This window comes from Uloborus diversus, chromosome 7, assembly GCF_026930045.1.
Source record: "Uloborus diversus isolate 005 chromosome 7, Udiv.v.3.1, whole genome shotgun sequence".
Classification (NCBI taxonomy): domain Eukaryota; kingdom Metazoa; phylum Arthropoda; class Arachnida; order Araneae; family Uloboridae; genus Uloborus; species Uloborus diversus.
This window is the reverse complement of record NC_072737.1, coordinates 165,909,521-166,053,699: the sequence shown is the minus strand read 5'-3', so window position 1 is coordinate 166,053,699 and position 144,179 is coordinate 165,909,521. Positions and strand designations below refer to the sequence as shown.

At 33.2% G+C, this 144,179-nt stretch overlaps 1 protein-coding gene across 1 annotated transcript; it reads right to left on the bottom strand.

Annotated features, from left to right (window-relative positions):
* Positions 1-67,861: 67,861 nt before the first annotated feature.
* On the bottom strand, positions 67,862-125,567 carry LOC129226984 (probable replication factor C subunit 1). The gene is made up of 11 exons (XM_054861613.1): positions 125,550-125,567; positions 124,635-124,755; positions 119,797-120,233; positions 103,755-103,893; positions 92,216-92,350; positions 84,857-85,063; positions 82,914-83,093; positions 78,142-78,309; positions 74,445-74,630; positions 70,335-70,381; positions 67,862-68,033 (listed from the first exon to the last, which is right to left on the bottom strand). Exons 1-11 carry the CDS (start codon positions 125,565-125,567, stop codon positions 67,968-67,970), a joined length of 1,704 nt encoding a protein of 567 aa, XP_054717588.1. The 3' UTR covers positions 67,862-67,967.
* Positions 125,568-144,179: the final 18,612 nt, after the last annotated feature.

The following is a 144,179-nucleotide window of genomic DNA, read 5'->3' as shown; positions in this document are numbered from 1 at the left end:
ATGATAACGACTGGGGTGCAGACTGATAACACCCGCTATTCCTCAAGGTCAAGCAATCAATATACCTTTCTTTTACACTTTCACTGAAACATTACACATTCATATAATTCAATCCTCCCTAACGCAGAGGTTTCATTCTTCAGCTCCTCACTCACAACTTTTATTTGGGCTTCTCTCGGCCCTCCTCCACCCCCCTCTTTTGACACATAATACTAAAAGAAAAAAAAACCTATAAATTTGACTTGGGTGGGTAGGTAGACAGTTCAGTGACTTTCTTTTCTGAAATACCACTGAAGAAAAATAAATTGATCTGCTTTTAATGATGCTGAAAAATCTCTGAACAGCGAAGTATTTTGGCATTTCATGTATAAAATCATTTATAACTGCTAAAATACGTATTTTAAGAACTTAATTCTTATCTTATTCGACTCGGCGTGAAAAAATACGTTAGAAATGATACCTCACTTCCTTAAATAGAAAAGTTGAAATTTACCAACCTTAACCCCCCAAAAAAGGGGGAAGCTTACAGCAAAAAGTCGGGGACTTTTGAGATGTCGTTGAGGAAGACGTAACAAAGCTTTTTGTGAAGAAAAACCTTAGGTTTTAATTTTTTCCAAGTACGGCACTTTTTTTGGCTTATTTTACTGGACTACTATACGTAGGGGAAAGGTTGGCGCATGCGAACAGTTTTATTTCATTTCTTTATTTTTCAGAAAATCTTATCAATTTTTCAAACCAAAAAGGGCTACATGATTGAATATCCTCTACTTTATGTCACTGAATTATTGAAATGTTTTACAAAATTATTTTTTTCCTTTATGGTATTTTTAAAAAAATGTCTTCATTTGTTCCCATAGGGGGGTACAGGCTAACAATCCTGGTACATATATGTATGAACAGGACTAAAAATTAATGTGATATAAGCTTAAAATGAACAGGATTAAATCATCATATTTCAAAGAAATATGATGATGTAAACAATGTAACTCTTGAATGTAAACAATGTATGTACCAACTACACTGAAGGATTAATAGCATACTGTGCCAGTTGAAATTGTACAGTAATGCGTGAATATAAAAATATTTTTCCCAAAATATGTAACCATGCTCACCGCCATAATTAGTTTCGTAGATCGTTCTGATCACTAGATAGACAAGGTAAAAACTTATAAGACTACACATTACAAAGGACATTACGATATCGCATTTAAATATTATTCTTATTTTACGATTATTTCACGCAGGGCCGTCCCAAGGGGGAGGGGGCGAGCGGGGCAATCACCCCGGGCGCCATGAAATGAGGGGGCGCCGCAAGGCGCCCCTCGTTTCGACGGAACCCGACGACATTCACACGAAAAGTACATTTGCACGAGGGGCGCCTTGCGGCGCACCTCATTTAGAGAATCATTATGATTCTCTAAATAATATGATTCTCCATTTTTTCCTAGGGCACGAAAATATTCCTCTCTCTAAGTCTATAAAACATTCGTTTCGTTTGTATCATTGAAGCAGATACAATTTCTAAGAATTTAACTGTTTAGAATCAAACAAAAGGCGCTTCTCCTTTGACTAGTTCTCGCCAAATTTGCTTGAATTATGCCCCTGCGTGTAGCGACGTAACAATAAAAAAGTTTTAAGAGACAACGTTCAAAAAAAAAATTCTTTTTGATCGGATAGGAAAAAAGGTCAAAAGCTGTCCGGTTAAAATTTTGAAACTTTTAGTTTTTAAAATGCAAATTTTAGCCTTAAAAATGAGATTATAGGCCATGTTTATTGACGTTACGGTAAGAGAGTAAGCTCAAAGACTGTTTCCGATCGATTATTTTTTAAAATAGATTGAAATCAATTCCTTCTCCCCCAGTGAGTTTTCGAAATTGAAGTTTCAAAAACGCAACTTTGGACAAACTTTGAAGATTTTATGGATAGGAGGATCTGGAGCATTTCCCCGGTCCCCCAAATTGTTCAAAATTATGGTTCAAAAAATTTAAGCAATGTTTTACACTCAGGGGCTATTCAACTTAACGTTTTGTAAGTGTCGTTTGAAAAACCCATTGCTTGTGATATTAAAGAAAGGCGGCATAGAGACTCTTGTACGAATATTTACTTAAACTCAAGTCTTAAAATGCAATTTGTAAGGCCATATTTTGTAATATTACACTGTGACAAATTTCGGAAACGTTTCTGGATATATCGGAAACGTTTCCGAAATAGTAGGAATCCTTCATTCAATAGCGAACTCCTCAATATTCAGAAAGCTTTTTGTTATTTCAAGAAATCTATAAGTAGAAGTGATGACGCAACGCTTCGAAACCTATTTCATCCTTCCAACACGGGCGCCAATGAGTCGGAAACAACGAGAACTTCTTTTTTTCTTATCTATGGTTGCTGCAGTCAGCAACTGTTTAGCATTGGATTGCTTGTTATTTCATGTCTAGAGAGTAGTAAAATGTGCCGAAACTAATTTTACGCCTTTGCATTTTGGACTGCCCTTGATTTTTTAGACGATGTACGAAGCTATTAAGTTAGTTAATAACCATTTTCTTCTTTACAATTTCCAATGCGACCATAATTAGATATATATTGTGTGTTCAAGCGTGAATAGTTTCAACACCCGTGTTTATACTTAATGAAACGAAACCCTTTGGATTACTTATTCAGTTGTAATGGAGGTACTTAGATTTTCTTCCGCTCATGTTCACTTGTAAGTATTAATGAATATTTTAAAACATGTTGTTATATACATTTATATTTTTGTTGATTTGCATTTGATGAGGCTCCAATTGTAACTGTTTTTGGGTTTATCGAATTAATTTAAAGTTATCCTACATACCTATGTGCGCGGTGTACTATTTGTTGTAACCAATTGAAACTGATTAATTACGCAAAAGAAATAAGATTTATATTTAAGAAGCAATCACAGAAAAGTTATTTCGAAATACTTGGATGTACATACATTTTGGTTCAAAAAGAAAAAAAAATCAATTGTTTATTTCATTAGAAATATGGTAATGCAAATATTTTCTAGTATTGTAATATGCTTCACAAAAAATGTGCCGGTATAATTTATCTTTTTTTATTATAATTTATTCATTCATTTAAAAATATTTATACCATTAGAAAATGACCATGTTATCTATTAGTAAGAACATAGTTATGCAATTAATTCATCTGCTTATTCATTTTGTTAAATGTGGTTAACAATAAAAAAATTCCTTGACATTAGTTGTTCCGAAAATAACATTTCCTTCGTGGATATACTAGTTTAATGTAGGACAGTCAGGAGGAATGAGTCAGTGGCAAAAATGGAACAGCTGCATTTACATGCCGAAATAAACAGTAATATTATTTCATGTCATCGTTTTAAAAGTGATCAGTTTTTAAATACTATGTTATTAATATGCAATGCACATATGGGGAGAAGACGAGGGGCGTTCACCACGCAGACTGTGCCATTGACATTTTCAACGGGTTGCTTTTTTTAAGGGGGGGGGGCGCTTTATATCATTTTATGGGTGCACCATCACTCTTATGGTGTGGGGGGGGGACTCTCGTATATATGAAATGGAATAATCATGTAATAGAGTTCAATGTTTTAATAAATAAAATATATAATGCATTTTGCGCACACTCTAAAAGTAAAATCAGTAACCTATTTTGATTAAGTATCTATATTTGTGATAAACTGGAAAAGGGCAAGAACAGAAGAATAAACCCGAATGGTTCCAGCAGGGGGACTTTGGTGTCATATTTAAATTCATCAATTTCTCTGTTGGTACTTTTCGGTACACTTTGTTCGTCAAAGAAATTGACTTGACGTGAACGAATTTCGGAACGCAAAGTTTAGGTAAGTTCTGTCAAATTTTATCCGAAAATAAAAGCTATCAAGTTTGATACAAGATATGTTTTTAAGTTCTGCATTAAAAATACAATATGTTGATAATTTTTTCTTGAAAATATTGAGAGAAAAACTGAAGTTTAATATTGTTTAACAAACAATCTTACTTTTGAAAAAGTACTCCCCTTCTCTCCCCCGACGATTTTGTGATTATGAATGAAACTACTATATTATTTCATAAATTTTCAAAAATTTATAACTGTGCACATGTTATGCTGTTAACCATGCTATTTGTCATTAGAAATTCAGAAAAAAAAATCCACGAATGATTCTAAAATTGCTTGTTTCATTGCTCTTCGATATGAAAGAATTGAAACTGATATGGCATGCAATACTATAGTAAAGAATTATTTTTTAGAAAAAATCACGGAAAAAGGATTCCGAAATTCTCAGAAACGTTTTTGAAAATTGTTTGGAGAATTCCGAAATACTCGGAAACGTTTTCGAAACTTTCATGAACCACAGCTGCACAGAATACTCAGAAACATTTCTGGAAATTACGGAAAGAGGATTCCGAAATACTCAGAAACGTTTCTGAAAATTACAGAAAGAGAATTCCAAAATACTCAGAAACATTTCTTGAAATTATAGAAAGAGGATTCCGAAATACTCCGACACGTTTCTGGACATTACAGAAAGAGGATTCCGAAATACTCAGACACGTTTCCGGACATTACAGAAAGAGAATTCCGAAATACTCAGAAACGTTTTTGAAAATTTCATGAACCGCAGCTGCACGATATACTCAGAAACGTTTCCGAATTTTTTTTACAGTGTAGGGTCAGTGATTTTTCGAAATTAGAACTCCAAAAACGCTATTCTGAGCGATTTTCGATGTTGTTGAGTATTTGTGACGTCTCCCTAAAATTTATAAGTATTTGATGCAAAAGAATAACATTTTTATTTATAACATATATGAAAGCTGGTATTAAGTTCGTACAAGTAAAACCAAAAAGCTCTTGAAAAGTATCATTGGATGAATCCAGATCAAAATTTAATTTTGACGTAATTTACTTCGATAAATACATTTTCTATTTATAACCAGAAAGTTATTTATTCGCGTTCTTAGTTTGATCAATAGAAAAACCAACTCAGTTTTAATTGTTTGTTTTTTACCTAGTGGGATAACATTTCACTAGATAAATATTTGGATTTTCAACATTTCTATTTTTCGAAAAGTTTTGGGTATTAATGTTTTACAAATATTCGAAACAGATTCATTGCTTGTGTTTTAATTTGTATTATGCATAGCCCTCTGATTGTTCTGTTCATTAATATGTAAAAAAAAAAAAAATAAGTATGTATTATGCATTGATTTATAACTAACTTGATTTTTCTGTGTGTATGGGGGGGGGGGGCGCCAGGAAACTTTTGCCCCGGGCGCCGTCAGCTCTTCGGATTTCAAGCTTCATAGAGTATGATAATGTAAAGTAAGACCAAACAACGTTAGAAGAAGCACAAATTTGTAAATTACAGCAAACACGTGTTTCGGCGTTACAGGGAACGCCTTTTTCAATGCAAAAAATAATGAGCTTATGGGTCTTTTCATCCATAAGCTCATTATTTTTTGCATTGAAAAAGGCGTTCCCTGTAACGCCGAAACACGTGTTTGCTGTAATTTACAAATTGGTGCTTCTTCTAACGTTGTTTGGTATTACTTTACTGTTCAGCACAAAGGTATTTATTTATCTTATGATAATGTATTTGAAAAGGACGAACAGAAACGAATCCCTTGAAGGAAAGAGAATCCTAAAGGTCACACTCACCCAACGTGTCTTAGCTTTGAATACAAACGATACATTCCCGAGTTTATGATTCTTTCAAGCTTCATACAAAGTATGATAATGTATTTGAAAAGGACGAACAGAAACTAGCCACTTGAACGAAGAGAAATCCTAACGCTCACCCTCACTAAACTTGTCTTAGCTTTAAACACAAACGCTATATTCCCCCCGAGTAGTTCAATGTTGAATTGTTGATCGTAGCGGAGGTGATGGAACTGCAAAAATAAAACACTGCTTAAAAATGATTGTCAACCAAATATCACTGGCGGTGAAATATCAAAACTTACTGTGAAATATGAGCTCCATATGACGTTTGCGTAAACATTTTACTGATATTTGCCAAACTGACTGACATTTTATGTGTCAAAATACAGAGCTTTAATATCGTGATTTTTGAACAAGATATGTTATCTTTGCGCTTCCAGAACTAATAAATTTTGCAGCAAAAAAAAAAAAAATAGAATTGTTTTTTGCTGATGAAAAGTCAACATTTTCCTCGGGAATGAGGGATAAATTTGCATAAAAAATTGCTGAAATGATGAAAGCTTTAGATACAGCCATTTAGTGTAACTTTAAAACATTCCGATTACATTTGGGTAACCTAGTAAATTGTTTTATATGTTTGACTTCTGAAAAAAATAAAAGGCCCAGTGCTGCTACACTCACCAGTCAAGATTATGAAGTAAGTTTTCTTCTATCTATTTTACACAAAAAATAAAAGATTGGCGATACTAAACTGCTGAATGATTTTTTTTTTTCAAGCTCATCTTTACTAATAATAAAGCTGAAAGTCTCTCTGTCTGGATCTCTGTCTGTCAGGATATCTCTCTGTCCGGATCTCTGTCTGTCAGGATCTCTGGGACGCGCATAGCGCCTAGACCGTTCGGCCGATTTTCATGAAATTTGGCACAAAGTTACTTTGTAGCATGGGGGTGTGCACCTCGAAGCGATTTTTCGAAAATTCGATGTGGTTCTTTTTCCATTCCAATTTTAAGAACAAAATTATCATAAGGTGGACGAGTAAATTGCGAAATTGTCATAACGTGGAACCGTAACATGGGTACAAGCCAACTGGCGAGAAAATTCACCATACATTATTTGTAAATAAACAGGCGAACCAAAAGACCTTTTAATTTTTCTAATACGGGCAAAGCCGTGCGGGTACCACTGGTTATTGAATAAATAGGGTTGGTTGGAGGAAGTGGGTCACTTTGGTAAGTGGGTCACCCCTCCCCCCTCCCTAAAACTGAAATATGCATATGGCTTTTGTAATTTTTTTTTACCAGGATCAAGTCACATTTCTTCAGAGTGGTTGGTTTTGCACATATTTCGGCTTCGTGGATTTTTTTAATAGATCATGGAACCAATGTCAAAAAAAAAAAAAATTACGAAAAATATTTTTTTCGGGAGTTGAAGCAACATTTTTTAAGGAAGTGTTTCTAGGTTAGTTATTATAATTATGTATGCTCATTAAATCTTCATGTAGAGCCTAACCTAAAGTGCATACTGCAATATAAATTTGTGTATAAAATATATTTAAAAAGTTTAAGAGAAAGGGTCCCACTAACCCCATACATTTTGGACTAAGTGGTCCCCACACTATGGAGTAAGTGGGTACCCCCCCCTCCCCTTTGGTGACAATTTTAAGATCAAAAGCAACTCTGATGAAAATTTTCTACTAATGAAATAGAGGACAGCTATGAAGACATAGTAGGAATTAATAGTTCAGCGACAAAAACTGCTAAAGCTGGTGGTTATGCATTTATAAAACTTGGATTTAAAAAAAAAAAAGTATTATGTAGCTCTAATGTTGGAAATTGATGATGCAAAGACAAAAAATAACTAGACGTTAAATCCCGGTTATCACAAGTTTCCCATTTCAACTGCGCTTGTGCACGGACTTGGCTTTTTGGGCTTTCCGTTTTAAGATTTCGTGTTGCTTGTTTATATTTAGGCTGAGCTAGTGTCCCAACAAATTAATGAATGCGATTAGAGTATTTTCACAGCGATTTCGGGATACATTATATGAAACTACGGATATGAATAACTGATAATCTTTATAAAGAAAAGAGAAAAATGACACTTCAATATTTATTGGTTTGGAAATATTTATTTAACATAAACGTACTTCAAAAATGATTGAGATATGAGTACAGATATCCGTCTTTTACGGATATTTTACGTTAGGCGTAAACAGCTTAGTATTATACATTTGTATTTAGGTTAAGGGTTCGGCTTTGCATTAGAAGTGATGATGCGATTCGAGTACGCTCTTCTGAGGTTAAAAATTTGGTCCTGAAAAGGGCATTTGCTAAATCGAAAAATCAGACTCCGATTCCACTGATAATTAAGACGAAAAACTCAATCTTTACCGAGGCGTAAAAACAAAATCAAAGAAAGCTTTGTAATTTCTAATTTTTATCTGTTGTTATCTCATATTTATTAACAAATTTAAAATGTTTTTAATTAGTTTGAGCAAGAGTTTTGAAATCAGCAAAGTCAGCGCGCAAGCGCAGTTGAAATGGCAAATTTGTGATAACCGGGATTTAACGTCGAGTCAAAAAATACTGCTGGATTTGCAAGAACGAATAGAAATAGCGATGCTTTTTAATAGCCAGATGCAGATGATGTTGAAATTATTACGGAGGATGAAGTGATAATGGGGTCGTTTCCAAAATTTTAAAAGTATTTTTTTCTGAAAGAGCATGCTTAAAAACATCAGATCTGACCAATTTTAAAATAATTTATTTAAGTTTAATATTTTAAAAAAATTACCTAAATCGGTGGGCTTTCATTGTTTACACTTCTGTCGTGTGAGATCACAAATGATGAAATGCCATTCAATGTTACCATTCACAGAACAAAACATTTAATTCGCATCTTTACTCACTGGCCATTGAGCCAGGTGTCGATCCTTATATATTATTTCTGTAGCCTGTTTTTGGTTTCTACGCGAGATTTTCCTCAATTCTTGATCGATTTATTTGATTTACACCTTATTTTAAACCTTATCGTGCAGACTACTGACGAAAAATAGACCCACGGTCTAAAAATTGTTTCTTCGGGCAAAAAAACCTGTTTTAAAGAACCAGAATGAGGTTTTCGGTTAAATTTATAACTTTAACTTGCACTGCTACCGACAGAGCTGACTAGCTTGATCGGCAGAGCGTTCGTCTGATAACCAGGAGAATGCGTGTTCGGGCCCACGTCCGGACAATCTGCATCAAAAAATTTAAAAAATATCGCGCTTTACATGAAAAACAAATAGGAGGGAATACATGAGGAAAAAACGCTCCTAGCTGTTATGTAAACTTGATGCAACACGGAGCTAAATTGATACTCAATTGTGCGGGTTTATTTATTTTTTTTAAGCTTTGGCTCGGGGAAGAAAATTAAAGCATAATGTAAATGAAAATATAAGTATCAGGTTTAAGATTTCAGATTACATTGGAATTGTTTTTTGTTCAGTAAAATATAATAAATCGTATGTTGAAATATAGATTCTTCTAATGAGTTTTTAACTCTTTGTACAAATAAAAGAATACTACCTCAATTTAAAGGGTAATATATATTTTTCTTCTTTTTGCAAAAGAACAAATAGCGTATCACATTTTTACTACATTTGAAAAGCTACGCTTAAAAAGCGAACTTAGTTCAAATTATTTTGTATTTTAACCGTGCTGTTAAATGATGAACACGTGCTGCCATCTAAGTCATAACGGTTCAAACAGCCTGCGATAACAAATTGTAAAAATTTTAAAAAATAAAAACATTTCTCGGCAAGGAAAAAAATTTAAAATTACCTGTGTTTTTTTTTTTCGGTAGAGCGTTGGGCTATAAACTGTCTGAACTTCGGGCCAGTTCGAGCTGTCCGACATAATAGCAAATTTACAGTAATATTACGCATTACATGTACTCATAACATACAACAGATAACACACGTAATAAAATAAATACAGTGGGAATGCTATTTCGTGTTTCGACTCCTTTACGCAGGCTACAGTTATCATTCAGATAAGTTGACTGCTAATCGAAGGGTGTTCTTCCCTTTTTTTTTAAGCTTTGACTCCGTCCAGACCACTGAGCATAATGTAAGCATAAAAAAAAGTATTAGATATACCTCAAGGGAATCCTTTTTGTGCAAAAAAATATTTTCATTGTATTCTGAAATGTAGATTTTTCTAATAGCAGTGTTCGAACTTTTGTACAAATGAAAAAATACTACGCCAAATTAAAACTACGAGTTTCAACCAGTAAATTTTTAATTATTTATTCGAATACGATATAAAACATTAAAATTATTATCAACTTCATTAGTAAGAAATCCTTTTCTACTCCTCTGCTTTCGACTGAAAAAAAAAAACATTCTGTCTACGTTCGAAAAATTACACTTAAAAAACGGACTCAGTTCAACTGGTTTTGGTTTTGAATTTTAAGTGTTCAATTAAAAGAAAAACAAGTGCGGGCTTTTGAGCCGTACAGGTTAAAGAAGCATGCTATGGGAAATTGTTGAATATTTAAAAATAAAAACACTTTTTTTTTCAACCGAATTTATTACTTCTCTAGAATGTTTGTTTCAATCGCTACGTGAAATCTTCCTCATTCTTTAATCAAATTCCATGTTTTACGAATAATATTAAATCGTATCATGCTGGCTAATGACAAAACATAGACGCATGATCTTTTTATTTTTTTTTCGGCGAAAATCTTTTTTACTGTGTTTTATTACGCATTCCTTCAATGAATAGCATTCGAAAAGGAAGGCACAGTTGCTAGGTTTGTTGGAGCGTCGTACTGTTAATCAGAATGGCGCCAGTTCGAATCCGTGCCACTTAATATCTCTTTAATGTTTCTTTTTTTTCCGTCAGATGCTCACATGGGCAGGACTGTATTTGCCACAACCTGTTTTTGCACATGCAAAATTACTGATTTTTCACGTGTCACTCAGTCACACTTTTAATGATATTTATATTTCCATTGAAAATACGTACAACCAAAAAGGGAACGATGATCAAATTATCACAACGTTGTATTTAACGAGGTTTTGTTGCTGATGTCTTCCAATTACATGCCTTCTCTTGTGCGCTTACTTTTTTCCGTTTACTTTTTCGGTTTTTCTTCATAATATTCTTTCTTTGCAATTTTTAAAGAGCGAAATGCCTTATGAAACGATTCGAAGTACAGTGCGGAGTTCCGCACGGGTCGACTAGTAGATTCATAATTGTCCCGTCTTTATGTTTGGTTATTTAACATAATCCTCCGAGAATAATGCGGTCGTTTCCAAAATTTTAAAAGTATTTTTTTCTGAAAGAGCATGCTTAAAAATATAAGATCTGACTATTTTTTAAATAATTTGTTCATGATTAATATTTTTAAAAAATTACTTAAATCGATGTGCTTTCAATGTTTACGTTTCTGTCGTGTGACAATCACAAATGATGAAATTCCATTCAATGTTGCCATTCACAGAACAAAATATTTAATTCGCATCTTTATTCACGTGTATTGGCAACGATATGATTGATAGCAAGCGTAGAGCGCAATTTTAATTCGCTGCTTGATGATCATAACGTGAAAACGGAGTAGAAAGATGCGCCACACACACACACACACACACAAATTGCATTATTTGTGACGTCAAAAGGCCAGGCCTTATTTGAAAAATCGGACATTTTAAAAAATTAATTTAAAAAAAACTGTTGAGAAGATAAAAGTATTTTCTGGGTCCATGTAATTTTTTTTTTTTTTTTTTTTTTTTTTTGCTCATTCTACCCATTTTAATGACTAAAAGTAGTACTTTTGACTGAAGGAAACCACCCCATTGTTCTCCCTTAGCCAGTCTAAATTAACGTTGACATTTAGTATGTCCGACTTTGTTTCCAACTTATAATTTTGGCTGATTTACCAAAATCGATCTTAACCCGCCCACGAAAACAGGAATTTCCAAAAAATGCTTTTTTTTAGCACTGGGCTTCCCAGTTCACAATGCCATTCTGGTGGCCACGTACTTTCACCTGTGGAATCCCTTCCCCCAAACAAGACGAAACAAAGTTGAGTATAAAGGAGATAATCTCTTTTGTAGCATGACAAGTGAAGTTTCAGTTCCGCCCACATTCCTTTCCCTTCTACGCTTCATTGGAGCCACGTGGAGTTGTGGAGGTATCTATAGCTGTATTTTCTTGCAATGAAGAAAAGGACTTTTGGAATTCTTAAATTTTCTCCAAAATAAATTATTTTAGATCAGAAAAGATAGCCAATTTTGAAAAGTATTTACAATAAAAGTAATAATAAATTTTGTTGTACCATATATTTTTTTAATTACTGTATGTTTTTCCGTTCAGAAACTATTAATTTTCACCGCCTACACGAATAAAGCTTCTCTGAATCAAATATTTCCCCATAGATGCAATATTAGAGATCCCCACTTAATCGAATAATTTCCCCGGATAATAAATATATAGGTCAATTTTCGCATTTTTTTTCTTTCTGTAAAAAATTTTGAATCATTAAAACAAAATTAAGCAAGAACAATTATTAACTTTTGAATATAAAGTAATATATTTTTCGCCTACAACGGGCGAGAAAAACATCATCAACATTTTCACACTCCATAAAAACATTTCCACTATTCCATCTAATTTGTTTTGTTGTTATAATTACAAAAAGAGAGAGAGAAAAACTGCAGATAGCGCTGACGATATTAAATTAACGCAAAGGACATTAACATGCTAATGTAAAAAATGACATATCTCGTAAATGAAGGAAAGAAATCCGATTCGTTCACTATATTTCTTTTCTTGTAAACTATTCGATGTCTTTATAAAAACTCAGAAGAATAGATTAGATGCCTGTACTTATATTCGCACATTCGAAGTGATGCTTCTTGAAGTCATATTTTTTGAGGAATAAAATACGTTAAATTATAGAAATGCACTTTCAAATTTTAAGAATTTTAACGTTTTTGTTAGCGTGAGTCAGGTATTTAAAATTTGAAGGAAAATTTGCTTCGCTGTATCGTTTTGTAAAAAACAACGTTCACAATAATTACAATGTGAATGATAAATACTGAAGATAAAGTCGTGAGTTTTCACTCTTTCAATAACAATTGTGTGTGTGTGTGTGTATGTTTTTTTTTTCTTTTTTTTTTTTTCAAGTGAAATGCGAAAATAAATAAATGAATAAAATATATAATAATAACAATTTTTTTTAGCAAAAAAAAGTAATAAAAATCATTTTTTGGAATAGTTTGAACATTTTCAGCGGGGGTTTGAGCCCTAAAAATCCACCCCTTACATACCGACCTGATATACTTGATTATTGTACTATTTATTGGTATTCAATTACAAACTTTTTCAGTGAAGAGATCAGAACTTTTTGTTCATCTTAGTCGAGACCTTCACTTCTATGCACGTATTGTGAGCGAAATTTTAATGTAACTGAAAAGCAAACCAAATTTAACTAACAAAATATTTGTTCCTTAACAAAATAGTCGGTTCGTGATCCTCTTTTTTTTTTAAATTTCATTTGTTTATATTTCAAAAAAATATTATCAATTTCTCAGCGCAAAAATGCTCCTATAATAAGTTTTTTCTTTGGGTCATGGAATGTTCTGAGATTAAAAAAAATAATAATAATTCTCCACTATATATGGTTTCAAAAAAAAAAAAAAAATCAATTGTTCACATGTGCCTCAATAAGGGGAGGGAAGGCACATATGAACAGTCCTGAGACACATATGAGCACGATTAAGCAATTCAGGACAGGCATCATATTTTAAAGAAAAACTCTTTATGTACGAATATACTAACTACATTGAAGGTTTTGTAACCCATACTGCATCAGTTTAAAGTGTAAGTAATTGTGCCAGTAAAAAAATAATGTTTTCTACTTCATTTTTCATATTGTCATTGTTAACTATAAAATTCAAAGGAAAGAAAATGTCAGCTTCAATGAATAATATTTCACGGTAATCAACAAGACTTATTTTTCATCAAAAATGTCATTCCGACAGACATGGAATTGTCCTGTTTTTTATATACTAGGGGGCTCCTCCCCCTGCTCACTTTACCAGCCAACCCTCACCTGCAGAGTAGGGTGGTTCAAAAATACATGTAAAGAAAAAAAGTTTCTCTTAGACAAGAGGGCACCCCTCAATATTTTTATACTTGTGGATAGTAATATACTGGAAGAATTTTAGCTTCCTATTTAAACTGAAAGAGGGTGCTCAACCCCCTCCCCCAAACTTCAAAAGTATTGGGAGGGGGGTTAACAAAATACATTGAACTGAAAAAACAATGCTGCACATTATCATATACACTAGTAGTAGTATGCATAAACATTGCAATAAAATAATTATTTACAAAAAAAAAAAAAAAAAAACAGCTGGGGAAATTAAATGCTTTTAAATTTGTGGCATTTTCTATGCTACGACTAATGTTAAATTAAGGGGTCATTGAGCACCGTCTTAAAATTCAAGTAAGAAGCAAAAACTTTTACAGCAAAATACTATTAGTAAGTCTTAAAAAAAAGGTGGTTTCCTGGACTCTAGCTGAAAAAGTTTTTTTGAACCACACTACTGCAGGAGCTTAATGCCGCCTGCGGTGCGTACAAATTTATGATTTTAGTAGTGTCAGGACATTCCCAGATATTATCAGGATAGAATGTCCTCTTAAGGTGTATGGAAGGATGAGACAATGCTGAATGGCTTCCCTTTGGATAACCTGTGCCCAACGCTACCAGACATTCCTGTCCAGAGAACATAGGGTTACAGACAGACAGACATTTACAGAAATTAATAGTACAGATGGCCTTTGTCATAGATTATGCTGAGAATTTATTTAGGAGAGAACCTATTTAGGAGGAAAAAATTAAGCTTTATTTAAAGTGCCCACATTTCACGCATGACTATGAAATTTACAAATTGTTGTGGTTTTCACCCTTAACTGATCTAGAATCTTCTTAACTCTCAAGGAATAAAATGCTAAGCATGTAAGGTACAATAGAAAGGAAACATTGAAAATCCTAAACTAAGCATAGTACTCCTTTCCACAGGGAAACCAATCAATTTCACAAAACTTTTTTCTGTTACCACTTCAGTTATTTTCTCAACTTGTTTCTCTTAATCCTTTCTGATAAATTACATAGGGATGTAAAAACATCACTACGAAGGCTTGTTTTGTCACTCTTGACACCCCCTCATTGAAAATCTCTATGAGAAGAACCCTTCAAAATACTTGACGCTTTAGACTGGAATAACATTTGTAACTCAAGTTTGCAAGTCCACTCATCAACAATAAAATACAATGCAAAAAACAACATTAGTCCTAAATAGTGCAACACAACTTTTGCCATTCAGGTATTTCGCTCTTTCTCACGATGATTGATTGATCGGGTGGATTAAGTATTGAATTATAATAGGTACAGATAAGATAAGAATGACAATGGATGTAATCTTCGTTTCTAAAGAAACAGTTGTGTGCCAGGCAGGGCCCAACTATGACTTTCGAAAGCACTGAACACGAGTTGTATTTAAAGCCCCCACCACCTTCACATCTTATGCAATATAATGGAATATTAAAATATTTTGGATTTGAAATGAATCTTGTTTTAGTGCGATATCAAATTATACTTAATTTCTTTTTAACTTTAGGTATAGGTTTGGTGCTTTCCCAACTTTGTGGCCATCGGTTCGTGCCCCATGTGCCTATGCCTTAATCTAGCCCTGTAAGGATATTTTTCAAGACATCTTTCCTCTTACTAGGTAGAAAGAGGTTCCTATGCTGCATTGCCGCACTATTTGATTTCATTACTCGGTCGCTGAAATTTTATATAGTTTTATTCATACTAGTTTTATAACTTTATATATGGTTCGGAAAAAGATATACAAAAATAGGGGTGGCTCTAGGTAATATCCGACGGTGGGGAAGCTGCCCCTACGGGGGAGCAAAGATATAATTTTGAAATTTACGCCCCCCCCTCACCCCACACACATTTTTTTTTCTTAAGCATAAACAGCAGTCATTCCTACCTGAAACGAAACCAACATAGACTTAGCATTTGCAGCCTATTTTCCAGTAAAAGTAAAAGACAAAAATTGAAACTACATAAAATGATAAAAAAGCACCCACAAGAGATTTGTTTTCTCTAAGATTGTCAGAGATACACAAGACGAAAATGTTAAATAAGTCAAATGTAAAATTTGAAAAATAAACTTTCGTAATGAAGGTAGGAAATTCCAAGGTCGAAAAACTGGGAGAAATATATTGTGGAGGGGTGTATGAGTTTGTTAGACCCTATCATGGCATTTTTCCAAAAAAAAAAACAAAAAAAAAAAAGGAAGTGTTGCCAAAATAAAACAAAAAAAAAAATATTCAAGTTTTAGTTACATGCATTAAAAAAAAAATTCACATGTGCTTTTTTTAATATGGAAATTCAACTGTCATATTATTAGAGCATCACTCCCCCATGGTATGAAAGGTGCATACTGCTTCTTTACTTCTATTAAAAATTTTCCCGTAAAATGTAACGTGTTCAAATAAATATATTTATGAAAAAGGAATGTTTAACATTGATTCAAAAAAAAAAATGTTTCACAACAGGATATATTTTTTAAAGCATTTCGTTAAGATAGTTATTTATTTGGTCACATTTTGAAGACTGAGATTGATCAGAAATGTGCTAACCATAATAATTTCAATAACAATATCATTAATTTTACAACGTATACGCTGCAAATATGATCTTAAATTGGCCACAACAACCATATCTACATTACAGCATCAATTACCATTATTTGTTATGGATGTACCTCGTATTACCTAATTTAGAAAATCTTAAATCATAATTTAACGGGAGCGAATTTCTCCTTTTTTCCCATATGAAGTTGCATGGCTGTTTTTATGTGTCAAATGCCAGTTAGATTGACTTGTTAGTTAGCATGTATTAGGTAATTAACTTGAAGCTTATGGCTGCAATAGTAGGTATCTCACAAAAAGAAAGAGAAAAAAAAACTTAGAAAACATTTATATCTGTAGCTTCAAAAATATTTGAGTTACAATAACGTTTTCTGTTTTGTTTAAACCACTGGTAACCAATGTTTTTTAACCCAAGGGCCGCGTCTCATACAAAGATAAATCTCTCGTGCCGGAACATATACAAAAGCTAAATATTCTCAATTTTATTTTTTAGATAGCATAGGAAAACGCTCAAAAGGAAGGAAATTTTCAAACCAAGAATTGTTTTTATCAACTACTTCAAGCTTTTTAATTGATATGATGTTTCCACCTGCTTTTTAGAGTGCCAAATAAATAGAATCTGTTGTTTTAGAAGCTAACAAAATATAACTTTAGATTCGGGCCAGATTGATCAGTTTCAAGGGACACATGTGGTTCGAGGGCAGTAAGTTTGGCGCTACTTTTTAAAAAAATTTAGAGGGTCACTTTGAAACTCTCTAACTATCTCATGACGTTGTTACAATGAGAAAAAAAACTGCATTAACGAAAAAATTAGAACTGCAGATACATACTTTTGTAGTTACACGCTTCATTTTTATTCAGTGAAATCCCGTCACAACTAATAGCAATGCAACGAAATATCCGTTTCAGCGAAGTAAATGTTTATTCCTGATTTAATTGCCATTACAAGGCTCGAATTCCATTACAATGAAATTCCCGTTATAGTTATAACGAAGGAACTGCTGGGTCCTTTGAAGTTCCTTGTAACGGAATTTCACTGTAGTATAAGTTGATTTTTTACAAAACACTTAGCAAAATAAAACATGCGTCTTGTTTTGCCTAATGGCTTGAGCTGAAAACGGACAACAAAGTTACCTCTTCTGAATGTTTCACGACTTCACTTATTGGATTTTAAATAGTAAAATCTTGTCAAAATAGAGCACTACTCTGCTAGTCAAGAGTTGCCAAAAACTATTATCAAATTGTAAATAAAATTACTGAATTTTTAGTGATCCAAGATCAAAGTAACGCCTTCTCGCATTCTATGGCGCGACTTCTAGTCTTGGTGACGTTAGAGCGTTATTCGATTACATATTTTGGTTTTTACTTGATGATAATTGCTATTAAATTTATTTCAAGAACTTTTTCCAATTAACATTAGTTACTTCTTTTATATAGCTTCTGATTTATTACGTCTGATAGTCATAGTTGAATGTATGGTATATATATAAATATTCCAATGATTTCATATTACATATTCAAATATGACTTCGTCAAATCTCCTAACAAATTAATAAAATAATCTAAAATAAAATGTTAGTTAGGATGTCTCCACCGCGAATTTCATTACAACTAGAAGAGTAAGGTACAAATGAAAGGTTTTACAAGTGTCCTTTCGGAGTTAACAGAGCGTGTAGAAGGGGAAGATAAAGCAACGCCTCTCTCCCCGGGAGATCAGAGGGGAAACGAAGAAGGAATTTCACGGCCTGGGCCTTTTGGAGGTAGCTTTTTCTCTGGCAGTTTTCTACGTGCAAGTCCGTCTTACCGGCTTTTTAACGAAACGTGATATTATGTGCAAATACGTGAGTCGGTTAATCAAAATTGTATTACGTTTATTCAACTTACCTTCGTACGTAAAAGCAAAACATAAACCTATAGGCATTCAATAAATTTCACATATGTAATTATTTTGTTTTTTGTTTTAAAATAACCTATAATACGGATTTAAAAGACAGTAAATACCTCATAAACAAATTTGCAATGCATTTACAAAACAATAATCTTACTACTATTATATATGCGAAAGTTTGTCTGGATGTATGGATGTTTGTTACTCTTACACGGAAAAACCACTGAACGGATTTTGATGAAACTTGACAATAATATAGCTTATGCATCAGAATAACACATAGGGTAGTTTTCGTCCCGTTATGGGGGGCAAACCCCCATAGGGGGGCAATAAAATACAATTTTCGTGTAAATTCTCTAATATGGGGATGAAAAAATACGTGCACATATTTACATTATATGTCCATCGAAAGCTCTGATTTTTCTGCTGAAGATGGCACCTGTTCGAAATTTCTAAGTAGAATAAAAAACGAGTTATGAGCTTTTTAGTTCCATGTTCGAAGGCTTTCCTCAACTCAATACAGTATTTAGTGTATCATCTCAACTCCCTGTCGATAGCGAAAATTGTTGTATTGTTGACTTTCTTTGCTTTTCGTGATTGTTCAAGGCTTTTCGCAAGTCAAATCTTGAAGTAAGATTTTTGCACAAGATTGGCAAATAATACATGATTTGGCTGATGATTTTCCATTTAAACGGAACTTTAATGTAATTAATGGTTTTTATTATTATTTATGCTGATTGAACACTTACTCATTATCCAATCATCCAGCAGATTTCCAAAATTTTTCTGTTTTTGAAGCCGAAGACTAAGTCATAATGTTTCTCAGCTTTCACCATGTAAACAAAATATCGCCAATCAAAGAATCTTTAAAAAACTTTTTTTACTGTGGTAAATAATCCAGCAACTAAATTAGGCAAATCCATAAACAGCACAAAAACTTCCATTAATTTTCCTTTTTGCACAATTTCAAACAATCGCCAAATTTTACTACTCATTTTGGAAACATTTCGGAAGAAACTCTTTAGCGCCATTTTATGGTGACCAAAAGTATCTCAGCATCTGGCGATAATATCTCTGTAACGAAAATTAATATCATATCGTTTTACAAAGTGAGGAAAGAAGGGGGGAGCATCATCGAAGGTATCCCAAAACGATTCCCGCAAATTCGGTAAAATCGTACCAAGAGCCCACAATGATTGAAATTTCCCAAAATAACTAAAGCAAGTATAAGGGGATTACGAGAGCGGCTACATTTTTTCAAAAACTTCGTACTTCAATAGCCATACAGAGAAGGTTTTAGACTCCATGTTTAAAAAAAAAGTATCAACAGATTAATCTTTTTAAACATGAGAAGATTAATTTCATGTTTTGGAAATTTATTTATGCTTAAATATAGTGCTTACGTTTGTAAATCAATACTATTTTGTTCTTTATATTTATTGCTATTTTAGTTTTATGGGAAAGAAAGAAACTCGATTCTTAATCACGTCAAAAAGATGTGTTTTAAATTCTTTCACTTAAAACAGAAAACAAAAGCAAGTAACGATTTTTTCTCATAATTATTACTGACCCAGGCAACGCCGGGTATTTTTGCTAGTTCATAATAAAAGTTTGCATACTTTATCAAGTAAAACCCCTAACCCCTTTTTTAGATATGCTCGATTTAAATTTTAAGAAAAGGGGATGACCCGCTTACCCCTTATTATGGGGTAAATGAGGCACACATCTGATTTTTTTTTAAAAATATCATCGTTAGGAATATTAAAAGCATTATTTTAGAAAATAATGATAAACTTTAGCTTAATAATAATGTTCAAGATAAAATGGGTCAACAAGTTTTTTTTTTCCTCAAAACTTTTGTACAAGACTTCAAAATCTTAATTTTCTAAAAAGGAGTCCCACTTACCGCAACCAACTCTACTTTAGAAACAAAATCCCCAGAGAAGAAACGGTAAACCATTAAAACATTTGCTATAAATAGTCTTTACTAACAATAAAGTTCAAATTTTTGTCTGGATCTCTGTCGGGATATCTGTCAGGATCTCTGTGATGCGCATAGCGCCTAGACCGTTCGGCCGATTTTCATGAAATTTGGCACAAAGTTAGTTTCTAGCATGGGGGTGTGCACCTCGAAGCGATTTTTCGAAAATTCGACGTGGTTCTTCTTATATTCCAATTTTAAGAACAAAATTATCGTAAGATGGACGAGTAAATTACGAAATTATCATAATGTGGAACCGTAATATGAGCACGAGCCAATTGGCGAGATACGAAATTACCATAATTAGGAACCGTAACATGGGTGCAAGCCATTTGGCGAGAAAATTCACCATACATTATTTGTGAATATACAGGCGAACGAAAAGACCTTTTAATTTTTCTATTACGGGCGAAGCCGTGCGGGTAGCACTAGTTACTAATAATAAAGCTCAATTTTTTGTCTGGATATCTGTCGGGATATCTGTCCGGTTCTCTGTGACGCGCATAGCGCATAAACCATTCGACCGATTTTCATGAAATTTGTTACAAAATTAGTTTGTAGCATGAGTGTGTGCACCTCGAATAGATTTTTCGAAAATTCGATTTTGTTCAATTTCAATTTTAAGAACAATTTACCGAGCAAATTATCACAACGTGGACGAACAAATTACCATAACGTGGGAGAGCGAATGAACATAGCAAATTGGCGTGAAATTCATCATCCATTATTTGTAAATATACAGGAGAACCAAATGACCTTTCAATTTTCTACTACAGTCAAAGCCGTGCGGGTACCACAAGTTTAAATAAATTTAAATAGTCTAACTACTTCTAGTTGGCTGAAAAACTACTTATATTGGGTAAGTTAGAAAAAAAAAACATTTTTTTTCGGCATATAAATGCAACTATCCCGTTACTCCCACCGGCCTATTCTTTCCAACTCTTTCCTATATTTAAAACTAGCTGCATTGCCCGGCTTTGCCCGGTCCACCTTGAAAATAAAAATTGTGTCAAGTGATGTGTATTCAACAATCAGGCGTAAAAAATAAATTTAAAAAATCATCATGATTTTTCTCCAAACAATGACGATAGACATTAAAATACTTTTAAGAAATTAAATCCAGAAAGATGGATTTAAAATGCGTAACCATGGAAACACAAAATAAAATAAGTTTAAGGAATTAAAATGCGAAAGAAAATGGTTCACAATTTGAATGGAATCGAGATTTTTTAAACTTGATTTTAAAAGGCTTGTAACTTTTTTCCTTTCTAGATTTATTTCGACCATTGGTCGAGTTAGATCTGGAGTGAAAAAGTTCGCTTTTTCCAATGGCGTCAAAAAGAAAACTGTGGGACAATTCCTTCACTTTTTATTGATTTATTTAATGAAGAAAGAAGTGCCTAAGTTTCAGCTCAGCCTAAAAAAATTCGAGCTAAAAACGCAAATAACTCCCGTCGTAATAAAGTTAGAGCATTGAAATAAACTGCGTGGAACGCGGAAAATTCTACCCTTTCTAACGATATGTAATATTAATATGTGCAAGTAATTTTTCACCCCCAGATTTGCTCTCTTGACACTATATAACTTTAAATTCAATGCTACGGGAGTTCAAAAATCTTTTATTTATTAAAGTTCAGAACATTTACTTCATACGGAATAAAAACGCTCTACAAGAAGATATTTAACATAACATTGCTTTACATACAAAAATAAGCTTAAAGCAGAATAGTTTTACGTATAAGAATATATTCATACGCTTGGAGAAGAAGTCCAAAATGCTATTTCCAAGTTCAAGCTAAACTGGACATGCTTCCCCACTTTTCTAGAAATAATCATCAAATAACTCTCCAAAAACACAGAGTAACTTAAAACTCAAGTCTTTTCAAAATGTTGTGAGGAGAAATTCCTTATGCTTTTAGCCCTCTTCTTTCTTCGTAACGTTGTGTTTTGACATTCATGACATTCCAGCAAACCATCTTTCACTTTTACTTCTTTTTCTTTCTTTTTATAAAGTGTAAAACGGACGTTTGATGCTCAGTTTTCTTTTTCTCATTCTCAAATGGTTTTGTTTCTTTGATGTTAACGCGAAGTAAAAGAATATAGACCGTCTCTTTCTCTCAGAAATGTTTTGGCGCTTTAAAACTGGCAAAATCTTTGTACAGTGTATAAGAAAGTTTTAAAATATTGTTACGCTTTCAGTTCAACTTCAAACTTTATTTCAATGACGAGACGGTTCTTGAGAAAAACACTGGGAGTTATTTACAACTAGTGATACCCGCACGGCTTTGCCCGTAATAGAAAAAATAAAAGGTCTTTTGGTTCGCCTGTATATTTACGAATAATGTATGGTGAATTTTCTCGCCAATTGGCTTGTACCCATGTTACGGTTCCACGTTATGATAATTTTGTATCTCGCCAATTGACTTGTGCCCATGTTACGGTTCCACGTTATGATAATTTCGTAATTTACTCGTCCATCTTATGATATTTTTGTTCTTAAAATTGGAATGGAAAAAGAACCACATCGAATTTTCGAAAAATCGCTTCGAGGTGCACCCCCCCCCCCCATGCTAAAAACTATGTGCCAAATTTCATGAAAATCGGCCTACCGGTCTAGGCGCTATGTGCGTCAGAGAGATCCAGACATTCGCCGAACCCAGTTCTCTGGCACAGCTGCAGAAATTGCCAGAAAACGATCTTGGCTTGCGGTTGTGACTCTTGGTCGACCTGGTACTGGTCGGCGAGTAACATCTCCCGTATTTGAAAACCTCTTCCAAGCCTCTGTCTCGAGATTACACACTGAGGCACATTAAGAATACGAGACACTTCAGTTTGTGATCGTCCAGATTCTAGCATTCCAACGATTCTTCCTTTCGCAAACATGTCCAATTGGCGTCTTTGTGCGATTATTAGTTCTGTTTCACCAGATCCAATGTTTCTTGGTACAGCAATTGCATGAAACGCGCCTGAACTCTCTAAAGCGTGCGAGCTGTTTTATCCACGTTCCGAAACGCGCACCTAATTCGCGCATGACACCATCGACTATACTATTTTGCATAAACATATTGTTTCTTCTTCAACCAATGAATCTCCATAAGTAACTTTATATAATTTTACGAAAATTTACAGATTTTTCTCGCATTTTATGAATTATGCTTAACTTTTGGACACCAGTGTACGTATGTATATGCGTATGTGTGTATGTATCTCGCATAACTCAAAAACGTATGTCCTAGAAAGTTGAAATTTGGTACGTAGACTCCTAGTGGGGTCTAGTTGTGCACCTTCTCTTTTGGTTGCATTCGGATGTCCTAAGGGGGTCTTATGCCCCTTTTTGAGGGGAAATCATTGTTAATTTCGAAGTAAACTCAAGTGGTGTTATAATTTTTCGGACACTTGGCGATATATCGCCAGTCTGTTGGTCGTCAAGTTTTGTCACCAACTTGGCAACTAATTTGGCGATTTTTTTTTTAATTTAATTTTTGAGCAATCACGATTGCTTATTGTCCTCACTTGACCGTTCTTGACGTTGTGGTTCCTTTTTCAGCTTGGACCAGGGGCCTCTGCAGCTCCACCGCCCGCCCTCCTCCAGGCTCGGCTGTCCCCCGGTCCTGAACTATGCGCTTCTCCTAGTCGGAGGCGTCCATGTCTTACACACACGCACGCTCACACACTTACACACTCACACACACACCACTTGGCGATTTTTTTTATATTTGGTTTTGATTTGGCCGCTGTTGGTGGTATTTAGAGAGTAAACAATTGAATCACATTAAAATTGCCAATAATGTAGAAATTACATTAAATTGGAGTAAAAGGAAGTCATGTGATGCACACATCAGACCGTTTTACCTTGTTTTTTACATGTATGTTAAATGTTAAGTGAAATAAAGATGCAAACTTTAAAAACAATATAAAGATGTTTAAAAAACAAGCTGAAGTTTATATCACATGACTTTCTTTTACGCCAATTTAATGATAATACTTCCTTGGAGTAAACAAGGAAGCACTTGAAGTATTTTCACCCCTTGTTTGTCACGAATCGAGAAAAAAAAAAGCGTTTTTCAGAGATTCTTTTTCCCAATACCGGCAATTTTAACGTGATACCATGGTTAATTCTCTAAATATCGTCAATAGTGCCAAACTGAAACCAGATTCGAAAAAAAATATTGTTTTCTTGCCAAATTTGTTTCCAACTTAGCGACAACTTAGCCAAGCTTATGAAAAATCTTGCGATCACAAACTTGGCAATATATCGCCAAGTGTTCGCCAATAACATCACTTCAGTTTGCATTGAAATTAACACTGTTTTGTCCTCAAAGAGGTGCAAAAGACCCTTTTTGGAACATCCGAATGCAGTTAAAAGGGGAGGTGCACAAATAGACCCCACTAAGGGTTTACATACCAAATTTCAACGGTATACCGTTTTTGACTTATGCGAGCTACATACGCATATATGCACAAACATACATATACGTACATACGGACGTCACGAGAAAACTCGTTGTAATTAACTCGGGGATCGTTAAAATGGATTTTTTGGCCGTCCATACGTTCTTAGGTACGTATGCACGTGCTGTCGGGCCAAAAACACAACTCAACATTCATTCGGGGGCGTACACAATGGAAATTTTGGCCGATATTTGAGTGAAAAATTTTTCGTGATTACAGTAGACCACAGCCTTCTGTAGACCCTCATTATGCGCAGGGTTTTTTTTCTTTTTTCTTTTTTTTTTTTTTTTACGCGAATTTGAAAATACTCGGTTTCAGACTAAACACCTTTATTTCATTTCACGCTTAAGAGTTTTGATATCACGCGGCTGAGTGGCATTGCAAACGGATAAAATTTTTCCTTCCTTCAAAATCCATACACTTCAGATTTCAGATAACAAGCATTTAATTGCATTTTCGCGAGCTAAAAAGCGAGCTTGGGCCACTGGAAACATTTTTTTGTGATTGGTTCCGGAGCTTTTTCCAAAAGTAAAGCTTTTAAACTCACACAATTCAGAACTCCCTGAAGCTCTTAGAAGTGACAAAGGAGAACGAAACCGACGAGGAAACCAACATCGATGATAAACCCAAAGTTTTCACACTGAAAATTTTGAGTCATTCCTTGATAACGGCAAATGATCTTTCTGATTTGTTTGTGAAGAAAGATCCCGGTATGGATGTGACGCGAATAATCATGGCTGCGTTAATGCCTCACAAAGAACTACAGAGAAAAATAATTAATGACTGTATAAAAGACTATCATAACCAGGTCTCTTTTATAAACAACTAGCTGTACCCGACGCGCGTTGCTACGCCAACAAAAAAATACATCATTATACTGATTTTCATGACAATCGGTTGAACGGGGCAGAAGTTGCTACTCTGCAGTGCCACCTGGTGGCGAGTGGCTTCAATGAGCATATTATGCACCTTCTCCGTGGAAAAATACATATATATAGCAATTTTCATAATAATCGGTCCAGGTATCAAAGTGAAGCCGTGACTGTACTCAAATTTTGTACTCACGCAGTTTACAAGATCAATCCATCGCTAAAAATATCAAATAGAAAAAGTTTTAAATCCCCCCGTTGCATGAAAAGCCATAAAACAATAAAGAAAGAATTTATTTGTTCAAACTCAAGAAAAATGGCAACAGCTAACTTCTTATCAATGAGATCTTTCACGCGAATTCATTTCTGCAGCCGATAATTTTATTCGTATTTATCCAATGGATTGTGACTTAAATTGGAATAAAAAAGGAACTATCGATCGGATTTTTTTCGAACTGGTCTATAAACATTCCCAGTACCAAAAATAACAAACGGTGAAAGTTTCAGCCAAATCTGCCGGGTAGTTTTTGAGTTCATGGATGACATACAGACAAACATTTATTTTTATATAGATAGATAAGCTAATTCGTGTTTTCTTTTTGCAAGTTTTGCATATGCATTAAAATATATATGTACACATTAAACATATATTTATCTAACACTAGGATGAAGTACATTTTTTAATCTATGGACCCTAACCCCTATTTTAACACTACTATTAAGTCTTAATTTACGTGGTTTTGATTTACGCGGCATTTCCGTGTAACTTAACCCTTGCGTGAAACGAGGGTCCACTGCAAGGCCCCTACATACACGAGCCGACGCATCAGCTTAAGATCAGCCATTTTGGATCAGAGCGCGTGTTTGAGTGATGCCTTTTCTGGCAGGTTATCGCGTTTGGTGATTGTTCACTGCTATCGATTATTAGCAGCACACGTGAATTGTTTATTAAGTAAAATATTATTTTCGGGAAATTCGGTGAAACCCGATACTTTGCTGTGGTAACCCTATCTCCGCAACAATGAAAAATCCGATCCAAAATGGCTAAACTTAAGCTGATGCGCCGGCCTGTTATATATAGCGACTCTATACTGTACAATACTTCATTTACTATGTAAAAGGAAGTAAAAAGTTCAATTTTTAAAAAATTCAATTAACGTTTGGCTAATGGTTTTGAGTTTTTTTCTAGCCAAGTGTCATCTAAAATAGCCGAATTGGCGAATGTTTTCCAAACCTGGCAACCGTGACTTCGCTTCGTAAAATTTTGAAGCCTCCGACTCCTTTACCCAAAGTCAGTCTGACTCCGACTTCGCAACCCAGGAAGAAATTATAGCTCTTTAAATCTATTTGGCGGTGAGATGTGATAACGCAACTAAAAATACTTACTAATTTTTTATCTTCGAAGCAAAAAATGACGGAAGAAGGGATTTTTTTGGGGGGAGGGGGGGATTGGATATCAACGTTTTGTACAGGTGGAGCATGGAAAAGAAATTTCTGCGCAGAATGATAAACACATTTGCCGCGCTTAAGCTTTTACACAAGTGCAGAAAAACTAAAGACAAATCTCGTACCCATTTTGAGCTTCGAATGTTTTAACTAACAAGTCACGTTTCGAATCCGGAAGAAAAGCTTCAGAAGCAGATAGGAAGAGCAGCATGGAACATTAAATCTAATAGGATTCGGAAAACTTCTGCTCTCTCTTGTAACAAAAAAGTAGTAGTCAGTGCCCCCGTGTAGCCTTAAAGTGAAAGATACACCACGATAGAATCAAATTTTTTAATGAATGTGGATAAAGTAGAATTGAAGAAATCGAAATTCATTTTGCTAAACCAATTTCCTCGGAAAAAAAAGGGAAAAATACAATACATTTTTTTTTTTAAACCCAATTCAGCTATCCAAGTGTAAAATTTGTTGCGGAAGGTATTCCCGTCAGAATAATGGCAGTTTCTTCAAGAAATGTCAACTACGGAAAAAATATAATCAAGACTATGATTTTGCTCTTTAAAGAAATCTCCGTTAAAATTGAGGGAGTGTTGTAAGGAATAGGCTAGCGCTGCATTAATGCTTAGATGGAATGTGAAAAATTATTTCTAGCTTGCTCGGTAGATGTAGGATACAGGAACAAGAGTGTAAAGCTGCTACTGGACAGGCTAGAAATATTTTTTCGCATTTTATTTCAGCATAAATGCAGCGCTGACCCATTTCAACGAACTTACTCCGACCGACGAAATACAGAGCCGGGAACGCCTTCATACAAACAATAAATACAATAGAGAATTTAGTCTCACTTTTTTTTGGAAGGATGCCGAGAAAAACAAAAACGAAGAATAACAGAAACCCCAAATCAATAAAAAAAAAACTAATATTAAATTAAATATTAAAGAACCGAAACATGTCCCAGAGAGCCAACCTCATATTAAGATGAATTTCGCGGGTCAGATTACACATTTGTTGACAAATATGAACTGACAGAAGGTAAAAATTTTAAATCACTGAGCTTTTTCCCCTTATCTTCCGACTATGAAATCGCTACCAATCACTCGTATAAAGCTTAGAATTGCATTTAAAATTTACTTAACAAGATTATAGCTCCTATTGTATATCAGTTGGAAGTTTCAAATAAATATCAAACGCAGAAAACTTCGTTCTTTCAATTAGAGCCTACATTTTTAACGTACGGGTAAATTTTTACTACCCTAATTGTGAAAAACGTTAAGTCGGTTTTTAATTAATATCTCCGGTAATTAAAGTTCTACAAAAACGAAGTCAAGCTAAGAACACTTTCGATCAAGTCACCTTTTGAACGAAAAATGAACTATCAAAATCGGTTTATCTGTTTAGGAGCTACGATTCCGCAAAAAGACACACTGATACACACTTTTAAAACTTATTTCCCCTTCCTTTTTCCAACGGGGAGGGGGGAGGGGATACAAATTGGCTTCTGAAATGATTCCTTAAAATTTAAATAGGGAATAAAAACCTAAAGTAAGACAAAACAACGTTAGAAGAAGCACAAATTTGCAAATTACAGCAGACACGTGTTTCGGCGTTACAGGGAACGCCTTTTTCAATGCAAAAAATAATGAGCTTATGGATGAAAAGACATCCGACAAATTGTCTATTGTCTGACAAATTGTCCGACATTGCTTTTGTCGGATGTCTTTTCATCCATTAGCTCATTATTTTTTGCATTGAAAAAGGCGTTCCCTGTAACGCCGAAACACGTGTCTGCTGTAATTTGCAAATTTGTGCTTCTTCTAACGTTGTTTTGTCTTACTTTACTGTTCAGCACAAAGGTATTTATTTATCTTAATAAAAACCTAATTTAAACGGCATTTGAGAGTCTTTTATTTAAATATTTAAAACATTTTTAGAATAGAAATGATCCGTTTAAGATCCGTCAAAAAAGTAACGGATACGGATACGGATACAGATCTTTATTTTCTCTCGGATATCCGCGGATACGGATACGGATATCCGGAACATCACTAGAAAGAATATACTTTCGACTAGAATTAAACAAGCTCTCTTTCTCTCCCTCCCTCCCCCTCTCTCTATCTATCTATCTATTTATCTATCTATCTATCTATCTATCTATCTATCTATCTATCTCCTCTCTCTCCCTCCCCCCTCTCTCTCTTCCTCCTCCTCTCTCTATCTATCTATCTATTTATCTATCTATCCATCTATCCATCTATCTCTCTCTCTCTCTATCTATCTATCTATCTATCTATCTATCTATCTCCTCTCTCTCCCTCCCCCCTCTCTCTCTTCCTCCTCCTCTCTCTATCTATCTATCTATTTATCTATCTATCCATCTATCCATCTATCTCTCTCTCTCTCTATCTCTCTTAAATAGGAATGTACTACAATTACTTTCCAATATTTTTTTTAAAATGTTAATGCAGAAAATCTAAATACAGTAGAACGTCGAAGATCCGAAATGTCAAAAATCCGAAAGCACATTTCAAATCTCTATCAGCCGAAAATCAGTAGTTTTTTAAAATAAGTGTAAGAGGTCAAATTCAACTCTAACAGAATTTGATGTAATGATACGATTAATTGTATTGTTACAAATTCTGTAAATAGTAATTATTTTTGTGATTAATTTGTCGTAATCTAGCTAAATAAGGCGTCTACTAAATTATCTTTCATCTAAAATTATTGTAGTAACGTAACCTGTAAATAGATTCCTGTAATGAACATACAGCCCCTATACATTCGGCTGAAGTATACGGTCCCCTATTTTTCATTGATAAGGTTTGTGAATGAAAGAAATAAAATAACGGTCTACGATTTTCGAGAAGCATTTGGAATATTGTGGAAACATTTCGATGTTTATAAAAAGCGTCCCGCATGATAAAACGTCAGTTTCGATTGAGAATTTGTACTGAGAGTGCGCTGTGTTGTTTTTCGTATTTGGGAGTTAATACGTGTGTAACCGTTGAGTTTACGGTGTTGTGTGATATTTGCTTAATTGCTGATGATTAATTTAGCAGTTGTTGACGATCTTTCCTTTACATAGTGTAAATAAATTTCCTGTGTTTTTAATCAAGAACTGTGTCGTCCTTTCAAGAAAGTTGGAAGTCGCACCGGATCCGTTACAGTATCTACCAGCGCAGCCTGGAATTCGCTTTGTATGACCCGAAAGGAAATTTCTCCGCATACTATCAGTAGATAAAATTCGATCGAATCAAGCACAATCAAGTTGATCCTAAGTCAGATTTTCCGAACGCAAATTAGTTCAAGTTTCTTCATGTGAAGTCGATCAATTTTCCAGAAGTTCGTTCAATTTTCTTTGTCTAATTACTGTGTAACGGTTCCTCACACAGTATATACAGTACTATACAAAATTTTAATTTTTCCTTTAGGCTCAGTAAGCAATGAGAGTTAATTTTTCATTTGTGTCTAAGCAGACAGCATTTTTTTTTCTTTCTATACCACAACATTTATTTGAAAAACATTTTTTGCCAACTTTGTGCAATAAGTTAAAATCATTAAAAAAAATGTTAGAATGGCACAAGTAACAATAAGAAATTCAGGCACATGTTTCGAGGTTACGCGTAACCCCTTTTCAATTCGAAATGAGATATTGAATGAAGAAACCTTCCACAAAAGATAGGACCCTGAAACAAGTGTCTGAAATTCTTATTGTTACGTTTGTGAGCTTTTTTTTTTTTTTTTTTTTTTTTTTTTTTTTTTTTTTGTATTTTCGAACTTGGTTTTGTTTGTATTACGCAGAAAGTAACTTGCTCAAGTTTGTAGTTTGCAGAGTAAAAAGCTCATTTTTAACGAAAAATCAATAGATACGTTGATGTAATCAGGGCCCGACTTACTAAAAGTGAGGCCAAAGGCATACAATAATTTGGAGGCCTCGCTCTCTATTCTAACGCTTTTAAATCTACGCAAAGTAATGTTTAAATTTTTCGCAGTGTTGGTGCGAACCCTTGCGGGGGGGGAGGGCTTATATATCGGTCCTCGAGGCCCAGATCAGTTGCACTTTTTGCACCGCCACTGATTTTGTATATCTATTTCACAACTTAATACTTTTATAGCACAACTAGCTGTACCCGACGCGCGTTGCTACGCCAACAAAAAAATACATCATTATACTGATTTTCATGACAATCGGTTGAACGGGGCAGAAGTTGCTACTCTGCAGTGCCACCTGGTGGCGAGTGGCTTCAGTGAGCATATTATGCACCTTCTCCGTGGAAAAATACATATATATATATATATATATATATATATATATATATATATATAGCAATTTTCATAATAATCGGTCCAGGTATCAAGTGAAGCCGTGACTATACTCAAATTTTGTACTCACGCAGTTTGCAAGATCAATCCATCACTAAAAATATCAAATAGAAAAAGTTTTAAATCCCCCCGTTGCATGAAAAGCCATAAAACAATAAAGAAAGAATTTATTTGTTCAAACTCAAGAAAAATTTTCTGCAGCCGATAATTTTATTCGTATTTATCCAATGGATTGTGACTTAAATTGGAATAAAAAAGGAACTATCAATCGGATTTTTTCCGAACTGGTCTATAAACATTCCCAGTACCAAAAATAACAAACGGTGAAAGTTTCAGCCAAATCTGCCGGGTAGTTTTTGACTTCATGGATGACATACAGACAAACATTCATTTTTACATATATAGATTAAGTAGGGAAGAGCATATTCTTTTCTATTCCTCGCAGATAAGTATTCAAAAGAAAAAATAAGCCATTTACCAAATAGGGAAGAGTGTTGTACTTTAGGACACTGCTAATTTCTAACACTCTATTTTTAGTAGCTATGTTTTTACAATTTCTAATAGTAACCTTCAGCACTAAATGGTGCCTTATTAAAAATCAGCATCAAATGAGTAAAATTGACGATTTTGGAAGAGAAAGAAAATTTCATGACTCCAAAGTAAATGTTTTCTTCATTTTTATTTTATTTTCTATCTTTTTATTTGTAAAACTAATCAACTGAATTCTATTTTGTTATAAAAGAGAAGTACTTTAAATATTTTGGCTATGAGAAAACGATATAGTGCAGCTACGAGTACACTGACCACCATTCATTTTGATTTTTTTAAACCACGTGGTGATTGTACCTTCTGACAGCCAAACATATTGTACCTTAGGACACGTTACAAGGTACAACATATGCATGGTCCGTAATAATTAAGGTATGTTTAGGAACATGGAACAATGTTCTAATCTTATGTAGTCTTTTAAACGCATTTAATGTTACATAATAATTCATTAATCCATTATTCAAAATTCATTATTCATGATTTAATTCACAACCATGAAAAAAAAAAGTTTTTTTTTTTTTTTTTGGTGCAAAATTGGTTCAAGTATAAGGCTGTTTCCTGAATCATGAAGGCTTTCTCATAGTACAACAGGATGTGTCCCAAGGAGAAATGGGACGTTGTACCTTGGGACAGCTTGGAACTCTTACTTTAAACGGCTGCCAATATTTTATTCTCAAACTGTCTGAATTAAAAAAAAAAATTGCATGGCAATATGTTGGGGCATTTTAATGTGACTTTTAGATTTTAAATTTGGTTCAAATAATTGAAGTTAAAAGTTAAAATATGAAAAGTGTCCCAAGGCACAACACTTTCCCCTAATTCGTTTTCCGGGTCTTTTTAGCTTCATTAGTTAGTTTATTTATGGGGGGGGGAACAAGTAACTACCTAATTTTGCTTGAAACTCTCGAGAAATAAAGCTTTCTTACTCATATAAAACCAACTAAATAAGAGAAATACTAATAAAGTATAAATAGAGTTATTTTGTAATTGATAAATCACTTATCTGATTATTTTCTAGAAAATGTAATGATACTTTAATACTATGCATATTTAAACTAGTATGTTGTAGCCATCACGAAACTTTCTTCTATATTTTTCTTTTTTTTCTGATCCCTCCCCATGCTTGACAATATGCAATATTCCCAACAAAAACAAAATTACACATGCAAAAACTAGACAACCATCCTAATGTCTGAATTATTCGCAACTCCAACGAGCTATAGCGGGCACTGCAGTCACTGTCTAATGGCCGACTTAAAAACTAAAACAAACGCATGTGGTAACGAAGAAAATGCTAAAAGTGTTGTGATTTTTGTTCGTATGTATGATTTTTTCGCTTTATTCATTTGAAAAGATTTTTCAAAGTCTTTTGGTTATTCTGACCCATATAGAAAGAGATTAGAAACCAAAAAGTATTACGAAAGTAAACAATTAATGCAGAACACACAGTAAGTTGTTCTGAAGCAGCCATTTTCACGGTGTTGAATTCGGAATTCATAAATTTTTGGTTCGCTTCGAACGGCATTTTCATTTTGTACCGTTTTTTCTATACATTAGTACATATTAAGTTCAGTTTCGTGACATTTCCGGCATTTGTTGACATTTTTGTCACATAGTGCACATACGTGGCAGACTGTCAAGAGTAACGTTTAACACTAGATAATTTATTTCTATGACTATATGATTGGACATCCAAAGAAATCATGCATTTAATTCATTCGTCATGGAAATGATTTACCTGATATGCGAAATCTTGTCAAGATACATTATTCTTTCACACAATTTTAAAACCATAACCCTATAAACAGATTTTTGGCGAACTTTTATTTTTTATTGTTTAAATTCTTAACGTTCTTTCTGGATTTTTCAATCTGTTCTGCGATAAATATTTTCAAGAAAATTTATTTGCATACTGTCTATTTCAGTAGGATACTGTAGTAACAAAGGTTATTTAAATCATTTATGTGGAATTAGATTAAGGAAAAGTGTCCAGTAAATGTTGTTAAGTTCGTTTTTTTTTTCATCGAATTGAAAAACTGATATTTATTCAAATTCACTCAGAACAAAATAAATAAAATGTGTACTCACAGTTTATATATGGTGGTAGTTTTCTTTTCAGTTGATTGACCATTATTTCTTTTTACTTATCGAATTCTGTAATCTTACTATCATTTTATTCCACTCATGATAAAAATTAAAAATGGTTTAACTAAAAACGCGAAAACTCGCCAAGGCTACTTTGCTCGCACAATACTAACACTATAACCCTAAACAAATTTGGCGAAACCTTTCAGCTGAGAATAAAAGGAATAAAGTAAATTCTTTCTCGGTTATTCATTTTGTTCTACGATAATAAATTCAAGAAAATATTTTGCATACTGTCCATTCCAACTAAATGCTGCTGTAAAATATGATTAGTTAAATTAATTTAAGATTAAAAAAACTCATATTCTTACAAATTCATACAAAACAATAAAAAATTTTACCTGGTATAACGTTATCCAATTTTGTTAATCCAGAGTTTTCTTAAAGTCAGACAAAACAACGTAAGTAGAAGCACAAATTTGTAAATTACAGCGGACACGTGTTTCGGCGTTACAGGGAACGCCTTTTTCAATGCAAAATGTTTATGCTTCCACCATTTAATACTTTTTTGAAAGAAATAAGGAAAACTAACATTATTTTGAGAAGCTCGAGAATACTACTAAGGGACGAATTAATTTCTGTAGCTGAAAGCAAACTAAGACACATCGATTGCGTTAATAAATACTCAGAACAAACTGCCTGTGTTTACGTCAACAGACACGCGTGGAGCGCAACGTGGCAATGTTTTAGTTGCATTCGCAGTTTTATAAATCACCGCAAGGTAGCGTATTCGAGCGCTGGAGTTCCGAATTGCAAAAGCAAAGCAAAGAGCGAAAATTGAAAGTTATTTTAAAAGCCTTGCTTGAATTAATTACAAATATTTTATTTGTTAACAAACGTAAGATGGCAACAGTTAAAAATTTTAAATCATTGAGATAATATTTGCACGTTCGGATAAATCTGCAGCGGTCTACCTCTGACGTCACAAGAATGGGTGGAGCTACGTAACCTTCTGACGTCACATCGTTTCTTTTGCTAGTTGATTTTCGCGCTTGATAATTTTTTCTTTTCGCTTTTCGATCTTATTTTTTGAGCAATCACGATTGCTTATTGCTTTCATTTGACTGTTTTTGGCGTGCTATCATTTTATTTTCCCACCGCCACCCTCCGCACCATCACCGTCGACCGGGTCCTCACGATGCTGCTCCTCTAGCGAAAGCCGTCTCCAGGTTGCGTCCATGTCCTACACACACGCGCATACATACACAACTACACACACACACGCACGCACACACATATACACACAAACACACACACATATACACACACATACACCTACACACGCATACACAAACACATACACACACACAATTACATACAAACACCTACACATGCACACACCACAAACACATACACACACACATACAAACAACTACCCACACATTCATGCCTGCACACAGATACAAACACATATGCCTACACATACATACACATACCCCCCCCCATACACACACATTCATGCCTGCACACAGATACAAACACATATGCCTACACATACATACACATACCCCCCATACACACACATTCATACACACAACTACTCACACACCCTTGTGTGTTTGTGCCTGCACACAGACACAAACACACATGCCTACACACACATACACATACCCCTACACACATACACATACCCCTACACACAACACACATACCCCCACACACAAACACACACACCTACATACACACACTTGTGATTGCGAAAAACATAATTTGAATTCAAGATGTCAAAATTCAAATTAATTTTTTTTATTTAGTTATTTCTCTCTTTTATCTTTATTTCCTCTTTGTTATTGTTATAAAACAAAAAGGGAGTTTATTTTTTAAAGCAATAGCGGTTTTACTTCATATTTAACTAAAATATTATTTGTTTTTAAGATATAAATTTGGCGTTCTAAAAGATATGATTATTTTATCCGAAAAATGGGAGGGGGAGGAAGTATCAAGATTAGTTTTTCAAGTTATTTACCAAAACATGTTTTATTTTAGCTATTTAAGGAAAACATTTTGTGGGGAAAAACATGGTTTTAAGTTTCTGTAAAATAAAACGGTATACGAAAAAAGAATGGGAAAAAAGTACGATTTTTTTTGTTAAAAAATAATTTAATTCCTTTGAGCCGAGAAATAACAGGAAATCTAACGTTTATTAGCACAAATAAATAGATTGTTGAATACACGTGTTTCGGGATTTCCAGGAACCCCCTTTTCAATTCAAAGTTGTAAACTTTTGAATGTAAAGACATCCGGTAAAAATATGTTTATTTGTACTAAAAAACATTGGTTATTTCTTGTTAATTTCTTGTTATTAAAGTTTAAAATAGGGGGTGGCGATTGTCAAAATAAGTTTATCAAGTTTCTCAACCATTACATTTTTATTTTAGCTATTAAATAAAATTTAATAGCTATTTTTATATGGGTTATACTTATAGCCCAATTAGCTATTAAATAAAATTTAATAGCGAAATGGGATAATTTAATAGCTAAGTTTATGGGGAACAATAGGTTTTAAGAGTCCGTGAAATAAAACGGCTGAAAAAAAAAACAATGAAAATGGAAGAGCAGGATGGGGGGGGGGCAATATTGTTATACAAAATCCAAATTATTTCTAATGAGGAATAAGAGGAAACAGAAGTATGGATTAAAACAAAAAATATACATTACACTGAAGTTTAGTGCATTTGTGCTCAGTCATCCTAACACCTTTAAATGACAAGGTTTCGTTTTTTTTTTTTTTTTTTTTTTGTATTATTTTATGGAATAAACTAGGATGACTTGAATAAGAGTGCCCTGCTCGTTTCGCTACGCCGCAGACCCGAGTTTTACGCCAAGGTTGAGCACGGTCAACTCGGCCTTTCATTTCTTCAGTGGGTAGATAAAACGAGTACCAATTCAAAACGAGTTTAGATTCTAAGCGTGCTTGGAATCTAAACACTAGGAGCTCCGCGTTCGGCTGACCGGAACATCTGATTTTAGCACCCCTGTGCCAAATGTTAGTCCATAAGTTTTGTTGATTTTTATTTCAAGGATATAAAGCTAGCAATACGTTTTTTGAATGAATCAAGTTTTTTGAATGAATAAACTTGTTAATATAGGATCGAATTAAAAAAGTTTAAAATTTCGGGGGAGGGGGAATGAAATGTAATGGAAGTGTTTCTTTTTTTCTTTAGCAAATACTTGGTAATAGGTTAATAGTAGATTAAAGTAGCAGAAATAGCAATACCTCCGTAGTCAACATGTTAAATAACACTAGCCTACACTCCAGGGTTCCCCGTCAAGGACGCCCATATAGGGGGGGCAAGTGGGGGCTCAAGCCCCCCCCCCCCCGTAGATATTGGAATTTCCTTGCTTTTAGCATTTTTTTTCTTTGCAAAAATGTAAAAACATTTCTTCTCTAGCCATCAATGAATAATTTGTTAAAAATGTCACACTTCAATAAGTCTAATCTGCATTGAAATCGGTTTCTATGGGGAAAAATCCTGCTAAACCATGAAGAAAATATCTGAGCCCCCCTCCCCTTAAAATTATGCATAAGGGCGTCTATGTCCCCGTACCTACCGCTTACACATGGTTTCATTGGTCAGATGGGACCCTGAAAACAGTTAAGTTTTTTGATCGAGACCAGGAGCCGGGCAATCCCTGATCCAGCACCCTCGGAGATATCGATTTGGAATGGGAACTTGGAGGTCTTCGTGATCACGACTGATTAAACGTGACGTGAACCTGTCACCATTAGCGTAAGCGGAGGATCTCCGACCAGCTGCATCGAACCCGCGACCTTGCAGTTGCAATACAACGCCCTACCGATCAGGCGAATACGGCCACATGTTAAGAACATGCAAAGGTCGCTGTATCATTTACCTGGGGGACCCTACTCAATGGGCTTCTTTTTCCTATTAATGGATTTTACCGCAATGCTGTAATTTGAATTCTTGACGTCAAAATTCAAATGAATGCCTGCGGCTGGATACTGGATGTTATGTGTTGGATGTTGGGCGCTGTATACTGTTTTCGCTTAAAAAGGATGCGTGAAGTCGAAAAGGTCGTTAATAAATAATTCGATTTCGAGATGCATGGACGATGGACGCTACCATCCAAGGGAAGGAACATGCTAGAGAAAGCCCGTGGACCAGAGGACATGGGCGTGCTACCACCTAAGAAGGAGGGACATGCTCGCGGAGGCCCGAGGACCAGAGGAAATGGGCGCCACCAATGAAGAAGATGGACATGCTCATGGAGGCCCGTGCACCAGAGAAGTTTGCATCATAAGCATGAAAAATGAAATCAAAGGAAATCAACTATCGTCAAGTAAAAACAATAAACAACCACGATTACTCAAAAACATATTTATAAAAACTTTTTTATTTTACTTTTTTTTTAATTCAGCAATTGCGAATTACTTATTGTTCTCACTTGACGGTTTTGGGCGTCCGTCCGTCCTTTGATTTTATTTTTGCCACCACCGGTGGATTTTTGGAGGGACTCCACCTTGGTCACCCCCTCCCCATACTGCTACTCCAGTGGGCGTCTCCAGGTTGCATCCATATACTACACACACGCAGATGCCTACACGCACACACACGCCTGCACACACACACGCACACTCCTGCATACACACTCACACACCTACATATACACGCCTGCACGATGTTGCAGATTGAACTTTAAAACCGTGAGGGGGCGCTTCTGTGCTGAACCGGCAGAAGCGAGTTCCGATGTAGAGACAGATGAGTGTGAAGGAAAATATGTAACGAGTTGTTCTATGTGTGCTTACGTTCTGTATTGTTTTCCGTGTTGTCAAGTGTTCGTGAGTGTAAAGTTTTTTGGTATCTTTAAGTGGTGACCTTTTGATTTAGAAGGCGAAAGGAAAGAATCAGGTAAGAAAGTTCTGATTTCAATGAATTGCTGAATTATTATATGGTGCCGAAATTACCGGAAGCCTAAAAAAATGTCATTAGTTAAAGAACAGGATCCAAAAAAACAAGATCTTAAATTAGAAAGAACCAAAGTTAAACGGAAAACCATTAGATCTGCTTTAACGAAAATTGTAAACAAAGTAACCGAACTACTTGACAGTGGAGATAATATAGACGATGATGATTTGGAAGATTTACGCGGTCAGTTAATTGAGAAATCCGAACTGATCTTGCAACTAGATTCGGAAATCGAAGATCTCATTGAGGATTTAACCTTGCTCGAAACTGAAATTGCAGGAACTTTAGAATATCGTGAAAAGTTTGAAATCTCCAAATCAAAGATAGATAGATATCTAAAACGGAAACATAAATACGAGAACAAAATTGATTCACAAAATGAACATGAACACTCCTTAACCTTTGAAGAAAATGTAAAAGAAAAGCCCAGTGTTCCTGAAAAACCTATTAATGCATATTATCCTAACGTAAAATTGCCGAAACTAACAATTGAACATTTTGACGGCAAACACGAAAATTGGCAGGAGTTCTGGGGACAATTTGAGGGAGCTATTCACGAAAACAACCAATTAGCGAAAGTTGACAAATTTAACTATTTGAAATCATTTTTGAAGGGTTCAGCTTTAAAATGCGTACAAGGTTTACCAATAACACCAAGCAGTTATGATTTATCGATTGATCTATTGAAAGAAAGATTTGGTAAAAATGAAATAGTCGTGCGTTCACATGTCAATAAACTATTGAGCTTAACACCAGTAAGATCAAGTTCTAACTTAGAAGAATTAAGACAATTACATGATACTTGTATGATTCAAATTAGAAGCCTTCAGGCAGCCGGAGTAGAACTAAATAATTATGGTGGGATTCTCTTTGCAGTCTTAGTAAAGTTGATCCCTGATGATATTATTTTAGGGTATAACCGTTCTACTAAAGAAGAAGAATCTTGGGATTGTTCTAAACTGTTAGAATTTCTGAAACAAGAAATAGAAACACGCGAGAAAACCTATTTGTTTCGCAAAACGGATGAACCTGATAAAAATAAAGCGACTTACAGAAAATACGAAAATCATAAACGCTTCCCAACAGCTGCGACTTTAAACGCATCAATTAAAAATGCATGCTTATTTTGTTCCAGTGAAAATCACACGATAGAAAATTGCCCCTTATCTATAGACGAACGGAAGGCTAAACTGCTGCGTATGGGATATAGCTTTAATTGTTTGAAAAAATCCCATATTTCACGATACTGCAAGGATCGCAATCGGTGCTCGAATTGTAACAAAAAACATAGCCGTTATCTCTGCGAGCAAGACGAAACAAAATGCAAATCATACGCTGAGAGAGAAAAAACAAAATCAAAAGAAACGGACCCAGGCGCCAATTCAGCTGTGAATTATTCCAGTCAGGGGGGAAAAAGGATCCTTTTGCAGACAGCTGAGGCTTTACTTATTCAAAACAAAAACGAATTACGACTTCGTTGTTTATTTGATGGAGGTAGTGAACGAAGTTTCATTGATGAAAACATATCTCGTAAATTGAAATTAGAAGTAATAGGTGAAGAGCGTTTGAAGATTTATGTATTCGGTTCAAGAACACAGAAGGTTGTTTGGAGAAAAAGAGTTCGCGTCAACTTGAAAAGTGTTTTTAATTCGAAAGAATTAATATCGTTGGAAGCGATTGAAACTCCATGCATTTCAGAGGCAATAATCCAAAGCCCAGGGAAAGAAATATCGGAGTTCTGTGAACAAAGAAATATACCGATGGCTGATATATCTGGTTCTGAAAATTCGAAAGTATCATTATTAATTGGTTCAGATTATTATTGGAATATTGTCACAGGGAAAATAAAACGCTTGCCAGGATCTTTAGTAGGAATAGAAACGAAGTTGGGATATGTGTTTAATGGGTCAGAATTTTTAGGAAATACTCTTACAAAAGAAATAAAAATAATGAAGGCTATCGTTAGAAATGTTGACTCAGAAGAAAGGGATATATTACAGAAAATATTTGATTTAGAAAGTTTGGGAATCGCAGCGAATGATAATTTAATTTCTGAACAGGATGAAGTACTGAAGCAGTTCGAAAATTCTATAAAGATGATTGACGGACGCTATCAAGTAAACCTTCCTTGGAATGAAAATGCCATTTTAATGCCCGATAACTATGTCAATGCTGAAGGACGTTTCCGAACACTAGTTAGGAAATTTAGGAAAAATGCTGAATTTCTTGATCAGTATAAAGGCATTATAACGAAGCATATTACGGAAGGAATTGCTGAAAAGGTGGAGGGTAACATAAATGATCATGTTTCGAAGACTTTCTACATGCCTCATCAAGCGGTCATCCGCGAAGATAAATTGACAACTAAAATGAGAATAGTTTTCGATGCTTCGTCTTGTGCTCCTGGTTCTCTCTCTCTCAATGACTGTTTACATCCTGGTCCAAACCTTACTCCAGATTTGTTAGCATTGCTTTTGCAGTTTAGGTTAAATAGAATCGCCTTAACAGCAGATATCGAGGGAGCCTTTCTGCAAATTGCATTGGCTCCAGAAGATAGAGACGCGCTCCGATTTTTATGGTTAAAGGAATATTTATATATGGAATCGCAAATTTTAAGAATGACGCGTGTCAGTTTTGGCACAAGTTCCTCTCCGTTTTTGCTTAGTGCTACAATAAAATATCACATAAAGAAATATAAAGAAGATTATCCAGATGCATTTTACATCTTGAACAATAAGTTATATGTTGACGATCTTATCCATAGTCTAGAAGACGAAGAAACTGCATTGAAAGCTCATCTAGAAGTAAAAAGTATTTTGAGAGAAGCTGGATTCAACATGAGAAAATGGAGAACGAATTCTGAAGCACTGGAAGTTAAATTGCGCGAAGAATCCATCAACGACTCTGCCTCTTGCAAAATTCTAGGCTACTGCTGGAACTCAAAGCAAGACCTTCTGAGCATCGAAAATGAAAAGCTGCTCAGTGAGAAAAGTGCACACGATTTGAAAGCAACCAAGAGGGGTGTTATAAGAACTGCAGGAAAAGTATTTGATCCTATCGGACTGATTTCACCATTTACAGTACGAGGAAAGATTCTTTTGCAAGAAATTTGGAAGAGAAAATTAAATTGGGATGATCCGCTTCCACCGGACTTGAAGGACACCTTTCAAAATTGGTGCGAAGAGCTATATTACTTAAATGAAATTCGAGTACCGAGGCATTTAACTTCGATGAACAAAATGGAAGAATTGTCTGATTGGACACTTCACTGTTTTGTAGATGCTAGTAAAAAGGCCTATGGGTCTGTAATTTATGTAGGTTTCAGAGATTCAAGTGGGAATTATAATACGACGTTAGTAGCCTCAAAATCAAGAGTTGCACCGATACATGACATTACTCTTCCAAGATTGGAGCTTCTTTCAGCGCTCATAGGAGCAAGATTGTTCCAGTACATTCGAAATAGTCTGACTCTTCCAGAAAACGTTGGATTTTACTTCTGGTCAGATTCCATGATAACATTACACTGGATTAAGGGAAGCACAAGAAAACTTAAAATGTTTGTAAGAAATAGAGTCGAAGAAATCAAAAGGATTTGCCTTCCTGAGTGGTGGCATCATTGTCCTGGAACTGAAAACCCCGCGGACTTACTATCAAGAGGAGAAAACATAATTACCTTGAAGGATAAAGAACTGTGGTGGCAAGGACCACCATGGATAAGGAACAACTCTGATCAATTGCTAGAAAGAATCAATGAAGAGTCTCATGAAGTTGATTTTGAATCTGAATTTCAGGAAGCAACTAATCTCCATGTAAGTACGGAATTTGGAGCTCTTTTTGATCTACACAAATTCAGTAAATTCAATAAGGTACTGAGAATAACATCGTGGATTAAAAGATTCGTCTTCAACACGAAAAATCCTCGCAGTAAGAGAACTGAAGCGTTAACTTCGGAAGAACTTCAATCAGCTGAAGAGTACTGGATAAAATTTACTCAGATGGAAAACTTTCCTAAAGAATATTTGGCTTTGAGAGAAGGTAAACAATTATCGACAACATCTCCCATCAAGTCCTTTGATCCATTTTTAAATGAGAAAGGAATCATTTTAATTGGCGGACGTTTGCAACATGCCAGTATGTCCTACCAAGAAGCGCATCCCATCTTGTTGCCTAGTAAGAGTCCTCTATCGAATCTCATAATTATGGATTGTCACGAAAGAGTAAAACACGGAGGTGTGTCAGAAACCTTAACTCAGCTAAGAGGAAAGACCTGGATCTTAAGAGCCCGACAGAGAATAAAAAGTATTATTTACAGATGCAATTTGTGTCAAAAATTGCGGGCGAAGCCAGCAACTCAGATTCCGGCACCTCTTCCAGCCGATAGGATATCCGAAGCATATCCATTTCAGGTTACTGGCGTGGATTACATGGGACCCTTGTATATTAAAGATCAGAACGTATCAAAAAAATCCTATGTACTGATATTCACCTGTGCTGTAACAAGGGCAGTGCACTTAGAATTGACAACAGACTTAACTACGAAGACATTCTTACAGGCCTTTCGAAAGTTTATTGGAAGACGAGGAATTTGTAAAACCATATACAGCGACAACGCCAAGACATTCCATAAAGCAAAACAAGAACTAAATCTGCTGTGGAAGATAATGAAAGATGAAGAAACTCGAAATTTATTTAGCAACTTGGCTATTCGGTGGAAATTTATTGTCGAAAGAGCAGCCTGGTGGGGTGGTTTTTGGGAACGCTTAGTAAGATCTGTCAAGATGTCACTGAAAAGAGTATTAGGGAAAACTTCAGTTTCGTTTCAGGAAATGGAAGTAATTTTGATCGAGGTTGAAGCCATTATCAATTCAAGACCCCTAACATACGTTTTTAGTGATCCCCATGAGCCAGAACCACTTACACCAGGGCATTTTCTTATAGGAAGAAGATTGCTGACAATTCCTCAGGCTGGTAAAGAAATCAGCTCCTCTCTTTCCCAGCTGCTTAAATTACGGAAGTACCAAGAAGATCTCCTGAACCGCTTATGGAATAGATGGAAATCCTCGTATCTTCTTGAACTAAGGTCTGCTCATCAATCTAAGTCAGTGAGTGGCTGTGTGAATATCGAAAAAGGCACAGTGGTTTTGATACGAGACGGTAACACCTCCAGACTTTTTTGGAAGATGGCCGTTGTGACAGAAATGCATCCTGGACGAGATGGACGGGTCCGGGCCTGCACGTTGAGACTCTCCAATGGAACTTTCATCAGGAGACCAGTGCAACTATTATGTCCCTTAGAACTGTCTGCTTCGCCATGAGACATTTTTCGTCAACTGACGAACTTTCTGGCCCCGGAGGATGTTGCAGATTGAACTTTAAAACCGTGAGGGGGCGCTTCTGTGCTGAACCGGCAGAAGCGAGTTCCGATGTAGAGACAGATGAGTGTGAAGGAAAATATGTAACGAGTTGTTCTATGTGTGCTTACGTTCTGTATTGTTTTCCGTGTTGTCAAGTGTTCGTGAGTGTAATTAAAGTTTTTTGGTATCTTTAAGTGGTGACCTTTTGATTTAGAAGGCGAAAGAAAAGAATCAGGTAAGAAAGTTCTGATTTCAATGAATTGCTGAATTATTATACACAACTACATGCCTGCAGATAGACTTACACGCACACGCCTACATACACACACACACACACACACAAACTCGTGATTGCAAAAGACATAGTCGAAATTAAAATTAATTTTTATTTATTTATTTATTTATTGATTTTACAATTTTTAAAAAATTATGTGAATAATTATTTATTTATTTAAGTTAGCTTAAAGTGACTTCTAAGACGTATTTCTATTTATTAATTATTCAGTTCAAAAGTTACATTTTTCTGATCACAGTATTTCTGCAGTTTTGTATTTGCACTTTGCTTAAAATGCAGTTATTTTTACTTTCTTTCTTATTTAGTATTAATAATCATTAAAAACATGTTTAAAAATATTTTAAAAGTATTAAAAAGTTTTTGTTTTTAAATTATTGCAACTTTATTTTTTAAAGTCGACGGATGGAATGGAGTCATCTTCTTGCCAATTCAGGTAAACATAAGCGATGGAATAATACTAATCGTGATGTATTTTGTAATTTTTCAATATGTTTAACTAATCCAAATTTAGATTTTAAAAGTCAAGGATGAAGAATGCCCCTAAAAATAATATAAACACCTAAATATAAAAGAAAACCTAGTGACTTATGTTTAAATTTCTTATAAATAACTAGTAAAAAAGTTAATATAAAAACAAATGTCTTTTGAAAATTGTTTTTTGATTTTTTTTTCAAAAGCCGTGAGGTATAAGAAATCCTCCTTGCACCCCCCCCCCTCCTTGCCGGCACCTATGTGCACATCTCTTATTTCCTGTGGAAATAATGGGGGTCACATCATTGTCGTATCATTAAAATTATAAAAGTATAAGGAAAAGAATGAATAAAAAAAATAGCGAGAATAAAACAGAATAAGACAACGTAAATCCGCTTATTTTAACTGGCTGAAGAAAACGTAGCTCCACCCATTCCGATGACATCAGAAGGCAACGTAGCTGTGACGTCAGTGGTAGACCGTTGCAGATTTATCCGAACGTATATTTGCGATCATTTCCATACAATTAAAATCACGAGAAATACGCAGACGACAATCTATTACGATTGATCTTTCTTATTGTTGCATTAATGAAGATATTTTTATTCGCAAAAAAAAAAAAAAAAAATTCAACACCTCTTGGAGCGATTGGCGTCAAAATTGAACCAAAGCCTGTTTACATATGGATTCACATATATTCCAAATTTCAACCAGAACGTAGTATTACTTCTTGAGATAGGGCACTCACAATGGAAAAAAAGAACGGACGATTGCGCTACTCCCTTTCTAGCTGTTGACACCAAAATAAAATCAGCTCTTATACCCACTAAGGGCTACTTGCTGATAAATTTTTCTTTCATTCCGTTCATTATTTCTTGAGATACAGCAGTCACAATTGACGACAAAAAACGTTCTATAGCTCAACCCCCGTCTGAGTTATTGACACCAAAATTGAATCAGCACCTGCTCCTGTTAGGGACAACATATGGACCAAATTTTGTTTGGTTCCGCCAGTTACTTCCTGAGGAATAGCAAGCACGCGTAACTCAAAAAATGTCCCATTGCTCCACCCACCCCCCCTTGGAGGAATTCGCGCCAAAAGCCAATGGGCACAAGTTCACATAGGGACACATATGTGTACCAAATTTCGTTCGATTTCATGCGGTAGTTTTTGCTGTAGAGCAGCCACAAAAAACCGGTCACACACAAACGTGACACACACACATACACACAGACAGACAGACATTTTCCAAAAATAGTCGAAATGGACTCAACACACCTCAAAACGTTCGAATCCGTCAAAATTCGAAATTCGAAAATTTACACGAATCCAATACTTTCTTCTATATATTAGATATAGAAGAAAGTAAAAATGGGGCGTCTTAGAAAGATGGGGCCTTAGGTCCAGTCCTAGTTGTCCTGTGTCAGTCAGTCATTGCATCAGTCCCTGGATGCAATATACTTGCGGAACGTAAATTGTCAGATTGAAACAACTCGGATAAACGTTCTAAAACATAAGTTTTCCGGCGTTAAACGAATTTATTGGGGGCTAACTGTAAATTACTTTATTGTAATTCGTTACAAATCGAGTCATCTTACTATAATTCGTTACATATTGAATTATTTTATAGCGATTTGTTGCACATTGAATTATTGTATTATAATTTGCTACGGATTAAATTAGCTTTTGTTTTATTTATTTATTAACTTTTTCTTCTTTATTTGAGCAATCACGATTGCTTACTGTTCTCACTTGACTTTTTTTTTTTTTTTTGGCGTGCTATGATTTTATTCCCCCCCCCCCCCCACCTTCCTCTGCCAGCACCACCGTCGATCGGCCTCACGATGCTGCTCCTCTAGCGAACACCGTCTCCAGGTTGCGTCCATATATTACACGCACATACACACACGCATACCTACACACACACACACACACATTCACACCTACACATACAAACACACACACATACCCACACACTCATGCCTGCACACAGACACAAATAAACGCCTACACACACACACGCTTGCACACAGACACAAACACACACCTACACACACACTCACACACATACCCACACACTCATGCCTACACACAGACACAAACACACACCTACTCACACACATACACAAACAAACGCCTACACACACACACGCTTGCACACAGACACAAGCACACACCTACACACACACACTCACACACATACCCACACACTCATGCCTACACAGACATGCCTGCACACAGACACAAACACAGGCCTACACACACACATACACACCACTACACACAGACGCAAACACACATCTACACACACACATACCCCCCCCCCAGGGGCGGCATTCCAGCATTTCATTTGGGGGGTCGAGTTTCCTAAGTATTAATTACCTCAGTATGAAACATAACACATATTGGCTAACAGCAAGTAATCATGATATGGGCTTAGAATTAATAAAAATTAGTGTTCAAAAACAATTTAAATTTTTGTGACAAATTTTGCAATTTATTTTGTAATGTGTTATCATACAAAGTATCTTGATACTACAGTTTTCATCTTTTAATAAAGTTTTGATGCCTGATCTTTAAAATACGGAAGAACATGAAATCTGGTTACTAATTTTCTACTAGCTGAACTGATTGGAATAGTTAAAAAATAATTAAAACGAAGTTACGTATGAAAACATACGTTTCACATCTTGCTCGTCAAAATCACCCTGGTAACTTTAAAAATTGTTATGGTCTTCATTTTTCATCATTGAACAGTCTAGTCTAGTCTAGTCTCTAAACAATTCTTCTTGCCTAATGATATAAATTTTACTCATAATTGAAACATTTTATTTTTTGTTTTCAATAATCCAACCCAGATAACAGGGAGCTAACAATACAGGAAAATATTTATCATAAAATCTTGTGCTAATTTTATTAGAAACTGATTCTGTTATTTTATACAATATTTTAAATAAATATGCATTTTGGTCACCTCTTCTCAAGTCATTTGAATATTTTTTGCGTTTTTAAAAAATTATCTTGGAGTAAGAATTTTGTTGAAATGATCCACACACTTGGATGAAATGTACATCTGCGTGAAATTTATTAATAGTTTCAGTTGTACACCGTAAAAAAATTCCGAAACGTTGCTGGTTATTTCCGTGGAACGTCTCGGGATTTCACACGTTTTCACCTATTTCCCTGTAAAAACAAGTATCATCACAAAAAAGTTTCCTGAATCGCTACTAGTTTCACGCGTGTAGACTTTTCACTGTTGTGGAAAATATATTTAGCAACCAGTTTAAAGATTGAATGAGCGTGTTTATTAAGTGTATCGGCCTAAGGTTGCTTACGGCTGGCCCAGATTGACTAAGCTCCCAATGAGAGCGAAAATGTCAATGGATAGCTACAGCTTTGCAAGGCAGGAATTGCAGGCAAGAGATATGCTTGGTTCCTTCTTGCATAGCCGTGGTCGTTCTGATTTTTATGGAGCCTTCTTGGTAAATTAGGAAGGTTCTAATCAACTACACTAAACCTACTTAATTTTTCTAGAAGATTCGAGAGACATGACTGGCTTTAACAGGGGAGATTTCGCACATCTTCATAAAGTTTCAATGTTAATTTCAGAAAGGTTACTGACTTTTAGCGGAAAGCGTTCCTGATTTTTCCAAGATATGTCACTGGAAGAAATTGGGCACGTCAGCTGCCCATTATTATCCAGGAACGTTTCTGAATCGTTTTTACAGTGTAGCTTCAACATTCCAAAAATTAATTTTAGCTGATCGAAGATGTTTTGATAGAGTAAGGCATTGTTCAAAAGCGAATAAGCATTCAAACGAAGACCTGTTAAAGGATAGTAACTTTTTCATTATCGAAAAAGTCGTTTTCCAAAATCACTGCTTTGAAATTATCGAGGAGGGTCTTTATAGTTTAAAAGACCATCTTCACTGTAAAAACGATTCAGAAACGTTCCTAGAAAAATAATAGGCAGCTGATGTGCCCAATATCTTCCAGTATCATATCTTGGAAAAAATCAGGAACGTTTTCCGCTAAAAGTCAGTAACCTCTCTGAAATTAACCTTGAAACTTTCTGAACAAGTGCGGAATCTCCCCTGTTAAAGTCAGTTACATCTCCAGAACCTTCTAGAAAAATTAAGTAGGTTTAGTGTAATTGATTAGAACCTTCCTGATTTACCAAGAAGGCTACATAAAAATCAGAACAACCACAGCCAAAGTTATGCAAGAAGTAACCAAGCGTATCTCTTGCCTGCAATTCTTGTCTTGCAAAGCTGTAGCTATCCATTGACTTTTTCGCTCTCATTTGGAGCTTAGTCAACCTGGACAGGTCGTAAGCAACCTCAGGCCGATACACTTAATTAACACGCTCATTCAATCTTTAAACTGGTTGCTTAATATATTTTCCACAGTAGTGAAAAGTCTGCATGCGTGCAACTTGTAGCGATTCAGGAAACTTTTTTGAGAAGATACTTGTTTTTACGGGGAAATAGGTGAAAACGTGTGAAATCCCGAGACGTTCCACGGAAATAACCAGCAACGTTTCGGAATTTTTTTACGGTGTTATGTTGTCTCTTGAAGACCCTCTTGTGTCACTTCGAGATTGCATATTCAAAGAGCCCGCAGGAAAGATATTTGTTGATATGAGATATTTTTTTCAACATTAGTATGTATTTTTAAGAAGTATAATATGAAATCATACTATGCATTGAGTAGCTGAAATGTGTTTCTGGAAAAAGAAAATGGTGATGAACACTCATTAAATAGACACACTTACAATATGAGCGTAACAATGAATGTAAGGTACCAAGGCATTTTCTAGTGAAAATCATGCAGCCGCACCACTGCACGGGCCTCATAATCATAATTGCACACACTGTTAAAACTACAGGTTGCATTCGGCACCTTTCAGGGGTGAAACGCTTGTTCACCAGCGGCACCCAATACGGAGCCGAAATTTCACCTCTAACTAGGGTGAAAAACAGGCACCTTTCAAAAAGTAGGCAGCCGGGGTGAAAAGAATGAACCTTCGGAGAGAGAAATGGCACCCTTACTGTAGATCCTCCCCCCCTCCCCCGTATTGTGTGCGTTTTTGAATACAGTTGTGTATTTTTCTTTTTTTAATAGTTTTGTTTTGATTCATGATAGTCTACGTTTTGCACACTTTTCACATTGCATAAATTCAGTACTGGAAATGATTAAAACTTGTAATTACAGCATTTGACCATATTTCAGAGTTTTCAACATAGTTAAGAAGTGCTCATTGCTTTAATTCATCTGATCGTTCTCTACATCAGTGTTTCTCAACCTCTTTTGACCCACGGGTCGGTAAAAACAAATGAAAAACATTGCGAGCCTGTGAAATTTTTATCCTTTTCTTAAAAATAAATAAAATAAATAATAATTATAATAACTCTCGGGGCGGTAAAAAACTTGTGAAAAAATTCTGCGTACTGATGTTTTTTTTTTTTTTTTTTACAAAGTAATATTAAAGATGAATAAAACAATAAATATCTACAGACTTTATTTGGTATCAAAGAGTTGTCACAAATATATTTAAAGTTAAAGACGAGTAATTATTTGAATAATCATAGTTAAGTTAATGATCATTTGTGAGAAATAACCGCACCGAAAGTAAAGTGTAGATGTACTTATGAATTATTTACATGAACAGCCAAAAATATTCTGGGATATTAAAGTTACGATAAAACAAAATCGTTTCTCAAACGTTCAACATTTCAATCAAAATAACAATAAAATAAAATGCGCATAAAATTTTTCGACAGTTAAAAATTTAAAGAAACTCCTAACACTATCGAATAACCGCTAACAGGAAATGATTCAAACACTTGAACGAAAAAGCAAAAGAAAAAGATAGACGGAGAGAGATTTCTTTTTTATTTTTTGCACTTGCTACACGAAGCACAAGAATGATTTTTATTTCGGTTCTCACTTGTTGGTTATTGAAAATATCATTGCGGTTACTATTTCGGTGATTAAATGTTGCTTATCGAGTACTCAAGAAAATAATGATAGATACATTTAGTAGCGTTTTGTGTGAATGATGGAATTTTCACGATAGTAACGGTAACCTGAAAATAAACAACTAACGGTACTACGGTATCGTAACGGACTAATGGTAACTGAAAAGTATTAAACGTACTTTTAACTATGTTTGAAAGCCCTAAAAGCTACAAAGTGATCAAAAGCTATACTTACTTGTTATTTTAAAGAATTATCCTACAAAAGTTGAGATTTAATCCAATAGTGCACTTCATTCAATGTGAAAGACGTAGAAGCCACGCGTAGTGCAACCTATCATTCGTCCGCCATATTGAAGTGGTTGAATGGTGAATGTATGCCGGAAGCGCATGCGCCAGCAAGTCATTTAGCGATTGCTCGCTGTTTTGGCACCCCTGTCTACGACTGTCTGCTACTTTCGCACCTCTGCTTTACTTCCTGGCCAGTATGGCACCCTTGGTCACCATGCTTTCACCTTAGGGGGAATATATTCACTCGTCTGGAACCTCTGGTTATAACAGTGCAGAGCACACAAGAATGAAATATTTAGCCTATATGAGGAAATTACGTCTTTAGTTAAAATTAACCGTGATTCTTCATCAGTTTTTTCTGTTCTGAAAAGGCCGGTAAAGGATTGATAATAAATCATATCTAAATAAATCATTCAAAAAACGGAAAACACTTGCTCATGTTTGGAAATGGGTCAAGTTTCATCAATAATTATGGAGAACCAGTAAGATTCTATTTTTATGAACATTGTTTTGCGATTTACATAAATTGAAGTTGCTCATTTTTATCACTTCTCTCAAAAGTTTTGGGGGTGCGACCGCCCTCTCTTGACCCCCCTATTTGCCGCCCCTGCCCCCCCCCCACACACACACATGCCTGCACACACGCAAAAAAACACGTGTTTACGAAAAACATAGTTTGAATTCAAGATGTCAAAATTCAAATTTATTTTTTTTTTTTTTCAGAAAGAGAGAGAATGAACACCATATTAATCCATTGTATCGTATTTAATTCATATGTAGTTCGTTCAACAAAGCAAAAGAATTATCACATCTTTTCATAAACAAAATAAATTACTTCAAAATAATTAAAATGCAATCTCATATATGAAACTAGCTACCATGCTAAGAGAGGTAATAGATTCACTATTCTGTAAATAGCTGTCCACAGAAGTTACTTCAATGCTCTATATGGAAAACGGAACTCCTTTATCCTTCTAAAATAATGGAATCCCTTCCATTCGTCTGCGAATGCAGATACGTCACTGCTGTGATTGAAATGCAGAATGATGGGGAAGCAGATTTCGCTTTTTACTGATGCCAATCTCAAGACACCGTTCTCCTTTTTCGTACTTGATATGATATTTGGAGAGGATTATTTATTTTCTCAGCATTTTCGTCCCGATTTCATTTATTTTTTGATACTCCATTCAGTTTCCGTATTCATTTCACTTGACAGGTTTTAAAATAATATTGCTAAATGTGGCAGCCGTCTCTTTTGCGACGGGGATTTTTCCTTCAGTGTAAAGTTTTACTGTCAGTTCCTGTAATTAATAGCATAAGCAAATAATAATCAGGGGTGCCCTCCTAAGAGCAAGCCCCCCCCCCCCAATAAAAAGCAAGAGCTTCCCAAAGAAGGAAAAAATACCCCTCAATAAAACCCATGTGGGCACCCCTGTAATAATAACAGTAAAATAACTTAGAGTCAGAAAATGCTTTAATTTTCCCAGGGTTAAATTTTTAATTGCTTTTTTTTTTTTTTTGTCGGATTTCTAAAAAAAAAAAGGTGTGACCTAATGTGACGTCACAAATGATGACGACCCTCTGAATGTTTAGATACAGGGTGAGTCTAAACTCTCGTGCAAAACATTACAGGGTGTTAGAGTTCAGGATAAGAAGTAAGAATCATGCAGGAACATATGGTCGCAAACACAATGCTGACGCGCTACATGCACAAAGTCAGAAACTGATGGATGCAAAACAGGTCACAAATTTAATGTACAAAGACGATTTTACACAGCTTTTTAATTTTTAAGAAAGATTTTTTTAGAGCATATGTAAAAAAAAAAGTTACGGTCTGTAGCAGCCCTAACACGTGTCACAACAAATGCGCAGCGATCGATGAAAGTTTGTCAAACTGGCTTGCTATTGCGACAGTGAGTGCTTTGTCACTACGACGCATGTATTACAACTGCAGTTACTGCAGACCGCGAATTTCAACAGCAGCTTTAAACCTTTCCTAAAAACTAAAATGCTGTGTAAAATCGTCCTTGTGTAATGAATTTGTGACCTGTTTCGCATCTATCAGTTTCTATCTTTGCGTGCATGTAGCGCGTCAGCATCGTGTTTGCGACCACATGTTCCTAATAATTCTTACTTCTTATTCTTTTGGCTAACACCCCGTAACGTTTTGCTCAAGAGTTTAGACTCACCTTGTATATTCACTGCAGTGTTGCTGTGTATCATTCAATTCGTTTGAATAGAACGCAGAAAAAAATTTTGAAAAAAAAAAAAAAAATAGAACCGACTTAAAAATTGCTCTAAAAAGTGAAAAAGAATTTTGTTCTTTAAACACCATCGATAATACTTTTAAACAAATTTTTTGAAGTTGGCGCAAAAACAAAAAGTAAATTCCAGTGAAACCATGCTTCGTTCATTTTTTTTTTTTCTTTCAGAAAATCATCCAAAGTTAGGAACGAAACATTTATATCGCTACTCAAATATGCTGTTATCAATGCATAATGTATGTGGTAGTGAAGAAACTAGGCTTGGTTAAATTTATAGTTGTAGTTGAGTTATGGCTGTGAATGATCTTATCTATCGTTTTTGCGCCAACTTCAAAAATTTTGTTTAAAAGTATTATCGATGGTGTTTAAAGAATAAAATTATTTTTCACTATTTAGAGCAATTTTGAAGTCGGTTCTATTTTTTTTTTTTTTTTTGCAAAATTTTTTTATTTCATTCTTTTTAGTGTAAATGTAGATATTTCAGTAAAAGTAAGAAGTTACCTAGTAAGAAGTTCGGCTCTATATCACTGTTTTGCTTCAGAGAAGCCTTCATTCAAAATTATCATTACAATTACCATTAATGTTACTTTTATATGGCATCAAACTTTTATAACAATGGGTTTTATATTTTTTATCATTTAATAGGGAAATTGCACGAAATTTACTGTTTTTTGCATAGACTAATAATAAGAGTAGACCGAGCTATGGCAACCCTTTTGCTGCTCATAAACCAAACCATGTGACTGGTGGATATCCTAGCAACAGCGGGCGTTAATCGTAGCAGACGATCAACACCAGCGCGAAATAAAATAAATAGAATTTATGGAACACGGAAGAATGATCTTTTATGGAGTCCGATTTGTAAATTTGTTATTCTAAGTTGTAAATATTTTGTTAATATAGTGAGTTTTTCGTTTAGATAGTATTGTGCATTTTCTTTAGTCAATTTCAATAACTCTCTGAGCAATAAAAGATGCAAGCGACCAAGAAGAATCAGCAAACGGTAAGATTTTTACCTACAGTTTCAATTTAAGATACCGATTAGTACATTTTTGCGTTAACGCAAAACGTTTACGCCATTTCGTTCACGCCAACGCTGACAGCTCCAAATGAAATAAAAGTTACCGAAAACTGATCAAAAACTATTACTAATGTCAAAATAATGCATAACTAAAAGAAAAACAGTTCAATCTCTGCACCTGGAAGTTTTTTTTAATGAAAACACAGTCTTAAAATACATGTCGAGTGCCAAACTATAGATAATGCTGCCATCTAGCAACCATGCTGCCAAAATCTTCGCCAAGCCCTTCCACTAGTCACATGATACATCTATGAACCAATTTTCTTCATCAGCAAGAATGAGAAAGCTCGGTCTACTCTTATTATTAGTCTATGGTTTTTTGCCCATAACTTTTGGTCTTAGGAACAATTATGGTCAAACAAAGTAATGAGACCTAAGTTGAGCCATCCCCTATCCATTAAAAAAAGAATCATCAAAATCGGTTCACTAGATGAGACGCTGTGAGTGGACAAACAAAAAAAAACATACATATACGGTATGAACTGATAACCGCCTCCTTTTTGAAGTCGGTTAAAAAGTGAATAAGTTAGTTCGAGCTCAGACGCATAATCTTTCGAAAGTTAGCGAGATACAGTTCGAACACGGATTGTATGTAATTTGGCAATCGGCTAAGTTAAGACGATTCCATCTGGATGAATCTCGGAGGGGAGAAGGAAAAATAGCGAGGGGATCTTGATGCACTCGTTTTATAATGTCACTAGTGTCTAATTAATTTATTGCATTCTCTAAGTTGAAAATGAATGGAAACATGCAGAGTTTCTATGGAAACAACAAAAAGGATTAAAATGTTTTCATTTCGTCATGAAAAGTAAAATCAAAATGGTAAGCTCAAAATTATGCCGTAAAAATTTTTCAATTAATTTTTTGCAGTAAGAATATCTATTGAATATAGTTTAGATTCAAAAAGAGATTGCCGTGAATGAATTGTCATTTGTAAAGAACTGCGTCCAAATAATTAAGAAGCGAAAGCGCACATCTGTAATACACCAACTACCACCCCTGCCTTGATCACGATATGACACTTGGTTCCCCATTCACCCTTAATGAAGACGGTCGATCTTCGACCAGCTAGGATCGAACCAGTGACCCTCCGGTCACTGGTCCGATGCTTTATCGATCAGGCCACAGCCCTGCTAACTTTAGTGAATTGCACAAGAGACTTTATGCTGAGATTCCACATATCCCACAACTTACGTTACAAAAAAAGAATAATAATAATAATAATTTTAACTTTGACACCTTGAATTCAAATTATGTTTTTCGCAATCACGAGTATGTGTGTGTATGTAGGCGTGTGTGTTTGTGTGTGTGGGGGGGAGTATGTTTGTTTATGAGTGGGTGTGTATGTGTGTTTAGGCATGTGTGTGTGGGGGGGGAGTATGTTTGTTTATGAGTGGGTGTGTATGTGTGTTTAGGCATGTGTGTGTGTGGGTAGTTGTGTGTTTGTGTGTGTGAGAGTATGTGTACGTGTGTAGGCATGTGTGTGGGTGGGTAGTTGTGTGTTTGTCTATGGGGGGTATGTGTATGTGTGGGTAGTTGTGTGTTTGTGTGTGTGAGGGTAGGGTATGTGTACGTGTGTAGGCATGTGTGTGTGTGTGGGTAGTTGTGTGTTTGTCTGGAGGGGTGTGTGTATGGGTGGGTAGTTGTGTGTTTGTCTGAGGGGGTATGTGTATGTGTGGGTAGTTGCGCACGTGTGTGTATGTGTATGTGTGAGTAGTTGTGTGTGTGTTTGTGTAGGTGTAGGTGTCTGTATGTATGCGTGTGTGTATGTGTTTGTGTGTGTATGTGTATGTGTGGGTAGTTGTGTGTGTGTAGGTGTGTGTTTGTGTCGGTGTAGGTGTCTGTATGTATGCGTGTGTGCATGCGTTTGTGTATGTAGGTGTATGTGTGTGTGTAGGTGTATGTGTAAAGGTAGGCAAGTGACACAACCTGGAGACGGTTTTCGCAAGAGGAGCAGCATCGTGAGGCCGGCCGACGATGGGCTGCAGAGGGAGGCGGGGGGAAAATAAAATCATAGGAATTCAAAACTGTCAAGTGAGAACAATAAGCAATCGTGATTGCTCAAAAAAAAAATCACCTCACCCGTCAAGGGTTAGATGCTATTTGCAGACGTTCTAATTAATGCAGAAAATTCGAAAAAAGATCTCTGTAAGCCATAAAAAAAGACCTTTTAATTTGTGAAAAAATGTAAGCGTGTGAAGATTTTTTTGCGCTTAAATTAGGAAATATTTAAAAATTATGTTCAACACAGGAATAATAAATTGAAATCTTTTTTTAATTAAGTTATTATTAGTGGTGGTAGTAAATTTTGTTTGCGCTTATTTGTTAGTTTTGAAAATAAGGACAGATAGCTTTCAATATTCATGTAACGATTAATTCGCAAACTTTTTCTGCTACAAATCACGTCGACGTGATAAAATTACGCCCTAACTAGCTTAACAATTTCAAAGCTGTAACAAATGTAATTTAGCGCTCCGATTAATTACTTCTAGACCAAATACCGACTAGGAAGTTACTGAGCTTTAGTTCATCAGTTCAAATTTCAAAGTAATATATTTAAACTGGGAAGTTACAATAATGAACTAGTTAGGAAACACCGCGTCTTAATACATTTAACGAAATGACAATATTTCTGCTTAACATAAATTTCCACTAATGTCGTAATTATCAGGTCATTTCGGGAAACTGCGCACTGCATCCATGGCAAATTAGACGCTTTAGGATATGATGAATGATACCATTAGCTCGTAATTGCTTTTGCGATACGTCTTACTTTTAGATATCGTTCCTGAATTTCCGATTTTATTTGATGATTCACTATTCACTGCTTAGTCTCCTGCCAATAGCAAATTATTCTATCAATGGCAGCTTGATTAAAATGTCAATTATTATTATATTGATAAGTTTGTGAAGTTTATTTGAGCTGGTTCAACCCTCGGCTGCTGGTGTGATTTTTTTTTCTTTTGTTTAACATACATTTTAAAAAACTCTGGACACTTTTATGGTGAATATTACTGTAAAATGGAGTGTTTACAGTACAGGAAAAAATTATAGTTCCTATTCCTATTCAGAGTCACAACTGACTGCAACTGTATTTATGTCGAGGACTGCACACCAAGTGCCTTGCCTCCATTATTTTATATACCGATAGATGGCAGCACCATCACCGGATCGAACAGTTAATGAGAATTTAGAACTAGTCCAGGAGCTACCTGGTGCTAGCACCCCCAGAGGTATCGTTTCACTTGGAGGACATTGAGACCACGAGCATATTTAACGTCGCCCAGTCCCCTTTAATGACGACGGTGGGTCTTCGACCATCGAGGTTCGAACTCAGGACCCTCCGGCCCCGAATCCGACACTCTACCGATCGGGCTACCACGGCCCCAAAATTATAGTTAAGTGTACCGAAAAAAAATAAACGATTGCAGCGCCAATTTATACACCACGTGACACCGTAAGGTGATCGATGTCCTCGAGTTTTGGAGTAAAAAGAATTCCAGCAAGATGCGTACTCCACTTTCATGCAATGTTTACACAACATACAAGAAGGGTCTTTAGTAAAGACGTTCATTAAAATTATACAATTCTGTTTTCACGCGATATCGGGTGAAAAGTTCTTCCTCTTCACACACAATCGTTATTGCACATAAGACTTTCAGATACTGACTTGCAGGGGGGGGGTGCAATTTATCGGTAACAAACTTGTTGAAGATCTTCAATTGCAAGAAACATCGCCCCCCCCCCCCCCAAGAGCGTCAATTGTCACAAAAATTGGCGTTTTGAGAACTTAAATTGAGAAATTTGGACTAGAAAGAATTCCTGAGCCCCTTCTTCAACCCCCCCCCCCTTCCAGTGTTTCCAAACATAGCTTATGCATACGTTTTAAAGCTCTGATTTTAAAAAGTAATAGTTCAAAAAACTAAAAAAACACGCAGAATAAACTGAAAAGTTAAAAATAATCTTTGGATGACAATTATATAAAGCAATTGACCAAACACTTAATTTTACTGTAATAAAAAAAAAAAGCTTGGAGGCCTTCTTATCAGTTGTCTTAAATTTCTTCCACTTGTTATCCATGCAAAAATGTAAATAGGCAGCCCCCCACGCTTTTTACTTCCTTTTACAAAAAAGGAAGTATTGTATTCGCGAAAAAAGTTTCACTCAAAAATCGGCCTTAATTTCAATTTTTCTCACCCCCGAATGAATGTTGAGCTTTTTTTTCGACCCGACCACACGTGGATATATGCCTAGGAACCGACAGACACCCGAAATATCCATTTTAACGACCCTCCGAGTTAATTACAACGCATTTTCTCGTGACGCCCGTATGTGTGTATGGTTCTCGCATTACTCAAAAACGGAATGTCCTAGAAAGTTGAAATTTGGTACGTAGACTCCTAGTGGGGCCTAGTTGTGCACCTTCCCTTTTGGTTGCATTCGGATGTTCCTAAGAGGGTCTTTTGACCCTTTTTGGGGGGAAATCATTGTTAATTTCGATGTAAACCCAAGTGGTGTTATAATTTGTCGGACACTTGGCGATTTATTGCCAGTCTTTTGGTCGCCAAGTTTTGTCGCCAACTTGGCGACAAATTTGGCATGTTTTTTTTTTTTTTCATTTTAAATTTGTTTTCAATTTGGCCACTGTTGGTAATATTTAGAGAGCAATCAATTGAATTACATTAAAATTGCCAATAATGGGGAAATGACATTAAATTGGAGTAAAAGGAAGTCATGTGATGCACACATCAGCTCGTTTTTTATTACAGTAAAATTAAGTCTTTGGTCAATTACTTTATATACTTGTCATCCAAAGATTATTTTTAACTTTTTATTTCATTTTGCTACTAAAGTGTGTTTTTTTAGTTTTTTAAACTACTATTTTATTTTTTACATTTTAGTTCATTTTGCTACAAAAGCGTGTGTTCTTTTAGTTTTTTAAACTATTATTTTTTTAAATAAGATTTAGATACTAAATATTGCAAACACTTGTAACTCTTAAATGAAATCTTTGTGTGTATGTTCCATTTTTATAATGGAATGTATCCTAGTATTCTATTGCATTTTTTGCATCAGACATTTTGAATGACACTCTGCAGCTCTGATTTGTACATTGTACATCTAATAAGCCACTAGCTTTTTGTCCAAAGGAGACAGTTCGGCCGATTTTCATGAAATTTGGCACAGAATTAGTTTATAGCATGGGTGTGTGCACCTCGAAACGATTTTTCGAAAACTCAATTTTGTTCTTTTTCTATTCCAATTTTAAGAACTTTTCACCGAGCAAATTATCACAACGTGGTCGAGTAAATTACGAAATTATCATAACGTGGAACCGTAACATGGACAAGCATAGCAAATTGGCGAGAAATTCATCATCCATTATTTGTAAATATACAAGTGAACCAAATGACCTTTTCATTTTCTACTACGGGCAAAGCTCTGCGGGTACAACTAATAAACAAATAAAAAATAAATTAACTAACATACAAGAAAAAAAAAGGCGTGAGTAAAATAGAGAATGAAAAAGAAAATGAATGAATGAATTAATAAGGGAATTATTAAATCAAATAATGTAAATGAAATGATCCTCATATATAAAATAACGAATTCACTGATCAAGTAACGTTGACGTCATCAACCAGGGCCGGATTTAGGGGAGGGTATGCGGGGCTACTGCACCGGGGCCTCCACAACAAAGGGGTCCCCCACAGTAAAATTTTTACAAAATATCCTTTCACGGGTCAGCAAATTTTACGTTTTTTCTCTGTATTTCTACAAAGAATGCTTGCACAAAAATAATGTTATTATGGATATATCAGAAAGCCCTGATTGTGTGCAATTATCCATTTAATATCAATTTTTTATTTGATCGAGCATTTCAGTGCCAATATTTTTTTTTTTTTGATTCACTTAATTTGTAATTTGTACCTATGAGTTAAAGAGAAATAAAGTAAGTTAAAAAAATCTGAAAAATGGTTAACTTTGCAGATGTATATCAAAGTATCGGATATTTTCGAAAATATGATGATCTTTTCGAACCCTGATTAGGAGCCTCCACTCCTTTGTTGCCCCGGGGCCTCCACACTTCCAAATCCGGCCCTGTCATCAACAATGAAACTCGCATCATAGTATGATAATTTGATACTATTTTTTGGTAATGTTTAACATGCAGGGAAAGGCTTTATAGTTACAAGGCTGAACTCGATCTGGTGACATAACTGTTTTACTGGTAAGACTCATTTTAGGAGAATGAAGAAAAGAAAATGGGGTGAACAATTAACAATATCTACTCACTGGAGTTGTTGCATCTCAACTCGAAAGGATGTGCCGGTGGTGCCCTCGCAGTTGTTAAAGGCTCGCACCTCTGGTGTGCGAGGCTGTCATTACCTGAAGAGCCGGTGCAGGTGCACCAAGATTTATAATTAGTTACTTAATAAAAGTATTCTACCTAAGTTTTTATGCTTTTACCTTTTTAACATACAGTCCACTATGAATTAACCTAGCGAACCTTACCAAAGTGGTCCGTCTAACCGGATTGACATGCCGAAGCTATGATGGTTACCAGCAGTTTAGGGTTAATCCACTGGAGTTAAGGTTAAAATTTCAACCATCAAAATATCCCCAAAGAGACCATTGCTTTGTTCAAATACATACCATGACGGGCAATTTTCTAGATAAGAAATAAATGTGCAAGTGGTTTGATAAAGTATTGAATAAGGAAACGAAATGAGCTATTTCACTTTGCCTTGCATGCACTTGAATAACTAAAATTATTTTAAACAAATTCGCAACTCCAACGAACTATAGGGGGCACTGAAGTCACTGTCTAATGGCGGAATTGAAAACTAAAACAAACGCACATGGTAACGAAGAAAATGCTAAAAGTGTTGTGATTTTTGTTCGTACGTATGATTGTTTCGCTTTATTCTTTTTAAATTAATTTTCAAAGTCTTGTTGATATTCTGACCCACGTAGAAAGAAATGAGAATTCAAGAAGCATTACTAAACGTCAAACATTAATGCAAAGTACGTAGTTCGTAGTTCTAAGCAGCCATTTTCACGATGTTGAATTCGATATTTATCAATTCTTGATAAAACTAAATAATAATTGTGGCCTGACAAGAATAACAATTAATGCTAGAAAATTTAATATGACATTACAAATTATTACCAAAAGATGATGATACTTCTTTGCTTTGCTTTGGCTAGCGCTTGTTTTCCATTTGTAGCTGAGTTATTTCTCTTGAATTCCCGAATCGGTTAATTTAAAAATTTTCTGTTTCGATTTTTCTAATTTCTGAGTTATGATTTAATTGTGTCATGTTATGCAAATCATCAACAAAATTCTCACGGATATATGGTGGTAGTTTTCTTTTCAGTTGATTGACAATTATTTCTTTTTACTTATCGAATTCTGTAATCTTACTACCATTTTATTCCACTCATGATAAAAATTGAAAATGGTTTAACTAAAAACGCGAAATCTCGCCAAGGCTACTTTGCTCGCACAATGCCAAAATTATAACCCTAAACAAATTTGGCGATACCTTTCAGCTGAGAATAAAAGGAATAAAGTAAATTCTTTCTCGGTTATTCATTTTGTTCTACGATAATATATTCAAGAAAATATTTTGCATACTCTGTCCATTCCAACTAAATGCTGCTGTAAAATATGGTAAGTTTAATTAAAGATTAAAAAAACTCCCATATTCTTACAAATTCATACAAAACAATAAAATTTTTTACCTTGTAGAACGTTATCCAAGTTTGTTAATCCAGAATTTTCGCTTTCACCTATTATTAAGGAAATAATGAAAACTAACATTATTTTGAGGAGCTCGAGAATACTACTAAGGGACGAATTAATTTCTGTAGCTGAAAGCAAACTAAGACACATCGATTGCGTTAATAAATACTCAGAACGAACTGCCTGTGTTTACGTCAACAGACACACATGGAACGCAACGTGGCAAAGTTTTAGTTGCATTCGCAGTTTTATAAATCACCGCAAGGTAGCGTATTCGAGCGCTGGAGTTCCGAATTGGTAGTTGAGATGACACACTAAATAATGACTTGGGTTGATGAAAGCCTTCGAACAGGGAACAAAAAAGAGCTCATAACTCGTTTTTTATGCAACTTAGAAACTTCGAACAGATGCTATCTTCAGCAGAAAAATTAGCGCTTTCGATGGACATATAATGTTAATATGTGCACGTTTTTTTCCACCCCCATATTGGGGCATTTATGCGAAAATTGGGACTAAAATTGGAATAAAAAGGGAATTATCAATCGGATTTTTTTCGAACTGGTCTGTAAACCTTCTCAGTACCAAACTGAACAAACAGTGAAAGTTTCAGCCAAATCTGCCAGGTAGTTTCTGAGATCTTAGGGAACAAATTTACCAAACTCCATTTTTATATATATAGACTAGTGGTCATCGCAAGTATGTTACTTTATGTGAATAAAATTTACAAAAAATCAAAAGTTTTAATATCTATTAGGATGTTGCCATGCGTTTATACTCAAAAGAGAATAAATTAATCTCACACAATTATTTTAAAATCGCAAAAGCTACACCATGTATTTTATGATATGTAATCAGCATAAGAAAAACATACACAATATTTATTTGATAACATTTTATTAGTACCAAAAATAACTTTTGATGCTAAAACAAATCTGTATATGGTTAAAATTTATGCAGTTTTATACAATATGAATTTTAAAAATGTACAAAAACCATTGACCAGTACTAATGGGTTACATAATGGGGGCTTTGGAGAAGGAACCTGTAAATGCAAAAAGCTTCATAAAATTTATTTAAATAAAAATTTCAATAGCTCAAATCTGTGATCTGGTAACGCTCTGAAATTAACAATAAAACTCACATCATAGTATGCGAGATGGTAAACAGCATATTTTCAATGTTGGAGAACTATACTTCAGCAATTTGATGCAAAAAGGTAGTTGTCTTTTTTTTTTTTCAAATTTACAAGCTTTAAAATTGGGATAACAAAATGTATCTATAGCTGAGGCAAACCTAAACTGGTAGCATTATAATGCTGGGATTTGGAAGTGCCTAGCCTTTACAATTCTGCCAGGTTAGGTTTGCCCCAACCATAGAAATGATCAAAAGTTCACCACCCCCCAAGTGTGAATCATATTATTCATATGTTTAGTTTTAATTTTTATCTTTTAACAGCAAGAATTCAATTACTAGCTGCGCGCCCGGCTTTGCACGGTGCATCTCAAAAATAATAGTTATGTATAGTGACGCATATACAAATATCAGGCTTGAACAAAAAAAAAAAATCAGTAAAATTTTGCGGCAGATTGCGGGAAAATAACCAAAAAGTAAACATTTTAAATTCCCCGATTGCAGGAAAAGCCTCAAAACAAAAACCAACATTTTATTTGTTTACATTCGAGAAAAAAAATAGCAACACATCTTTCATTTAATGATTTTCTTCACGCTACAAATTTTAATAAAAGCATTGTTATGGAAAGTTGAGATGAAGCACTGAATAATGATTTGAATGGAGGAAAGCCTTCGAAAAATGGGGATTTTATTTTGAAACCTAAGAGTCATAATTAATAGTTTTCAATTGATATCTCAGCTAATTATTATCAGCGGATTATGTTAAATAGCCAAACATGAAGACGAGAAGATTAGGAATCCATCGATACCTGGCTCGATGGTCAGTTCATTGGCATTCGGGAGAAGTTACTTGGACATACATACATACATAGATATATGCGCTCAGTTTTTAATTATATAAGGTGTTAACAATAACATGCTTGTGACACAGTTTAGACACCACAATACAACTGATAATTTATAGCATTCATTATACAGTAAAACCTGTGAAGTTGACCACTCTTGTAAGTTGACCGTTTTTTTTTTTCAGGCACGGAGTTAGCCTATATCATATAAATAAACCTCTATAAGTTGACCACCTGTTTAAGTTTGCCACTAAAGTAAGGCGCGGCAAGTGGTCAACTTACACAGGTTTCACTGTAATACCACTTGATAAAGCTTTTTGGCATGATCTAGAAAGCAGACCAATGCTTGGTTGTGATTTCAAAATTATTTTTAAATTTTAATCTTTGACTTTCATTTGACACATTCATGTTAGTGAATTATTATGAATGTGTCTGGCTTTTGAATTCTGTATAATAAATGGGGAATAAATATTGTATATTTTTAATGCAGTTTAATTTATATTTTATAATTATGCTTTAGTTTACTATTTTTTTATGATAAATACTAATCAATAATAAACATTTTGCAAAAAAGAAAACTGATCAAATGAAGATGAAAGCACCCATCATACAATGGCTTCATAATAATACAAATGCTGAAATTGAGCAAATAAACAAAGAATGACAAGAATTTAAAAAAAAAGTGCACATTGAAGAAACTCCTGGCAAGTAGTTAGTTGTTTTAATGTATAAAATTTGAATAAGACTGATGAACAAATAGCAATATTGCCTTTGCTAATGCTTGAAACATTTACTCCAGTGTCAGAAATAAGAATTTAAACCAAGGCGTTGTGATGACACCTGATTTCTAAGCATCAAAATAAAGAACCTAGGTGTCATTTTTAATGAAAATTGGTATGTATCTGAATATTTATAAAACTTATATGTAAATCCTACATGCTGCATATAGCATACTTAAAAAAGTCAGTAAGTATATAAAAGAACATTATTTTTTAAAGACAAAATTAAATTAAATTTTAAATTAAACTACCTTTTTTTCATATTTATATTACATACTAAGCTTAGTTTTTCTATTCAAATTTCTGTTACTCTGATACTGTCAAATTGGTATTACTCCTCTGTTAAAAACTAAAATATAAGAGTTACATTTAATAGTTATGACTTTTTTTATGTTTTAAATGAAAATCGGTAAGTTATATAATATTGACATTTTCTCTCAACTGTCTTATGTTGGACATTCATAGTATTAATTAAAAAGCATTTTTCTTTTAGAAAAATGCTCCATAATTTAAGAAATTAAAGTTACATTCAGATTACTGTTTTAATGATACATTGAACATTTCAGGTTTAAAAACATAAAAGTAATTAGATTAGTGAGAAAATTACTTAAAATTGAACTAGCTACGACCAATTTTGTAAATAAAGCACACCTAGTTTTGCCACTTTTTCAAAGATAGGTAAATAAAATAATAGTTTAAAAAGTAAAAAAAACACGCTTTCGTAGCAAAATGAACTAAAAAGTGAAAAATAATCTTTGGATGATAGTAGTTGACCAATCACTTAATTTTAATGTAATACAAAAAAGCGTGGGGTGCTGTCTATTTACACTTTTGCTTTGAAAACAAATGGGAGAAATTCAAGACAACTGATAAAAAGTCCCCCACGCTTTTTTGTATTACATTAAAATTAAGTGATTGGTCAACTACTATCATCCAAAGATTATTTTTCACTTTTTAGTTCATTTTGCTGCGAAAGCGTGTTTTTTTTGGTTTTTTAAACTATTATTTTATTTTTCTGTTTTTAGTCTTATGTTGGAGAATTATCAGGCAAAATTGCAATTACTTTTTTTCGTAAAAGTTGAATTGACGAAATTATTTATAAAACGAGTGCGAGGTAATATCTTAAAGTTAAGACAAGGGCACCCCGATGGGAAGCTACTGTGAGTCATCGAAGTAAGTTTGCGGAAATCATATTTATATTACTTTGAAAATTTGAGATGCATCTGAATAAAAGTTTTGTTCAACAATGGTCTAATCAGCCATGAATTTCCAATTGAATGCTCACCTAAATTTTGGCATGAAATTAGTTAAAAGCAATTATATTTCATGTTCGAATTACCTTGGAACATTGGAACAAATTTTGTCTGATGCAGAAAAATTAAAAGTTTTTGTAGATATTTTTTAATAATTTTTGCGAGCATTTTTTAATGTATTTTTAAAAATTTTTCCTTTTTCACATTGTTGAATTCATGCCAAAATATTGATTAAAATTGGAGGAAACTAACAATTAAAAGAATTAATTAATTAATTTGACTATAGAATATTGCATCGTCATCAGGTCTGAGGTCGCGTGCCAAATTTCAAAAGAATCCGATCGCAGGAAGTGGGCGAAATTTGAGCTGCAAGATTCCGTTACAAGATACATACATACATACATACAGGTGAAGCTAATAAAAGCATGTTAAAAAGTATTTTTGCTGGGACAGTTTTTAACGTTTTTTCCCCCCCACCTTAGGCAAAAACATGCCAACCCTACTTATTACTAACACTGATTTAATTCATTAACAGATAAAACATTATTCAACTTGAACTGGACCAAACTTAAACTTGAAGAGTAATTTACAAAGCATTAAATGACAGGTTGAAGTTTATTGCAAAAGAAGAGGAAACAGACATAAAACTACAGTAAAGACACAAATGCACGGAAGGAGTATTTCAAAAATGTTAAAAATATTTTGAGGCATAACAAAATTAGCCACTTAGAAATCTATTTTAGCAAAAATTTCTCCACGCAAATCCTACACAGTAGTACAACTCAGCGAATTCAATATGAATCATAAATAAATCTGAAAAATATTTTCACAAATGTCTAAATACCAAAAGGGTTGAACGTTTAACAAACAAATACCAGAAAGGGCATTATTTAACTGCTAGGAAAAGCATTTTCTCCACAAAGTTCAAAGCGTGGAACAAAAGAGAAACATATTCCATGCATTAAAATAATGTAGAAAAAGAAACATGTACATTAAGTCTGAAGGGAACAAATAACAAGAAATTGAAAAGTGTCTTGTATGTAGATTAAAATAAATTAGTAACATAGAAAAAAATCTATGTATAATAACAAACAAGCAAATAATTTTTAGGAATAACCCGTTTCCAGCATTACAGTTTGTAAGTTCAGAAGGTAGGTTATTCAGTTACATAAAATGGAATACATCTAAATATGAAAACGAGAAAGAAAATATTGACATCAGTACTAGCGAAGGTTTCCGAATGAGCTCAGAGCAAATGAATATGATACATATATCTGCATGAATACATAAAGAAACCAGTATAATTACAGTTGTTTAAAATATAAATTTAATTCAAACATTTACAATAAAGTTTTGAACATTTCACCTATAAGTGTGAAGTAACGTATTTCTAATGTTAAAAGTACTATGAGAGGTAAAATTGAGGATGAAAACAAGTACTTCAACAAATAACAGGGAAAGATAAGATAACATTTTTATGATGAAAAATACAGCAGGAAAAATAAAACAACAGAAGTTCAGATGAATCAATTCTTTTTCTCTCCTGAAATCTTCCTGCGTATGGAACGAGTAATTCGCTTTTCAGGAGACACCTAATTTTAAAAAATAAAAACATACAAAATAAGCAGATGGGAACAAGTAAAAAACAATTAAAACACAAAATGTGTTGAAATAAAACAACTTTGGTTCTGAAAATAAATTGTTAACAAGTATATGGCAAAAAAAAAAAGATTTAAAAAATGCTTTTAAACTGATGATACAAATAAAGGAAATGCCTCAATAAAAATTGTATTATTTGAGAAGTTTCAAAAGCCCAGAATGTATGCTTCCTTGGGTTCAGCCTTGAAATTATTTTTTTAATTAACAAAATTAACTTTATAATTACACTATTATCCCCCTTTTCTTTTAAACAATGATGAAAAATCTTCTCTCAGAACTAATGACAGAGCAAGTGTAATAAAAGTCTAAAGCGCAAAAATTGCCAAATTATTGGAGGTTAAGAAGAGTTCTTTTTCTACAATCCGAAAGATGTAAGCTAATGGATGAAAGAGCACCTGACTACTGTCTCCAAAACACATTTGTAAAAAGGTTTTGGAAAATTGTGAGCTAATAATGCTGTTTATATCAGTTTGCATAAAGTTTTTTTGTTTGAAATTTGTTTTAATGAGAAACAATCAACATGTCTTATAAAATTCAGGGTTGCCACAAAAGTTCAAAAGTGAAATTCCCTGACATTGCCAGGTTTTTCAGTCACTTTTAGGAAAAATTCCAGGTTAATGAATGTCGACTTCCATTTTTAAATACCAATAAAACATACTTTTAATATAAATAAACCTCCTTTATGAATCAAATAATACCTAGAAAATTGTGAATAATGGTAATTAATATTTGGGTTAAGTTAAGATAAACTTAAAATTTAGTTATACATTGATTACAGATGCTTCAAAAATCAGCAACTTCCAATTTGTACTTTTTTTTTTCTTTTTTGAAAAAGGACTGGAATCTCCAACGCACAAATTTTCAGGAAAGCCAGTTTCAATGTAGGCATTTTTTCAAAAAAAAAAATAAATAAATAAAAAGATTTAACCTATAAAAGCAAAAATTTTGAGACTTTAAATTTTCATGAACATTATTCATTTTAGGAAAAGGGGAAAAAAGGCAGAATGAAGTCTATTGAGATACTAATAAGACCACAGATGCATTGCAGAAAATGCTAGTAATTTCTAGCAAAGCATTTTTTGGATTTTTTTTTTCCCCCCCCAGAAGAAGCAAAATAAAATGTGATGATTATAAGTCAGAACTTTGATTTTGGTATGGATATTTCTTTTTATTTTATTTTATTTATTTATTTTATTTTATTTATTTATTTTATTTTATTTATTTATTTTATTTTATTTATTTATTTTGTAGCTTCATTACATTCCGTCTTCAAAACTGAACTTGAATTTTCTTTCTCTCAACCACCGAGAAAATTTGCATAGTTTCACCCATCAGATTGGGAAAGAATTAATTCCCTGACATTTCCAGAAATTTCAATAATTTGTGGTATTCTCTGACCATTTTAGCTGATTTTCACTTTCCCTGACATTTCTAGGTTTTCCATGCTTTCCATGTGCATGGAAACCATGTAAAAACAATTTATTGTAATAATTTTTGAATGATTTTACTCTATCTTTGATAAATTTCCTTTTACATTACCAAATTTAACAACATCATCTACTTTGGGCCATACTAAGCACATACAAGAGGTTTCATCTAAATTGGTTGATTAACAGAATACATAAACACATGGGCGCCCATATGCAGAAGTTTAGGGGGGCTCAGATATTTCACCCATGGTTTAGCAGGACATTTTCCTTGTGGAAACAGATTTCAGTACAGATTAGAGTTATTAACATTTGACATTTTCAATAACTTATTCATTAATGGCTAGAGAAGAAAAGTTTTTACATTTTTGCAAAGAAAAAAGTACTAAAAGCAAGGAAGTTCTAATTTCTAAAGGGGGGGAGGGGCTTGAGCCACACTTGCCCCCATATGGGTGCCCATGTATAAACAAGCAATATACATAAATTTAAGGGGGGGGGGGACTAAAAAAAGGTCACGTTTTTCAGCAAAGCAAATTCAACAGTGTGCCCTTTCTTTCTCCTAACTAAAAATAAAGAATTACTTGAAGAAAAACTTATTTTATTAGAATTTAAAAAGTGGGTTGCAGTAGCCAAAATATACTGTTCTACAGGATCTTCCCAGCAAAATAGCATTTTTACTGAGTTATTAAACTAAAGACATATTTGATTTATACAGCCAGCTGTTTTTCAAAGTGTCAAGTTCAATTTCATACATGAAATCAAGTACATAATTCAACCAATGAACAATTAATGCATTTCCAAACTTACTCTTTTGGGTGAAACTCTTTTTTGCGGCATTGAATCCTTTCCTGTACCTACAGAGAAATTTTTATAACAGATAAAAATAAGAAAAAACAACCATAAAGATTCACATTTGTACAATTAAACAAAATAAATGATTTTTTGTTGAAAACACTAAATATTTTCATAATCATTATATATTTAAACAGGGCGAGTCTGAACAAGATGGAAAAATTTACTGGTCAAAATAACATTTTTCTACCTTCAGATCTAAACTCTATTATTGTATGAAAATAGCACTAGCCTGAGGATTTAAACTTTTTGTTTGTTGAATCGAGAACAAAATGTGATTTTATATAATGTCAATATGTTGAATCTGCATTTTCAATCCGTTTACTTCTACCATGTAAGGTTTTCTTGCAAAAACAAATTACATGTATTGTATAATTAAGTGAATTTCATCACAAACATTTGTACAATACTTATGTGCACTGCCCTCAAAAAGTTAAGGTACAACATGTTTTTCGAAGCTCACCATAAAAAAATGGCAGTAACAAATAAAATGCATAGTTTGCATGAATGATAACGAACTTTAAAGCCATTTAAGAAAAAAAACGATAGTTAGCACTTTAATTTTATAGAAAAGAACACAGCTTTATGAGTGAGAGTAAAACGTGCAAATATCAAGCTTTTTACTTCTGTGTGTAAGTTGCGTTGATTTCCAACTGTTGTTGGCAGTTGCGGTGACAATAGTCGATAGAGTTAAGAAAATGTTTCAGAGACCTCCTTTCCGGATTCGTTAAGGTGGCGGGCAGTTGGATGGATGAAAATGGGATTGTCGCAGGCTGATGCTGCTAGACGTTTCAATGTATCTTGTAGCATTGTTCAGCGACTTTGGGATCAATACAAATCCAATTCTGTGTCTAGAAGACCTGTTCCAGGCCGACAACGATCTACAACACCTGCAGAAGAATGTTTTCTAGTTCTTTCGGCACAAAGGAGAAGAACTACGACTGTGCCCCAACTCACTGCAAACCACTTTGTAACATCAGGAAGAAGAATCTCTGCTACTACATGCAAAATCGTCTTCACAATGCAGATCTCTATGCAAGACGACCAGTTGTGTGTGTTGCCCTCAGCGGACCACAGCGAAGGATCTGCTTATGCTGGGCAAGAGAACATGTTTCCTGGATCCTGCAGCAATGTGCTTCTGTGCTGTTCATAGACAAGTTCAGATTTACATTGGAGAGTGATTCAGGGTATCTACCTATCTGGAGCGAACAGTGCTCTAGATATCATCAATCCAACACTGTTCAAAGACAAAGTTATGGAGGTGGTAGAATCATGGTTTGGACAGGGATCTTGCTTGATAGTCACACTGACCTGCATGTGTTCCATGGAGGAACTCTGACTGGTCTGAGATATCGGGATGAGATCCTTGATCCATATGTCCGCTCATATGCGGGTGGTATTGGTAATGACTTCATTCTGATGGATAAGAATGCACAACCTCACTGAGCTCCGATTGTTGAGGAGTATCTTGGGGATCACGCTTTGGAACGAATTGGAAAAATGGCCAGGTCGATCTCCGGACCAGAATCCTATAGAACATTTTTGGCACTATCTTGGCAGACAGGTTACTGCTTTAAATCCTCCTCCAAGGTTGTTACATGAACTGGAACAAGGCTTACTCTGTGTCTAGTCTTCGTTTCTTATTCCGGTGTCCAACAACTTAATAAACAGAGGGGAAAATAGATGCCACCAATGCATTCAAGTTAGGGGGGACACATTCCTTATTAGAACACATTTTTGTATTGTTTCTCTGACATTTTACTACATAACACTGTGATGTTGTTTTCTTCAAGATTGGACTTTTCCGCAAAGATTGCTTTTTTTTTTGTTATAAGTCGTTTTTGCAATACACATATACAAATTTCTTTGACGCATTCAATAAAAAACCATTTAAAGCACATATCCTCCAATTTTTTTGTTTCTACATTCATTCATTTGCAAATTAGAAGCAAAAAACCGGTTGTACCTTAACTTTTCGAGGCCAGTGTATTTTCAAGAAAAAACAATATTTAATGTACAAAATTTGTGAAACTAAGTTACATAACTGTTCTTTGGACATACATGAACTACACTGTGAAAAAATCAAAAGAAATTTAAGGGGGGAATAAAGTTAATTTGATACAAAAGAAAAAGTATGTTTTCGGTCATTAGTTAAGACACAATTAATATATATTTAATTCTATGTCTCAAGACAGAAAAAAAAAAACGTTTAATTGCAGTGCTCCTCAACTAATCACTGGAATTTCTGAAATAAAAAAAAGACGAGATTTTGTTCGTTAGTAAGTTTCTGCAGGAAACTTTTTTTTTTCTTTTTTTTTTTTTACAATTAAAAAAAGCACCTTTTTTAAATGAAAAATCAGTTTGTAAGTGCTGTAAAATTTTTAAAATCAATTGAAGAATACAAACGTAATGTTGTTACCTGCAGAAAAGTATTAATTAATTGAATTATTTTGATTTTGCAATTTCAGATGATCTAGTGATGAGTTATGAGGGTCACTGCAGTTTTCTTTTTCTTTTTTTTCTAAAGTCTGTGGAGTTTTCTATGTCAATGGCTTATTTTGTCATAAAAAACTTTTTATGAAAATTTCTTATTATTCCTTAAATTGTACTTTATATACTAGACTTTATATACTAGAAGTAATAAAATATCTTAAAATAAATATATATATTAACTGTCATCAAAACAAATTAATAAAACGCTGTTTTCTTTTATATGGAAATTACCTTACTCCCTATCCCCCCCCCCTTAAAAAAACGGAACAGGATAAGATCGTTTTGGCTTTGAATTTGATCTGCTAAAACCACCCCCAAAACATTAAAATTTTACATGCAGTAATTTCATCACTGGTTAGTTCGTTTTTTCCTAACATTGCAAAATTTTATTTATCACTTTAAATGCTTTTTTTTAATTACTATTGTCAACTCTAATAGAGTTTTGAGGACTTTTCAAGCTCATGCAAACTCTACACAATATCAAATTCAATAATTCATAAGTGTTTTTATTATACTTGTTAATGTCATCCTGATTTTAAAATTTGCCAACACACAATTTTCATATTCTGCTTAAGTTCCTTTTGAATCAACAGAAATACCATTGCGTTCAGGCTTTGAAATGGAAGTTAAACTCTTGAACTTGCTCAGTTTTTATTTCAAAATTTAAAATTAAGCAGTAAAATGAGCAGTAAAAAAATCTTGGTAATAATTCCGTTTACCCATCAATTTTTAAATTTACTTTTCTTACTTAAAAAAATATTTTAATTTTAAAATACAGGGTGTTTCAAAAAGAATGACCTGATTTCAAATGAGTACATTGTAAAAACTATTAAAAATACACACTTCAGATAAAGTTTGTATTACACGGAAAATAATCAAGTTTTTTTACATACAAAATTAAAGGTGCTCAATCTGTCCACTTTTGGATGCATGGCATATGTCTACACGGTAGTTAGATTCGTCCCAAACTTTTACAAGCATGTCTGCATTAACAGCTTCCACTGCTTTCACAAACAACCAGTGTTTTGAACTGTTTATACCGTTTTTTAATGCTTTTCGGAACAAGAGGTTCATCACAAGGGTGTTCTCAAGAAAAATCACGCTGAACAGTTGTTATGTACTCACACTTTGCGGAGCGTAAAACACAATACAATTTTTGTCGTGCAATCGCCATTTTCACAAACACTGAAATGGTGGGTGAAAAAAGAGTTACCACTACATATGTCGGCAACTCCGTGAAACTCGAGATTTTCCCCATTCTAAGGATACCTTTATTCAATGAAACGGATTAAAATCTGAATTTATATATTTTTTTGAAATCTGGTCATTCTTTTTGAAACACGCTGTATATGATAATACAGTTGGCTCTCTGTTTAACGACTTTGAAGGGAACACAAAAAATCGTCCTTAAATAGAATGCTTTTAACACTGTAGTGGACCATCTGGGACCGTGAAAAGCCGTCGTTAAATAGAGAGAATCGTTAAATAGAGCGTCGTTAAACAGAGAGCCCAACTGTATAAATTACTTCTACATAGTTGAAGGTACAACTAGCTTCAGCAAATATAACATACTTGGGCGTTTTCTAACCCCTTTGGTTTTGGAAGGTAACTTCGCAACTTTTGCTTTCTTTGTACTGTCATCATTTGAATTTTCAACAGGAGAATTCAACACTATTGGAGCATCTTTGGACTTCAGGTTCCTTCTTTTACTACTTGTTGTAGCACTAGCTCTTTTCCTTTTCCCAGTTCTTGATTTACCTTCAATATATAAATAATTATTAAGAAAAAATATACAATTTCTAACATTTTCAATCATTAAATTTGAATAATGTATACAAATTCAAAACAACTAGAAGGGAGATTTCACATTAAAATTCTTTGGGGGAATTAAACGGATTAATAAAACCAATACATAAAAAGTAGTCAAAAACTTTGTACTGCATAGTGAATAAAATATGACAACGTATATGAAATACAAATTGAGAATGGAAAAAGGTTAAAACCAGCAAACAGCTGTTTCGGCACTCTAAAATACAAGTGCCATCATCAGTGCAGTAAAAACGAAGACAGGTTCACCCGACTAAAACACAGTCGAGGCGAATTCATTAAAACATTCCATTGTTCTCCTCGACTGTGTTTTAGTCGGGTGAACCTGTCTTCGTTTTTACTGCACTGATGATGGCACTTGTATTTTAGTGCCGAAACAGCTGTTTGCTGGTTTTTTAACCTTTTTCCATTCTCAATTTGTACTTTATATACGTTGTCATATTTTATTCATTATTCAATAAAACCAATGCATGACTATGTGTGTACCTCAAAGCCAAACTAATGTAAGTCACATAATCGCTATTTCATATGATAGCGGTAAAACAGTCAACTGGTCCATACAAATGATAGAACTCGCGCTCTTTTAACACTTGCAAATTATTGCAAAGGATTCTGGATGTATGTTAGTCTGGCTCTGAGGTACAGATATTATCTATAAAAATAAAGTTACATGCAGGAAGGGGGGGGGAATAAATAAAATAAAGTTTGATAAATAATATGACAAACTAAATTAAAATCTTTGAGATAAAGACACTAAAAAATTGAATCTTTTCTTTTAAAAAGCCATCAAATATTCACTTTAACTATTTGCAAAGCAGTAAATAATAAAATTTACTCGCTTTTCAAGGCTACAGTGTTACTGTTATTTTGTTAATTGCTGTTAGTCTCTTTTTCCTGTACCCTCACCCCCAATAGTTAACTTCTGGCCCACTTGGTCTTGGTACCAGTGCCTCTCGGTTGATGCACTCATGAATCTTGAAACAGAACTTGCAGTACTTTCTTGACCATGTGCGCTTACTAGTATTTTAGTGCAAAACTTTTTTGATAATTTTTCATACTACAAGCAGTTTAAACTTGAAATTCAAATGAATATCTACTTAAATCATTAAATTGGAAAATATTTTTATTTACATTAAAAACTATCAGATTAACAATTATATTCAAAAAAATTTCCACATTCTCATATTAAATCTATCCAAAAAGTATTAGCAAGCAGTGTTATGAAATAAGAACATAAATTTAGGCATCATCACAACAATTATTACTTGTTATTGTTTCAGTTTTAACTCCCCTTCAAACTTGCTATACCCAACTGATTGCATCCAAAATATCGACAAACATCGACTGTTTTGAGCAATTTGCTACTAGTTTCAGTGTTCTTCGTCTTTTAACCTAGCTGTCTGTAATAAACTTTGATGGCTTAATTTCAGCATCCATTGGTTGATACTTCGATGATGTGTTCCCTAACAAGATGGTCTCTATATCTTTTTAATGAATGTGTTTTAAATGGGAAATTACATTTTCTATGAAGAAAACAACATGCCTCTTTTCTCTAGCAAACTTTTTATCTGAAGTTACAAGCCAATCTGACATAAAACTGGATCACTACACTGGTTGTCATTCAGGGGTTTTGAACACCAGACAACTGGTAAATGCATTTAAAGCACTGGGAACTGGCTACTTTCTGGACAACAGGTTTAAATTTCACGCCATCCCTGCTTGTTCCAAACAAAATTGTTAAGTGGCCAATTCTATGTTAGATCAATCACCTTCTTGACCTCACCATTTCCGATTTTAACAAACTTTAGTATGAGGGACACATACGACAAGATAACTAATCCTGCCAACGTTTAGAATTCTACTTTAAAAATCTTATAAAATACAGGGCTGTTAAAAAACTGAAAAAATATGAAAAAGACGAAAAGTTGTGACATACAAATGACTGTAACATCTCTCCTAGTTATAGTAGAATAAAAATTCAAAAACCATTGTAAAGCTAAAGAATAGAGCTTTCCATAGATATAAAACATGACTTTCTTGCGACAGATTTAAGCTTCAAGGTCATTTGGCGTGACATTTGACCTTGAATATCTCAAAACATGCCCCCTTAAAATTTCTACAAAAAAATATATTTTATATCTCTGACACTATTCTTCCACTACACAAAACTTAGACCGGGATAGCAATGGCAAGGTACAGAAAAAAAATTAGGAATGTTCACATGTTTTACATTGTGGAATTCCATACGTTAGGTCAGTCACCTTCTTGACCTCTTCACCATTTCCTAGTTCGAGCTATAAAATATTTTTTTTTGAAAAAATTCTAAGGGGGCATGTTTTGAGATATTCAAGGTCAAACGTCACAGTGAATGATCTTGAAACTTAAATCTGTCGTAAGAAAGTCATGTTTTATATCAATAGAAAGCTCTATTCTTTGGTTTTACAATGGGTTTTGAATTTTTATTTTACTATAATTAGGAAAAAAGTTACAGTCATTTGTATGTCACAACATTTCGTTTTTTTTTCATACTTTTTCAGTTTTTTAACAGCCCTGTATTTCCTAAAATTTTTCAAGTAGAATTCAAAAAATTGGCAGGATTACTTATCTTGTCATATGTGCCCCTCACACCAATTGTCATTAAAATTGGTGTTGGTGAGGTCAAAAACTTATTATTTTTTTAATTGATTTGATATGGAATTGCTCAAGTGTCTTTTACAAAATTTAAAACTAGAACAGCTTTATGTCCGTTAAGACAAAGTTTTGTCCTGCAAAGCTCCATAAACAAGTGGGTTCTGTTAGCTTAAAAATGTAACATAAACTTCCTAATGATTAATTATTTTATTTAATTTTTCATTCTTGAAATAGTTTATCCATAAAAAAAAGACATATCAATGTAAATGACTTCTAAAAGTGTCCGTGTCCGTATTTGAGGGTGACCATATGAGAGCGGCTTCTAATGCATTAGGCTCAATGCCTTACTGTCGGGGAAATAAAAACTGTCTGCATAAGAGGTGTGTCCGTTAGGAGGCGTTTTATTGCACACACATATCAAAATAGAAAAGAAAATTGTTTTTATATGGAAATATAACATATTGCCAGTAGTAAATTTTTAAAAGTATATAAAATATATAGAAAAAAATATCTTTAAAAGATAAAATTGAGTATACAAATTTATTCTTCATGCCAATCGTAGATCTCAGTGTCTAGAAAGAAAAACTTTGATGTGATCCAAAATTTTAGGCAATACATTTGTCACCTAGGTTTCTAAATCCAAGCATCAAAACAAAATTTTAGTCTCAAAAAGTGACTTAATTCTATCAAGCCTATATGCCAGTAATCTCACTTATTCATTCAAAATGCTGGCAATCTATATAAGAGGTTTTCATTTATTTCTTTTGATCTACACCAACAAGAAATATATATGTATGTAAATATAACCTACTTGGTGTCCCTTCAACAGCTTTGGTACTAGACGACACTTCTTTAATTCCTTCATTTTTCTTTGTACTTCTTTTCTTCACAGGAGATTTCAATTCAACTGGAACATCTTTGGGTTTCAGGCTTTCTCTTTTGGGCTTTGCTCTTGTTCTCCTCCCAGCAACCAATTTACCTTTAAACCAAAATTGGGAAAAAATGAAAAGAACAATGATTCTGTTTAAGGGGCTGTCCTTAAATGAAGTCAGGCTTTGAGGGGGGTAAAGGGCTCAAAATTGGGAGGTAACAAGAAGTGTAACATCACACATTTACTTTCATCACTCATAACTTCAAAAAGATTTAGATGAAATTTGAAAACCGAAATCTTCATCAATTATAAAACTTCTTTTAATGCGTACAATATAATTGAGATTGAAGGGCGAGCAATGATATTTTAATTCAAAAAGAAAGCACATTTATGAGGAATAAAAAAGTTCTTGCTTGAGTACATGCAGGAGGCAGCAGCAAACCCTCCCCTCAGAACTGTTGGAAGTTTATACACTGCTACACATTAATTTCTTTTGTGTGTGTACATAGAGGAAGTGGTCTAAATACGGGCCACCTGCTGAAAATGAGGGAAGGGGGGTGTGCACAGTCACAAAAATGGTACCGAATGAATCAACAGGAAGATGCAAAAGCGTAGTAAGTAAATGACCTTGATAGCTAAAGCACCTGCTTTGTCAGGAGGAAACACTCGCTTTTGAAAAACTCAAAACTTTTCGAAGCTTATACAAATTAATTTATACCTTTCTAATTTATACAATGAAGTAAGTGGTTTTTATCTTAAAACAAAGTGGCTTATATGGGCTTTCTCTCAGGGTACTTCATTTAAAATATTTGTTTGCTTAGTAATGGTTTAGTATACCATAAACCTAAAGCACTGCGTGGTCTAAAAACGGGCTACGGATGGTTGTCCAAAAATGGGCTAGCCCGTTTTTGGACCATGCTGTTTTCGATACTTGAAAGTTTTCACTTAATATAATGTATTAAATTAGTCCATATGACATATCTCCAATTCCCACTATTGCAAAGAAAAATTACAATCGTGGCCACAAGAGTGCCAAGAACTTGCATCATCACTGGATCAAAGACGAACTGGCGAAAAGTGTGGAGCGTGCATTGAACAAGAGTCAGAAAATTGTGAGCAGTGAATCAGTTGCCCATGAAAAGAGAAAACATCCAAAATCTTCAAGTCAAGCCAACAATTCAAAGAGGAAATCCAAACGACCAGTAGTCGGACTCCAAAGGAGACAACACTGATCTTCCTACTGACGGCAACTACGATGACGAGTTTGGGATTCTTGCTTTTGATAAATCTGATGATGGCAATGTAGTACAGTCGAGTCCCGACTTACGCAAGGGATGCGTTCCAAGACACCTTGCGTAAGTCGGAATTTCGCGTTGTGGAACAAGGTATTTTTAGTAAGCATACCCAATTGTTTCAGACGTTTGTAAACACCCCTCATATTGTCTCAAACCATTTATTAACTATATATTGCAGTATCTTTTACAAAGAACCGACTTTTTCTGTATTTTAGAAAAAGCATTATTATTTGACATAAAATTTTGTAATTCAGCACGAAATCAATGATTAATGGGGGAGAGAAATTTGAAATGAAGCAGTAAGGTAGATTCTCTAATGCAAGGCTAGACATCCAAGTGTGTAGGATGAAAAAAAGAAGGTTTACTACATTTGTAACTTGTGGAAGTATATGAGGAAATAAATTATTTTAATTTTTCATAAAAATATCAAACATGACATTTAATAAAATTTTTGAAAAAAATTTCATGCTTTATTTATTTTTTAAGAGATAAAATAGTTTTTCCTCAAATGGCCCGTTTTTGGACCACCGCTTGAAAAACATGATTTTACCTTTTCTCGTAATTATAAAGTTTTAGAACCCTTAAAACTGGTGTAATGGTTTTTGAACCCTAAGATCACCTTCATGAATGTTTTTAAGAGTTATTGGCACTAAAATTATCCCTTTAGAGTGAACAGGTAAATCTGTAGGTAGAAATTGAAAGTGGTGGCCTGTTTTTGGACCACTTCCTCTACTGTTACAAAACTATATTAAGTAAAATGCAAACATTGAGGCACATTTTTACAGTTGGGTTATTACACTTCAAATAAACAAGCTGATGTGTGCATCACGACTTCCTTTTACACCAATTTAATGTTATTTCTCTATTATTGGCAATTTTAATGTGATTCAATAGTTAACTCTCTAAATATCACCAACAGTGGCCAGATTAAAACCAGAAATTAAAAAAAAAAGAAAAAATATCACAAATTTGTCGGCAAATTAGCAACAAAACTTGGCGACCAAAGACTGGCGATATATCGCCAAGTGTCCTCCAAATTCAACATCACTTAAGTTTGCATCGAAATTAACAATGATTTCCCCCCCAAAAAAGGTTCAAAAGACTCCATTAGAAACTCTTAAATGCAACCAAAAGGGGATGTGTAAATTTAAACCCCACTAGGAGTCTACGTATCAAATTTTAAATTTCTAGGACATACCGTTCTTGAGTTATGAGACATACATACACATATGCACATACATACGGACGTCACAAGAAAACTTGTTTTAATTAACTCGGGAATCGACAAAATGAATATTTCGGGCGTCTATATGTTCTTAGGTATATATGCAAGTGTGGTTGGTACAAAAAAAAAAAACTCAACTTCATTCGGGGGTGAGCAAAATGGAAATTAAGGTCGATTTTTGAGAAAAAAATTTGCGAATACAATACTTCCTTTTTTGTAAAAGGAAGTAAAAATGCTGAAATAGAACAAATGCTATATTTTGCAGTTGATTATGGAGTACCACTGTTTTATAAATCTGTTGCATTATATGCCTGCATTTATTCAGCAAAACTATTTGAAATGAAAGTTAGTGGAGGCTCATATGTTTCTGTTTGCCAGTTTATGAGTTCAGTGTAATCTTGACAGCTAAAATTTCACTTAGGTACTTGAAATTGTTTAATTGGTGTAACTGACTGTTCACTTAGCTGGTCTCTTATTGACAAAATCCTGCAGTAGGCCCAGAACTTGAATATGTCTTCTTTTATCAGCCAGCATTGTTAATATGTTCTCTGAGTGAGCAAAAAATGAATTGCGTTGAGTTACATTGTTCACGATTGTTCTTAGGCTCTTTAGCAAGTTTGGAAAGTGAAATAATATTATGTTTTTATTTCCAAAATACTATTTTTTACCTGTATAATGTTATAATAAATTATCTAAATAAAAAATTAAATACATAACTTGTAAAAACTTTTACATTTTGTGGTTAAACATTATATTTTGTGCAATTTGAACCTATTTTTGATTTGTAAGATTGTGTAAATTAGGAAGAAAAACAGGTCGATTTTTGGTTTACATTGCTGCATTTTGGAAACTTAAAGAAATTACTCTATTGAAGTAAAAACTTTTATGAGATACTAGCATTCCCGTACCCGGCATTGCTCGGGTAATGGAATTAGCAGGGTTTAACAGTGCTTGGTGCACCTAGTTTCGAAAATCCCCTATAATAATTACTTATTACCTATAATTTTTTCTAATTTTGGAGGATCCCGGGGTCCCTGGACTCCTTATATATATGCCCTTGTCCTTAACTGATCTTTAACTTTTATTAACGATCCTTTTAAAGTATTGATTATCTTTGCAAACACAGGCCATCCACATTTTATTGATATACCTATGTTTAAGCAAGAACTTCTTTGTATACAACATTTTTAGTTTTTTTTTTTTTTTTTCTGGTGCTAAAATTATTAAGCTGCTAGATGAACTGACTTTGTAGCAAGCTACATAAAATTGGCCGTGTAAAAAAAAGGTCTTCTCTTAAATCGGTCCCTGCTACTTTTAATGTCTGTCCTTGTGACTTATTAATGGTTATTGCAAAGCAAACTTTAACAGGAAACTGCACTCTTCTAAATTCAAAAAGATAGGTCCGCCTGTGATGATGTTCTTAAAAACTTCGTTTCTAGTTTTGAGAAAATGAAAGCAATAGACAGAAACCTTATGATTTGACTTGAGAAAAGCCTCGAAGAACCACGTGAGAAACAAAAACAATATCAAATTTATAGTTCGCTATCGACCAAAAGTTGAGATGAAGTACTGAATAATGATTTGAATGGAGGAAAGCCTTCGAAAATAAGGGATTTAAATTCAATGACAGCTTTTAATTTCACAGAAATTAAGGGGTTTTAATTAATTTCTCCTGAACTAATTGATATTTCGAAAAATCCTTTCTTAGTGGTTACTTTCGTAATCATGCGGACATGCCTGCCAAATTTCAAATCTAAAGCTTCAGCGGTTTCGGCTGTGCGTTGATATATATATATATATATATATATATATATATATATATATATATATATGTTATCTCAGGACATTGATTTTTATATATTAAGATTAATGATACCAAGAGTTAACATTTACCCCCTCAAACTTTTACAAAATCTTATATATTTTCAATATTGTAAAAAAAAAAAAAAAAATAGATTTTTTTGCATTTTTGGGGCAATTTTGGAATTTAAAGAGCCTAGGAGGCTAAAATTTTAAGGGAGATCTATTGATGCTAAAAGGCAACTTTTGAAATCCCAGGCGTTTCAAAAATCGGCAAAAAAAATCACTCTACCCTAATTAATAATAAAGGCTATAGAGTTGATCCCTGTTTGCTAAAGCTAAACATAAATAGAGCACGAATTCAATTTTAAAATACAACAAATACAACATACTCGGCGACTTCTTGACCGTTTTAGAGTTGGGAGACATAAGTTTAATGTCTGGTGCTTCACCAACGCTTTGCTTTTTAGTTGATGAACTTGACTCAACTTCAATATTCCTTTTTCTCAAATTTCTTCTTTTAATGGGCGTCCTAGTATCAGTTAATTCAACACTTTTAACAGTTGGCTGACCTATAAAAAGAAAATATTTTCATTAAATATGTAAGCAAATTTACAAAACAAAATAATGAAATAAAATGAAATGAGAATGGACCCATCAGTAGTGGAAGCCTCTAATCTGTTCTAGTTTGTAACAGTTTTTAAAGAATTTTTTCCTACATTCATTTTTGCCATGGTATTTACCATCTGTTTACTAATTGCAGCAATCATCCAAATTAAATATCTGCATTAATATTTTTTTTTCCAGTTCTAATGTTCTGTTAAGATGATTAGCTATTTTCAATGATTTTGGTTAAACAGCATTTTTGGCTATGTCACGTCAGTGAAAGAGTTTTTTTTTTTTTTTTTTTTTTTTTTTTTAAAGCCTGAAATTATTTTTTGAATTTTTTTAGAAGTGAAATTTGTTTTGGAAGTGAAATACATAAACAAGAAGTAAAAATCTTACCAGAGATCAATTCCATACAAAAGCAATGAAAGATGGAAGGGGGAAAAAAATGTGCACTATTTTGAACTTAAACATTTAGAATATTTGGCAACATTTTATTTAAAAAAAAGATAATAAAACAATTAAATGATTTCTTAAATCCAACCCCCCCCCCTCTCATTTCCCCTGATGTTAAAGCTCTATTTTAGATACAAAGCATGAAAATGTGCTTGAATAAATTGCTGGAGCGCATTTCCTGATTTTCAATGAGTGAACTAGGTTTATAAAGGCGTCAAAAATATTCCTGGGTCATGCTGTACTTCAAATGATAATTACAATAATAATAACCAGTGAAACAACAGAGATTTACGTGCTTCACTGGTTTGCTCTGTAGATCCCCAGTATGACCTTAGTGGCTCTTACATATAGCCTTGTCAAAAAGAATTGAACATACATCATGAAAAAGTTAATGGTTTTACCCAGTGGTGCTCAACCTTTTTTCATATGAGGACCGCACTTCATACTATGATTAATGTCGTGAGCCAGAAAACATATGAAATTAAAATGTTTTCAAGTCTTTCTTTTATAGATATCATAGGAAAATACAGAAAATGAAAGAAAATTACAAATCAAGAACTGTTGTTATCATTACTACCTGCTTATTTTATTGATACAACTAGTGGTACCCGCATGGCTTTGCCCGTAATAGGAAATTAAAAGCTCTTTTGGTTTGCCTGTATGTTTACAAATAATGTATGGTGTATTTTCTCGCCAATTGGCTTATACCCATGTTATGGTTCCACGTTATGATAATTTTGTATCTCGCCAATTGACTTGTGCCCATGTTATGGTTCCAGGTTATGATAATTTCGTAATTTACTCGTCCATCTTATAATAATTTTGTTCTTAAAGTTGGAATAGAAAAAGATCCACATCGAATTTTCGAAAAATCGCTTCGAGGAGCACACCCCCATGCTGCAAACTAACTTTGTGCCAAATTTTATGAAAATCAGTCGAACGATCTAGGCGAGTCACAGAGATCCTGACAGACAGAGAGACTTTCAGCTTTATTATTAGTAAAGAAGACTTCATCTATTTTTTAGAAACAAATTTCTCTAACCATTTCGCTTCAAATTTGCTACAATCATTCATAATACTGGATAAATGCAATCTGTTGTCTTGAAAGGTTTCAGAATATTTTTCAGTTTATTACATTGAGCATACCATTGAGCCACCTGAATAGTTTTTGCAGGCCACAGGTTGGGCATCATGGTGCAATCCTTATTAATTCCGATATTGGTGACATCGAGTTAATAACTTCACTTTAAAAAAATAGCTTGAAAAATCTCACCTTTACTCTTAGCTGGAGTGTTTAGCTTGCTCTTGGCTGGAGTGCCATCGGAATTCTTCAAACTTTTTTCTGGATCATCATCAAGGGCAATCTTTTTCACTGCTCTGTCAGAAGTGGCATCTTTTTTAACTAATGAGTTAGCTCGTTTGCGGGATTTAGTCGAAGAAGCCTTTGGTGTCACGGCTGCACGTACCCTACGTCTTCTTCCTAAATTTAATAAAGCTGATAAGTTCATGACTCCAGAATATATATGAACTGCTTCGCAAAAATGGACTTGCACACGTTTTAAATTTATGCATTGGGACTTTCATTGAAATTGGAATTAAAATGTTTGTTTTGCTTTCTTTTGCAGCAAGCATTGTACAAAGAAATAATGACACCATCTATAGCCATACTGCCTATCCTAATAGTTTACTTTATATAAGGACGGTTCTGAACCCCTCTCTCCATGCTAGGATAAAATTCTTGGTACACTACTTACAGGGTTTGGTGATACATATCATATGTATCTGATATTTACTTTGAAAATATCATGATATTTTTGATATTTATTTTTTCAGCTATGATATTTTCAATATAAAAATTATATTAATCAGAATAATATTATTTGTTTATTATGAAAACTAAACAAAAAGTTATGTACTATATTTTTATGATGTATTAATGCATCATTAATGTAACAACAATTTTAATTCATACTAAAAGTGCCTAATTAAATATTAGACTGTCAGAATTAGTGATTGCAATACCGGTATATCGAATATCGGTATTTCGAACAATTTTTAATTTCGTAATACTGGTATTTGCAGAGGTAAAATACCGGCATTTTAGGCATTAGCTGAAAATAATAAATACTTTCAATTAAAGATTTTTTTCTCTCTCAAATATTTACTTACATTTTAAATGTACATTTCTTCTCCATTATACAGAGTCAAAGTCAATCTATTGATATAAAAATTTGGCTCCAAAAGCACAAACTAATAATTATCATTCAACAAAAGCAGAGGGAATATTGCAAAATGATATTGTCATTACTAGATGGTGAGCTGAATCGTATTTTCCTGTGCTTTTGTGCACCATGTTTTTAATTTTTCCATTTCCCTGATCACTCACTTTCCCTTTGTGAAAGTTATTTCCGAGTGTAATTTTGAATGCATCTGTTCGATGAACAATTTATTTCAACTATCAATTGCAGTAATACTTTATGATTTTGTTTTTAATTATTTGCCACAACTGTACTAAGTTTTAACAAAACCTTTTTCTTGTTAGCATAACAAATGGTAGTTTGTTACACCAGTATTGGTTTGTTGTCATGTATAGCTATTTGGCTTTATACTTGGCAAGATAATATTTAGAAATTATATAGTGCCTTGAAAGTTTGCACAGAAGTAAACCATAATCAATCGAAAAATATTTTCACATATTTACATAATTATAATTGCAAAGAGTTTTACAAAGAAGGCGAAAATGAATAAAAGAAAGAAACAAGATCAAATTTAGTCAAGTTTGTTATAAATTTCAAACCAAAGGGCAAAAGGGTAATAAAAAGCAAACACAATCCTCTACTGCTTAAGAAAAAACGATGTTAATATTGAAAATCGTCCACCAGAAAGAGCCATAAATTTAATAATAATAATAATACACACAATACAAAAGAAACAAACACACACAAAAAGGAACTTATCCAAAAATTACACAAAAGAGACCAAATTATTTGAAGATGAAGGACTTCTAGACAGTTAAAGGAGGTGTATCACGCATTGTTAACAGTACCATCGAACTGCCTGAATTCAGAAAGGGTATCTTCAACTGTAGGAAAATTAAGCACGAAAATCAATTCAGGCTTAGAGACAATTCAATAGATGAATTATGTTTTTTACTATTATGGATGATTTTTTTAATATGACATTTGTTTCTACATTTCATATTTCTTCACAATATGTTTTCAAAAATAATACAATTTTTGTTAAGAATTATAAATTGTGGCAACAAAACAAAATGTTTTAAAGAATTTTTTGAGAAATTTCAAATACCGGTCTTTCGGTATTACATTTTAAAAATACCAAATACCGGTATTGAATATTTGGTCCGGTATTGCAATCCCTAGTAGTCAAAATAAAAGAAAACGTTTTATGACGGTGCATCAACAAATGCATATTTTTTATTTCTGAATCATATGAATGTGCAAAAGTAGTTAACAGAAGAAAAATGAGTAAAACAGCTAATGTTAAATTAACCCCATTAAAATTGATACAAATATAAAATGAAATATTAGAAATAAATAATGAAAGAAACCTTAGTTTTAACTGAACATATTGTAATGATAATATAAGAGAGTAAAGAGTAAGTTGAGGATGAATTTACTTTTGAAGACTGTAGGTTGTGCTGATTGAAAATATCAGACACATATCGAAATACCAGGTATTTCTGATATTTTCAAAAATATCATGCCATTTTCGAATCCTGATCACTTAGTCTTTATTCAGCGACAAGGAGCTCCAGCAATGCATTTACAGGGGAACTGTACCATTCCAAAAGCTTAGACAATATGTTGCTCATCTCCCTTCTTTCTTTATAAAAAATAAATAAACTTTTTTTACGAATGATTTGAGTATTTTTTATAAATATTGTTGTATAACTGATGTGGAAATAAAAAAAGGGAAAATTCAAATGGAAACATTTTATTGAAAGGAAAATATGTATCCAAAAAAACAAGTACTGGAACAGCATTCGAGCTTGTAGTATGAGAAATGTGTTAAGTGAAAATGAAAGGAAAAAACTAATTAGAAAGCTTTTTATGACGACATGTTTTTAAAATTAAAATAAACAAACACAGATTGAAAGTTATAACAGGGTGTCGACAGGAACTGTGAAAAAAAGTTCCCTGACTTTTCCCTGATTAAGTTCACCAAATTTCCCTGATTTACGTTACCAATGATAATGGTTTTCTTTCTTTGCTCTACTTGAAATTCATTGTATATTTGTATAAAATGCAGTATTTTTAACGTTTTAAGTTGTGCAAAGTTGTTGAACTAAAGATATATTTTCAAAAGATGTTACTTTTTTAATAAAATTGTTAAAAAAATGTATCAAGTCAATTTTGGGGGGGGGGGGGGGAACCTACAAAACAGTATATTACATTTTTCTAAAATGGAAAGATTATAGAAAATTTTTAAAAAAAATTACTTCACTTCCAGAAACCACTTAGCATAAGAATTTTAAGAAACTATTAAAATTACTCTTAAAAACATATGTGTATTTAAGAACTAAAAAGTAATTAAAATTATTTTGAACTAAGTTTTCAAACAGTATAATAATTGTTGTAAGAATCACAAGTAATAGTAAAACAATAGAAGTAATGTAGTTATTCTTATATAAGTAATTGACATATTTATGCAAAACAGATGAAACCATTTGACATCCATTCATAGGGAGCTTTTCTTTAATCAAGAACATAGGTTTTAATGAATGAATACAGCATTTTAACAAAAAAAAAATATTTACTTAAGTACACAAGTTAACTCTATTTAAAATTATTTCAGTATGTAACGAAAAAAAATCTTCGATTGCTTTTGTAACAAACAACTTTGAAATGCAAGAAAAAAAAGCAATTAGTTAATTTCAAAACATATAAATGAATACAACTTGGTTATAGAATTAAAGAATCACTTAAGTCTGAAGAAAAGAAAACCTTTATATTCTGCGGTGACAGCAAATAGTATGATGGCAAAAAACAAAGTTTTTTTAATTCAAAGTTCAATTTTAGCAATTAAATTGAAAATGCAAAGAAGTGATAACTTTTAAGCTTTTATAGTATTAATTGAAAAACCAAAGAGATCGTGATTACAGTACGCTAATTACTTCAAAACAATGGAATAAAGGCAAAGAAGCTAATGCATTAATGAAGGCTTCCTCTTTGCATGTATGGTTGTTTATTTTACGTAGCATTGAAAGCGTAAAAGGAAATTTCAAGCTAGGGAAAATAAACCTAACAGACACAGAACCAATCTTAGGAAGTCCATCCTGTGGTTAATAAGTAAGATTCAATACTTTGACGTTGAGGAAAAAAGATGCACAAATAATGCGGCAGTGTATAATCACACGTCATTAATTTTACTTTTTTTTTGAACAGATAATTGGCGGAAAATGCGTAGGGAATTAGAGTACTTAATTTTGTAAAGCAAAAAAAAAAATTTTTTTTTCTTCATAAAATATAAATTTTCCCTGATTTTTTGTTATTTTTTCAAAATTCCCTGATATTTCCCTGACTTTTCCCTGATTAATAAAGTTCCCTGACTTTTCCCTGATCTGTCGCCACCCTGATTATTATAATGCATTTCGTAGCAATTATAAAACACTTGCAGCAGATTTTGCAAAATTCATTTGTTATATGAGGTAGTGAGAAGCAAAATTATAAATTTGGAGATAACCAGTGCAAATGGTAGGTGAACCTCTCCTTTGTCTTAAGGCATGAGATAGCATTAGTAGCCCTGGTAGGTGCTGCTCTACAGCATGATTTAGAAAAAAAAAATCTAAAAAAGGAAGTTATCTTTAAACGCGTTTTACTCAAAACTTGAAAATGTCCAGTCCACGTACATCCTTTTGCTTCTCACTACATCATATAATAATGAAACATGTTAAAGTGAAAGTTAATGCTGCTGCATGATTCATTACATATCATTACCAAAAATATGATCAAGCAGGTATCTTCCATCTATTACATATGAGGCAGTGAGAAGCAAAGGATGTAAGTGGCAAAATTAAAAATTTGGAGATAACCAGTACAAATGGTTGGTGAACCTCTCCTCTATATTGGGGCAAGAGATGGTACTAGTAGCCCCTGTAGGTGCTGCTGTACAGCATAATTTAGAAAAAAAATCAATGAAAGCCTACCTAGGAAGTTATCTTTAATCCTTTTTTGTTCAAAACTTGAAAATTTCCTTACATCCCTGTCGGGAAGCTCAACATATATTTTTACGGCTCTCCTCTCTTTTCTCCATGCTCCTTTATCTCCGAGGACATAGCTCCGGCCTCCATAGCTCTCGGAAGGAAGAAGAGGCACTTTGGTTGAAAGGTTTAAAAAATGAATATGGCAACAGAGAGTTGGGCCCCGTTCTGGCACACGTGCGAAAAATTCAGCGCTGATACATCGGTTGACATAGTTGCCTTGTGCACCTTTTTCTTCTCATTTTTTTTAATTGAACTGTAACTTTTTTTAAATATGGACGAGACCTGCTACCATCTAAGACCATCATGAGTCTCCTTCATGAAAGGGTTATTCTGACTCCGTGCTAAGTGTGGCGAACGCTAGAGATGAAAGAAGGGTGTCTACATCATTACACCCTGCTGAACGCACACAAGATGGTCAAAGCCCCCGGATCGAGCAAGGCAGCCTGATGCTCTCAAAGAGATGATCCACGAGTGTCATGGACCGAGGAATGCCCATAGCTGTATTCTTGGTTCCATTCCATAATTTGTGCCAGCATATGAAAAACATGGGGATTGGAGAAGTAGAAAGGAGCCCGCCGGCATCCGCACGCCAGCCATTGCATCCCCCTATTTTTAAAGTGTTTTGCAGTAAAAGTTTCCCATTATCTACAACCTGTGTCATCATTTATCAAGGTACTGTTTTTTACTGATTTTTATTTTAGCCAATTTACCAAGGAGGATGTTGTCTACCTTTTTCTGTGCACATGCGCAAATATTGGTGAGGATGGTGATACGAATGGGTTTTTGCATGTAAACTTTTTCTAAGAAAAACACAACGTAATTCAATCCTAAATATTCATTGCAATTCATACTACCACTTTACCATAATCCCTTTGCTCCTCACTGCCTCATATGACAGTTCCTTTGGCAATTATTTCTGTTATGAAAATAAAGGAGATAAAAAGTTGCTTGTGAGCCCTAATAGTAAAAGACTCCTAACAGTGGAAAATTGGAAATATTTCCGTAAAGATACAGATGTTTGCTTTGTCTGATGTGTTTTACAGAACCAATATTATTTTTAATCTAACTTTATAAAGCTTGATCACGGAGAGATGGCAGGAGAACTGGAAACGAATACGGATCTCTTCATTTTATAATAGGTAGAATCAGGGAGAACATGCAAGCAGTGAAGTCGCCTGTTCTAGCTGATCCTACCTATTACAAAATGAAGTGGTCCACTTACATTTCAAGTTCACACACCATTCTATGTGGTCAAGCTAAGCCTGATTAGGATTTTAAATGTTTATTAAATTTTGGAATAGTTGAGATTTTAGTGAAATAAAAGTAAGGTATTTTAAGAATTTGGATTAAGAAGCACAGAAAAGATGTAACTTTGAACAAAAACAAGGTTAAAACAACTAAATAAAATTGTTGCTTTCTTACCCTAATGGGGAAAAAAATGATTCTTCATCTAAATATAAATTTTAACAGAAAGTTTAACTTTTTGCAAAAAAAAAAGAAGAAAAAAAACACAATGGGAAAATAATTTTCCATTGTAAAAATGTTGCTTTTTAAAAATTAATATGAAATACAATAATGCAGTTATGTTAAACTGCCTATTATTTTGTTTAATTTAATCACTTTTATAGTAACAAATTGGAAAAACTAGCTGCGTCAAAAATTAGTTGAAATTTGAATTTTTTAGATTATGAATATCTTTACTAATAATAAAGCTGAAAGTCTCTCTGTCTGTCAGGATCTCTGTCTGTCCAGATCTCTCTCTGTCTGTCAGGATCTCTGTAACGCGCATAGAGTCTAGACCGTTAGGCCGATTTTCATGAAATTTGGCACAAAGTTAGTTTGTGCACTTTGAAGCGTTTTTTTGAAAATTCGATGTGGTTCTTTTTTTATTCCAATTTTAAGAACAAAACTATCATAAGATGGACGAGTAAATTACGAAAATATCATAACGTGGAACCGTAACATGGGTACAAGCCAATTGGCGAGAAAATTCACCACACATTATTTATAAATATACAGGCGAACCAAAAGACCTTTTAATTTTTCTATTATTGGCAAAGCCGTGGAGGTACCACTAGTTATTAATAAATGATCATTCTGTTTTCATCAAATAATTTTAAAATATTTTATAACTAATAAATAATGTAATAGAATTATGATACAACAGAATTGCAAAAATTGCTATCACGTCATAACAATAATTTTATACATCCAACATATCGAAAATCAGTGCGTCTCACTTCGTTTATTTTCTCATTTTTTACACACTTTACTTTCTGTAAGACAACTGGACAAAACAACTACCTTGGCTACAGACATGGCATACAATTTAACAAAAATTTCTTGACTTTGATGACCATTTATAATTCCTTTGATGACTATTTATGATTCCTATTTGTATTACATTACCTTTTGAGATCTTTAGATCCTCACCAGCAACTTCACTTGAAGGAGTATCTTTAATAGTCAACAATTTTGATTGTCTAATGGCTGTTTTAGCAGTGGCTATCAATTGTTTTGCAACTGAAGATTTACGCCTCCTTCCTTAAATTAAGAAAAAAGTAATTAGTAGTTCATAGATGTAAAAAATAATGGTGTAACAAAATTGCTAAATTTTGAATTCAGACAAGTTTTATGGCAAACAGTCAGTGGTCTTTTAAAAAACAGTCAAATATTTTCCAAGTTTGAAAAAAAAGGCAAAATTAATATTAAACTGCTGGGATAGTAGCTGCGTGGTAAAAAATACATTGTGCCACAATAGCATACTTTCCAACCTTCGAAGAAAAAAAAACAGGAGATTCCACTAGAGGTATATAGGTGATTCACCAGCGGCATATCTTCACAACATAATTATTAATTGTACTTTTAAATAACATGAGTACTAAATTTAAAGTGAAACGGGAGTTTTTCGCAGATGTAAGCTAATTGGTAGCAGCAAGAAAAACATACTGCAAAGAAAAAACCTAATAATAAGTAGTGAAATTGCTTAAAGTTCTGTACATTCCCCAATCTCTTCCAGAAAAATAGCTACCAAAATTTAATTCCTAAAATCCGAAAAAAAAAAAATCAATATATAATGAAAATAATATATATAACAAGTAGGTATAGGGAAGCACATGTTGAAATAACTTCAAATTTTCAAAATAATTGAAATATTTTCAAGATGCAAAAAGATTGAAATCTGCTGCAATTTTCGGCAGAGCACTTGCTGTGTTGAACACGCAATGTGGAAAACTTCCAAAAAAATTAATTTTTACTAACGGAGTTATTAATTGGAAAATTTCTTATTCCCTGACATTGGTAGACTAAAAAGGGGCGCCATCTATTGAGAAGAAAGTGGTACTTTTTGATGATTGACTGAAAAAACGGGAGAAAATCGTAAAAAACGGGAAATCGTGAGATGGAAGCAAAAAACGGGAGTCTCCCGTTAAAAACAGTAGAGTTGGCAAGTATGCAATAGGCAACAGAATGAATTAGTAATCCTTATATCAAATAAGATAAAGGAGAAGTAATAGCTGTACTGATATTTCTTCATTTTTATCAAAGTGAAACAATACATTAAATGTAATAAATAGTTCAAATAATTGTTATACAATATATTAAAGTCATAAAATCACATTAAAATGCAAATATACTGTGAAGGTACATAGTTTTGCAAGGTTTTAATTTCCGTAAGCCCATTGTAATTGCACAAATTTAAACATCGTGAAATATTTTAACTTTATGCATAACAGCATAACTGGAAAAAGTTATAGTTAAATCGAAAAGTATAAACATTTAATATAGTCAAACCGTTACCAGTGAAATGGATCATTAAATTGAAAAAATAGTTAAATCGGGTATTGTTAAATCGAAGTTATACTGTACAGTGGAATTCGCTTAATCGGACTACCGGTTAATCAGGCCAACCGCTTACTTGGACCAAATACTAAAGAACCAAAACAAATCTCATTATATAAGCCCAATTTTTTTCGCTTAATGGGATTAAATATTCGTTTCATCGGACCACAGAGCATAAGAAGAAATAAGAAAAAATACTACACCCAGGAAATTTAAGTGACTCAGCAAACTTTGAAATTAATGCATTAAAAATTATTGGTTCCAGTAAGTCTCCGTTAAATCCAGCAATATTTTCAAGGGTAATTTTAAACAAAATTTCCACCAACTCTGTTTGAATAAAGTTCAGCAAACAGTAAAATTTTTAATTTATTCAGCTTAGTAGTATATATACTAAAATGTGAATTATTTCTATCCAAATAATGCGACGAATCACAATATAGTAATTCTTGCATTATTGACTGAAATTTGGTAAGACTTTGAAAAATGAAAAGCCAGTTACACTTGCGCGGAAAAAAAATTGCTACTAAAAACTTCTGACGTAATTCTTGCTAATTCTTATGTAAAATAACCCTCTAAATTTAAATATGATCACTGTTCTCTCATCACGCCTCCATTTTTTGGAAATGCAACGCCCCCCCCCCCCCTTTTTTTTTAGTTTTTTGACAGTTTCATAAAAATTATTTTTATTTGGATGGAAAAAGAGCATTACATTAGCCAGTAACACTCTTCTGTGAGATCAGAGAGGTGCAAAAGTAAAAAACAAACATTTGGAGCAAGTTAAGAGACTCACGGGGTATTCCCTCATTTTCTACATTTTTCGGTAAACTAGTCAAAACAATGCACTTTGTGGCTTGTCAAACATTGTCAAAATCAGTATTGCAGAAATTTGAAATTTAATGTTTAATTTTTAAATAAAGCATTCCATTAAATAAGTCTACTCTTTACATTAAAAGGAAAAAAAGCTCCACAAAAATAAATAAATAAATAAACCATTAAATACATAAAATTTGGATCTATCACATTATTACACTATCTTGTGGTTTCCTGGTAAGACTACTTTTGAATAACTTAGTTTTTTGGCCTTGCAATTTCAGTCAGACATTAACAAGCCCTATGAGCTGAGAGTAAGTACATAAAAAATTGGAGGGGGAGGGGGGAGAAAGAGACAAAAGAAAAAAAGAGAAGAATAAAATTAAGAAATCACTTTGATCAGGAAACTTTTGTACCAATAAAATGAGAAAATGTCTAAAATATATTTCAAAGTTCTTTTTTCAATGGCATTACCAGGGTTTGCTGATATATATCCAATATTTATTTTGAAAATATCATGATATTTTGATATTTTCGATATTTATTTCCTCAACTATGGTATTTTCAAAGTAAAAATTATATTAATCATAGTAATATTATTCATTTATAATTAAACATAACCAAAAAGTTATGTATTACATTTTTTTGATGTATTAATGCAGCATTAATACAGCAAAGTAATAAAATATTCCTTTTTTATTTTATATGCATAAAATGATTAGTAATGTAACAATTTTAATTCATATTAAAAGTGCCTCATTAAATATTACATGTTGGTCAAAAAAAAAAAGAAAGAAAGAAAATGTCTTATGGTTGTGCACTGACTAAAGCATATTTTTTATTTCTGAATCATATAACTGTAAAAGTGGCTAACTGAAGCAAAATGAGTACAACAGCTAATACTAAATGAACTACATTAACAATGATTTAAAAAAAAAATTTAACGAAATTTTAAGATATAAATAATGAAAGAAGCGTTAATTTTAAGTCTACATATTGTAATAACAATGTTTAAGAAAATAAAGAGTAATTTCATGATTCATTTACTAGTTTGAAGACATTAGTTTGTGCCAGTGGTTGGAAGTAGCGCGCTACAAGTAGCGACGCTACTGTAGTAGCTACATTTTTTAGTAGTTTGTAGTGTAGCGCACTACTTTTCAAAAAAAGTAGTGTAGCGAGTAGTTCGATACAAAAAAAAGTAGTTTGTAGCGATTTCTAAAAACTACTTTTAAATAAAGTTTTAAAAAAAAAAGAAGAAGAAAGGAACGGAGGTTTCAAACGAATCTGACTTGTGCAAATTTTACGCGAGTAAAATTTGCACCAATCAGATTCGGAAGACTCTGAAAATTACGAGCTCACCTCAGATTGACGCCATACGTTCTATCTATTTGACGCCATTAGTTTGTTTAGCATCGAAATTTTCACATTTCCCCAATATTCACCTTATGGCTTAGAAAGAAAAGAATAAGAGATCACAGCCAATGTAGTACCGCGTTTCATGGGCGCTGATATGGAAGGCACGTTTTGGCTCAAGCCCCCCCCCCCCCTCTGCTTTAGAATTTACCTCTTTCTTTTAGTACGTTTTTCTTCGCAAAAATGTAAAAACATTTCTTCTCCAGACATTAATGAATAAGTTATTAAAAATGTCAATTTTTTGATAATTCTAACATGTAATGAAATCGGTTTCCATGTGAAAATATCCTACAAAACCATGAGAAAAATATCTGACCCATGTTTTAACCCATTTCTTAACTTCCTATTACCGAATTTAAACATAGAGAATAGAGAAGTGAAATTTCACTGTATTTTTAAAAACGCTGTGTTATTGAATAAAAATACTGTTAGGATGCATAAAATCAGTGGGAGAGAATGGCATAAAATGAAACGGTAGGTACAATACCGTAATTATATTCGACACATTTTTTACCTGCTAACCCGAACTGTTTTTACCGACACATTTTTTACCTGTTCAAGCATATCGAAAATCTTTAGTTGTCAAAGATTAGTATTTTTCCTTCCATTTTCAAACTTTAGATAAACAGCTGCTTATGTGAACTTACGTTTCATCAAACTCATATTTAGAATGAAAAAAATGCGGAGTGGCGATTTGTAAATTAACAAAGCGATGTTCCGACTAGTATGGTTGGAGAACTTCCGCTTTCAGTGATGCTAAAGGGAAAGTCCATTCACGAAACTAATATTTAGTAGCCAGTAGAGTAGGTGATACTTAAGCCCCGCGATTCCCACACGAAAACTTTCGTGCTACAGGGTGAGGAATTCGCGTTAGCTCTAAAATTCATTACTCGAGTAAAGCTCGCTATATAGACATTTCGTATAAATCGAATCACGCTGTTGCGCGAGTTACTGTAGTTTAAAATTGCACATTGAAGTAAGCATTCTTAGTTATCTTTCATATTTCAGATATTTATTAATATTTGATTATAAATACTAGTACAGTTTGGGGTATTTTCCCATTTGCTAATTTTTTCTTTTTCACTGATTGAATGTCGATATATTAACATAATAAAAGTCTATTATTAAATATTTAAGTTTTTGAGGTTATTCGGTGAAATGGAAAAAATGCTCTTATTTCATTTTATGAGTGGCATAAAAAAGGAGATGTTGTTTTAGTCCGGACCTCCAGCTTGAAGCTCAAAATCAATTAATTAGTTCCTCCAAAAAAAAAAAAAAAGTTCCTATAAAATTAACTGATATAATGAAAATTAAAGTTTTTCTCTTTTGTTTAAAATATGATTTTCATGATCTAAATCATTTATATATATATATATGTGTATGACTATATAAAATTTAAAACAAATTATTGACTGCATCCAGGAGCGTGCACAGAAATTTTGGGGCCCGTCACAAATGACTTTTCCACGGCCCCTCCATATTGTTTACCCCTATATTTACCCCTAGATTTATTTAAACCCCTAGTTTTAAAAATATTGGGCCCCTTTCAGACTCGGGCCCGGGCCACACACAACAGGTGTCCCTTCTCCTCTCCTCCCCCCGTGCACGCCCCTGACTGCATCTATTTACTTTCAAGTAGCCGAGTTGCACTTCTTGTCTTGAATGAAATATTCACTGGCAGGAAAGGATTAAAATTTTTAAGGTTGATTTCCTTCAACTTTTAAATCCTTTCTTGCAGCGAATATTCGTAAAAATCGTTTAAAATATTTGGAATGACAAATTGGCTCAGCAAACGACGGAAAGAATAAATAATTCTTGGTAATATTCCATGTTCAAATGATTCAGTTTATTATTCTAAATCATTTTTTGAATCTTCGTTCAATCCTCAAACGGTGTATGCTTTTTATTTATTAATTTTTTTAAAGTAGCTAAAAAGTAGCGAAGTAGCGACTACTTTTCAAAAGTAGTTTGTAGTTGCTACATTTTGGAAAAAGTAGTTGTAGTTGTAGTTAACTACATTTGTAATAAAGTAGTTGTAGTTGTAGTTCGCTACAAATAAAATGTAGTTTTCCAACCACTGGTTTGTGCTGATCGAAAATATTAGATAGACATCAAAATATCTGATATATATATCAAAATATTCGATATTTTCGAACCCTGGGCATTACATGGTTAAAGTAACTACATAAGCAATGGAAACTTACTCTTATCTGTTGATGAATAACTTTTTCTTCCCTTCAATATTATCGCTCTCAATGAATATTTCCTTTTAAGAGACTTCCTTTGCAAGCTCAATGCATTACTTTGTTCAGTGGCTTCAGGTTCATTTTTCCTCTTTGATCTTATTTTGTCCCTGGCTTTCATTTCTTGAACACCTGTAGGAAATAGGTTTGTTTTATAAAATTTACAGCTGTACAGTACTGGACCTCAATTTCGGAATCCTAAAATCTGGAAGACCCAAAATCCGTAACTTTTCCCTTAAATATATACATATATATATTAGGGTGGTCCTTATTTTCGAAGTTGCAAATATTTTACGCGACGCCCCCTCAATTTGTTCCATTATACAAATAAATGATCCTTGCAAAATTTTAACTCAATCCATGAATATTAACACGTGCCCCTAGGGACCCCTTCTTTGAGTTTCGAAGAAAAAAATGGGGATTTTCTCATTTTTATGTAAAAATATTCTAACGTTTTATATTTAAAGTAATTTTGAACCTCAATAGGTGCTGCTACTTCCAGACCAACCATTCTCTCACTTTCATTCTGTAAAATTTAACATGGTACAGATGGCACATGTACACTAATGACATTGGGTCAGGAATACTGCTATTCTGCGCTTGTTTCAAACCAAGCGGCAGAGGCACGTTTATTCCCACCAAGATGTACACTAGGGTTTCTACAGGCCATTAATGAATGACTAAGGCCATTAATAAATGATCTTTGACAACAACAAATTGCCTCCTCCACAATTTGGGGGTGTTGATTTACAAAATTCCCTGTGTATGTAATAGGTGTGGCAAATAGGACGCCTTTCATCACTGTTAGACAAATGTCATATTAGGAATAAATATGTTGTTCATTTATTTACAGCCTATGTAGATGCAGTAAATTTAAATCCGAATGATCTAGTCATCAATCGTACATTCCTTAAGAGAGCAAAAGAAAATCTTCGAGAGGTAAAATTAAATTTCATGAATTTAAATTTAGATTTTGTAGTTATTTACTAGGATACAAAGCTACATCCAGATGTAACTGAAAAAAGAACGCCGTCAGGATTACCGTGATAGCTTCAGGTCCTAATATTGAACAGCTACTCGAAATTCCTTAGATATTTCTTCAGTTGTATATGATAGATGATAGCTCTTTATTGCTAACTGCTCTAGCTGTAGTGTTTGATACAACTACTTGCAATACCAACCGTATAAAATGTGCATGCAATTTTTTGAGCAAAAACTGAATGGTGATAGATTACATTTGGATTGCCAACATCTTGAACTTGAAATCGTACTGCAGAGTGTGTCATTAAAGAAGTTCTTGCCTTTCTTAGTTCTAGATCAGATATTCAATTATTTAAGTGCTTCAAAATTTTGTGGAAAGATCTCCATCATTCAGAACTTATAACATTCCAATCAAGTACACATACCACCTACATTCTAAAAGACGAAATTGATGACATATTATTGTTCGTAAAAAGTGGAATTGAGAAAGATTACAGAGAATTCTCATAACTTGTAATAATATTTCCTGGTGAATTTCCCCCTACAGGGATATGTTTTCGGCAACCTGGAACTTATCCCTGAGCCACATGGGTGGCAATAGGAATTTTTGTTTGAAAATTTTTATATTTAGGAAACAATTTAAATTGACCTTACATGAAAAGAAAACCCTTTAATGCTGTTTTACAAAGCTGTTTTGAAATTAAATGTTGTATGACGATATGGTTCATTGCAGCAACCCAATTAAGGTTCCTCTGAATAATATAATACGTCTGAAAAACTAGCAGTGTACAATATGACGACAAACATGCAGCAGATGCAATGATCGGAAAATTCATTAATCATTTATGGTATTTAGGGGATAAACTAGTAGCTTTTTCCGTATTGGATGAAGGAATTAACTTTGAAGATGGGAAAAAACTAGTCCAAAGAATGCTTGTCATAAGGAAGATAACAGTAGATGATTTGGAATACTTTCTTAGTAACGATCTTCCTCTTTATAGAATCAATTACGAGTCAATAAAACTGTTTGGGGATAAGTTACAAATACTAAACATTTTTTTCCTATTTGATCCTGATTCACGGCAAAATGAAGGAAGCTATTTAAAGGGAAGAGAGATCATTAAAATACTGAATATTGTGAATGATACAACTGAAAGAGGAGCACAATTAATCGAAGAATTTCACAACTAATTTACCAAATATGAGTCACAAAAGCAATTTAGTATTTTACAGACTGTTTAAGACTATTGGAAAAAAAATACGCACTATCGAGATACATTGAGAAAAGCGTACGATTAAAGAAAGTTTCCAAAGCATTATTTCATTCTTTTTCAACGCAAAATCTTTCTATGATATAAAGTAATTAAAAAGATTAATTTTAGTGCTACCTTACTGTAAAAATGTTTTGCAAACCTAGGAGAAACAATGTACTGGGTCTGAAGTAAAAACTCGAAGATTTGTGAGAAAATTATCAAAAGTGTTAAAGTTCAACGGCCTAGGGGCACGTGTTATTATTGACCGATCGAGTTCAAATTTTGCACACGTTACTTTTTATTATAGTGTCACAAAACTAGGGGGCGTCGCTTGTTGAATTCCAAAAAAAAATTTTCCCCATATAAATAAGAACCACCCTAATATATATATATATATATAATGTTAATATATTTTTTTTTAAAAACCAAAAAAAAAATCTCTTTTTTTTTTCAGTTTTAAAAGTTGAAATTGTTAACATTTGGCAATTATCTGTTGAAAACACATTACTGTTAGTTCAGTTTTTCTTTTAAATGTTTTTTCGATGCCATGTGTTACGCGTAAATAAGCGTTTTGCTGTAATTGCGCAGCAATCTTTTGACATCCCCTTTTGGTTAGTGATATTTTTCTTCTCACAAGTATTCAATACAAAGCCTATTGAACAAAAATACAAAATTATTTTTAGTAAAATAATATGATAATATGATTTATGTATCGCATTGATCAGCACAATGCATAGGGAATTAAAAAGCAACATCCATGGACTGTACAAAATGAATGTGGAATTTTGTGAATGGGTCGCTTTTACGTTATGGAATTTTTTGAAGGGGCATTTTTATCGTGCAGTATTTTATGAAGGGGCTTCAAAGCAGATTAAAATGGGTCTGGATTAACCCCTATAGATGCAATACATAAATCTTCGAACCAAAGAATTCAATACGAACTGATTCAAAGATTTCACATATAAATTAATACAGAAGTGAAATACTAACTACAGATACTGTATATACATTTAAAACACTTAAAATTATTGAAACAAAAATAAAACTCAGCCAGTGATTCAGCATTCACATTTGACTCTTAAAGACCATGGAATTTTGTTTAATACTTTCCAATTTAATGATTTTAGTAAAAGTATAAAGAAATTTCACTCACTTAACTCTTTCTTAACAAGGTAAAGAAAAGATCAAAAAGGAGTTAAATCAGACTCCCATACTGAATTCAACAAATTGTGATTTTCAAAATGAGGGCATTGAAAGCACGAAAAGTGGCTCATAAGGTACTTAACCCGGGAGAACTCGCCGTACTTTTCGTCACACAAACGCTCGCGGGGGGCTCCGTAGGCCCGGAGTGGTTAGTTCAGTAAATTAAGTTTGCAAAATAGAAAAAAAAATGTGTTTTCAACACTGAATTATAAATAGATAAACAGCCTCTATAATGTGTTTTAAAAAGTAAAGTTTAAGAAAGTTTTATGATACATAAATCTAAATCTTCTTCTGAGCATTACTGATGATCGCTTTACTGTTCTGTGTCAACTTCTTCTTCATCATCTTCATTAAGGGAGTTCTCATCGGTTGAAACCTCAACCAACAAGGTCTGCAACCTCTTCATTTCATCTTTGTAGCTTAAATAGCGATGCATTTCACAACCTCTTCCTTTACATTCACAATCTGAAATGAAAAGCGTGAGCGCTAGCTCCGAGCCTCTGAGGCCCAAACCGGAATTTTCTGGGGAAAAGTGGGAATGTACATTCCTGAAAAGCATGTGGTCAGTATGTAGGTCACCTCGAACGCAGCTACTGTGAACCTCATTCATTTCCGTTGAACGGGTGATTTTTGGCAGCGTAGTTTTGTAATGACCAAGCCTGAGAGGCCCAATGCGAGCTCTCCCGGGTTAAGTACTTAATTATAAGGTACTTAATTTTGCAGGAAGAAAAATATGTAATTCATGTAATCCATTTTTCCTGATATTTTGGAAATTACCCGATATATTTCTCCGATCAATAAACTTCCCTGACTTCCAGGTTGTCTCCACTCTCCACCCTGATTTATTTAATCAAAATTGTTTTAGATTTGCATTTTGAAGCTGTACAATAGTAATATTATTAACTATTGACGTAAATGAACTAAAAATAAAATTAAACCATCAATTTAAAGTTCAACTTTTTGACTCTAATAAAGAACACAGAATTATGCTTTAAAGTTTTTAATTTATAATTTTAATTAAAAATAAAAAGAAATTTCATTTATTTGCCTCCAAACAAAGCATAGTAAGAATCGAAAATAAGAAAAATTTGATTCTTACACCGGATGCAAAGATTCATTTTTCAAAATCATCTAAAGTATCATTTAAAGTCATCTACAGTATAAAAACGTTAGATGAAATAACCTATAAAAGTAATATAATTTTTAGAATGCCATTTTAACAGGTCCACACAAAGAAATTTATTTATAATTATCAACTTAATCACCAGAAATTTGGAGTAAGGAAAAAAAATCGGACATGAATATATAAAAGCATAATGAAAAATGCTCAATTTCTGCATTAACATCCAAAAATCTGGCGTATAACCGAAACATAATCACTCCTTGAATTGCTCAAAATACATTATAATTAAAAGAGAACAGATTAATTTACAATTTCATATTTGTATGATTATCTTAAATTTTATAAATAAGATTTTTCCGAAAGTATCGAAATTCTGGTATTTTCAAAGATGAAAATATTAGAAGTCCAGTAAAGTACTGGAAACAATCACCCACTTTTTTTTATAGTATGAAGCTATTTATAAAGCTAAATGCAAAACCTATTTAGGTTATTTGTTTCATATGAAGTTAAGAAACATACATTTCTTAAGTCGCTTGAATGCTAAATAACAAATTACTTTTGAGACATTATCAAAAGAGACGCTAAACATTCATCAGCTCGTTTTGCTGAAATATAAAATAAAAGAATGATTTATGATTTGAACCATTTGAAAATTAAACTTTTTATATTACCTGAGGTATTCGTTTCAGAAGTGCTTTCAATGATACAATTTGATTGCTCTAAGCTGAGATCTGTTCCAGATGTTCTGGACTCAATCGGAGACATGGTCTTTCGTTCACCCTTTAACGGCATAGAATCATTTTTGTCCAAGCACGATTTCTTTGCACTCCCTTCTTCAGAATGATCAGGTTTCACTCTTTTCTTTAATTTTTGCACTTTTGATGACCTTCTTCTCACGGTTCTTCTGATTCGCAATTTTTGCGATAAATACTCATTTCCGAGGGATTCCTTATGCCTAGTCCTTTTCGAAACGGTAGATTTTTCATCGCTTTTTAAATGTTTTGAGCGTAGATGTAGCTTGACATTTTGATCGGTCGAAGGGGATGTAGAAATCTTTTGTCTTTTTGAGTTTTCTCCTTTACTTGTGCTTTCAACAGTTTCATTGCCCAAGAAACTTACATTCATGGGTGACTTCAATTTAGGCTCATCTAAGTTTAGGTTACCGTCACAATCAGCCCTTGAACTGCATTCCATGTTAACTTCCTTCCCTGTGGATGATTTCTGTAAATAAACAAAGTGCAACATATAACTTCAAAAAGCGGTTAAAAGGGCTATAAGTACAATCTAGTTGTTTAAAAATATTTGAATCAAACAAACACTGAAGTCTGGAAATGACCTAAACTGCTAAACTAGAAAAAATATTTTAAAAAAAAACTGCATTAGATTCAAACTTTTTGCCACAAAGCTTGAACAAACACTATATTCTTCAAACAAAATATGGAAAGAAATACATCAAAAAAGCAACAATCATATCATAATAAACTTCAAAATAGAACCACATTCAATTAAGTAATAATAATTTAAAAATTTACTAACAAATAAATTTCAAAAGTTAAGCTTTACAATGCTAATTTTCCCCCAAAAAAAGGGGGAGGGGGAATCTCACATAGGGAAAGCTTTAAACAAGTTTTGTACGGAACTAAAAGAGCCTATTTTCCCCGTATACCCAATATCGAGTGTCTAGTATCTGATCAATATTCTAAAAATTAGCTAAAATTGCAAATTATTTCAAACGTAACTTTTTAACATTTACACCTGATTTTTAGAAATAAAATATGCCTCGCTCATATGAATAAATAGATGCGTAAAAAATAAATAAACAAACAAATAAAGTAGTAGCATCTTTCAAACAAAAAGCAGCTAATACATTTTTTTCCACAAAAAAAATCTTTATTCGCTTTCAAAAAGAAAAAAAGAATGGAAAATAATAAGATCACTAAAATAAATGAATTATTTCAAAAACAAAATTTTTTGTTTTTCTTCTGTTGCCAAAAATAAATTTTAAAAAATAAATGACTGTACTTTCAAAATAAGTAAAAAACAACAAACTGTCAACTTAAAGAAATAATTTTCATTATCAAAATAAGAAAAATCGTCTGTACATATCTTTATGTAGAAACATAAAGGAACTCTGAATTTCTCCGCCAAACATGGAATACATAAATTTAAACTTTAGCGTGAAAATAAAAACAAATCATATCAACAACAATTATTTTGAAGTAAAAACCATTGCTGTGGGGTCAGAGGTGGAGTCGATCTCATTTTGGGGCAAAAGAGTCAGATTCGGGAGTCAAAGGTTTTTTAATTCAATGACTTGGAGTCGGAATCAGTCATTTTCCCTTAAAGTCAGCAACTCTGCCAATTTTTGCAGAGTCAGAGTAGGACTTATTTTGGGATAAAGGAGGTGAAGTCTAAGGCTTTAAATTTTGTTGGTATCAGTCAGAGTTGGCCGGATTGGACCCAATGGGTTTTTTGAAAAAACCCATTTAAAAAAAACCATTATTTAGGCCACTTTTGGGTTTTTTAAATTTTTTCAGAAGTTCAAAAAAATTAATTTAAATTTTTTCACAATTTAAACTTCTTTTTTTGATTTGTTCTTCACCACAGACAATGGACATAAAAATTGAATTTTGAACTTTAATAGCATTTCTTAGCTCTTAACGGCATTAAAAAATACTTCAAAGATTTTAACTCAAATTATCTTGACTAAGTCCTGTCACGTCTGATTTTCTCAATATTTGTAGATTGTACAGAGGAAACTACTCTAGCTAAAGGGCTTTCATGTGAATTATTTTCTGCAAACCAACACGTCACAAATCTAGAATAAACAAGGTTTTAGAAATTCGCAGGTTTTACAAACGCTCAGACAGAAAACAGAACAGGATGTACAGTATTTTCATTATCCTATGAAAAAGGTTAATATGTCTTACTCTGTACACGGAAATAGAAAAACAGGCAACATAAAATTCAAAGAAATGTCTTGATTAAGCTGGAATTCAGTAAAAAGGGATTTAAACTACCTGAGGTTCTACAGTAGTTTTGCATAACAAAATGAAATACAATAAAGTAAAATGCAAAAAAAAAAAAACGTAGTAATTGAAAACAAACAAACAATAGATTTTATACCCGAGAAGTAACTTTGCCTTAACTGTTGGTAATCATGGAAACTAAAAAATTTGAAACTTCACCATTCTTGGGTTTTGTCGTCTTTTATACTGTTCTTCAGAAAACGCTGAATTTTCCAGCTTTTTTTACCCCAAGACGATTTTTTTTCCTTTGTCAATTACTTACGCTACAATATGCTACAAGTACCCCACATTTTCCCTAAAAACAGACCAAAAAAAACCACATTTCTTTTTAAAAAAACCAGCTTTAGTTGGGTTTTTTTAAAACCCAAAAAACCCTGGGTCCAAGGGTTTTTTTTAAAAAACTCCAGGTTTTTGCCAACCCTGTGTCAGTCCCAATTTCCCCTCCATGTTTAAAGTTTTGCTAAAGCTATGGAGTAAGTATAAGAGTTGGAGTTGGAGTTTGACTAATTTTCGGCAAAAAGAGTCGGATTCAGAATCGACTACCCTACAATTTGAAGAGTCGGGAGTTATCAAGAGCTATTTCCAGCAAAATTTGTTTGAAGTAAATACTCCTTTAATTTCGTGATCTATAATGACTTTTAGTTTTGCTGTAAGCTCTAATGTTAAGGGATTTAACTGTTCAAAATTGAATGAAAAAATTTTCAAATCAAAAAGATATTTTCCTTACATGCTCTTCTTAAAAAAACTTTTTCTTACAAAGTTTGTTTGAAACAAATTTGCCTCTAAATTCAGGGTTTATAATTGCCTTGAATTTACCCGTAAGAACTGTTGTTAAATTTTTTTGAACTATTCAAAATTGATCAAAAAATTGTTCAATTCAAAATATAAAATATGTTATAGCTCGTTTTCCACGAGAAGGCACTTCGCCCTGCCTTCTCGAACGCTGAGTTCAATGTTACGCAGGGGTGATCGGCAACCAAACCCGTGCTTGTAAATGAGACAACCAGACAATCTTAACATTGCTGTGCATTTTAATGTGCAAAAGTCAGGGTCCATCACATTACTTGCTTCACTTGTCTGTTGCTATTCTCGTTATTCTTACAATAGATACCATGATATAGATAGATACCATGATATACCTATATCATGGTATAGGTATAGATAGATACCATGATCAGATAGATACCATGTGACGAAAGCGGAGTCAAGTGCCTTCTTTTGGAGAACAGACAATAATGAGTTGTCCTTGCTGAGATTTTTTGAACAAAAAAGAACTGTTCGATTAGGATTCAACCAAAAGCTATTAGGGAGGATAGACATACAGACCGACAAACATTTCCCCCCATCCCAATACCCTACTTCCAATTTTTTTATTTTTCAATATTATTTGATTATTTTATCTATTTTTTTGTTTTGTTTTGTTTTTTGCAATATTTTTAAGATGCATTAAGCCTTCTTTAATGCTTTTTTTCTTCCTTCTCTAACCTTTACTGGGAAAGTTGACTAAAAAAGCTCACTGAAGCAAAAATAACTTAATGCCGCTAAAGTTATACAGTTATGTAAAATAATAAGTGCAGCTCACATCCTTTTTAATGCCAATGTTTATGAAATTCACGCAAAATCTTTAAAAGATAAGATTTGAACCATTAATAAGACAAAAAATCCAAAACTTTGGATGGTTTAAACTTTTGGAAGGTGGAGCACAATAAAGCATTCAATAACATTTAACTTTAAAGACTTAATACAAGGGCTACTACACAAAAGGAAAGCTGAAGCTAAAACAGAGTTCATACTCAAAGTATCTTTGTTTCTTGCGGAAAGATGTAATTTTTTAAAATATATTTCAGAAAAAATATGCATACAACTCTTTAAAACAAATAGTTTTTTTTTAGTATAATTAGTAAAATACATAAAATACAGGGGTTGGTGCTTCATTTGCATGCCCCCCCCCCCCAGATATAAAATCCTGGGTGAGATAAAAAATGCTGCAAAATATTCCTGATGTTTTTCTAAATGCAAGAGGTAGACTAATTACAGAACTTTCAATATCTTACAAATTTCTTTTGCTTTTTTTTTTGTCTTGGGGGGAAAAAATAAGGGAGTCTTTTTATCTTATAATCAATAGTTCACTAAAATAGTTGCCATAGCCCCTTTGCTTCAAAATAGACCCCTTTTTAGTTGCAAGTGGCAGACCTGCAGTTCTTTAACAATTTATAAAACATTTTTTTTTTTTTTGTAAAAAACCTAATATACATTCATTGTGTTACTTTAAAAAAAATCATAAATGGAACGGTCATTCACTAGTTTCATTCAAATATGACAACTATTCTTTAGTAAAAAAGAAAACTTAGCTTTTTGTTTTGTTTTTGTTTTTTAAGTGCTTTTGTTGCTATAATCATTAAACTGAAGCAATAATGAAGTACCTTCCGGAAACGTGACCTCTTTCTTTCTTCTTGCTTTTTAAAGCTTTGTCTGGCAGAGAGGTTTGTGCATGATGTTCGTTTCACTTTTACAGGAGGGCCTGGAGAAAATTCATCGGAAGTTTCACAATCTTTCAACAATTCCTGAATTTCTTTACTGAGAAGTTTTGGTTGATATTTGTGTATGAGTTGTAAAAATATTCTATTCTTCTTAATCAAATTCTTCAAACTTGATTCTTCTTGATTATCAGCAATTATTTCATCTGGAGAGGAACTATTTTTATTCGAAACTTCAAAAGTTAAAGACGATCTCTGGGGTGAACGAACGATGTCCTCAATAATATTTTTATAATCATGATAAGCATTCGCCATGCTAAGTGCAAAAACAACTTGCTTAACAACATCTATGCAATTTGAACTTGAAGAGGAAGCCTCCCCGAAATTATTGGATATCTCTGAAACTAAACTAGAGTTGAAAATTAAAGATTTTATTGCTTCTCGGGTATCAAACTGCTTCTCGTTTTCTTCATCTGATTGTCTTGCATGTCCTTCATTTAAACTTGACATACTTCTTTCTGCAGTTTTATTTGAATTAATTACACCAGTAAATGAAGGACTTGAATGAGGGGTTGATTTTGTTGAGGTACATTTGGCGGGTGGCTTGCTAGCTTGTTTTGTTCCCTCATTAGGTGTTCCTGAAGTTTGGTCGTTATAAAAGCCCTCAGAATCTGAAAAACAATAATATCCTTTTTTATTGCTTAATAAAGTGAAAAAAAAAGGTACAAATACTATAGAATTAATGATTTTTATACATTAATGCAAAATTGTGGCTTGGTAATGCCAATGGGGTGGTTTCCAAAATTTTAAAAATATTTTTTTCTGAAAGAGCATGCTTAAAAACATAGGATCTGACCATTTTTTAAATATTTTTTTTAAGTTTAATAGTTTTAAAAAATTACTTAAATCGGCTCGCTTTTAATGTTTATGCTTCTGTCCGATGACATCACAAATGATGAAATGTCATTCCAATCCATGTTGCCATTCACAGAGCAAAATATTTAATTGGCATCTTTACTCACGTGTTTTGGCAACGATATGGTTGGTAGCAAGCGTAGAGCACAATTTTAATTCGTTTCTTGATTATCATAATGTGGAATCCCGGTAGAAAGATGCTCCAAAGAGCATCATTTGTGACGTCATCAAGACCACGCCTTGTTTCAAAAATCAGACATTGAAAAAATTAAATTAAAAAATAACTGTTGGGAAAAAATGAAAGTATTTTCTGGGTCCATGTTATTTTTTTATTATTATTCTATCAATTTCAGTGACAAAAAGTACTACTTTTGACTGAATTAAACAACCCCATTTCAGCATCAGAAACTGATCAAATGTCATTATATTTTCTTCTTTGTGCTCCTATTCTTTAATTCTTTACATCCCATGAACACTAGCAACTACAAATTGTTTCAAACTGCAGTATTTTTTCATTTAACCAGTTTTGATTTTATAACATTTTTTCACCTTCAACTCTTAACGAAAGTGAAAAATAAAAACACACATTTGTTTCTTTACACACATGTAATTTATTATATAAAGACAGTGGCAACAAAAAGAGACTAATTTTTTACTAATATTGCGCACAAACATTTCCAAGATTCTACTTCACATCTCATGTACAAATAGTTTTAAAAAACTAGTTTTTTTTTTTTTTTTTTTTTTTTTTTTTTTTTTTTTTTTTTTTTTTTGCCTCATCAATTTTGATTTTATAAAAAGTTTTCTCCTTTAACTTTAAACTAAAGTGAGTAATAAATACAAAGGCAATTTTTTTCAATAATATTAAATGCAAAACCTTTCAAAGTTTCTCCTGATTTTATAACTAATTAAGTGTTAAACTTTAACGTATTGAAAGTGACCCGAAATGTGCTTTCTTAGTCAAAACCTAATATTCAAAAACATGTGAAGATCAAATAGTGGCAGAGCAACCCTCCTACTGTTGCAGGAAAAGTGAGTGCTTACACGAAAACCTCCCCTAGATACCTCAAATTAATTTTAGCTTAGTTTTTTTATTCTTTTATTTAATGTGTTCAAAAATCATGCTCAAAATCAAGCTAAGTATAGTAATATTAAATTTTGCATATGAAATAATCTCTATATTAAATAACTAATTTCAGCTGCCTTAACCAGCTTAAAATTCCAATTGTAATACTTGTATTGACCACCTATGGTAGTGGTGGTGGGAGGGGGGAGGTTATAACCCTATATCAGCGTTCAGATGGAGATGCAGAGCCTGAAAGGTTGAGAACCCCGACTGTGCAGGTTTCCAGATTCAACCACTATTGGATAATCTAACATAACTAAATGACAAAACATACATCTTAACAACCAATACTAACTTGCTAGCATGGAAATTGCAACCTTTGAGGGATGGTTATATTTCACTGAGCTCTCAGAACAGGAACTGATTTCTGATCCCTATTAAAGAGGAATAAAAAAGTATTCACTCCATCACAAAATAGCAACAATAAAAAATATATACAGGTTGTTCCGTTTTAACCTGCAAGACTTTATTTTCGCAACCGTTACTCCTAGATGTATACCGCCAATTGCAAAAATGTTAGTTAAGATAAAAATTGGTCAAAAAATACAAAATATAACATTTTATACTGGCCCTAGGTTCCCTAACTAATATTTAGAGAAATAATCTCCATTAAAAACTATTGCTGACACAAAAAAACTTGACGTTTGTGCTACCAAAACGCAAGGAGATATTCCAATTCAAAGTTTTAAAGGACCATACAGAAGATGAGATTGGAACTTATCGCCCTTTCAGAACAATGATAGATTGTCAAAGTAAAAAAATAATGTATTTATATTTTTCATACCTATTCAAAAATAAATGCATATGTTATGCCGTAATACTCTAAAACACACTACAAAACCTCAAAAATTTTGAAAAAACACTCTATGCACTCATATAATTTTAAACACTTGTTAACCGCTATATTTTCCCCCAAAAGGTGTTATTGACGACGAGTGAAAAGTGGTGTAACTCACAAAACGCTGTGCTTCATAGCTCTGTGAATATTGCTCGTAAATTCCAAACTTTTTGTGTTGGAATTATTTTTCAATGGAGATTATTTCCCTAAATATAAGTTAGGGGATCTGGAGCCCGTGTAAAAAATTAAATTTTGTAATTTTTGACGTATTTTTATTTTCACTTTAAACTTTCAATACCTTAACTCTGCATCTGATTTTGAACATTTTTACAATTGGAAGTATACATCTAAGACTAACGGTTGTGAAAATAAAGGTCTTGCAGGTTAAAATGGAACACCCTGCATAATGATGAGCAGACTACTTACATTAAAATCAGCACTATTCCTACAGTCACTGGAATCTTTAGATGCTGCCTTCTTGGTCTTTGAAATCAATATTGTAGCTGGTGAGTTTGCATGACCTGTACTACTAATTCCAAATTTCTAAAAAACAAACATGCATGATTTTTATAATTTTATTAGTTATACCAAAAAAAATCAATGCAAATAATTCTAATAGAAAAAGAAGTTAAAGTTTAGACATTAAATCAATAAACTGTAGATAATATAGTCATAGATAATAGAATCATAAAATAAAGAGCTTGCTTTCAGTTGGCATTAATATCTATGGATGATAGATATTATTGCTCTATCATCCATAGATATTAATGCTATCACTAAATTATATGGTTAAAAAAATTCTGACAGTGCATTTATTTAAAAATAAAAAAAAAAACTCTTTTGAAAAAAACTAGATGGCTTATGTACTAATAGTACAAATAAATAACAAAATAACTTGAAAATAATCAAAGTATTCGTTTTTTTTCCATGAAAATACAGTGGAACCCACAAATTCACCGACTTCAAAACTGCCAACATCAAAAATTTGAGTAGATTTTTTCTTCTATTTCACGCTACGAATTTATTTTGCATTTTAATTGTATTTTGGTCCAGAATAATTCAAATCATGATTATTTGCCCAAACAATTTTTTATACGCATAATACACGGATAATACATTGTTTCATTAATATGCATTATATGCATGCGAAGCTATGTAACCAAATAAAAACATTTTTATTCAAAAAAAACTTTAATTTATTTTTGCGCACTGTCGACCGACTCCTCACGATGCTGCACCTCTAGCGAAAACCCTCTCCAGGTTGCGTCAATATCCTACACTTTTACGCATGCATACACGCACCTACATACATATACAAACATACACCTACACACACATACACATACACACCTACACACTCACATACACACAACTACCCACACACTCATGCCTGCACACAGACACAAACATTTATGTCTACACACGCATACACATACCCCCCCCCCACACACACACACACACCTACACACAACTACCCACACACTCATGCTGGCACACAGACACAAATACACATGCCTACACACATACACATACCCCTACACACAAACACACATACCCCCACACACAAACACACACGCCTACATATACACACACACTTGTGATTGCGAAAAACATAATTTGAATTCAAGATGACAAAATTCAAATTATTTTATTTAAATTTAATTTTTATTTTAATAGCATTCATTTTATAAATTGCTGTTATTCTTTAAACATCATTGCTAATTTATTATCACAAAATGCAGTAATAACATGAAAATAACTGAATAGTTTAAGTCTGAATGATTTGCATTCATATCACAAACCCCCGCTGTGGTTTGTGATTTTAGGTGGTGACCCAAAGTTCCAAAAGCTAAACAATGTCTCTTCAATAATATCCATAGCCATATTTTAACATGTCTTGAATATGTTCTTAAAACTAATATTTTTCACATGTTAAAAAATCTAAAATATTTCTTAAAAGCACTTAAAAGTCAGAGTTTCAATGAAATTTTAATTCCAATAATAAATAGAAAAAGGCATACCTTGAGAATTAATGATTCCTGCAAATTTTTCTGATTAGAGCAGCGCTGAAACACAAAAGAAAAATTCCTCAAAATAATAAAAAGTGTGTTGGAACAACTAACATAATAAGAAATGAATAAACACTTTTGAGCTACGAAGTAACAATAAGAATGCAACTTAGTAAATGCACAGTTTTGCAGACATGTGTTTCACAATATCATGGAATCCCTTTTTCAATGCAGAAAAGAGTGAGTCAATGGGTGCAAAGTCATGCAACTTGTTACTCAAAACTTGAGTCTGTAATTTTTTGCGAATAATTTGTGTATTTAACTACAGTCAGCTCTTGAGAACTCAAAGCTTCATAGCTCAAATATTCCTTTGCATCAAAGTTTTCATTGAGTCCTAAATCGATGAAAACTTGAAATCAGGGCTGCAGAGTCTAGGTTGAACTGATTTTGGCATAAAGGAGTGAAGCCCAGACTCGAAGGTTTTCAATAATTCTACAATTCTAAGAATTGGAGTTGGAGTCTGTCATTTTTCCTCAGAGTCTACAACCCTCCTGAGGCTGGGAAGTTGTAGTCAGACTGATTTCGGAACAAAGGAGTAGGAGTCGGAACCGGTTGTTTCCCCTCCCACTCCACAGCCCTGATTGCCATAGCTCAAAGCTTTTACTTGGGACTACAAGTTATAGGAAGTTAACTGTGCATTAGGGCTGGTCGATGTAAGAATTTCTACATCGTGATGCATTGCTAACCTTACATTGCGATGTAACGATGCATCATGATGTAAGTTTTTTTTTTTTAATAAACTTGCTTTTTGAATTTTACGAAATACATACAAGGTTTCAAAATTGTATATCATGCCAGATACGAATTAACGGATTCCAGCACCAGCAGGGCTAAAAGCCCAAGTTAGTGCAAAATATTGAAGACAAATTTTGAGATTACAATGAGCCTGTTTTTTCAATGCAAAAAGATGTGAGTAAAAGGAATCATGCTAAAAGGAGTTATGCATTTTGTTCAAAAGCTCATATTCTTGTATTAAAAAAGGTTCCTTGTAATTAGTAGGGGGATAACACGAGTTGCTGACCCATGTGACACCGGTGCAAGGAACTCCACTGCTTGTAACACCAAAATACATGTCTGCATTTTTTGTTGCTATTTTGCTCATCAATTTTTGCTTTTTTTCTGACAAGTGACTTTTAATGATAAACTTACAAGTTCATTTATGTATATTTTGCCAATAACTAAAAACATATGTGCATTTCTTACACATGTTAAATGGGGTATGGCTGTTAATGTTGGGAAATGTCAAGTGCTACATTTAGGGCATGGAAATAAGTGTACAAGTTATTATTTGCAAGGTTCAGTCATTAGTCAGGCAGACAAAGTTACTGATCTGGGGGGTCCTAATAAGTCAGGATTTAAAGTTTAGCCAACAGCGCAGCATTGATAGCAACAAAGCCAATAAGATGCTCGGGTTTATCAATAGATCTATTTCAAATAAATCTAAAGAAGTTCTTCTGCCCGTATATAGAAGTTTGGTAAGACCCCATTTGGAGTATGCTGTTCAGTTTTGGTCTCCTTATCTTAAGAAAGACATTAATGTATTGGAAAGGGTTCAAAGGCGGGCTACAAGGCTAATAAGTGGACTTTCCCACTTAGATTATGATTCCAGGCTTAGAAGGCTAAAAATGTAGAGTCTTGAGCAAAGAAGAAACCGAGGGGACATGATTCAGCTGTTTAAATTTATTAAAACGAAAGATGTTACGGGGCTAAAGTTTAGCACTGAAAACAGGACAAGGGGTCATTGTTTTAAGCTATTTAAATCTCAGGCTAACATGGATATTAGGAAAAATTATTATTTTAGCAGGGTAGTGGAACCTTGGAACAGCTTACCGGAAGAGGTGGTAATGAGCAAAGGAGTAGACAGTTTTAAGAGGGCCATTGATCTTCACTGGGGATTGTAAATTGACTAGGACCAGTCTAGCTGGGCCCAGAGCCTGTTGCTGGTCATCACTTTTGTATTTGTATTTGTATGTTGGCAGAAATAAAGGTTTAAATGAAGGTTTAACTGTTTGCACCTTCATTGTTAAGCCAGATTGGATTAATACACTGCTAATTAACATTAGTGTGAAAAAATTACAGATTAAAACGGCAGCAACCCTGGACCAGTGTCTGTACATCGGAGCAGTATTGATGCATCAGTTAACGACGGTTTAACGATGTGAGATACACACCCGTTTTTGGCGATACATCAATGCATCCCCCAGCCCTACTGTCCATTGATTATCTTATTGTAACTAAGATAATATTGCAAAAAGGTTCAGAAATCAAGGCTTTGTCCTATAAAATATGCTGCATTTACACTCTCGGCTTCACCGCAGGTCTCTTTCGCTGTATAGCAGATTTGAACACTTTAGAACAAAATAGTTTTTCAGATTTTTACTATAATAGGGTGAGTGCATCAGCTGTGGCCAGCTTCATATTCAAACTAGGTATAGTGATAATATTAAGTACACTGGTTAATTAAAGTTTGTTTTATAAGCTGCAAAGTAGTTTTACCAATTTATTCTGTAATTGGTTCAAAATGTTTCCTTTGTCTGAATGCAGAAAGCATTCATCTGACGTTTGTGTGAAAAAGCTCACTATGTTAATGCTCGCTCTTAAGAGTCTTTCTCTTCTTAATTTTATTTCTAAACACAATATTTTTGCACATTTGCAGTCACACTAAAGCTTTTGATTAGAAAAAGCTTTTCCAGTAATGTAACATTAGCTTTGGTATAAAATCTTTATCATCTATTATTTTCTAACATACATTATCTTAATATATATATATATATTTCTTCTGTGCGGACATTTGTATCCATAAGGCTTTTAAATAGCTGGACCGATTTTGATCAAATTTTTTGTGTGTAATTAAGTTGTGACGAGAATGGTTTAGAGTCGTAATGATCAAGTCGGAAGCACTTTTGTTAATTAATTTATTTAAACATTGGATGGTTAGAACCCCTAGATGATTAATATTTATTTTAACCTATTGTTGAGTGAGAATTGAAATAAATATTTAACCCGTTGCCAAAGAACAATAAGAAAGCCAACTTTGCTTTTTGTAATGAAATTTCTTACTGTGATATGTCAATTGAAAATAGATAAAACGTAGACAGAGAGAGAGAGAGAGTGAAGCCTTTATTTCTTAAAAGCAACAATTTTAGGTCCCGTGATATATTTTAAAGTAAAGTACTGGCAGAAATCGGGTCTCTTTCACTAGGTTCATGCAGACCGTGTCTACTGTCGTCGTAGTTGAACCATATGACGGGATCGGTGCCTCAGGTTTTCCTAACCAGATGATCAGAAAGTACTGTACCTAGCAACATTTGTTTCTCGGTTCAAATCCATCTGAGTTTTGGCACAACGGGCAAGAAGACTTTAAGGATTTTCAAACTAATCAGTACATTATTAAAGTAAAAGATGGTGGAATTTAAAGACAAAACATATTTTTTTTCCTTCCAGATGTACACAAAAGATCAGTGCAGTGGAAGATTTTTATTTTTGGTGGAAAGAACAAATTAGGCAGTATATATGAAGATCATTTAAGTACGCTAGGAAAGAGAGTAAGTGAGACAAATGCTCAGCAAGAGAGCGGGATTTAAAAGTTTTCGTTCAAAAGATCGGACTGTTAATCGGTCTGAGTTTGCTTAGCTCACTGATCGGCTGGATTACAGTAACGTGGTGGCTTGGCGACTTTGGCCATGAACAATAGATTTGCAGGATTATTTTTTTACATTTTAAAACTACTGTTAATGCAATTTATTGAACTTTTTGTTTATTTGGAAAAATATTTTAAGTTGCAAAGAATTGTTTTTGGTTTTTAAAGAGTGTTTAATCACTTTAGTTGAAGAATGTTTATTTTACATCGGGAGGAGGGGGGTTGAGCGATTTTGCAGCAGGATTTCCCGTTTTTTTAGATGGGTATTTAGTTTTTTACACTTAATATCTGAGGACGATTTTTATCCTTCGAGTATGGCTGAAGGAACAAACTATACAATCTATGAAGATTTTTCAAGTACGCACTAAAAAATAGATAATAAAACAACTGCTCAGGGGACATTAAATTAATCAAGCTGTAATAAATATACGCATTCTGACACCAAGCAGCTTAAAACATTTGCTTTTTACTAATTTTTTTTAACAAAACGGTTGAAACACTTGATACAAATTTTTGTCTCTTGATTGAAATTTTTCAACTTTTCATTACAAAGTTCGAACAGAACAACGTATGTCTGGTCCTCTAGTGCATATATAACATCCACAATTAGAACATATAATTGCGCATTCCCCAGTTATGGCTATAGCTACGGCCACAATTAGATAATGTATAGATCCAGGTCCATGCAGCAGGTTTCACACTAGAGATAAAAGTTTTATTTTATTTTATTTTTAGCAGTAGCACTTGAACATAGGAATTCATTGACTAGGGTGCACATAGGTAGTGCACTCAGCACACATGAAGAGAGAGTAAAATATAAAAATGAAACAAAGTAAACTTTAAAACTGTAAAATGTAACAAATAAAAACGAAAAGGTAGAATCTACAAATGTAAAATGTAAAATTGAAAAATTGTAAAAATATAAAATTCAAAAGGAGAAAATGTATAAATATAAAATGTAACATCTAAAATTGAAAAATTGTAAAAATATAAAAGCACAAAGGGATAAAATATTCAAATATAAACTGTAACAGTCCAAAAGGATAAAATGTAAAACAAATAAGAAGTTAATAGGGTCAATCAGTCTGTAGGTCCTGTAGTTTTTCCCTGGCCTTAAAGTATCTGTCGTATATGTTTCCGAACTCTTTCGTGCATTCCCTGAGATGCACCGCATCCATAACAGTGTCGCTGCCGCACAATGTACAGTTTGGGAAAGAAAACATATTGAGCCTAATAAGATGTCCCGCAAGGCAATCATGTCCTGCCTCTATACGAAAAGCTGCCACAGCCTTCTAGGTGCAGCTGGTATAGCCAGAAGGGACTCTCTCCAGCCCTTATTCTTAATGTGAAGATTCCTACAGATAAAAGTAGGGTAGGATCTCCCACTCTGACCAAAGTTTTAAATGGGATTTTTTAAAACTAAAGTGGGGATAGTTCTTTTTTTTTTTAATTATTATTTCAGAAACAATCCAGTTTGAAATAAAACAATAAAGGTCTGCGAACTCAGCCTTAAATCCCAAAATTTATTTCACAAACAAAACATTGAAAAAAGATCTCTAAATGTAAAGTCCGAAAATGGCGATTTTTCAGACGGAACTATTTTAATGCAGCTTTGACGTAAAATGTGTTAAAAAACAGGTTTTGCTTTGTGCAACTAAGGTTGGAAGATAAATGCAAAGTTCTTAATGTGTTTAAGCTCATTTAGTAAACCAAAACTATTCTCAATCCTTTCTACTTGCAGTTAAATTCCTAGATTTCTTTGTTTCTTGATAATAATAAGATGATAGTTGAAAATACTTGTAAGAATTACCACCTTTACGCTGGTTACGGAAAAAAGAAAAATCTAATATGAAAAACTTTGCAGCTTTTTTAACATATGTCGGCCAATTGGTGGACAGAAGGAACAGCCTACAAAGGTATTTTTATTGAGTGGGATTTTAGAAAAAGTTGCAGGATGTATGAAATATATAATTAATAAAATTTACTGTGCATCCATAACAATGAGCTTTAATTTCTTAAATTTAATTCTTAAAAACTCTAACATTTATTTTTTACAAAAGAAGGTAAGGGCCAACTTCAAAATAATAATACAGTAAAACCTGTCTACAACGATGCTGTTGGGACCTAAAAAAAATATGTTTATAGACAGATTATCGTTACAGACAGTTTGATTATTCATGCTGACATTTTGCTGGGACCAAGGAAAATATCGTTATAGACAGGTTTACTGTTATAGACAGTATCCTTGTACACAGGTTTCACTGTAATAACAACATTCAATAAGTTCAAATATGAAATATGAAACTTGAGTAAATCAGCTGCATCTTTGAATGAATGCAATGGGGTTATGATTTTGTTTAACAAAGAAAAAAATCAAGAAATCAGTTTATATTTAAAAGAAGCATAAAAACAATTGACAGCGAAGAATAATGTAAAAAAAAAAGAATACATAAGAAATAGAAAAGCTTTATACAATTAAAAATCAATTATGAGTATCTTATTAGTTAACAAATAGAAACTGGCAACAGATAAAATTTTTAAATCATTGCGTTTAATTTCCTTGATGGCCAACAATGAATTCAGTTACCACTCGCGTGAATAAAGGCTTAGCCGTATTGACCATCTGCTTTAAAAAAACGTTATAATTCAAATTCTATATAATATGGAAGTTCCAAACAGATTCCATCAGAAGCAGAAAAAATTACTCTTTATTTTGGTACTAAGTTTTTAAATGTACTTTCACTGCAAAAATCGCAAAAAAACTTTTAGAGGTTTTTAATTAATATCTCCATTTATTAATGTCGTCCGAAGACACAATCTAGCTAAGAACACTATCGATCAACTTTTCTTTCAAACAATTTTTTTTCCAAAATCATTCCATCCGTTTACGGGCTAGAGTGCCACAGACAGATACACAGACACGTCAAACTCCCCCCCCCCTCCCTTCCTTTGTGTGTTAGGGGTTAAAAAGTGATAGAACAAAATTTAAACTTTCAATAAAAGAGACATTCTCATCACAAATATGCTTACTTCAAGTTTTTTAACACATTTATCAGCTGGAACATTCAACACTTTGGGCTTATTACCAGATGGAGCAGGTTTCTGGAACAAGTCGTCAACGGGAATAGGTTTTTTCAGGACTTCCGAAAATAAAAGCCTTTTTGCAACAGAAGGGACTTTTTCCTCGGAATCTTCAGAGCTATTCTTGTCATTAACCGGTGTCGCAACTAAACTAGTCGAGCACTTAGGTGAAAACTTGAGTTTCATTGCTTTGCAATGTTTGAAACGCTTATCTTCTGGAGCAGCAGTTATTTTATGCTTTGCTGAATTCAAAATGGATCTTTTGCGATTGGGCAGGCTTCCTCTGCGCAATGGAGAAGCAGGAGGAAGCCTTTTGTCAAATTCCTCTGGACTTAGTCGTGGACCAAACGTCACTCTCCTTCTTAATGACTTTCGAGCAGAAGAATCTAAAAATAAGAGAAAGTTTAAACTGTATTAAAAGTCCCATTAACATGCAGTAAAAACCTGCCAACTGCGTTATTTATTGCCAATCTCAACAAGAGTGTGTTACAATAATTATTCATAATCCTCATATCCAAACGGCAAAATGATGCTTCGTTGAATCATCCATATTATTTAATAACTAGAGAACACAGGGCGTAGCTAAAGGGGGGGTTTTGGGGACAAAACTCTCCCCCCCCCCCGAAAAGTTAGTCTCAAAAAAAAGAGAAAAAGAAGAGAGAAGAGAAAGAAAAAAAAAGAAGAAAAGGAAAAAATTCCAAGATATTTATATATTTATATATATTATATATACGAGGCGTGTTTTTAAAGTAAGTTCCGTCTTGAAATTAAAAAAGAACGAGCACAGGTATAGCAAAGAAATTTATTGCACAAAAATCTACCACTCTTACGCTATTTTTCGACATTCCTCCCGTGATTTTCCGAGCATTTGTCATAGCGTGGTACAGGTTTTTGTATACATATTCGTACAAAGTTGCCGCCTGTGTAGTCATCCTTGGAATAACATGTTCTCTGAGCTCATTATTGCTGTTGTGCCACAGAACACCTAGGAAAGACTTCAGATGCCGAAACAAATGAAAGATGCTGCGAGCAAGGTGGGGGTAAACCAGAGGATGTTCAAAAACGTCCCACTCAAAGCCCTGTAAGAGTCTTATGGTTGACTACACGGGCGGCAACTTTGTAGGAATAGGTATACAAAAACCTGTACCACGCTATGACAAATGCTCGGAAAATCACGGGAGTAATGTCGAAAAATAGCGTAAGGGTGGTAGATTTTTGTGCAATAAATTTCTTTGCTCTATTTGTACTTGTTCTTTTTTTATTTCAAAACGGAACTTACTTTTAAAACACGCCTCGTATGTATATATATATATATATATATATATATATATATATATATATATATATATATATATATATATATAAAAGAAGTAACCCCCCCCCCCCCGAAAGTCGGGTCTAGCTACGCCACTGAGAGAACAAATCAAGATATTTGCTTAAAACTTGAAAGTGACAATAGATAAAAATTCAATTATGTATGCTTGGATGGTTTTATGATGAAAATGTATTAAAGGTGAAAGCTTACTTTTTTGCTCCAACAGCGTCTCAGATGTAACATTCTTTCTTGTGTCAAAGACATTTTTTTTTTAATCTTTTAAATTCTTGACAACTTTTTGTATGTCAAAAAATTGGGCTGAATTTCCCTTAAATTTTCAAATAAAAATAAAGTCTTTGTGATTGTTTTTCAAGTATATCTACATATTCATGGAAAAGTGTCAGATAAGTGGTTGGGCCAAACGAAAAGAAATTAGTTTGCGACCTTAACATGTCTGAAATCAAAGCGAAAACAACATGCAATCTTTTTGATTGCTTAAAAACAAACTTGAACCCATTTCTAACTAATTAAAGTATCCCCAATCAAGCATACTTTCTTAGGCTAAAGTTTGGAAGATTGTTAATTTTTTAAAACCCTTAAAGTTCTCAACAGAATTTTAAAAATTTCACAAAAGAAATTACTTTGTTACCTTAAGATGACTGAAGTCAAAGCAAGAACAACATACAATCTTTTTGATTGCTTAAAAACAAAACTTGAACCAATTTCTAACTAATTAAAGTATTCCCAATTAAGTATATTTTCGTGGGCTAAATGTTGGAAAATCATTAATTTTTTTAAAACCTTAAAGTTCTCAACAAAATTTTAAAAATTTCACGTCAAAAAATAGGGTGTCTCTCTGATAAATTTTAGCACCAAAAACCAAGATTGTGTATATGTATTAGATATTCAACTAAATTAAAGTCATATGACTGGTCTGACCTAGAGCCCCTACAGATAATCAGATTGGACTAGCCACCATTTGGATCAAAAAGAGAGAGAAAAATTACAGCACTATGTGAGTTTTTGCGCCCTTTTAGCTTCATTTTATGTTAGCTGATGCATCAGTTAGCATATGCATCAGTTTTTCTCCAAGATAGAAAATAGGATTTGAAAAATAGTAATTATTCAGGGTTGCCACGGAAGTTCAAGAATGAAATTCCCTGACATTTCCAGGTTTTTCAGGTGGTTTTGAGAAAAATTCCAGGTTATCGATCTCCACCTTCATTTTGTAACATTAATATCTACATCTCAAATTTTGATAAAACTTACCTCATTTTCAAACTTTACAAACAATGGTTTCCAAATTAATTTACTCAAGCTGAAATAATCAAAAATATGTACTAAGGGTGGTTCAATTTTTTTTTTTTTTTTTTTCTCAGCTCGAGTCCAAGACACCCGTTATCTTTTTTAAACTTACTAATAGTATTGTGCTGTAAAAGTTTTAGCTTCTTACTCAAATTTTAAGAGGTTGCTCAATGACCCCTTAATTTAACATTAGCCCTAGAATAGAAAAAGTCACCAATTTAGAAACATTTAATTTCCCCAGCTGTTTTTTTTTTTTTTTTTTTTTTTTGGATGTAATTATTTTATTGCAATGAATATGCATATAACTCGTGTAGATTATAGTATGTAACATTGTCTTTTCAGTTCAATGTATTTTTTTAACCCCCTCCCCATACTTATGAAATTTGGGGAGAGGGTCGAGCACCCTCTTTCAGTTGGAATAGGAAGTTAAAATTCTTCCAGTATTTTACTATCCACAAGTCGAAAAATATTGAGTGGTGTCCTGTTTTCTAGGAGAAACCTTTTTTTAAAGTGTATTTTTGAACTACCCTAATGTACTAACACAAGTGAAGCAAATCACTGTAATAAATAATGTAAATATCTGAATGTAAACCTAGCATATCTAATTTTCAATAGCGAGGGGCCACTGCCTTACATCAAGTGAAAGAACTGCGAAATTAACAATTGTGACATCTGTATCACAAAATTAAAGTTAATTGCTAAAAGAATCTGAACTAAAAAGTTATGAAACCTAAACTTTTCCAATTATTGCCTCCCACTCCTCCAATCTGTTGAATTCACAGCGCTTTTAGACTTTGGCCTGTAAAAAATCATGCATCTTTTAGCTTCACATATTTCCCCTGTTTGTTGCTCATAAAACAGGGGTGCTCCCCCCACCTCCAAGTTCAATGACACAACCCCTCCCCCCCCCCCCCCCCCCAATATTTCTGAACGCCTTAGCGCTTTTTTTTTTTTCAACCCTCTTTTTTTTTAACCTATTTATTTCTTTTTAATTATTATTGTTTTGAAAGAAAAGTGTGCTCGCTCCTCCGCAATAAAATACACATACACAGATGAAAATAATAAAGTTAAATAATATGAGTAAATAATTTGAATAAAAATAGAGTAAAATAAATAATTAAAAAATCCCCCCCCCCCAAAAAAAAAAAATTTGATGGCGCAACTTGCGCCATAATCACTCCTGTGGGCACCCTGTCATAAAGTTAAATTTTGAGCAATGATCAGAAACTTCTCTGATGTGCAGATTTTTTTTAAATCGGATTACTTTTATTTTGAAAGAAAGAAGCGCATTGGAAGTCTTAAAAGATCACTACCAAAATACTAAAAGATTAGCGATACTTCTGTAAAAAAGAAACTTTCTAAGTTTAAAATTGTCTATTGAACTAAATTTACAGAACAAAATTGTTTAGAATAATACGATTACATTAATTAATTTAAAGAAATAATATAAAATATGAAAAGATTATTGCAGATCATTAAAAACTTCAGTCGGCACTCCCAGACAAAACAACGTGCTGTGCATCATAACAACTTCAGAACTGCTGACGTAAACAAGCAGCGCTTAAACAGAGCCCGCTCAAACGAGGAAGAAAAGAAGTACCTTCTGTGCATGTCTGCGGCTGACTGCTATGTGCACGCCCACTGCTCACTGCTATGGCGCACGTGCCAATGGCAGAGATGTTGATAAAAAGAACTGCAGGGGGAAAAAGAAAGAGGGGAATGACAAAACGACCAATGGAAAGGGAATGGCGGCGAAAAAAACAAGGCAAAAAGTTTTTTTTTTTTTTTGACGTCATAGACCGCAGGCCGCGCTAAGAACGATCGGATATATGCAATTTTTCATTTTCCCTGACATTTCCCTGATTTTCGGCCATTTTCATTTCCCCTGACAATTCCAGGTTTTCCCGGTGCGTGGCAACCCTGTTATTTACCTGCAGGCCTTAATGACTTGTGAGAACATGTCCGCAGGAAAAAATAATAAGCTTAATATTGGAAAAGGAAAAAATATAACTTCACTGTGACTAAGTTCACAAGTGAGTAAATATATTTGCATCAGTAAATCAGTTTAATAATTTAAATAGTATTTTATAACATTTTGCAAAAATTTCAACAAAAAGATTTTGTTTAGTTAGTATTTAAAAATGTATTGCTTTTGTGCCCAACATACCTGAGAAATCCAACGATTTTCTTTTCGTGCCAAAACTTGCAATCTTTTTAACATCAGATGCTCGACTTGGGAGAGACTGTCTTTTTGAATTCAATAATAAAAAGCTTTTAGCACTATTTACCTGCAGATTAAAATTTACAATATTAGAGAAAAATAAACCACAGAAAATATCAAAAAAAGCAGTGTAATAAAAATGTGTCATCACTAACACCTTCTGAGGATATGTAAATAAATTAAATTATATTCAGTAACTCATTCACTGATTTACGCATTTTATTTTTTTTTTTTTATTTATCTTCATAGTTTCAAGGTTATTCAACAAAATATTTATCCATATCAGCAACAATAAAATAAATGACTTTAATATTAATCATTTTGATTACTATTAAATTTACTTATTTGTTTTTCCCCCCATTCATTTACCTATTTTGAATGTACGCTGGATAACTCGAAATCCCAAGGGACCTGCTAAAACCCTTTGAGGCATTGGTAGCTCAAGCTATGGGAAGTTCCCACAACCTTCTCAAGAGTTTGGGACCCAATAAAAACTTCAAGATATAGGAATATTTGAGCTATAGGGATTCGATTTATCGAGATTCGGCAGTAATTAGTAAACTGAGCTTCAAAAATGAACATGAAACATAACTACCAGGGCTCGAAAATTATACTGCCCAACATGCCCGGGGCATGTGAAAACTCCAATGGGGCTTAAATCTTTTACCCTTACATGCCTGTCCAGGCATGTAATTTTTTGATCTAATATTTTTTCCTAAAACTTGATTATTTCGTATTTTATTAAAAAAATTACCGTATCCAGGGCTCCCAACACATTTTAGCGATGGAAAAGGGTAAGAGAGGACCACTTTCAATCAAAAAGGGGACTAAAGAGGACCGGTTAGGGGTTAAAAAGAGAACCTTGGGAGGAAGATTCATAGTTAACACAGGGAAGCACCAAAAGGTAAATTAGCTGCCTGCTGCTAAATCCATGAAGATAATTCGTTAATTAATCATAACAATGATTTTTAATGATTACAATTACTTATCACCTTCTCTACTACTGAACTTTTTATTCATTGAATTATATTATTTACGAACATTTGGATGGGGAGTAGGGTGATAAGCAAGCATGTAACTAACGATGTTACAGAGTAATTTTAAACAAACAAATAAATTTTCTAGTAATTAACAGATGAAAAGTGCCTGATTATAAATATAATCAGCTAAGTAACTGATGAATCAGTGCATTCCTTTCAAATACAGTTTGTACAGTAAACATCTTAGTACATAGTCATTTACAAAAAATTTCACATAACCAGTTTAAACAGAATTCATTTTGATATAAGGTACTGCAAAACAAGAAGATATAGTTTAAAGGTCATGAGGGAGTCCCCCCCCCCAGGAGGCCTTGTTTTTAACACATATTTCCATCCCTGATATGGTACTTTATATACATATAAAAGAATTATGACCAAACACCCAACCTAGGAGGTAATTCCTGGCTACACTACTGTCTAAGCTCAAAATTATTAGACATTTGCAAATCATTTATTAGTATGCTAAGTATCCAAACCTTCATATGTATGTATTAGTTGTTCTGCCACCAAGGTATTGTAACTGTTTCAAGTATATATAAAAATTACTTTCAAAGAAAATATTTTATTTAAGTTGTTACATCCAAAAATATACAAATGCTGCTTAAGTGATAAATACACTGAACATAAACTTGAGTCTGATTTACTGAATGGAAGGATTCAGGAAGCAAAGAAGGATTCAAGAAATACAAAAATAATTTAGTTTTCAGTTTTTAAAAAATTAAATTAAATAATATTGTTTGAGGTAGCACATATGAAAATAGCTTCCATTTTCCAAAAATATTAAAATAATTCCAAGATGCAGAAGGATTGAAATCTCGAACACGAGAATCAAATTTTCACAGACTACGTTCAATGTTGGCATGTTTTCCAAAAATAAATTTATTTATTATTTGCCACCACTAAACATAAAATATGCTAGTCTAAGATAGCATGTGTGAAAATAACATTTGATTGTCCAAAATATTAAAATATTTACAAGATGCAAAAAGTTTGAACTCTAAACACGACAAACAATTTTCCTCGTAGTCCGAGTAAGTTCAATGTTGCCATGGTTCCAAAAATAAGAAAGTTTATTATCTATTAAAATTAAACATAAAATAAGCAAATCTAAGGTGGCATATGTCAAAAAAAATTTCGATTGCCAAAAATAGCAAAATATTTACAAGATGCGAAAAGATTGAAGTCTCAAACTAGACAAGCAATTTTCGGCGAAGTCCGAGTCAATTTGATGTTGCCATGGTTCCGAAAAAAAAGTACTTTATTATCTATTGAAACGAAACATAAAATAAGCTAATCTAAGGTGGTGTACGTCAAAATAACTTTCGAATGCCAAAAATAGCAAAATATTTACAAGATGCAAACAGATTGAAGTGTTAAATTCAACAAGCAATTTTCGGTTAAGTCCCAGGAAGCTTGGTGTTACCATGGTTCCGAGAAAAAAAAGTATTTTATTATCTATTAAAATTAAACATAAAATAAGTTAATGTAAGGTAATGTATGTTAAAATAACTACTGATATTCAAAAATATCAAAATATTAACAAGATGCAGAAAGATTGAACTCACAAGAATGTGTTTTGGTAATGTTTAATATGCAGGGAAAGGCTTTATTGAGACAAGGCTGATCTGGATCCGGTAACTTAACTGTTTTACTGGTAAGACTGTGTCCATTCAGGGGAATGAAGAAACGAAAAAGTGGTCAACAATGAACGTTATTTACTGGAGTTTATGGTTAATCCACTGGAGTTGGGGTTAAAATATCAACTTTAAAAATATCACCAAACAGGCGATTGCTTCGTTAAAATGAGCAAATTTCACCCGTCATATCTTGACCGGCGATTTTCTAGTTGTAAATAAAGGTGCTAACTTATTCTCTACAGTTACAAAAAACTGTCATGTTAAAATTTTTGGAAGAACAGGAGTAGAACTTCACTGGTCCCATTGAGCCATAAAAATTTACTCTGCAGGTCTGATGGATGTTTTTGTGGTCATGAACCAGTGGACCAGTTAATTTCAGGTCATGTGTCCACATGAGGAATCATTAATACCATTTGCTTGATAACGGCTCACTTTATTATTAAATCATTCAAACAACTACCCAATAACTGAGGATTCAACAGTAAACATTCATTTATAAAAACAACTGAATGAAACAGCTAAGAAGCAATAATTACTTGATTATTAAATCATTTGAATAAATCACTCCATAATAAAATACTTAGGAGGGTTTTTTTTTCCTTCCTTATTTTTAAAAAAAAATACTGAAATGATTTCAGAAGTAAATTTCTCCAGAAGTTCATTTGACTCCAAAATTCACTCAAAAGTAGACCACTCAAGAAGTTTATTCCAATCTGAAATCAATTCAAGTCAAAATAATATATAAGAATTTTTGAATGCCTGAATATTTGAGTGGTTTGATACTGGTTCATCATTCATGCTCATCACTACAAAAAAGTTGCCTAAAATAAAAAGGAAAGAGGGCAAACAGGTACCATATATCCCACTGCTTTTAATTTGCTCAAGAATTCCACAAAACATAATAGGTGATCAAAAAACAACTATATTACATATTTTAAAGTGCTGATATTGTAAATTCCATGATCATTTCATGTGTGAAAAAATTCTTTGACTATTTGTGGTTTTTTTGGTTGGGTGGCAGTTTAAAGCTTGTGAGCATTCTAAAAAAAGTGTATATACACTTAAAAAAGTATTTTAAAATAGATTTTGTTATCTACATTTAAAGGTATTAAGCAATTACACTGAGAGCAAGTAAATACCAAAAAGCAAGGATAAGTAACACTAATTTGGAGAAAAATGGGATAGGTAACAGATATTTAGTTGATATTTCTAAAAAATGAATTATAAATTATGATTTAAATGAAACATACCTTTCTTTTGCTATCACTTTCCACACTATCATCTTCATAAGATAAATATCGTGTCAAACTGGACCCAGACGGATATTGGAATCGGAATCGCCGGTTTCCAATCGTTATGATATCATTGTGCAGCAAGATAACTTTTCCACTCACATTTAAGTCATTAAGACAGGTTGACTCACTAATGGCCAGTGGATTTAAATATGCCTAAAAGTTAAGTATAATTACTAATCAAGCATCAAAGTGTTTTATTAACATTTCTGTACACAATCCTTCTACAAATAAAAACTTTAAAAACAATTTCAGACAAATTATTTTTTAACAAAAATAAAATAATTATAACTGATAAAAAATAAATTGTTAACAAATTAAAATTAAAAACAAAAACTATTTCTTTACATTTTCATATGCATGCTTAGATCTTTTATGCATTTAAAATGCATGAGCTTTTTCTTACACTATTTCAAAATTTAATAATATTGATTTTTACAATCAAATTTTAAATGGAACAAAATTAATTTGGACATAAACAAAAAGTATTTAGTTATCCAGTGACAGGTTCTTAACCCAACAAGGCTGGTTCAAGAAAATTCATCAAATCCAAATAAAGATGAAGCGCACTCCTAAAACTACTCAGTCTACTGCAAGTAACAGCTACTTCCAGTAAACCATTCCAAGTGCCAACAACTCTTTTAAAACAATAATTTTCCTTTATATTATTAATGTTAGCCTGGAGTTTGAAAAACTTGATTTTGGCTCTAGGGTCGTTCCACGTCAAATCAACCACAAAAATGGGATTTTAACACCCACCGTCTCGGAATTTGATCAAACTTGGTATACTTCATCCCTTTATGGTTACAAGCAACCCCCTAATTTTTTTTTCTTTCAGTATAATGCGTTTTGGTTTTACAGCCTATTGAAATTTGGTGATTTTACATTTTTTGTCATTTTCGAGACACTCAAACTGAGATGTTGTTGTTTACGAAAAAAATTATTTCTTGGTAACTAATGCTGTAATCTTTTTGAAAATTTTTACACAAAATAGAAAGACTTTGAACATGTTGATAAAAAAAATTTCAATAATCTTAGTTTGCACAAAATTTTTTTAAAAAATTAGAAAATTGAAAATTTTGAATTTTTTTTTCAGAAAAAGATGTCGGCAAAAAACTGAATTTCAACAAAAGGGTCAGCTTTAAAAATCATGATTTTTTTTAAAAATGATGATGAATATGTACTCTAACTAATCCAATGAAAAACATTAGGGGACTTTAAGGGATTCTGCCCCCCCCCCCCCATTCTGGAAAAAAAGCATAAAACATCATACAATCTCATCCATATTCTTAAAAACAAAATTGTAAACAATTATGACAAAAATTCAAATATAATGTGTTGAATATGGAACTCAAATATAAAAAAAATATACTTAAGCTTCTATTTTATTTGAAATAGTTTAAAATTTGTCAAATCAACCACAAAAATGGGATTTCAACACCTACCATCTAGATTTTGATGAAACTTGGTATCCTTCCTTATTTTGTGGTTAAAAGCAACCCCTTAGTTTCTTTTGTTTCAATCTCAATGTATTTTAGTTTTATAGACTTTTGAAATTTTTCGATTTTGCATTTTTTTGTTATTTTCAAAGACACTAACTGAGCTGTTGTTAATGGGGGAAAAAAATGTTTCTCAGCAACTAATGATATTACCTTCTTGAAAATTTTCATAAAAAATGTTAAGGCTTTGAGTATTTTTATAAAAAATATTATAATAATCTTAGTTTACACAAAGAATTTTTAAAAATCAGAAAGTTAAACTTTTTTTTTGTCAAAAAAACCATTGTTGAAATTCTAAATTTTTAACATCAGGGTCAGTTTTAAAAATCATGATTTAAAGAAAAAATGATCATGAGTATGTGCTTTAACTTTTCCTATAAAAAAAGTTATGGGTCTTTTAGGGATTCTGTCCCCTCCCCCCTAGAAACAACGAAAGCATCATAGAGAAAAGTTTTTCCATGTCTATGAAACAAGAGTTCCCAGCAATTATTTAAAAAATTTAAATATAAAGTGTGTTCAATATTGCACTCAAACATATAAATTTAATATTCAAGCTATTTTTTTATTTGAAATAGTTTAAAATTATTACAATTATTATATTAAATATAAACATTCTGAAAATAAGATATCATGAAATTCAAAAGTTGCAGACAACAATATCTGCATATGGATTACTGCATTTTAGTCCAGACAAGTTAAAACAAAAGTAAAGTATTAACACCAATTCATAATCATGCAGTTACTAGTACTTTCAAGATCCACCCCCCCCCCTTACGTTTGATAAAAATTGCTATCGTGGAACTGCTTTTCCATTATAGTTTTACTGCTATACAGTGACAAATTCATCCTTTTTATTTCTTGAAATGACATTTAACACCCTTTAAAAATTAATGGCCTGATTGTTTAGTAATAATATGACTAAATAAAGTAAATTACCTTTCTCCCTCCCCTCAAAGCAAATGAAGAAATAAATTAGTATTAATGCACCTCTCGTATTCAATGGATTTTTATATTTTTTAATGACAATTGGAAAAAAAATTATCATTTGAATGGATTTTTTTTTTTTTTTTTTTTTTTTTTTTTGTCCAGATTCCCCTCCCCCCCCCCCCCCAGCTTAATGACATAACTCGCAACTTTTCCCCAACTTACTAGGGTTCCAAAATTTTGTATCACTTATGCTTATTAATGCTTAACATTCACATTATGAAAATTAATTCCAGTAAATGAATTTTCTATTATTTTTGTTTTCTTTCTTTTTAAAAACAATAATAGATTTGAATATCTCGAGAGGAATAACTACATAATTGTTGAAAAGAGATAAAAGCTTCTTGTTAGTCAGGTCTGCCAAAAAAACAAGTCCTGCTCACACTTGTTTAGAAAACAAGTAACACTAACAGCACAGAGTGGTTGCTGACTCCCCTGAATAAAAGATAGAATCCTCAGAAAGAACTTTTCTAAAATTTTGAGAAAAGGTCAATATGAAAGAATGAATTGAACTAGAATAACAATTAGATGTTGACTTATAGGAGTTCTAGCAAAATGTGTGTCAAGCTAGAAAGCTTTTCAACCATTGAAGTTAGCATTGGGCAGACCCTAAGAAAAATAAATGTAGAGTTACCTGTATTATCAGTGTGTCCAGTTACTGAAGTTTCACTGTATTTAAACAGGAATTATACATAATGTTTATAAATCATTTAAGAAAATAAAAAGTGGCTTAAAAGAACATACTGCCCTTGATAAAATTAATGCAGCAGTTGAAAGAGGGATCAAGAAAAAGAAAGTGTATTTTAAATAAAAAGTAGTTACGAATCTCACACAGTCATAATATAAACAACTAACTATAAACGTAAACCATACAGCTTGCTGATCAGCTGTCATCTAATACCAGCTGTTCTTTTTGGGGGCTAGTAAAGCAACCATAAAGTTAGGGAGGTGACAAGCAAATATATTAAAAAGAAAACAAAACATCTAAAAAATTACTAGTGAAGTGTAAAATAAAAATACCTGTCATTTGTACAAATGCCAGGTTATTAGGATCCATTTATGATCATAGAAAACACTCAAGATAACAAAACACACTTTTAGGGTCAAATGAGATTGTTGCAAAGCCTTAATTATATAAACATTTTGGGCAATGGTAACCATTTTAAACTCATACCCAATAAATTGCTATGTTAAACCAAACCCAAGTTTCAGTTCGATATTGCATTCGATTAATGAATCAAGTTAAAAGCTCTGAGCTGGTATTTGTAGGATTTTTAATACTTTGTATAAACTGTCTAATTATAAATTAGAATTAGATAAAAAGTTTTAATTTCTATGTTGCCCTAAGTTTAACAATAATTTGTAGTATGCATAAATTGTTGTAGGAAAATTTCGAATTTTGTGATATCTTATTTTTATTGTTTATTATTAATTAATTTAATTAATTATCTACAATTCAAAAAAATCTTGAGTATTTAAATGTTTACATTTAAGTTCAAACACCAATGTATTTCAATATTTAAATTTTCTTTAATGCAATTATTAACCAGGGTTCGCGTTTACGCGCTATAGCGGGTTTTTTTACGCAAATTCGCGGGAAAGGGACGCAACTTCCGCGAAAATTCGGGTCCTAGGGACCCAGAACACCCAAAAGATAAAAACCAGAAAAAAAAATTGTGGAAAATGCTGAAGATCTATCTAGTGAATGCTTTTAAGCTTCAATGACCAGGAGAATCAACAGAAAAGGATTAAAATGACCCTATCTCTGTATCAGCTATTCAAACACACCCCTACTGTTGACCAGTCAATGGAATTTTAGTGATAAGACTGGAGCTTACAGTGACCTCCTGGGCAGAGCTCAAGGAGCAAAATATTGCAAGTTTATAAATAGCCCATTGTACTGTATTCTAAGAATAAGTTCTCCCTCAACTTTTATCTTGGGGAAATTCCTGAAAATAACAATAAAGATCAAAAGTAAGAGTGGTTTCAATGCAATCTTCAGGATTGATACAGGACAACTGAGTAGTAAAAGCTTATCTATTTTGCATTCACCTAACCAGAATTACTTTTGAAAATTATTATCTTGCATCCTCAATAAAAGGACAGGTGAAAAAAAAAATGGCGAACATTTTCCCGATCGCGCAAAACACAAAGTTCTGAACTTAATATTTTTCTTGTTAAATTACTTATGAATATGAATTTTATACAAAAGCACTTTAACCTTGTTCATTTTCTAGTAATTCACCTATTTCTGAGGGGCTATTTTTATTTGGACTTGCAAAAGTCACGTATTAATCGATCGCGCCATTTTGAAAATGGCGAAATTTTAAAAGTAGCACCAAAGTCAACACAGATATTTTAAAAGAGTCACAATGAAGTCAAATATTCTAATTTAAGATTGCAAATGAGCAATTTTTATACTCATGTGAGAAAATGTTTCGTTTTTACGATCGCGATTTTTGCGTTGTGTTAATTCACTTGCGATTTTTTTCTATTTCTATGAAATTGCCATTGATAATTGATGGAGGGGGGGGGGGCTAGTTGCTTTTTTTCACTTAGAAAAATGTTCATGAAAGCAAAGGTTAAGGGAGTGCTTTCTGCTTGATCAATCAAAGGCATTTATTTTTTATCTCATGGTAAAATCCAACTTTAAAGTAAATTTTGAGTTTATCTCATTGTAACTGACTAAATAGTTTCTCAAATAACTAAATCTTGCAAGTGTATTATTTGAACATATGATAATCACAGAAAAAAAGGGCAAAATTAACCAATTTAGTTTATTTCATACCTTTTTCAAATAACTATGTGGATAGTTTCTTTTCCCTGAGTATAAATAGTTGTATATTATTCAATTATGTGCTAAGATTTGTTTAAAATTTAAGGGACTCATTTTTTCCGCCAAAGGACCCAAATCAATTTCATTAATGGGTCCTTGGGACCCAAGTTACGGATAGTTGAGCGCGAACACTGTTAACTTAGCTTGTAATATTGTGATCAATTTTTTTCATTAATCAAAATAAGGGGCAGGGGGGCAGAATCCCTCAAAGTCCCCTAAAGATTTTCATTTTATATGTTAGCACACATGTTAATGATCATTAAAAAATATATATAAATTATTTTAATTTAGACCCTCATGCCAAAATTTTAAAATTTTGACTATCATTTTTTTTATTGAAAAAATTTAAAAATTTTTCAGTTTGTTAATTTTTTTTAATTGCTGAATATAAATTTAGATTTTTGACACATTTTTTCCTGAAATACTTGAAATTTTAATATTTAATATAAAAATTTTCCAAATTTTTTTATCGTTAGTTATTGAGAAATAATTTTTTTTGCAAACAGCTGCTGTTCATTCTCAGAGAACTGTAAATGACAACTAACGCAAAATCGCAAAACTTTGAAGGGCCAAAAAATAAAAACTATTTTTAATAGAGAAGAAATACTTTAGGAGGTTACTTAGGACTATGAAAAGTAGAAGTATACAAAGTTTCATTGGAATCTGAGATGGTGGGTGTTGGGGTGTGGTTGAACTGACATGGAATGACCCTCTACCTTCTTTGCAAAAACTTAGCTACAATAAACAGCTTCTATTTTAATAAATTTAAACTACTGAATCATATTCTCTCCGGCTCTCCACTGCTCAAAATTTAGCTTTTAGCCTGGAACCACAATCTAAATTTGAAAGTTCTTAACCTTAAAGAAAGATTAACCTTGTCATAGATGTTTTGAATCAAGCAGCAAATTTTTTTTGCAAGTAGAGATGTAAAATTTCCGGAAATTTTGATGTGGAGGGGAAAAAAATGTTCTGGTTTGTTATCTGGAAAAATTGACTTTTACTAATATAAGCAGGGGACGATCCAGGATTTTTTTCTCGCTACCTATATTTGTGAAAGTATTGCATCATTCTATTTTTGTGAAAGTTTATTTTTTATCAATATTGTTTTTTTTTTTTTTTTTTTTGAAATTTTAGAGGCATCCTAATTTTGTAAAAGAGAAATAGAACAAGTGAAATTTTAGTTCGAAAAGTGTAAATGTCATCTAGTATTAATTTTAACAGATTTCGTTTTTTGTGGAGGGGGGGGGAGCTAAAAACCTAAGAAGTAGGAAAAACACCTTTGTAATTTCAGCTTAATGGGCTATGTACTGTGTACAATATAGGAAATCATGAGAAAAATGGTTTCCTAAACAGATGTTGAACGATTGCGATAATATTGAATCAATACATTGGCGAGAAACAGTTAAAAATTAGTTAAAATCCTACCAAAAGGTTTCTATTTAAGCGATTGTTTATATAAACCTGCATGGAATTTTATTTCATGAGTAAATTTTGTTTTAAACAGAGAAACAAATTTTATATTTTAAAATGCGAATTTTTGTGAAATTTTGGATGTTCTTGTGAAGCTACTGATTTTATTACTTGATTTTTGTGAAAGTACCGATTTCAAAACAAGATTTTTGTGAAGGTACCAAAAATCGGTAGCAAAATCAGCTTGTATTGGGCCCTGATAAGAGTAGTTTTTTAAGTTCTCTAGAGGAGCAGCATCGTGAGGAGCCGGTGGTCGACGGTGGTGCTGCAGAGGGTGTGGTGGGAAAATAAAATCATAGGACATCAAAACAGTCAAATGAAAGCAATAAGCAATCGTCATTGTTAAAAAAAAAAAAGCTCTATAAAAATGCTGAAATGTGTCATTCATCTACAGTTGAAAATTAAATTCAAAGTTCAGCCATGACATCTTTAAAGAAATAAATATGCAAGCTATATTCATTTTTAATTAGAAATAAAAACATTAGAAATGAACTTATTTTTGAGAAAAAACACAAGTTTTATTTTTAAAAGTGAGCTAGTGCACTCCCCCCAATGCACATGCAGTACTGAAGGGGACATAATGCTCATTTAGACTAATTGTTGTTGAAATTAATACAGGGTTCATACTCAATTCGGATGAAAAAATTCGATGACTTTTCCATGACGAAAAATTTCATGACTTTGTTACATGAAGAGAATAGTAGTTTCAAACTTGAAAATTTTTGGAAATGAGCATTAGCGAAACTTCTAAGTGAATGCCACAACCTCATTGAAGCACCTACTTGTGATTGAAAAAATATCAGTGCACACCTAAAAAACTATTCTTATTTGTCTTCATCATATAACTTAAAGTAAAGTAAAAATACAGTGAATGAAATTTAACGGTGCTCAAATGTCTAATTATCTTTTTATAAACAGGTAGAGTACTAATGAATGGGACAAAGGTTGAATGAGTCATTACTAAGCCTCAATAAATTTGCTTCAAAAGTTGCCTTTTAGCATCAGCAGTGCATTTAAGCATACATATAACTTGACAGTACTTTGATTCATTAAAGAAAAGTCATTCTTTAGTAAATTCATGTTTCTAAACCAGATATTTATATTTTTAAAAAAAAGAAAAAAACATTCAGCAGTGAATAAAAGCTTCTGATTAAAAAGTACTTGTTTACGTATTTGCACTTTCAAACACATATAAATTAATAGGTTCAGAAATTCTAGAACATAGTGTTTGATTCTTGACTTTCAACAAATTGAGATAAACTCTGATAAATTTAATAATAAAGTTTTTACGAGTGATGGAAACAAACTTGGATGCAAGTGAAATGCATTTTTAAGTGGGCGATGGGCGTGGCAAAATCGAGAATGTGCAAGTTTGCTACTACAGAATATAAAATATAAAAAGGGTTGAAAATAATGATAAATGCAAAATGAGTGATGTCAAAGCAGAAAAATCACATTGCAAAAAAAGACGAGCGGCTGCTACAGAAGTGGATGTAATGAGATTTCAAAATTCAGATTTGTTTTTGAGATTGTTCAATTTTTCAGTTTTAATATGCAGTACTGTTAAATCACTCAATATTTCAAATGCTCTTTTAGCTAATGTTACTTTCTCTTTGCCCAGGACATTTTTTCATGACTTTAAATAATTTTCCATGACTTTTCCAGGTCTGAAATTTGCTTATTTTTTTCATGACTTTCCAGTATTTCAATGACCCGTACAAACCCTGTTAATAGCAGTGGTTGGAAAAACTACATTTTTTTCGTAGCGAACTACAACTACAACTACTTTGTTACAAATGTAGTTAACTACAACTACGACTACTTTTTTTAAAATGTAGCAACAACAAACTACTTTTGAAATGTAGTCGCTACTTTGCTACTTTCCAAAAAAATAAGTAAATAAAAACCATACACAGAAGGTTGTCCCTCAAAAAATGAAAGTCAATTTTTCAAGCATCATACACTCTTGTATTTTTCCTCTTGTGTCAAAACAATCGTCAGAAAAGTTTCATATAATTTGCACAATGGCAACCCGTGCTGACTTGCACCTGAAAGTGTAAAACAGTACTTGTATGCTAGGCCAAATCGGGGGGGGGGGGAGAGACTTTTTTTAGAAACTCGAAAATTCTGTTGATAAAACGTTGTCCCTGTATCCAACACCCCACATGTACTACAAGAACATTTATTCAAAAAACATTTAGATATGCCACACTTGACCTAAAATTTATAATTTTATTTAAAAAATTGATTTTTTTCAGTCATCTTTTAAAAAATTACATATAAATTTAAATAGAATATCAAGTTCAAAAATTAGAGGCAAACACATTTACAGATCAACAATTACAAACGAATAATAAAAAAATAATATATTTCAAATGAAAAATTTAACTCAACCTGGAAAAAAAAACCAGATCTTTGAGTACTATGTGGGAGACTTAAAAATTACAGGAAAACAAAAATTTCTATTTAACGCTAATTACCTACTTTTCTATTTTACTGTTTATATTTTTCAGCTTGATAATTTCGTAAAATCTTACATTGCTGAAAATATGTATCAAAAACTTAATTTTTTGAAGAAAATTATAAATGTTAGGCACGTGTGGGATATCTAAATGGTTTTTAATTGTAATAAATGTTTTTGTGGTGCATATGTGGGGTATAAGAGCAACGTTTTATCAACAGAAATTTTGAGTTTCTAAAAAAACATTTTATTTTAATTTGGCCTAGAATTACACAAGTGCTGGTTCACACTTTCAGACATAATCAGCACTTGCTGCCGTTGTTCAAATTATATGGGTTTTTTTTTTTTTTTTTTTTTGACGCAAAAGGATAAAATATAAGAGAGTGTGCGACTTGAAAAATCAACTTTCGATTTTTTTGGGGGAAGGGGAAGAAAACCCTAATACACACACACACTGTAAGAGGATTGAGTTAAAAAAAGATTGATAAATTAGCTCATCAGAAGACACTAAGAAAAATATCCGTTATCATATTCTCACACACTGTAATGCTCGTATTTATTTCAAGTCCTCCAGAATAGTTCAGTAGCTTCTTTTTATTTGGTGAATACTGTCTAAAATTTAAGCCTTGCTAAAATATTTTTGTTCTTCAATCTTCGGTCTGTTCATATAAAATTCACCAAATTTTCAAATCGCGAAATCACCGATATCTTCATTTTCGCGAAAATAAGTGCTTTTTGCAATATAAATATCGGTGAAATATGAAAATTACGACAGCAAAAAAACTAATGGCGTCAAACAGAACGTATGGCGTCAAAATGAAATGCCTGAGGTCAGCTCGTATTTTAATGAGTCTTATTTCTCATTGCATCCGCTGATGTACTTGTGTAAAATTTGCGCCAGTCAAATTCGTCTAAACCTTGATTTTTTTTTTTTTTTTCAGTTTATTTGAAAGTAGTTTCCAGAAATCGCTACAAACTACTATTTTTTTGTAGTTAACTACTCATTACACTACTTTTTGAAAAAAGTAGTGCGCTACACTTAGTAATGTAAAATACCCGGGTATTTATTTTTAGGGGTAAATTCCCAGGGTATATACCTGGGTAAATACCCAAAATGGGTATTTACCCGGGTATTTATTTTAAAAATTTATATTCAACTAAAATACTTTTCTGTTTGTATTCCACTATGTATATGTAACCAACCATATACAAAACAATAAATTTTTGCCCAAAAATTGTATTTTATGCCCAAAAATTGTATTTTGATCACATATATTTAAAGAATTATTGTGTGAAACAACTTAGCAATCTAATATGATATTCACATTAAATGTGTTGGATATGCCTACTCAATGATGCTAGCCAAATTTCAGATATAAAAAGCCATTCTACAAAAAGTAAAATGATTAACTGGTTACAAAAAAAAGCAAACATCCTATTTAAGTTTTAGAATAGTTCATTCTGACAGTTTTTTTTTTTTTTCTTTCTTTTTGATAAGATTTCATTAAGCTTTTAATAAAAAAAATAGAATACATAAATTTTTATATTTTCTATCTTTTTCATTTTATGGTTTATGTTTTAAAAAGAAAATCATCACCTTTTGACACCACCCAAAATTTTTTTGCAAAATGCGCAATTACTAGGGGTTTTACCCTTCCCTCGGATGAATCCCCCCCCCAAAAAAAAAATTTACCTTCCCACCCTACATCAATAATTGCGTAGATTAAAAATAGTTTGAATAAATCTTCATCATGAAGTACCCGGGAGCAAATGCAAATGAGCAAAGCAACAGAAAACTATATTTTGATTTTTTTTTTTTTTTTTTGCTTATTAATGTGAAAGCTGTTTCTATATTTGCCACGTTATCGCTTAAACAGCAATAAAATAAATAAATAAAATCAGTCTTAATAACTTATCAGTTTATTCTTCAAGACATCCCTCAAGCTTCCTTTTTTTTCATTTTGGATATGACTAACATAGATTGTGATTTTGAAATTCTGAAGTTCATCGTTGAACTGCTTATACTTCTACAATTATGACATTGAAAAGAAAGATTCTTTGTTTCGCGATGTGTTTCTTTCATAATTTCATCAAGTCTTTCAATAAAAAATATTATAAATTGTGTAATACATATGTATGTATCAGTTTTACCAATTATTTCATATTTAGATTTTTTTTTAAAAATTCACATTCACTTTTTGCATTTTTTTGTAAAATACCTAGTTTTTGGGTATTTACCCAGACCTTGGGTAAATACCCAAAAAATATTTACCTACCCGCTGAGTATTTACCCAATCCACATCACTAGCTACACTACAAACTACTCAAAAATGTAGCTACTACAGTAGTGTCGCCAAAGATAATAGAACTAGTGAAGATTGGACACTCGAAGACCGGTTTTTACGCATGGCAAGGAAAACAAGCGTAAGTAGAATGAAAACTGGTGCTTGAAAAAAACTGACATTCAGAGCTATAGCCGCCAAGTTGAACTGGAGATTCTTGGAATTGGCGTAAAGGTTACAACACTAAGAATTCTTAGAAAAAGTGGGGAGAAAGGACGGGGATACTAACCACCGGTTTCAGTTCCCGCGACAATGATAACAAAACCTAATTGATTCCAGATGTTATCTACGGAATCTTGAAACTCAATTTACATCCTCTTCCCATTCTTTTGAACGGGACGCTGATCAGCGGATCTATTTAACGGGACGCTGATTAAGCGGCGATGTGTTCTTCATAATGCCATAGAAAGTCTAAAGTACAAATATGTTTGGAGTGGGCTGTCAAAAACTAAAACTAAACAAAATAATTTTTCTACACGCCCCTTTAATTCCAACGCTTTTTCTTATTAATGCTTTAAGTTTTTGCGAACAAACAAAAAAAAAAAGAAAAAAAATGATGTTGTGAACTACTAAGAATTTTTTCTTCTTGATCAAATCAAACTGTGCCAAAAAAAAAGATGCAGTAATAGATCAAATATCAAAATATATTTTAAACAAAAATCTTTACTCACGTGTATTGACAACGATATGGTTGATGGCAAGCATACAGCGCAATTTTAATTCGCTTCTTGATTATCACAACGTGGAAACGTTGTGAAAGATGCCGCAAACTGCATCATTTGTGACGCCATTAAAACCACGCCTTGTTTGAAAAATCGGACATTTAAAAAAAATAATTAAAAAATAAGTGTTGCGAAAATGAAAGTATTTTCTGGGTCCAAGTTATAGTTTTTGCTTATTCTATCGATTTCAGTGACTACAAGTACTACTTTTGACTGAAGGAAACCACCCCATTTGTTTGTGAAAATTAAATAACCACGTCAAACAGACTGAATTGCAGATTACTGCAGACTCGTGTTTCGGTGTTACAATGGACGGCTTTCTCAATGCAAAAGAAATGAGCTTTTGGTTGAAAAGACACCCGACAAAAGAAACCTAACCATTTCTCCGATGTTTTTTCAAACATAAGCTCATTTGTTTTGCATTGAAAAGGAGATTCATTTGTAACGCCGAAACACGTATCTGCAGTAATCTGCAAAGTGTGCTATTTGGCGTTGTTATTTCTCATTTTACTTTTTGCACATAAGTATTTATTTGACTTATAGTTCGTTTTTTTTAACCCAATTAATATACAAAGTAAAAGAAAAATAAATTAAAATAGAAGAGATCTAAAAATTCAAGAAAGTTACATTAAGATTTAAAATGAATCAGTTTTGTAGACATTTTTTTTTTTAACGAGAAATAAATTTTTAGGTAAACACGCATTTGTCTGTGTGTCTTTTAACCCAATCTCCTCTGGATTAGGAATGTCTCAGGTCGAAACTGGTCTCGTTGGATATCGATCATCCAGAGAAAGCCATTCCGCTTTGGGCTTTCAACATCCAGTCTTGAGAATATCATGAACCCTGTATGTCCCGACGACACCAAGGAGTAAGCATTAAAATTACCAATCGTTACGCGCCACAAGTGGCGAGCGGAGGTTGGCGAACAAAACGAGCAGGGAGTGGAGCCCCCTAGTACAAAATTAACAGGAGTGAGAATTTAAAAAATAATTGTAAATTCATTCAATCTAACGAATTTGTCGCCCACTTCACAGTGAAAATTGAAGGGAAATCTTGCGAGATAAAAAATTTTAAGTAATGTAGTCGATGACTGAGAAGTTTTTTAAACCTTATCAACTTCTGCAAAATAGTGCAGCGAAGAGGAGAGCAAGCGGGGGGATCATCCCGGGCGCCAAAATATGAGACGGCTCCATAAATTATGGGTTTCCTGATATAATAATGGTATACCTGTGTATAATAATATAGTTTACATTTGAGAAATTTGTGAAAGAAATCTTTGTAAACAGTGGCGTAAATAGGGATTGGCCGGAGTAACTCTCTCCAGGGGCGCAACAGCGAACGGGATGGAAATTTCAAAACGTTATTCCCAAAAAAATTTTGATTTTTTAAAACTATTTCATAGACTTTTTTTTTTGAAAAAATAGTAAAAATAGAACTAAGGGAGTGTGGGGGTTAGTTTGAGACCCTGCTCATTGGATTTCTTGTTTCTACTAATGGTTTTTATCGCGGCCGTAATTTGAATTCAAGACCTCAAAATTCAAATGAATGCCAGGAAGAGTGTTTCGAATTTCTATACTTTGTTACAAAAGATGGCTTGCTTTGGCATTTTTCGCACTTTACGACTTCAATTTGAAAAATTTCCTTCGCTTAGAATTACGATTTCGTGAAATTTGAAAGGAAAACACACGCACACGTATGTACATGAATTGCGTAAATGTTAATTAATTTGTTGATAAATCTAATTTGGAAAAACATATTTTTAAGTTTAAAATTTCAGTTAACATTTTGAAAAATTTCATGTCACGCAACCCCGTAATTGTGGATGAAACCTACTTTTTTTTTCTTTTTAATCACAAGACTTTCAAAACTATTTTCATAATTCTATACTTACGCTTGCTAACATTAACTCCATACCGAACTGCCTTGCATTCAAATTTCAAAGGATTGAGTTCATCTTCAGGGTGTAAATCAGTATTTCAAAGTGCAGTAGCCATTTGCGTGAAATCTTCCCGCGTTTGTCCACAGCTTTGCTTATCTGCCTCATTGTCACCAATTTTTCTTTGTTATCTCCTATTATTGTCCTTTCTCCTTCGCAGCCGAAGACAGCGCAGAAGCAGGGGCAGAAGAGTTTTTCCTACCCTGGGCTTCACACAAAAGAATCTATAAACTCTTATCGTCGACCACACTAATTTACTTCCTTCACAAAAAAACTTCTTAGGTGTTCTCATCCCATAAGAACATTGTCAAGTTAAGAGCCTGTGTCGAATTGAAATCCCATGTGGTGGAATAGCAGAGGAACTTCCAAACTACTGAATCCGATATTAAAAAAATAGCAACACATCAATCACAAAAAATCATCTTGGAAAAATGTGCTGCAAAAATGCGAGAATCATGATTTTTACATTTTTTACTCAGAATGTATCAAGGAGCTGAATTTGGCACAGCTTGGTAACCAGATAATAGCCTAATCAGAAACTTGGGGCCCGGTCCTTGGAGAGTCCCCGGCTCGAAATCGGTGCAGTGTAAGTTTTATAAGAGTTTGGGGGGGGGAGGCAGGGACGTTCACAGAGGGGAGAAGGAACACCTGTTGGTCCGAGCCTGAAGAGGGCCCAATATTTTTATGACTAGGGGTGAAAATACGGGTAAACAATATGGAGAGGGGCCCGAAAAAGTCATTTGTGACGGGCCCCGAAATTTCTGAGCACGCTCCTGGAGGAGGGAAAGTCTACCAAACTGATAAGGGACCTACCTGCCTTGACCCTGGATGACCCAAAATTGAATTTGGAAAGATAGCAGAAGGTCCTATTTAAGGGTCTAAATTTCAAATATGCTTTGTAGTTAATGAGAACTAGAATTGCTTTTTCTGTGTTTCTTCAAATTTTCACTCGTTTCATAGTTTCAAAATTCAGAATTAAAAAAAATTGTTTCTTTTCCTTTACTGACATGAGAAATTAAAAAAAAAGAAAAACTTTCTTCTGTTTTACGCTACAAAACGTTCCGGATTTCTAGGGGGGGGGGGGGGGGTTGATGGTCAAATTCTTTTAGGAGTGAGCGAAATACATAAAGTTCGGAATAACACATTTGAATACTGATAATCCGGTAAATATAGAATTTATAGTCCCCTTGAATAAGCAGTAGTCACCGTTTTAAATAATTTATCTTTGTATAATATAAAAAATTGAAACATTTAAGTACTCGCTCACGTTCT

Bases quoted from the DNA above. Each gene is read 5' to 3' on its own strand.
- LOC129226984 (XM_054861613.1), bottom strand. The intron at 85,064-92,215 runs GTAATGTAATAC...TATTAAATTTAG, and splicing joins GGATCTAAAGATCTCAAAAG to GAAGAAGACGTAGGGTACGT. The intron at 68,034-70,334 runs GTAAGTTTGGAA...TTTTAAAATTAG, and splicing joins AAAGAGTTTCACCCAAAAGA to GTGTCTCCTGAAAAGCGAAT.